This window comes from Lissotriton helveticus, chromosome 3_1 (genome assembly GCF_964261635.1).
Source record: "Lissotriton helveticus chromosome 3_1, aLisHel1.1, whole genome shotgun sequence".
Lineage (NCBI taxonomy): Eukaryota > Metazoa > Chordata > Amphibia > Caudata > Salamandridae > Lissotriton > Lissotriton helveticus.
This window is the reverse complement of record NC_136061.1, coordinates 628960998-629105176: the sequence shown is the minus strand read 5'-3', so window position 1 is coordinate 629105176 and position 144179 is coordinate 628960998. Positions and strand designations below refer to the sequence as shown.

Here is a 144179-nt window from a genome sequence, read left to right as displayed (position 1 = left end):
CCCCTCCTTTAGTTTCCCGGCGCCGTGTTTCTGGTACGGACACGTGACCGGATGACGAATTCCCTTAAATACCGGTGGATAAGCCGGAAAAGAACTAGAGCGTTGCCCAAGTTTCATGTGCGAGGAGTAGGCAAAAAAAAGGGAAGAAATACTGGGTGGACATACGCTCATAGAGAGTGGCTTCTCTGTAGAGTGTGCTCTCTTTTCATTTCACCAAAATATTTAATGTTGTAACAGGCAGTCTATATGCGTACACGCCTAATTTGTAGTGTATTTTATATCCATTCAATTATCGCGATGTCAGAATACACGCAAGGAAATAATTTTCGCATTGTAAAATACATTAAGAAGGTGGTTGTCAAAAACACACACCCAGCCAGATACAATTGCGTCTAAGACACGCAAGTGACATTGTCTTGTTTGGAAAGTTATCAATGAGAGCGGATAGGGAACTGTACTTAACTTAGTCTCAGCGTAGACAGTGTGGACGCATGGTATTTAGAAGAATACCGGATATGGTATACTGCAAGAGTTTATATTCCCGCTTTATATATGTACAGCGCTACTTGTCACAGACTAAGTTTATGTAGAAAAACTCATAGTGGGCATAAAATAAAAACCGACGACAACAACACTTAAGTGCTATAGCGAAAGATACATAGTTCTCAATCGTGCATGTTAGTAGTCATGTTATGTTACTATAGGATAACGACAGAGGGAAAAATTGAGATAAACAATTTCGAGTTAAGTGCATTATTAATCGCCCAAAAAGAACTGTAACTCTGGGTCATAATTTAAACCGCACTCAATGCTACGCAGACGCATGATCCATGTTGCCTCTTTGCGTCTCAGCAGTAATTCTCGGTTGCCACCCCTCACATGGATTGGCACGGTCTCAATTCCGAAAGATGTTGTTGCCCTCTACACCAGCATCAATCCAAAGCTAGGCATTGAGGCAATTACTAAAGTACTATCCAAACGTCCGGCCTCCCTTTGGGCACACACAGAAATGTTAATTTCTATGATGAACATAATTTTAAACAACAATTTTTTCATCTTCAATAGACAATGGTACCAACAGAAACGAGGAGTTGCCATGGGTTCGAAATTTTCACCCTCTTTTGCCAACCTTTTCATGGGTGCATTCGAAGCGGACCACTTGTGGGGTACTGACAGCAGCCAATACACTGATTCCATCCTATTTTGGGGTCGCTATATAGACGATTGTATTTTACTATGGACTGGGACAGATGATCTATTACAAAGTTTTTTCGAATACCTCAACAAGAATACATGGGAACTGAGCTTCACTATGAAGCATAGCAAAACCCATATAGAATTCTTGGATCTGGAATTCTATATACTGAACAACACCCTACAAAGCAAACTATACAGGAAACCGACATCCTGTAATGCAATTCTGAGAGCAGACAGTTTTCATCCGTTCCATCAGATCAAGTCGATACCATTCGGCGAATTTCTTCGTGCAAGGCGAAACTGTAGCGACGATAATGAATTTGACAATACGATAAGGAACATGAACATGAGATTTGAGAAACGAGGTTACCCACAAGCCATTCTGTCCCAAGCGAAAATCAAGCTAAACAAAATTGAGAGACATGAAACCCTGAAAACGAAAGACAATCTGAAACCACGAGACAAAACAGTGAGAATGATCACGGAATATAATGCTCTACACAACCTAATCAGGACAAGCATGACCAAACATTGGAGTCTACTTAAAGAGGACGCAACACTAAAAGAAATGATCCCTATAACGCCTCAGATTACATTTCGCAAAGGGAGAACCCTGAGAAACAGGCTCAGCCCCACAGTACCTCGCTCTGACACGAACCCTAACTGGTTGACACAACGCAGCAACGGTTTCTTCAAGTGTGGCTTCTGCACGATGTGCAAATGGGCTAAACACAAAACGAAACATTTCAAGGGCCCCTCCGAAGAAACCTATGAAATTAGAGCTAATATCAACTGTACCACCAAATACGTAATCTACATAATCGAATGCCAGTGTGGCAAGAAATACGTGGGTAGTACAATTAGATCCTTGAAAGAAAGAATTGCAGAGCACATGAGAGCTATTTTGAAACGGGATCCTAAATACCCGGTGGCTTTGCACGTCGCGAAATGCCAGCCAAACAAAGAGGACTTTCGAGTCTCATTTTTCGGAATTGAGACCGTGCCAATCCATGTGAGGGGTGGCAACCGAGAATTACTGCTGAGACGCAAAGAGGCAACATGGATCATGCGTCTGCGTAGCATTGAGTGCGGTTTAAATTATGACCCAGAGTTACAGTTCTTTTTGGGCGATTAATAATGCACTTAACTCGAAATTGTTTATCTCAATTTTTCCCTCTGTCGTTATCCTATAGTAACATAACATGACTACTAACATGCACGATTGAGAACTATGTATCTTTCGCTATAGCACTTAAGTGTTGTTGTCGTCGGTTTTTATTTTATGCCCACTATGAGTTTTTCTACATAAACTTAGTCTGTGACAAGTAGCGCTGTACATATATAAAGCGGGAATATAAACTCTTGCAGTATACCATATCCGGTATTCTTCTAAATACCATGTGTCCACACTGTCTACGCTGAGACTAAGTTAAGTACAGTTCCCTATCCGCTCTCATTGATAACTTTCCAAACAAGACAATGTCACTTGCGTGTCTTAGACGCAATTGTATCTGGCTGGGTGTGTGTTTTTGACAACCACCTTCTTAATGTATTTTACAATGCGAAAATTATTTCCTTGCGTGTATTCTGACATCGCGATAATTGAATGGATATAAAATACACTACAAATTAGGCGTGTACGCATATAGACTGCCTGTTACAACATTAAATATTTTGGTGAAATGAAAAGAGAGCACACTCTACAGAGAAGCCACTCTCTATGAGCGTATGTCCACCCAGTATTTCTTCCCTTTTTTTTGCCTACTCCTCGCACATGAAACTTGGGCAACGCTCTAGTTCTTTTCCGGCTTATCCACTGGTATTTAAGGGAATTCGTCATCCGGTCACGTATCCGTACCAGAAACACGGCGCCGGGAAACTAAAGGAGGGGGAATTACGTTACTAAGGTAAGCGGCCGACTCAGTTTGGAGCTAGGGACCTCCTATCGTCCTTAGAATTGTCCTACTTACACGTTGTGTGGCTCCCCATGTGCTGGTTGCTAACCTTCTGCCGTTTCTATTTTTCTTACCCAAAGACGAAACACTCCGTGAATAGAGGCACACCCGCCCTATCACGAAGACTTATCTCCTCCCGGTTTTCACTCAACTTGTGAAAAATCGAGGTATGTATTTCGCTACAATTTAGTAGTTTTGCAATACCGAGGGTGTATAGTTTTCCTGTCCAGAATACTGGGGGTTCTGCATCCCCTAGCTACAATAATCAATATATGTCTTTACTCATGCAGATCTATGCTAAAACTTTACAAATCGGCCGTCCATTGAGAGTGAAAGAATTGGAAATCCTTAGCTCACCCAGACCGGGCCACAGCTCTTTAAAATAACTAAGAATCGCAACCTCTATTTCCGGTGAGTTGATGTGTAAACACTGCCACACCCTCATTTGCGAACGCATTGATCACAAAAGGTGACATGCTTCCTCCAATACGAGTATAATTTATCCTATCCCCCTTTTGTGCAAGAGACTTTTGCCTAATTGCGTTTACTCTGCACCGTCATTACCTCATCACCATAGTATGATTATCACTATGCTTACGTAGGAGCATACCTACACCCAGCCTTTGTCAATTATATATATCTCTCACGAGTCATTAGTTTCCTTCTTGCTGCTTTTTTTTTTGTATTTTTTGCTTTTTTTGCTTTTTGCTTTTTTGCTTTCTGGTGCAATATTTATTTTTTTGACTACGTACCATCTACACTCCTCTCTGTAGACAAGAACCAGAGTCTACACACTGATCGGCTCTTTCGCGCCCTTATTCTTTGGTGTTTCCGACTTAGAACACTTATCATATGAGCCATCTTTTCCAGGTAGGCCAGTGACTTTACGTATCGACTAATATGAGATTTCCATGTTTGAGTGTATATTCTTAAATAAGGCCCCATACATCGTACCATAACCCTGCAAACGGATAGCGTGACCTGCACCGAATTTATATCTAGAAATGTACCAGACTCATCAGAATACTTAGAGCACTACTAATACTAGCCCAACTTACAAATGTATAATTCAGACATTTCTTTTTACCCGATTGCGAGATGTTATAGCTAGGAGTCACATGGGATACCGTCCTGCCTACCGGACACACTTATTTCACCTCACTCACCTTTCAAACCGGCCAGTGTATTATTTTATAAATGTTTTCATGATAACAGATCTCTTTTTGTAGACCTGACATATGTCGTTTCTTAATCACATATGTCACCTGATGTATGTTTCTTTCCCAACACAAACACTCCAAGTCACCCTATAGGCATGCTTCCTGTCACTTTGGTGCACACCATACAGTCATTTACGTTAAGTTTGGCACAAACAGAATATGTTCTTACACAACCCTATTTGTATTTTTTGTTCAGCCCTGAAGATTCGCAGTTGTTCCCTGCGATGAAACACGTGTTGGCTTATGTTTTGGGAACATTAAACAGAAAATGAACATATGAACGGACCATTGATCTTATCACAGCTTCTTTTTGTGCTCTTGATCACTGAACTTTGAATACTCACTATGTGTTTGGAGTGCTGCAATTATATCAACCATTGTATTTAACTACGTTTTACTATCATACCATACAATTTGTGTTTAGTGCAGGGGCATTGCAGTTCTAATCGATACAGACCAGTTTTCTGATCTAATTGAGTGGTTGGGAGGTGTTACCACTCGCCCCATTGCCTACACTGTTCACTTTGCTGTTATACACCAATCAGCGGTTACCCAGGTGTGCGCCATAGTACTCTGTAGCACTAAAAGACCTCTTAGTTGTTGCAGCCCATGGAGGCTATGTTAAAGATATATAAATCTAAGTGCCTAGCGATTGCCTCCTATGGGGCAGCCATTTGGGGTTACGTACCTCTCTGAGTAAAATACAAGTTGTAGAAAATAGGTTTCTTAGATCTCTTCTGTCACTATCACAGTCGACTCCGACATATTCCCTACATACTGAATTAGGCTTGGGTTATATTTCAGACCATCTAAAAATGGCCCCATTGATTTACTGGGCGAAAACGTGGTTAAATGAGGAAATTACCCTTAATCACCTGATCCTAAAAGACTGTGTAGCCCTTGAGAAGGCAGATAGGGTCCCATGGTTGACGTAGGTTAGAGCGGCGTGCGCCAGACTAGTACGACGGGAAATATACACATCTCCTGAGGGTATGAAGAAAGAGGATATAGGTTGGATTAAATATAACTTCCGGAACTTGCTGGAGTTGGAAAGGGAGGAGCAGGAGTTAAGAAAACCAGGTGTGAGAAGTAATTATAGTTTATTAACTTCCCCATCCATTGAACCGTATCTAATGATCGCTACCAAGCCATTTCACCGGTTTTTGTTGGTTAGATTTCGGTACATTTCCCAAATAGGGGAAACCGGAAAACGCCGCACCATGTTCTTGTGATATGTTCTGTACACAAGACACCCTTCATCTTGTTATGTTCTGTGAGCATTTCTCAGAGGCGCTTAAAACATTTTTTAAACCCAATATTACGAGAAGCTGGATTTGTACAAGTGAGGCCTGCCCTTCTATATTTGCAAATGCTTAGTAGTCTGCGTGTCACTTATAGCGTAGCAAGCTTCCTGGTGGCTGCGGCCCGGATAAACAATAAGAGGTCTATTTGTATGTAACTATATAGTAGGACCAACAGGGGGCTTATGGTTTTATTTGAATAATCCAATGATGTATTTTAATCGTACACAACGTACCCTTGAATCTCCTTCCTTACTGGGTAAAGGGTACTTTAAGCAAACTGTATATGATATATTCAATGATTGACTTTTGTATTGTAAAAAGTGCACGTAGGAACTGTAACAAATGAATGCTTATTTATATTTTTAACTATTTTAATATTCTGTGGATGTTTGTTTTCTGCATTGTCTTTTATGATTTTAATTAATCGAAATAAAGAGCTTTGACTGACTGACTCAATTAATGAAAGCGATCCATAAAAAGACCACCAATTAGTTTTACTGTCGTCAGAGCAGTTTATACAGCCACATCCAATTCCAACCCACCTTAACAGTGTAATGTGTACCAAGTGAACAGAACCATCAACCATAAATAATTACAATCAAAGGAAGCGATAAAAAAAGTGTGTTACAACAACAAACAACTCTGACTATTTAAGTCCATGGCCCTAGTGTACCTTAGCCCATTTCACAATCAGGCTCTTTAGGCCTGTCTACTCATAATGTGTCCATGTTTCAATCCCTTCCACTAGATATTGGATCTCACTCTCATCGGGACTAGAAGATGTAGGGGCATCCTCATAGGGCGGTCAAATGATAATGGTGTCCTTTATTAATTGAGGTTGTATCATGAAAAAGTCAACCAGTGTGGAAACTCACAAATTAAAAGCTAAAAGGGTACTCTGAGTTCAACCCTGAGTGGTACCTATCTGATGCACTGTGTAGTTAGTGCTCTGCTGCAAACATCAGTGATTACTCATTCCGTGGGAAGTCGGTATATTGTATAAGATGATCCACTGTGACTTCACACAGAGTGCATGATCACACCAGTAAGAGAGAACAAGGGGTCACATCTATTCGAGCAGGACTCTGATCTTGACAGGTCAGATTAGGCAGGCTTTGCATACTGTCCATGGACCTAGATTTAAAAATAGAGCCTCTCTTAACCAAGGAAGCTCTTAGCTCTGTTGTCTACTTTTGGTCCTCTGTAGCAAAGTTGAGTCTGTAAACCACTTAATACAGGGCCCATGAATATTTCAAAAAGTGTTACAAATCTTACCACTCATACCCATGCCTTGTGGCCAACCCGTGCATGGCATGGATTGCCAGTCTGTGTCACCTAAGCAACTGGGCCCCCGGTTAAAGGATTTAGATTCCATATACTAAGGGTAAGCTCATCATGCTAAGGGTCTGCCAAATTAATTCGCCCTATAAGAACCCAAATAAAAACACACACAAAAAATACAAAACAAACACAGTAGTGTGGTCCACAGGGATTAGATGGGGGCCACACATTTGTGCACCCACGGTTGGTTGGGCGCGGGACCTGGCTGCAGGTCAACCTTGATCTGCACAATCCACGGCCATCTGACAATGGCTAGGTGCATGGCTGGAGGACAGGCCCTGTGACAAATCTCTACTGTGCATGACCAAAGGCCATGCGCTACGTGTGATGAACATCCATAGAAGTGCAGGTCCTGGTCGGGGGCCTGCCCACAATACACATAAGAACTTGCACCAATCACTATGGGCAAAACACCTATTTGCCAACAACACAGAAACAAAAAAAGGCAATCATGAGAGCAACATGATGTACAGTGTGAATTATGGTGAGTGTTGTGTGGATTGATAACCACAACTAGCAAATTTCAATGGTTTTTACACGATTGAGCCAGAACCATATCTTAATTTTAACAGTATTTTGTCAGTGAACATAGATGGAAAAAGGTACTTACCCTGTAAGTATCTCATCTGTTTGTGCCATGCAGTGCTGTAAATTTGTGTGCTGTGCAACTTGTTTTTCTTTGAAGAAGTTTGAGTAACAAGTCCTATTGTGACTCCATCCTTGGTCGACAACGCTCCAGCACAGAGACTCCACCGCAGATTGTTTTTGGTTCAGTGGATCAGTAGTGTAAGTGGAGAGAAGTGTCAAAGACAGAGGGGCATATTATCAAGCCGAATACCGCCGCTTTAGTGGCCCTTTTCGTCCGAAAAGTGTGGATTTTTTTAACGCACAATTATTAAGGACACAGTAACACGTGTTTCCTTGAGTAAGCAGCCATTTTAACTCTACTTTGCATGTCAGCGATGAATATCGCTAATAACATCGCTAATAACATGCAAAGTAGGAGCTCCTTCCCATTTCTCCATGGAAATCTGCGCTGACACGGCAGCGCAATATTAGCAAGTCTCGTGAAAACCGGCGATGCCATAAAATAAACTGCGCTCCTGGTTTGTAACTGACTTAGCCATACTTATTATGGCAGCTGGATTGTACGGCTGAGGCAATGGGGCATATCATCAAGGAAATGTAAGGATTTAATCCCCGTGGAGATATGTGTTGATAATAACGCGATATCTCAGCAATTAAATCCGGCGATATGCAGCGTAAAACAGAATCGCGTGAAGCGGGAAATGTGATATTTATCGCGTTTCCTTGATAAAATGCCCCAGAGTATGCTGTACATAATAAAGGGAGTGAAAGGACTTAGGGGCATATGTAGATAATTTCCATTTTGCGATTCTCAAATAGCGATTTTTAAGGTAGCGCTATTTGAGAATAGCAAAATGGAATGTAGGTAATATTTCGCACTTATTTTGCAAATCTCTAACATTTCTTATTTGTGATTAGCAAATTGCGAACGCAATTAAGGAATGAGTGTCCCATTCATTCCTATGGGCCAAAAGGCCGATAGGAATGAATGGGGATACATTCTCAAATTGCAATTTTCTGTGAGAAAATCGCAATTTGAGAATCGCAATTCCAAGGGTGCCAGGGTGTCCAAAGAACACCTGTTGCACCCTTGGAATGTGCCTGTAAGTACATGTGGCGCACATACATGCCCTAAGGGCATGTCTGTGCGCCACATGGCACTTTGAAGTTTTTTTTAAAAATACATTTTTAAAGGAAATCGCAAAATACCATCTACTTGAAGTAGGTGGTATTTTGCGATTCCTTATGCCAAAATCGCAATTTTTAAGGCACCCCTACATAGCATTTAAGGAATCGCAAAATTGCGATTCCTTAAATGCTATAAGCAAAATACGGAATCGCAATTTTTGCGATCCTTATTTTGCTAAGTGCCACCTACATACCAAAGGGGCGTTTGCGATTCGCAAACGCCGAAATTCGGCGAATTTCGGCATTTGCGAATCACAAACGCCTACCTACAAATGCCCCTTAGAAACATCTCTGATAATATTTGGCTCCCAGGAAGGATGGTGGTAGGATATTAATTTATAGCAATAGGTACTATGAACAGATGATTACATGGTAAATAACGTTTTCCATTCATAGCACGTGTGGCTGTAGATACACATGCTTTGCAAAAACTATAAAGCAGTTCCTTTCCGTAGCAGATGTTTGAAAGAATCTTGCTAAAACAGCCAACCCAACTAAAGCCTATTGATGTGTTAGAACGTCTTCATAACAATGCTTGGTGAATGTGTGTGGCATTGAATAAGTAGCATCTGTGCAAATATCCATTAAAGGGATATTACCCAAAAAGGGCTGTGGGGGGTGGGGGTTTCTCCTTGCATGCACAACTGGCAGTATGGGCACGGGTACTGTACCCTTGGCTTTAGCATATCAAGTCTGGATGCAATTAAAAATCAATTTTTTAATTGCTTTAGAGATGGAAGGACCCCTGTGGGGTTTGGGAAATGCCACAAAAAGATGTCTGGGCTTCCTAATAGGCTTACTATAATGCACGAGTGCCCAATTAACATCAAACGTTTGAAGGGCCTTTACCCCTATATACTCTGGTGGTGGGATGAAGATGGACAGCTGAATGGTCTGGTATATGTGAAAAGGAGAGACAACTTTGGGCAGACATTTGGGGTAGATACAAGGAACAACCCTATCCTTGTAAACCTGAATGAATGGGTACAGTATTGTAAGACTCAGGAGCTCACTGGTGCATCTCAGGGGGTGACTGCAATTTGGAAGGCCACCTTCCAAGACTGAAGGCCACATGAGTCATGTGAGGACAACATTCAGGTTCCAGACAGGTGCAGGGTGCATTTTCTAAGGTGTTACAATCTTAAGACCCTCCATGAACGCCTTAATGACTGAGACACTAAAAACAGAGGAGTGGTATCTGTTTTGTAAGTACTCCGCAATCACCCGACATCGGTGGGCATCTTATTACTGCCTCCCTGGTCACTTGTAAGTGACCCAGACTCTGTCCCCTCTGCTTTCAGGTTCTTCAGATCTCCAATCCACTGTTGTATCCACCGGACACTTTTTATCTGCTTTTTGCACTTCTTTGCAGCTCTCCATAGGAAACGATGACGAAACCGGGCACGAAAAGACACCTAGGCACCTGGCTTTCCTGGGTGAGGTAACACGAGTACTTCGGTGCTCCTGTGGGTCTTGACTCTCGAACTGTCCAGTTATCAAGGGGTTTGATCCTAGTCCACTCCTAAGTGTCCCTAATCTTTAAATTTCTAACCGCAACTTTCTCCATAGAAGTCAATGGTGATTCGTGGCTGTGTTTAGACACTGCACACGTCCCCCGTGGGTCTCCTGTGTCACTACCTTGGGTGTTTCCTGGTTGCCCCAGTGGTTCCACAGGTCCTAGACCTTCTCTCTATGACTGTAGTGGTACTTATACCACTTTGTTAGTATATGGTTTGTGAGACCCCTAGGGCAAAACGTATACTGTGCTAATTTACTGTGTGCTAAATAGGTTTACTGTATGTACGTTTGCCTCTAGCCTCATAAAGAGACTAGAGGGATGTGTTTAAATTAATTACATATATTTTATATATATACCTAGTGTGGTTCTCCTTTCATTTGGTCATTCACAAGATTATAGACTGGTAAAACAAGCTGCTTTACATTCCTTTAAGACTTAGCCTGAAGGCTGCTCTCCACAGCTACCACTAGGATAGCTTTCTATATAGGTTTTCTTTAAAACTACCATCAAGGGTCGTTTGGACTGATGCAAGGTGCCCACTAGAATAGTGGACAGCATATGTCAGGCCAACTTCTCACAGTGCAGGGTTGCATTTTCTAAGGTGTTACAATCTTAAGACCCTCCATGAACGCCTTAATGACTGCGACACTAAAAACAGAGGAGTGGTGTATGTTTTGTAAGTACTCCGCAACTGTGGGCAAGTGCAACTGTAACCTTAGACCAGGCTGTTTAGCGAGTTCATGAACCTTTTCTACTTAGCTGCTTAACTGGTTCAAATAGCGGGCTTTCTTGCACCTCACTGGGTGCAAGAGCATGTTTTCTCCTGGAAGTTTTAGACAGCTGAACTCTAGGAATTTGGGTGCCACATTGCAAGGTTCAGAGGTTCGGGATCTGTGTGTCTGAGCTAGTCCTGATGCTGGGTGAGAAGATCTGGCCTCAGCAGAATCTACTTGTGGGAATTGACCGACATCGCTATGACGATTGAATACCAGGGCTGTATTGCCCAGGTTGATGCCATTGGGATGATGGTCATGGGCACCTGCTTCATCTTCCTCACTACATATAGGATAAGGGGGAGAGGCAGAAAAGCTTAGGCAAATATCCCGACCACTTCATTTATACTGCATTGCCCACAAACACGGGTACCTAGAGGCATATTCAGGAGTGGTGAGCAGGTTTATGGTCGGCTCCACCACAGCTGAAAATACTTGTGAAGGAATAGGAGATGGAGTTCCTACTCATCGACTTGTTGATGAGTCCTGCTGAGCAAAGTCTGTCTCCACTCCTAACAAATGCTCCACCATCAGGGTCAATGTTATTTCAATTGACCAGTACCAAGTTTTCTGAGTCAGAGCGAAGGAGCTGGGAGAATAAGTTTCCCATTGCTTCTGGGTGTAATATTTAGCTGTCAAGTTGTCCTTCTTTATTAGAATTGTCTTGCTCCAGGTAAGTTTGAAGAATGCTCTAAGGACTAGAGTGATGGCTAGCAGCTCCAGGTAGTTTGTGAGACCCCTGATACTCGAATGGTTTAGGTGCCTTAGACAGCCATCTTGTGGTGGTGAGTACCCCACCACACAATACCTATGCATAAAGCCATCACCCCCAACAGTCACATCCTAGTTTGGATGGTGTTTCTGAAAAAGAGACAACAGCTTTTGGAATGCCATTACCCTCTGTTTGTTATGGTGTTCTTTCCTGTTTAGAACGTTGCGTTAGAAGGTTTATCATTTTACACTGATGGTAAATCCTAGCCTGTGAAGTAGGGACACCAATATTTGTGTCTGTGCTAGGTACTGACATTTGCTGTTGATCTTGATCAGCCAGTCGTCCAAGTATGGAAAGACAAGTATGGCATCTCTGCACAACGGAACTGGGACGATCTGTTCCCTAGAAGTGCAGCACCAGTACTGATTTTCATAATACAGGCTTTTATCTATAGCGACATGGTGGGCGAAAAATGATGGACTGGAATACAGCATGGGCGAATGCTATTGGCAGATATTAATCTATCCTTCACCTTGTTGTTGAAGTTGCTATTGCTATGTACTTAGTGAACACCTAAGAGCCATAGTGACTCCAAAGGATAACCCCTTGAACTGGTAATGTTGTGTACTTCCCATGAATCCAAGGTATTGGTGATGTGAAAGCATGTGTCTTTCAGATTCAGCACTAACATGAAGTATGATGACCTTGTGAAATTATTTGGAGAAGATGAACCTGTTCAATGACCAGAAGTCCAGGATCTGACAGAAGAAGTTGTGCTTTTGGGGAATGAGAATGGAGAGGGAGTACACCCCTTTAACCGGTTATTGGGCAGCCACTGGTTTGATGGTTCCCTTTGCAAGGAGTGGTTATACCTCTTAGTCTAGGAGTTGCAGGTGGTCTGAACTTAGGTGGTGGGATGGTGTAGAATTTATAGCAGCACCCTACTCCCACAATGGAGAGCACCCACTGATCTCAGATGAAGTCTTTCCACTGGGGGAATAAGTACCTTAGTCTTCCTACGAGAAGTGTGGAGTGATTAGGGTGGGGGTTTGGGGGAATGGGGAGTCTGTGTTTACTGGCAGAGGTGCATCTAGTGGATTCACCTCTGCATCTACCGCAGCCATTTCCACTGTGGCACCCCACTGGAAGATTATGGTTTGCTGGGGTTCCTGAGAGGGCTGTTGGTGTTGTTGGTTTGGAGTTATCTGGCTTGAGTCCACCAGTTTTACATCACCTATCTTTTTTTATTGTTTTGTCTGCAGATGGTAGATCTGGCACTAGGGTATAGAAAGGCACCAACTGCCTTCTCAATTTTGGTTTTTGAGTATCTAGTCCACCTGAGGCCCTAACAGATGCTACAATCAAGAGAGTCATTCCAGAGGTGTTCACCCCCATAGCCGTAGATAGGCATGCCGGCAGAGGAGGATGCTAGTGGTAATCCCTCAAGCAACCGTATCTACTGTATTGATAGTACATCTGATATTAGCGCTGCTGATGGTTTTGCCTCAGCAACTAGCTCCTGTCAAAGTTTCCTATGGTTCACTAGCTCCTCCATTGTTAATGCTACAGGACATACAGAGAGAGGAGACCAACAAAATAGGCAATGTGCCACTGAGTTGCTGCTGCAAGAGCCAGAGTCTTCCCTTTAAAGTCTGTACGCTTGATCTCCATATCAGGTGGCTGAGGATCCCCTGTGTGGACACCCTTCTGTTGACAGTGTACGCAACTAAGGAATCAGGGGCTAGTTACCCATGGATATATACCGAGTCATCTGGGCCGGTTTGTACTTTTTCTTTACCCTCGGAGTGACCACTTTAGCCTTTCTGGGACCTTTAAAATTCATATGGCCAACCTACACATGCCATGCAGCATGGGGACGTAGTGCATTGTCTGCTGTGTTTTAGAGAGGTTCTTGCCTAAGAAGTCATCTTCATCCTGCACTTTGTTCGTCTTTACTTGATGGTGTGAGGCAGCCCATTGTATTACCACAAGATAGTCTGTAGATTTGTAGGATAATGACTCCTTGAAAGAGATTTACAGTCAGGATCTTCTGAGGGTGGACTACGTAGTCTTCCCGCTGGTTTCGTCCCTCCAAGAGCTTGAAGGGCTCATCATTAGAATCCTGTGGGTAATAAGGGCTCCCAAGTTCTCATTCAGTGTCCTCCGAATTGGTGAAGATGGAAGTTTGCAGATAGCGGCAGTGGTGGAGATGTTGTAGGTAGGAGTGGGAATGATGGTCAACTAGTGGTTGAGTTCCTGACCCTTCTCAGGGTAGGTGGCCTCCTGATGTCGAGGCGTGGTTCATGTTCAAAGGCCAGGCTGAACTTCTTGGCATCCAGGTAAATGCTAGAGCCAGGGCTTGACAATAATATTGCCAGAGTCCAGATGTGTAAGCACTTTCTTGTGCTTTGTATTAAGGGCCTCTGACAGTTTTTCGAATACCAACCCCTAGGTGGTGTGCAATTTCGGCTTTGAGGAAGGCTTCAAAGGTTTAACCCAGATCTGTTGACTGAGTGTGAGTGTTTGATTGGTTCAGATGCTCCGTCCATCACCACCCCCTTTTGTACCAACGGGTTTGATGCCGGTGGCACAGCAGCTTTAAGTGTTGATCTCGACTCTTGAGTGCAGCTTTTCAGGACCTTTGGGTTTAGACGGCATCAAAGCATGATGTGGCTCGGTGTCTGTGGATGGGGCTTTCGCTGCCATCAACCAAATCTCTCATGTCTGGGACATAAGAGTCTGAGGTTTCAGCTGTTTTTGACTCAAAGTTTGAAACCTGACTCCCACAGGAGCGGTGTTCTGCCTCTGTCAGAGAACCTTTCTGGGTTTGAGACTGCCCTTGTGGTGAATATGCTGCAAGCGAGGCATGGGGAGTCGATCCGTTCTTCAGGCCTGGGGCTGGTGTTGTTTCACCACAGGCTCTAGAAATTCCTCCTCCTCAGCGTGGAAAGCCTCTGAGAAGATGGCTTCTGGATTCTTTCCTCCTTGGCATGCTGGAATGAAAGAGGGCCTGGCTTTTTCTTCTTCCTGGGTGTCAGAGATGTCTTCGGCCCTGAAGATGAGGCATCTTATCTCTGCCAACACTTATCACTGCCTTTAATGGTAAGTCCACCATCTTTCCCTCCAGATGGTCTGGTAGTGAAAAGCATCACAGTAGGTCTCATAGTAGTCTGGCAATAGAAGATTGCGGACATCGTGCTAGTCAACTCCAGGTTTTTGTTTGGTAACACCACTAGAACAGAACTGAAAGGCTTCAAATTCCATACCCAGACCTAGGGCAGAATTAGAAGGGTGTACATTACATACACTTCCCCTAAGTGCATTCTCCAAAGCAGGACAAAGATCACTCTAAGTTTATTGAGGACTGAGGCCTGAAGGAGTGGCAGATCATAGGTTAACAGTCAGTGATCGTCTGGTCTGAAGTCCTGGCATCACCGTTGGAATTTCTCGGAGGCACATTAGTGGTATTTTAATTGCTGTGTTCGAAGCAGAGTACCTGCTACTGATAAAACAATCCATGAATCAAGCATTTATAGAGCGCACTACTCACCCGCTAGGGTCTCAAGGCGCTTAGGGGGGAGGGGTGGGAAGCTGCTACTGCTCGAACAGCCAGGTCTTCAGGAGTCTCCTGAAGGTCAGCAGGTCCTGGGTCTGACGCAGGTGGATGGGGAGGGTGTTCCAAGTCTTGGCGGCGAGGTGGGAGAAGGATCTGCCGCTGGTGGTCGTTCGGTGGATGCGTGCAATGGTGGCGAGGGCGAGGTCAGCGCAGTGAAGCTGGAGGTTGGGAGTGTAGAAGGTGAGTCGTTTGTTGAGGTATGTTAGTTTGGCATCTTGGAGTGCTTTGTGAGCATGGGTGAGCCGTTTGAAGGTGATCCTCTTGTTGATGGGGAGCCAGTGCAGGTCTCTCAGGTGGGCAGTGATGTGGCTGTGTCGGGGATGTTGAGGATGAGACGTGCGGAGGCATTCTGTATGCGTTGAAGTCTTTTCTGGAGTTTGGCCGTGGTTTCCATGTAGAGGGCGTTGCCGTAGTCCAGCCTGCTGGTGACGAGGCCTGGGTGACCGTCCTTCTGGTTCCTTCTGAAGATCTTGTGAAGCATGCGCAGGGTGTTAAAGCAGGAGGAGGAGACAGCGTTGACTTGCTGAGTCATAGACCGTGATGAGTCCAGGATGAACCCCAGGTTGCTTGCGTGGTCGGCGGGTGTCAGCGCAGCTCCCAGCGAGGCCGGCCACCAGGAGTTGTCCCAGACGAAGGGGGGGGGGGGTCGAGGATGAGGACCTCCGTCTTGTCCGAGTTCATTTTCAGGCAACTGTTCTTCATCCATTCGGCGACGGCCTTCATTCCTTCGTGGACGTTGGTTTTGGCGGTGGCGGGGTCCTTGGTGAGGGAGACGATCAGCTGGGTGTCATCGGCGTATGAGACATTGTTGAGGTTGTGCGATCGGATGATGTTGGCGAGCGGTGTCATGTAGACGTTGAAAAGGGTCGGGCTGAGAGATGATCCTTGGGTAACGCCGCAGGTGTTCTTGGTGGCTTTGGATCGGAATAGAGGGAGGCGGAATCTCTGGGTTCTGCCGGTGAGGAAGGAGGTGATCCAGTCCAGGGCTTTGTCGTGGATCCCTGCGTTGTGGAGGCGTGTGCGAAGGGTGTGGTGTCAGACGATGTCGAAGGCGGCTGAGAGGTCTAGAAGGATGAGGGCCGCAGTTTTGCCGTTGTCCCGCAGGGTCTAGATGCAGTTGGTGGCGGCGATGAGGGCGGTTTTGGTGCTGAGGTTGCTGCAGAATCCGGAATGAGATGAGTCCAGGGTGTTGTTCTCTTTGAGGAAGTGGGTCAGTTGTCTGTTGACGATCTTCTCGATGACTTTCGCCGGGAACGGGAGCAGGGAGATGGGCCAGAAGTTCTTGAGGTCCTTTGGGTCCGCTCTTGGGTTTATTGAGTAGGGCGTTGATCTCTGCGTGTTTCCAGCTCTCCGGGAAGGTGGTGGCCTCGAAGGAGCTGTTGAAGATCTTCCGGAGTTGGGGTGCGACGATGGGGCTCGCTTTGTTGAAGATGTGGTGAGGGCAAGGGTCTGACATTGAGCCCGAGTGGATGGTGTTCATGGTTTTGATGGTGTCTGATAAAACAGGGGTGGAGCATATAGCTTCCAAAGCAGGGGTCCTGTACGTCTGAGCTTGATAGCTGAAGAAAAGAATTTGAGATGGAACCAGTGTACTAGGGCATTAAGGACCAAGTGTGGAGTTCAAGCAGGTCGTGCTATTCAAATGTCTTCATAGAGAAACAAGTTTCAAATATCCGAACCCAACACCAAATGGCAGGATTATGCAGAGCCTTTGCATATCCATCCACACATGCTAAGAACATATGTATTTTGGGAATCCCTTGTACCCCAATACCCTTGTAATCATCTACCATATTAAATTATCATCCCTGCATGGTGACGGACGATCAACTATGACATGAGTGCCCAAGCTACAAAATAGCTGGATCCCTGGTACTGATTTTTGGGAAGGGGTGAACACTGATGATCTGTGTGAATCATAACAAAGGCCTGTCTCGCAGATTGTGGTCTTAGGCTTAGAGGGGTGTAAAAAGTGCTTTCCTCATGGTGGTAAAGGGCTACTGCCCTTACCAAAAGTTAAGCAACACGAGCACAAGTGTGGCAGCATGCTGTTTTTGTAATAGTGATCAGTAGAGCCAACAGGCTTTTTAAGTTATGTCTCTTCAGAGGGGACTTCTGACCCACTCATGTAAAGCCCCATTACTATGTACTTAACTCTCCATTGGCCACATCATGTTAGTATGTAGCGCTGTGCAGCGAACGTGTGTTTACATGGGCTTGCTGTAGTGTATGAGTTGCTGTATGTGGTACATGGAGGCCTGTGGGCTCCATGTTGGCAACCTAGTGCCTTGGAGTCATCCGAGACAAGTTTGTGAATTGCTTGCATTCCTGGGGGCTGCTTGAGACACACACACTGGAGGAAAGGGGAGCCAGGCACCCCTGTGCACTTCAAAAGGGCTTTTTGATTCTGGAACGTTCACTTGTTCAGGGGGGCATGGGCACATTGTCAGAGAGATGCTCCAGCTGATAAGGAAAACATTGCAGAGAAAGGCAAAGAGGTGGGCTGTGGCCTTTGTAACTTTGTAACCTTTTGTCAGAGATATATTAGTGAGCCTGACATTCTAATGTGATCCTCTAGTTATTCCCATGGCCTGTGTTCTGTGGCAATCAAGATTGGAGTCACTCCTGCTGTGATAGACTGCTCCCCGGACAAAAGGCAGAACAGAGGAGTGGGCACTTCAAAGAAGACAACACCTTCAGCACGAATTTCAAAGACTGAAACACTAAATCACATCTGTGAAACCGGATTATTAAAAAGGGAGTTTGAGTCTCTGCACAACTTCTGCCTATGTGACCAGGACTGGGGACAAATGTGTGCTAGTCTTTCTGCTGGGATATCACCCAGGAGAATCAAGACTAGTTGCCCTGAAGCCTAGAGCACCTACCGTCAGAGACCAGATGACCCTGTGAGGAAGAGGGAGCGAGGTCCAATGGGGATCCTTTTGTGAAATCCATGATCCATTCAGAACTCCGGCACCGATTGGACCTTCTGCCCATGTGCCACTCATGTTGGCAACCCCATATGCCATGCGGAACCACCATGAAGATTAATGGCTATCGCCCTGGTGCATCACTGTGACCGAGAGGAGCATTGTACTCTCCAGCACTGTGACCTGCAAGGGCTGTTGCCCTCCATGCCACTGTATGCGACATGTGCTAGGTGGGGGCTGCAGAGAAGAGAGGGCCATCACCCTTGTGCAGCATGCAACAATTAAGTGTAGCAGATTGTGATTTGTGTAATCAGAGCATCTACTTTTGCAAGTAAAAATAAGAAACTACCTGAGACTTCCAGCCAAAATCAGGGGGACTGACACCACAGCCGGAGGAAGCCATGGACTTCCAGCCGCCTTGCATTAACCAACTCAACTGTTACATTGCCAGGCCTTCAGTATCACAACACCAGCAGAAGCATGTACGACTGACCACTGGGCCGCAGTGCCAGTGGACAGCCTTGCTCTAACTATAGGTCTATAGTTAGAGCACTTACTACTAGAGCATAGCCTGAATACTGCCGGGCGTAAATGGGGAATTACCTCAGTTAGTTGACAGGTCAGTGGGACTTAGAAAACTGCCCGGACAACGTCGTTCTTACAAAGACTCCACATATTATTAGTGGGGTTCCCTAGTTAACTTTTGTTTGCATATAAATACTACCTTATTTTATAAAAGCAAATATATGACGGGATATTTATTAACTGAGGTTCCTGAGCATTTTTTGGATCTTACGCCCATGTAGAACTTTCACCGACTTCCCCCTCGACAATGCTTGAACTGCTAAACCCACGAAACCGCTAAGTGTCAAGTGCTGAAAGGGTAGTACTTGGCCCTGTGAATCAGGATCCATTGTCGGTCGGGCCCAGGACGGCAGGAGTAAAAGGCCATAGCCCCCACAGTTTAGCCAGTAACCCCTGCATGCCACATGACCCTCTGAATGGATTCTGAGACATATCCTTTCTAATGTACATATTTATATTTACAGAAGTAATTAATTTATGACATTTGGATGTGCTTTGAAAATTGTAAAGAAATGTGATAGAATTTTAAAATGCCTTAAAATGTTTTAATGCTTACTCTACTACTAATTTCTACATCTAAATTATGAAGCTGTTATAACCAGAGGATTATTTTTTTCTTCAGAATTTCGATCTTTATGCTATAGAATTAAATCTTAGCAGAAAATGGTTAGGAAAACGATGTTATTACATGTAACCGAATTTCAAGGATAATTTTACAATTGATTGGATCCAGATTTGACATTGAAGGAATCCTTATGAAAAATGCAAAGGAATCCTGGCTAAGCTAAAAGGGCGCCCCCGAGGCTCCAAACTTTCACCTGCCCCGCTCCAGCCCCCGGAGGAGGAGAGAACATGGGTATATCTGCACAGGTAGGAGATTGTCAGCACATTCTGCTGTGTTTGCAGAAATAGACTCGCTCCTGGTCCGACGCCTGCCTGATTGTAAATTCAACCACCCTCCCGATTGAAAATCCCAGCAGGCTGGAGCTGACTCATCTGCCTGCCCGAGGTAGACCTGTAAGCAATTGGAGCGGTGACCGCTACTGTCAGCAGTGGATGCGGGCAGAGAGGTTATTTGCGGGATCTGGCGGTTTTCGGATCGGGCTTTTGGGCGCCTACAACTGCGACGCGGAGGACGCGCTCAAATGGCGGCTCCCGCTATTCCACAGCGATCGGACTTCCGCGCCTGATGTGTGGACGGGAAACATCATTTACCACGAAGGCATTACCACTACTAACTTTTACCACGTGACACTTACCACGCAGGGTGCCTTCCACGCAGGGTGCCTTCCACGACGTCTTTACCACGGGCTGGGGGGGAGACGTGGTATTCTTTCAAGTCGTTCTGCGTGGGCTTGGGGGGCAGAGGGGGGGGGGGGCTCGGGGGGGGGGCTGGGGGGGGTCTCCCCCCCCAAAAAATAACAAGCAGGTTACTTTAAAAAAAAACGAACATAAATTTCAAAGAAAAAGGAAAGAGCCTCCCCCAAAGACGTGCCGTGTACGTCAAAAAAGCAGTCCTTTTTTTATTTTGGTATACGTGTTTTGACGCTTGTTTCAATGGAGGATGGAAGTAAGGGCTCGTAGAGAAAGACGTGCAGGTAAGACGTTTCTAGGCGTAGTAAAATCCTACGTTGTAAATACCAGCGTGGTAAAGCCACTTGCGATGTAAAATTCGCGTGGTAAAGCCATGCGTGGTATTTGAAATCGTGGTATAATCATATATTCGTGTGGACTCGAGTGCTCCGATCGGCTAATCTCCCGCACCTGACTGCTGCATGGTTCCTCTGCTGGGGGTGAGATTGCCCATAAGCGGGTGCCGCGGAGAAACGTCTGGCTGCTGCTGGTGGGGGCTGGGCAGAATCGGGGCTGGCATGGCGGCAAGAGGAAAACGAGCGGAGTCGTACCTGGTCTACCTGGGCCCTGTGGTCCCCTGGATGCCCCCCCCCCTTGCTTTTTTGAGTCTCCTGCCCCGCAAGTTACCGTATATTGCTGCTGGGAGGGCCAGCGGAGATACAACATTGCGGCTGCCTCCATCGCTGCACCATCGCAACAGTGAGTAATGTAAAGTGAACTGTGTCCTCTTCACTAATGTCCGCACATGACGATCTGAGGCATCAAAGCATTTTGAACTCTATATCCTGCACCCTATCTTGCTTGGGTAATACAGGCTTGCTATATCTGCAGCAGCTGGGAATACCATGGTGGAAGCTGCAAGGCAGCCATTTGTGGATGCTCAGATGCCGTCCTGGGAGTCCGATCCTGCAGACCTGATCCAGCGGTAATGGAGAAAGATCTGGGATGGGCTTACTTTCGAGGCCTTTCCACAGCTGAATTACTGCACTGAAGTTCCTGGGTTGTGTCAGTGGGGAGGACCATGGCACAGCTCCTGCAATAAACGATCCTGCTGTGCAGCCTTATCTGGAGTCATCCCCTCACTCTTGACCTTCACAAATAGTGGGTTTCTGCTACTGGCCTCCTCATTCCACAGGGCGGCGATACCACACATCTGAACTCTCCAGCAGGTGACCCCTCGTTAGTTTGCATCTGCACTTCGGGCTTAACATTCTCCTTGATGTCACTGGGCTTTGTCTGATGCCCGATGGAGCTACATGGCTTAGCTATAGGGGAGATGGACCGTGGATTCCCTCCTTGGTCGTCACCTACCCAGTCGGTCTTTAGACACACTTCCTCCTGTCTCTCCTTGTTGTCTTTTCTCTCTTTCCTCCCTTTCCCACCTCCCCCGCCCCCTCCAATGCTTTTCTCTCTCCTTTCTCTCCTCTCCTAATGTATTGCCTATTATTCTTGATGTATTGTGTAATTGTTGGTCTTGTCTGATACATTGTTGATCCTCATGTATAGTGCTCTGATACCTTTGGGTCTAGCCAACCTCACTTTCCATCCTCCCCTCCCCCCCACTTCTTTCTCGCTCCTCTCTCTCCTCTCCTAATTGTATTGCTGACTGTTTGATATAATGTTTTCTTGTTTGATCTTTTCCTATATATTGTTTAACCACATTGTTGCACTTCCTTTCGTCTCTCCTGCAGTCTCCTACCGCATCCGCCCCCCATTCATGTCTCTCCTTCGCTCCTCTCTTAATGTATTGAGACTGAACTATTTTGTCTGACGCCCGATGGAGCTACTTAGTTTAGCTATAGGGGAGATGGGCTGTGGATTCCCTCCTTGGTCGTCACCTACCCAGTCGGTCTTTAGACAGACTTCTTTTCGTCTCTCCTCATTGTCTCGTCCCTAGCTCCTATCCCCTCTCCCCCGAATTCTCTCCCCGTGCCTGCTACTCTGCCTAGCCCCCTGTCCTTTGTGCCGTTTGACTAAGCACTCCTTCTCCCCTTGTTGGGGAAAGATCCAATATTTATACTCTGGAGTCTCAGCGAACACGCTGAGTGAGTCCACTGCGCCAAGGGAGCCACTCACACTTGAGGTATGGTATGGCACCCCTTGCCAAAGCACTCCCTCTCCCCTTTCTGGGGAAGGATCCAGTATATAGGCCTTGGAGTCTCAGAGACCTCTCTGAGAGAGTCCACTGCGCAAAGGGTGCCTCTCGCAACAGAGATAGGGAAGTGATACCACTTCCCCTGGGATCACAGCATACTGGACTCTGGACGTTGCCTTGACTCGTCTACCGGTTTGTGTACCAGTCACCCTTCCCCTCCTCTTCCCATGCTGTGTCTCTCACCCTAACCTCCTCTTCCCCGCCTTCATTATCTGTCTACTTCCCCTGCTCTAACCCCCCCTCCCCTGAATCGCTCACCTTGCCTGCTTCTCCCCTTACGTATTTGTGCTTATTGTTTATCTCGACCTTACCAGTAACTATGTGGCCATGCTCTAAGAACTATGTAACCTTTGTTATGATGTAACCTGTAACTATGATCTGATGTACATGTAAAGCGCTCTGATACCTCCGGGTCTAGCCAGCGCTATATAAAACTCTTGAAAATAAATAAAAATAAAATAAAAAGGTGTTCAGGAATGAGCTCAAGCGGGGATCAGAGATGAGCTGAGACTATCCTGACTTAGATGAAGGGAATGATACCAAATTCTTGGGGCACAAACTGTTAATGTCCGTTTAAAATAAAGGCAACAATCAACATAACGATGGACAAAAACCAAAATTTCACAATGATTTTCTTGTGACGGTTTCAAGTAGTACTTCTACTTTAAAGACTCCTCCTGTGCAGAACAGGTAACTGGTGAAGAAATTACACGTGAGCTTAAATTCAGAAGCTCTTGAATTGATTCCCTACACCCTTTTGTACCTCAGCGCTGGGTGACAATGCCAGTTAATTTGGGAAGCAGCCCCCAGAATGAAGAGCATTCTCCAGGAGACTTACTTCTGCCTGCCAGGGATTGCAAGGTTTTTGCTCCTCATACAGTTATGACATGGGAAGCTGAAGCTACTCTGGGAACGGATTTGTTCATGAAATGGGGGTCCCTAAAGACAATGATTCCATCTGCAGCTCGCTTTGAGCAATCCTGTTCACACTGTATCTCCAGATCCCTATAGACATTGTTGTCCCTGAGTCACTAATCTCACCTCCATTCTTCTTATTCAACTGTAATCCCCCCAATGTCCATGCATCCATCTACCACTCTTCTGCCCTCAGTGAGCAGTCCTGGGTGTCCGTAGTAGGCTCTTGTGCAGAGGGTTGATGGCCCTTCGTTCTCCTGCAAGCGTGTGGGGAAGGCAGCGTGTAGATCTCACCCTCATCTCAACTGCTCAGCTGCCCCACGACCCTGAGCAGGGTCTGGTGCTCCTCTTTAAGTCGCCGGTTCTCATCTTTAGCACCATCCAGATCCTGCAAGGAAACAAGGCAATGCAGGGCGTTATATCGTGTAAATATAGGAAGTTACCATGGCATATGACAAGCTGAAGCCCATCTGTTGCTTTCGGTGGCAAAGTCACTGCTGATAAGGAAGTGTAGCTACATATGCTTTGGACATCATAGACTCACTGTGTCTGGACGGTGGCATTCGAGCGGTTTCTACAGTTGCAGAGTCAAGGAGGTCCTGTAATGTACTGTCATCTATGGAGCATGGGAATGGATTTACCAGGCTATGGCATTTTCATTCCTGAAGTGTGCAACCGGGGTCAGTCCATCGTGTGTTGTAACATAGAATCATCTCTGGAGCATGAAAATGTGGGAACGTCATTCTTGTGGTGGCCTAAGGACTGCTATCTATTGTTCCACCCACTCCGCTTGCATACAAGATTGAGGAGCTAAACACATCTAGTGGCGAAGTGTGGCTCAATGGTTAGAGCGGCAGACCTTGATGCAGAACGCTGGCCAGGGACCAGGGTTTGATTCCCACCTCGGCGGGGTCGGGCTTAAATTCCTCTGACCGGATATTCTCGCCTCAGTGCCGAATCTAAGCATGGGCCCCACGCTGCAACTCTGGGCAATAGCTTGCTTAGTCTCCACAACGGCCCCCGATGCACAAGGGATGCCTGGTTTCACCATGGGATGCCCAGGAGTGGACACCTCACAAGGAAAAGCCAGGAGGGGTTCCCTTGTGGTAGGAGTACAAGCGCCGGGATGCCTCCGGGTTACTGTTCGCGCTATACAAAATACAACACATTTACACACACACACACACACATCTACCCTTCTATTATCTAGGGGAACTGTGATAGCTGGCTGCACACATTCTGTTCCCAGTCCCTCTGAAATATCACAGAGCAGGCAAGAAGAATCCATAAGGGATCTCTAGACAAGTTTCCATTTCCCAGTCTGTGAGCAAGGTCGTGGGACTGATGCATGGCAGAGGAATCCTACTCCACTGTTTTCTGCAGCAAGGCACGTTCATTTGCCTCCTGGGTCTAAGCAGGATAGGAACAGGAAGAGAAATAACTGCCCTTTAAATGACGCTCCCCACTCATCATTCTCAGATTTGTAGAGGGTGGCTCGGTATTTAATGACACAGGCCGGAGTTTCTAGTGTTGTTTGCCTTCCCGAGGGTTCCTTTTTGTGTGTTCTCTTGTGAGTTAGTTTTCAAACCTCAAGAGTCTGCAAATTGTGCTTACCCTAAGTGAAATAGAAGAATGGAGGGGCATATTATCAAGAACAGAGTTAAGATTATCACCGCTCTAGTGGCAGGGAACTGCCGCTAAAGCGGCGATAATGGGCTTGATAATATGGTGTAGAGAATTCCCATAGAAGCCCGTGTTCACACCAGAACCTGGGCTTCTATGGGAATTGAGTCTCAAGACGCCTACCGCTTTATGTGCTGCCTAGAATTAGTTAAAGAAAACAAGAAGGGGCAGAAAGAAGAATAAAGTGAAAAGACAGGCAAGAACCACCTCAGGATGATTGGTGTCCCATCATTACACATTCATATGGACTATCTGTTCTAGTGTGTTAATAGTTGTCTCTTGCATAAGTGCGTTTGGTAATCAAGGGTCTTCGTGTTGCGATAGTTGTTCCCTGATAATTTAATTCTTACTGGCTTGATGTTGCGATAGTTGTTCCTGGATAACATAATTCTTGCTGGCTTGATACCTTGAGTATGGACTGGTCTCTGGCCAAAGGCTAATAATCAAATCTCTATTAAGACCTCACCTAGCTATCGACTTCCTCAGAAGCTGTTCATGTCAGGTCAATAATGGAGGTATAGTTACATGAAAAAAGAGAATTTTATAATCTATAACTTTACCTCATAGAGAGTGACATCCAGGGAATAGCATCATTGAGACCTGTGGTGTCACTCGATAGTCTAAAAACCCATTGTTGCTCTCGTTGGAATAGGAAAGTAGCGATATCACTGATATGCGGTGGAATGAAAGGTTTTTCCAGTACGGTCCACGTGAAGTCTTCTGTTCTATGATCTTTCTCAAAGAAATGTTTCGTTAATTTTGTCATGGTTTCTTGCACCGGAAAGTGCTTCTGTGTTCCATCATTCGAAGTTTAACTTTCCGTATAGTCATGCCAACGTACCTCTATTCACAGGGACATGTGATCAAGTAAATAAGGTTGTCACTGTTACAGTTCATGAAACTTTTCTGTATCCAAGGTTTTGAACTTCCTATATCGATGGTTTTTGATTGTTTTGTCTGGGCACATACTCCACAGGAGCCATAAGGAAAGTGGCCCTGAACTCTTGGTAAGACCCACAGTGTGGCTTCTTTTTCTTGTCTTACGCTCCGTGGTCGAGTATGAACCAGCTTGTACCCCCAAGTTGGTACTTCTTTTAAGCGAGAACAGGGGTAAAGGTATCTTGTCCGAGCACCTGTTTAGGATATGCCAGTGCCACCTGACGCTCTTCTGGATGTTAATAGTAAGGGCACTGAAGGTATGTACAAACGTGAGCCGGCCCAAGGGAGGCTTAACTGTTGGTAATTCAATCAGTGCTTCCCGATTATTGTTTATGGCACGTTTCTTAGCTCGTTTGATTAGTTTTTTCAGATACTTATTTTCTTCTAGTTGTCTCACAAGATTACTGGAATGTTCTTCGTACTTCTCTAGAGTGGAGCAGTTTCTCCGCACCCATAGAAACTACCCATATGGCAAGTTTTTACGGAGTGACTTCGGGTGTTGACTTTCGAACCGCAGCAATGAATTTCGTGCCATCAGTTTTTGATATAGTTCACTTTGCAAGCCTCCTGATGCGTAAAAAAATAGACAGATCAAAAAAGGCGATCTTTTCTTTGTTGGCTTCTACAATAAACCTCAGGAACTCATTCCTGCTGTTTAGCCAGTCTTTGAAACTAGCCACTGATTCCAAAGTACCAAGCCATACGACAAGAATGTCATCGATATAACGTTTCCATAAACTAATCGATTAAAAAAATGGATTAGAGGTGGTGAGGACATGTTCCTGTTCAAATGCATGGACGTATAGATTAGCCAAGCTTGGCGCAAAAATACTGCCCATACTTGTGCCAGACACTTGGAGATAGATCGTTTCTTCGTATTTGAAGAAATTGTCCATCATTGCTAGTCGTGCCAGAGACATTATGAATGGCACTGGTTTCATATAATCCAACTCAGTGTTGGTGAGTATTTGGAAGATGGTATCTAACGTCTCATCTTGTGGTATTGATATATAAAGTGACTCGATGTCGAATGACACCAGGTAATCTAGTTCGTCAACAAAATCGATGTCAAGTAGCAGAAGTAATACGTCTTTGGTGTCTTGTAAGTTGGCATGGTTTTCACTAAGGGATTGAAAAAGTAGTCCACAAAAGTGGATAAGGGCTCCAGGACTGACCCAATGTCCGAAATGAGATGCCTCCCTGGAGGCGGTCTTTGATTTTCATGAACCTTAGGAAGGCAATAGAAATAGGGCATAACTGGATGACTTGTCTGTAAGAATAAGGCTTCTTTTGCCATGATCCAGCCAGAAGAAAGTGCTTCTTCCACATGTGCTCTTATTGTTCTTTTAAGTCGCTCTGTAGGATCTTCCTTCAAGGATCGATAAGACTTTCTGTCTACAAGCTGGCGCAAGCATTCTTCTCTATATGGCGTGGTATCTTGAATAACGACTGTGCCGCCTTTATCTGCTGGTTTCATTGTTAAAGTCTGATCTTCATAAAGTACGTATGGCTATTTGTTCATATATAGGTAGATTGCAGAATTGGACCTTCTTGTTATTTTTGCAAAGGGTAGCTATTTCCTCTTGGACTGCCTTCTCAAATGCAAGCACCTTTGAGGGCAACCTTATGTTGGGGTTGGTTGAAGGTATAGTGTTTCTTAAGGCTTGTGTTCTTTTCTTATATTTGGCCAGGTGTCAATTCTTTGTCAGGGAAAAATTAATGTAAGCGAATCTTATGAAAAAACTGAGCCAATTCGCAGTGAACATGAAAACTATCTCCTGGATTGGTCCCTAAAAAGCCTAGGCCTCGGTTGAGAACTTGGGTTTCATCTTCCGTCAACTGTCTTTGGCTGAGATTCACTATCAAGCTCATTCCACACTGGTTCCTGCTTGCCCACTCTTCTTCGTTTGGCTCCTGGTCCCCATATGTGAAGTTGGTGGTGGGTTCCAGTGTACTTGAGCATTTCTTCACTTGCCGCTTGGTCTGCCTGGACCAAAACCTAAAAAAGACTGGTTTTGAAAGTGTTGTGGATGCGGTTGGAATTGTGGCATAGGAGGCTGAAAATGTGGAGGAGGGAAACCCCAAGGTGCAGGTGGCCACCACTGTTGGAATTGAGCTGTAGGTGGTCCACCTCGCCAATTCGCCCTTTGGTATCTGCCCCTAGCCCTCCCTCTAAACTGTTGTCTATCATCAGGATTGGATTCTCCCTTGTTCGAACTGTCTCCTGAACTAGACCCTGAGTAGGAGGAACCATACCTTTTCCCTTTCTTATTGAATTCAGGAGGGGAGTAGTTGTCGCTGGTGTAAGGGTATTCAACATCCAATTTTTAAGTTATCAGGGAACAACTATCGCAACATCAAGCCAGCAAGAATTAAGTTATCAGGGAACAACTATCACAACATGAAGACCCATGATTACCAAACGCAGTTATGCAAGAGAGAACTATAAACACACTAGAACAACTATTAACACACTAGAACAGATCGTCCATATGCAACTCGGATGAGTAGTCACCTTGAGCTTAGTTTTGGTATACACTTCAATAGGGACAGCTTTAAAACAATATCAATGATATACAGTTTCATTTATTTATTTCAACCTGTCTCGACAGGCCATTTGTATCAGCAGTATAGGTGACTTTCCCAGGGACAGAGTGTAGCCAGAGGGGACGCACCGTAGACCCTAACTAAACAATCATATAATGCGGGACAGCTTCATCATTCCCGATATGGGTAGGGTGAATGATAGGTCCGGTGCTTGTGTTTTTCCTTATCAGTTCTAAAGGCGATGGAATAAAAATATTCAGACATGGATATTTATACAAAGCCGTTTTAGCTATTGCACCATAGTGTAAACCTGATTGAATACTCAATAATATCTAAAGATACTATATTTTCCAACGTCAGAGCCACTGGCTGATAGTTCTTATAATGCCGTTCTTCCACAGCGCCGTACGCGCGCTGGTATATTCAAATAATATCACACACTGTGTTTTTCAATACAAGCCTCATCCATCATACAAATTGGTTTAACTTTGTTGGTTCTCCTTCTTTTTTGACCGAGTATGTAAACAAAGTTGTTTACGTGAGAATATTCAAGAAGACTACATTTCCTGGCGATCTCGCCGCATGTTTGTAGTTCTAAATCGCGCCCGATGTGCACTAACGAAGAACACCTATATTTTCGCCATTAAGAGATCGCCAGTTTCCATACAAATTAATCTATCTCTATTGTTTTTCTCTTTTTGATTGACTATGTAAATATAGTTCTTGACTCGCGAATATTGAAGAAGACTACATTTTCCGGCGTGCTCGCCGCGTACGTGTAGTTCTTCCAAATTACGTCACTGTATCGCGCTCGATGCTCACAAATGCAGAACACCTGTTTTTTTCGCCATAAAAAGACCGCCAGCTCCCTCTTCGGGTACCTCCACTCCAGTGAAATTTCCACCTGAAGGTACAGACAGAGAGGTAAGAGCTATGTGCATAAATGTGAGTCGCTTCCTGCTAATGTCTCTATGCACGTTTTATAGATATATTTACTCTTGGCGCCACTTGGCTTTTTGCTAATGTGAGAGTGTTCCGATACCTGTGAGACCACGTAACTTTAATACACAGCAGCCTCTAGAACGGCCTGACCCATTTTGAATACTGAAAGATATATTGTGTAGGTAGTTAACTTTATACAAGAGGCTGCACTGGTTCTCAAGATGCACTGCCTCTATCATCATCTCAGACAGGGTGTTGCCATTTAGCTGTTACACGTAATGGCCACTCGAGTCGAAAGGTCACAATTGAGAGTGCAGTCCCCCCATCTATTCGTTCTTTACTTACACTCTAAGGACCACTGGCTTAGGCATGGGTTTCTTGGTGGATTGCAAGAACACAATAGATTGACTCCGATATTTTGTGATTACAGGTTGGACTGATGTTTCGCTGCGGCTGCAGCTGGGGGTCTGAATACAAAGCCTGTTTTTACTTTTAATTAATAAATTGAGTAGTGTTGATGACTGACTATTTATAGCCACAACCATGTGTACAAATCTTGTCCATTAACTGTTGTTGTGGGGCTATGATTATTTTACAGATCGGGCCTCTTTACAAAAACTTGAGCTGGTTCCGAGTGAGGTGATGTCCAGTCCTTGACAAGCAATGGTAAGCACACTTTTTATTACCATTGCATGTCTACAGAATTAGGATGCTGTTAAACAAGTTGACGCAGTTGTATTTTCACACTCACTTATTTTTTTCTTTAGATTCCGTAAAGCATCATGCTTCTTTCGAGGATTTGAATATTGCTACAACAGGATATACACTGTATGTATGAATCCCTTTAACTTTGCAGTGACAAAAGGTGTGTCTGTTTAGGTCCTGATGAAAGCCAGGGATATTTATCATAGTGGCTGAAACATGTTGACCGTTGAGACAGTGATTAACTTCTGTTTCTTTTTCACCTGCACTTTGGTTTTAAATCTGAAAACTTATCAGAGAAAGCACCAATAGGATTATTTGCATTGCATATCTCTGTGGTTTATCCTATTTTAATTCATGCTTTTCATTTTTCTTGCACTACACTTACAAAAACACTTTAAGATAAAAAACAAAAGAGTCCTTTCTGTATTTGCTTTCTCTTGTGAGAACTACATAAGGGAATACAACTCAATCTCTCTGTCCCTCCCTAATGATTAAGGGAAGGCGAGAGGGAGTTGCTTGGAATCCCAGATGATGACACTGGGCACTTGAATGTGATGGGACGCCAATTATCCTGAGGTGGTTCTTGCCCGTCTTTTCACTTTATTATTCTTTCTGCACCTTCTTGCTTTCTTTAACTAATTCTAGGCAGCACATAAAGCGGTAGGCTTCTTGAGACTCATTTTCCAAAGCACGCTGATCTTAAGGCCACGGATTCTATTTGTTTTTGACATAGTATGGATTAGGAGGTGTGAGAAGTTGGCCTGATGTGCAGTGTTCACTATTCTAGTGATCACTATATATCAGTCCAAACAACCCTTATTGATGATTGGTTGTAAGTCAACCTTATAGACCAGCTATCCTAGTAGCATGGATACGAGCAGTCTAAGGCTAAGACTCTAGAGGGCGTGTTAAGCCAGCTGTTTTACCATCACATTACCCCTTGAACACCCAGTGAAAGGACACCACACAAGTGTTATGAAAATAAACAATGTATTTATTAGAATCACAACAACCCTGTACTCTTTATGAGGACAGGGTGCTAAGCACACAACAAAACTCTTATGAAAATACTTAAGTTAGCACGTTATACACAAATGCCCGAGGGGCACGAAAAACCATATATTCTAAAAGTGGAATGCGAAATTACTAGCAGGTAAGTACAGTACTAATAGGCTTTGGAATCGCTAGGACTTGACTAGGGAATCGTTAGATTACTTCTAGGAGACCTAGGGGACTCGGGTGCAGAGTGTGCACTCTCACGCGGGATGCGGGACAAAGTCTATGGAGGCTAGTAAAGGCAAAGTTAGTGTTCACGGGCGAACCCGACCTGGTAGGAAGAAAACGACAGTGGATCCTGACCCTAGGATAGTGAGGCTATGCTGGGACACCGAAGTGCCAAAGTTACCTAGCCCAGGGGCTGCAGCTGCATAGGTCTGAAAAGACGTCGGGGATCTCGTTGCCGGACCAGGAGCCTGGAAGGAAGGAGTTGCTGGCAGGCGACCAGTGAAGGAAAGTTCGATGGATCCAAGCCTGGATCAAGGAAGAAGAAAACCTGAAAGCAGAGGGGACCAAGTTCTTGAATCACTAGCCAGTGATTAAGTGGGCACCAGGATGGCACCGGGCGAAGTCACCGCAGTCAGGTGAGTGGGCGCTGCTGGGCTCTGCAGTCTCTCGGACCAGGAGGCGTTGTCGGCGACCAGGATGGAGGTGCGAGCTGTCCCACGAAGGTTCTTGCTGTCGACGTCGCTGGACCCAGGATTGGGCTACAAGTCTTGGCAAATGCAAGGCCCACGCGGTGGACCTAAAATGGCATCTTGGGCGGACCAGGAGGGTCCAGGGTACTTCTCCAATGGAGGGAAGCAAGGGCCAGTCTGGAGCAACCAGACCAGCAGCAGAAATGTCGTCGGGCGTCGTCAGGAAGGCCACAAGCCAGCGGGCTAGTAGCCAAACAACGCGGTGAGCAGCAAAAAGCAGAAGGGCCCCACGCAGATCGTGGAGATGCTGGGGGGCTGCACTTCGGTGCTGGAGCTGCTCAGGGTGGGGGCTTCTCGGACCCCAAAGCACTCACCAGGAATTCACTCGGCGGGCTTGCTGGAAAGAAGTCGTGCAGTCTTGAAGATGGCCGGTCCCTCGAGGTCTCGTCACACCCACGGTTCTCAGCTGTGCTGTAGAGGTGGGTAGAGGTCAGAGGTGCCAGGGAAGCCGGTTCTCGTCGAGCTGGGCAGTCGGATTCCGGAGGAAGGACTTGCAGCAGACCGCAGTGTTCTTAGATGGTGCCTGCGGATGCAGGGTGACTACTCCTTAGTCACAAGGGAGAAATCTTAGGAAGAAGTCTTGAGTTCCTTTCGCAGAAAGTAGTTTCAGGATTCAAAGATGATCTGATTTGGAAGGGGGCCAGTTCCTACCTTTATCCTGTAAAAGGGGGCTGGCACGCGACTAGGTCCTGCCCTATGGGTGGGACCAGGAGGGGGGTGGTTACACCGACTTCCTTGGCGGGCTTTCCCCAGGCCAGGGGCTGGAGTGCCCCTGGAACTGGTTTCAGCCGGCCTATGCACAGTGAGCACCGGGGTGCCACTTGCAGTCACCTTCCTCTAAAGCCCTGCCTACCTACAATACACAAAACCCTGTCTGGGACGGTGCTGGCACCGCCCCTGGCAGGAAACCCTTTGTCCTTATCTCCTGCTCTGGGAGGACTCCCAGCAGCAGGAGGGCAGACTTGTGTCTCGGTGGCAGCATCCATTTTGTGGATGCTAAGGCTCTGTCTGACTTTAACCGGGGTTAGGGGTTACATACATGTCGTGTCCCTCTAGAAGGGTGGAATGCTAACCCCGTCGCCAGAATTGGCGAGGGGTTAGTATTCCAATTCGTATGACACCTTACTCGACATGTTTTGATAAAGCGATACCAGAGTTGGCACATAACCGCGAGGATTATAATGCACTTAAGAGTATATGGTATGCGATATCATGGAAACGGCTAAGGGATGGGTCCCGAAAGCCGCAGACAGGCTCAGCTCATGCCAGAGCACCATCTCACACGATTCCAAGCACTCTGCCTTCAGGATTGTTAAGGCCTGCCATAGGAGTGACTGATAGGAGATCTGTGTGTCCATTTTAGGGTTAGATATAGGTATACTATATCTAAAGCAAAGGGTGATTACACCACCTTGCCCCAGCTGTCAAGCAGCCAGTTGTGTCAGATTTGGATGGCCAGCCAGGGGTGGCATAATACATGCTGCAGCCCCTGGTAGGCCCTGGGTACACCTATGCCCTGGGTACCTAAGGTACACTGTACAGGGACTGATAAGGTGACTCAGTATCCAATTTAGATATGTACCTAAGGTACATGGAATCCATTTTACAGAGAGAGCAGTAGGCCTGGGGCCCTGAATAGCAGGGTCCCAGGTCAACTAAGTCAGAAAACCAGCAAAACACCAGGCAAAAAAGTTGGGGGCAACCATAGTCAGGGTTCTACCTTCCTACATAACCCCCCCCCCAAACGAAAGGAGATAAGGCTATCCTTGTCCAGGTAAGCCTATATTGCCTAAGTGGCCATTTAAGGAAGTACCAGCACTGGCATGGTTACCCCCTATGTCATGGTCCACTAAGCAATCCCTCACCCTAAGGGTGTCTGAGGGTCTCCACCATAGGGAATCCCTACCTGTGGTGTGTTTTGTCAAAGAAAAAGGCTGGTGCTGAAATGGAGTACTGAAGTGAGGCTCCACTAACTTTGGGCTCAGCTTCCTCCAATCATTATCCACCATAGAGGCCTTTCTTTCCAAGACTGAGTTGTTTTGGGCTCTCAGGGTCAACCTCTGGCTACCTACAGCTGGAGGTTGGGTCCCTCTGTTTGGCTTACTGGAGGGACAGTTCAGGTCTGGGGCCCTCAGGTACCAAGTTTGGCTGTGCCCAACAGTGTCCATCTGTGGGAGGTCCCTAACTAATTTTAAGGGGGATCCCTCAGGAGTGTGTCTTATTTTCACTTGGCTAGGTCTACTAGCTTCAGTGCCCTTAATCTGCTGATTGGGAAATTCTTTTGGACAGGGGGCCCCTTGGGGTCCAACACTGGCCTCCCTGACCTCTACAGCCCTGGGCTGACTGAGGCAGGGTAGAGAGGGGCAGGTTACCTGCTCCAGACTGGGTCCCACCTTGGAAGGGTCCACTGACATCAGGGGTTCTGCCAGGCTAGGCCTGACTACCTCTGTGGCAGTTTCTTCACAAGGGGTCAGATCAGTTCCCTGAGGAGGCTGATCCTTTCCTAAAGTCTGGTGGGAGGGAGATTTCTCTTCCTCCTCAATACTCTCTGTCTGAGTGGAGTGATCCATAGTTTCAGGCTTCACAACACTGTCATCTGTCTGAGTTTGAGCTGTGGCCATCACAACTCTCCCAACCTTTTCAGGAGGGGGCTCAGTTTGGGTGTGGGCTGTTACCATTACAGCCTTGACAACCTGTTCTGGGAAGGAAGTTGTCTGAGATGGGGTTGTGACTGGCACAACCCTCCTGACCTGTTCAGGGAGGATATCTTGGACTGGGGCTGTGGCTACCACTGCCCCACTAACCTTACCATGGATGTTCACCATTCTAGAATGGGTTTCTTGCTCTACTTCAGCCCAGGCTGAGAGCTCTAAATCATTCCCCAGTAGGCAATCAACAGGCAAGTTTGGTGACACTGCCACTCTCTTGTGGCCAGTGACACCCCCCCAGCTGAGATTGACCACTGCCATGGGATGATCTCTCTGTACTCCATCAATATTGGTCACCTGGTATGTGGCACCAGGTAAAAGTTGCCTTGAGGGGACTAGACTCTCAGTCACCATAGTGATGCTAGCCCCTGTATCTCTATAGGCCTCAACTTTTATACCATTGATGAGGGGCTCCTGTCTGTACTTGCCCAAAGTGTTGGGACAAGTTGTGAAGTTGGCAAACCCCATGCCAGTCTCACAGACAAGAGTATCTAAGTTTGGGGACCTGGTTAGGCCAGAGTCCCCAGGAACTCCCAAAGTAAATGCACCCAAATTCTTGGGGGCACTCCCACCACCTGGGGGATTACTACTAGTAGTAACAGGAGGTTTGGGAATGTTACTTGGGGGTATGTTTTCCTTATTGTTATTCTTGGGGCAACTGCTGTCAGTTTTTAAATGACCCACCTGTTTACAGGGATAACAATAAGGTTTCTTCTGGTTGTTGGAAGGATTCTGGGACCCACCCCCCTCAGAGGATTTTTGGGGCCCTGATGTGGTTTGATCTGTAGATTTATTCCCACCCTTCTCTTGAGGCTTGGTCGATTCCTTTTTCTGGTCACCACCTTGGTTCTTGGGCCTAACCCTGGTTCTGACCCATTTGTCTGCCCTCTTACCCAATTCTTGTGGAGAGGTCAGATCAGAGTCTACCAGGTGCTGGTGTAATAACTGGTTCTGACAATTATTTAAGACTTGCTCTCTCATAATTAGATTATACAATCCCTTGAAATCAGTAACCTTACTACCCAGTAGCCAGCCTTCCAAAGCCTTAGTGGCACAATCAACAAAGTCAGACCAGTCCTGAGACTGAGTGTTCTGGGTGTCTCTGAACAGCAACCTGTACTGCTCAGTGGTTAAACCAAACCCATCAACCAGTGTATTCTTCAGGACTTGGTAATTGTTAGCATCCTCTACTCTTGTAGTGAGGAGCTTATCTCTACCTTTACCATCAAAGGAGAGCCACAGTATAGCTGCCCACTGACTCTGGGGAATGCCCTGCACAGTGCAGGCCCTCTCCAGAGCAGCCATCCATTTCTGGATATCATCCCCTTGCTTAAAGGGGGGCACTATTTTAGTCAGGTGTTTAGTATCTAAACCCTTCTCTCTATCTCTTGGGAGATTGCTGCCACCAGTGGGAGCTAGCCCACTCATCTGCTGCTCTCTTGCCAGGGCAAGCTTCTCTTTGGCCAGGGCAATTTCTTCCCTTTCAATCCTCAGTTCAGCTTGTCTCATCCTAGCTTCATGCTCCCTTCTCTGAGGGGAAGTAAATCTCCTCTGTGGAGGATTCCTTCTCCCCTGAGAAGAGGCATTAGAGTGCAGAGATCTATTGGAGTCTCTAGAAAGAGATCTATCTCTCCTAACTCCAAGGTTAGGCCCACTTCGGGTTAGTACTGGGGGTCCCCCAGATCCTAGCCCAAGTAAGTCTAAGTTGGCCCTGGTTAGCCTTCTGACTACCTCAAGACCTTTGTCTACCTCATCCCCAGAGAGTACCTCTTGATCCTCCTCCTCAACTGCTGAATCAGTGTTGGGGAGGTCTGGATCCCCAGAGGTTCCCTCTAAGGCTGGCATGTTCTCATGTAACTGAGAAAGCTTTCTGGCATCATATGTCTCTAAGAGACCTATCAGAAAGGGAGTGGTGGGGTTAGACCCCTGCTTCAGTTTCCTGGAGACACAGATTTGTCTCATCTCCTGAAAGCTGAGAGCTGCATATCTTGAAGTGACCTGTGGAGAGTCAACACTGACCAGGGGAGTCTCAGTAGATTCTCCCTGGGTAGACATGCTTTTCTAGTGAGGTGTAAGTGGTGCACTTACCTACACTATATGTTTGCCTACTGATCCCTTGCTAGAGTTGTAGTTTAGGGTGTGCTAGGCCCTAGGAGCTACAACAGCTGGTTCAGTAGAACTCAGAGTATTCTAAGCTAAGTTATATGTACCTTTAGTACTTATGTGATCTTTCACAAGATATTCTTAGGGCATGTGTGGTAAAACAACAGCAAGCTCAAATCCCAACCGCTGCTCACCAATGTGAGAAGTTGGCCTGATGTGCAGTGTTCACTATTCTAGTGATCACTATATATCAGTCCAAACAACCCTTATTGATGATTGGTTGTAAGTCAACCTTATAGACCAGCTATCCTAGTAGCATGGATACGAGCAGTCTAAGGCTAAGACTCTAGAGGGCGTGTTAAGCCAGCTGTTTTACCATCACATTACCCCTTGAACACCCAGTGAAAGGACACCACACAAGTGTTATGAAAATAAACAATGTATTTATTAGAATCACAACAACCCTGTACTCTTTATGAGGACAGGGTGCTAAGCACACAACAAAACTCTTATGAAAATACTTAAGTTAGCACGTTATACACAAATGCCCGAGGGGCACGAAAAACCATATATTCTAAAAGTGGAATGCGAAATTACTAGCAGGTAAGTACAGTACTAATAGGCTTTGGAATCGCTAGGACTTGACTAGGGAATCGTTAGATTACTTCTAGGAGACCTAGGGGACTCGGGTGCAGAGTGTGCACTCTCACGCGGGATGCGGGACAAAGTCTATGGAGGCTAGTAAAGGCAAAGTTAGTGTTCACGGGCGAACCCGACCTGGTAGGAAGAAAACGACAGTGGATCCTGACCCTAGGATAGTGAGGCTATGCTGGGACACCGAAGTGCCGAAGTTACCTAGCCCAGGGGCTGCAGCTGCATAGGTCTGAAAAGACGTCGGGGATCTTGTTGCCGGACCAGGAGCCTGGAAGGAAGGAGTTGCTGGCAGGCGACCAGTGAAGGAAAGTTCGATGGATCCAAGCCTGGATCAAGGAAGAAGAAAACCTGAAAGCAGAGGGGACCAAGTTCTTGAATCACTAGCCAGTGATTAAGTGGGCACCAGGATGGCACCGGGCGAAGTCACCGCAGTCAGGTGAGTGGGCGCTGCTGGGCTCTGCAGTCTCTCGGACCAGGAGGCGTTGTCGGCGACCAGGATGGAGGTGCGAGCTGTCCCACGAAGGTTCTTGCTGTCGACGTCGCTGGACCCAGGATTGGGCTACAAGTCTTGGCAAATGCAAGGCCCACGCGGTGGACCTAAAATGGCGTCTTGGGCGGACCAGGAGGGTCCAGGGTACTTCTCCAATGGAGGGAAGCAAGGGCCAGTCTGGAGCAACCAGACCAGCAGCAGAAATGTCGTCGGCGTCGTCAGGAAGGCCACAAGCCAGCGGGCTAGTAGCCAAACAACGCGGTGAGCAGCAAAAAGCAGAAGGGCCCCACGCAGATCGTGGAGATGCTGGGGGGCTGCACTTCGGTGCTGGAGCTGCTCAGGGTGGGGGCTTCTCGGACCCCAAAGCACTCACCAGGAATTCACTCGGCGGGCTTGCTGGAAAGAAGTCGTGCAGTCTTGAAGATGGCCGGTCCCTCGAGGTCTCGTCACACCCACGGTTCTCAGCTGTGCTGTAGAGGTGGGTAGAGGTCAGAGGTGCCAGGGAAGCCGGTTCTCGTTGAGCTGGGCAGTCGGATTCCGGAGGAAGGACTTGCAGCAGACCGCAGTGTTCTTAGATGGTGCCTGCGGATGCAGGGTGACTACTCCTTAGTCACAAGGGAGAAATCTTAGGAAGAAGTCTTGAGTTCCTTTCGCAGAAAGTAGTTTCAGGATTCAAAGATGATCTGATTTGGAAGGGGGCCAGTTCCTACCTTTATCCTGTAAAAGGGGGCTGGCACGCGACTAGGTCCTGCCCTATGGGTGGGACCAGGAGGGGGGTGGTTACACCCACTTCCTTGGCGGGCTTTCCCCAGGCCAGGGGCTGGAGTGCCCCTGGAACTGGTTTCAGCCGGCCTATGCACAGTGAGCACCGGGGTGCCACTTGCAGTCACCTTCCTCTAAAGCCCTGCCTACCTACAATACACAAAACCCTGTCTGGGACGGTGCTGGCACCGCCCCTGGCAGGAAACCCTTTGTCCTTATCTCCTGCTCTGGGAGGACTCCCAGCAGCAGGAGGGCAGACTTGTGTCTCGGTGGCAGCATCCATTTTGTGGATGCTAAGGCTCTGTCTGACTTTAACCGGGGTTAGGGGTTACATACATGTCGTGTCCCTCTAGAAGGGTGGAATGCTAACCCCGTCGCCAGAATTGGCGAGGGGTTAGTATTCCAATTCGTATGACACCTTACTCGACATGTTTTGATAAAGCGATACCAGAGTTGGCACATAACCGCGAGGATTATAATGCACTTAAGAGTATATGGTATGCGATATCATGGAAACGGCTAAGGGATGGGTCCCGAAAGCCGCAGACAGGCTCAGCTCATGCCAGAGCACCATCTCACACGATTCCAAGCACTCTGCCTTCAGGATTGTTAAGGCCTGCCATAGGAGTGACTGATAGGAGATCTGTGTGTCCATTTTAGGGTTAGATATAGGTATACTATATCTAAAGCAAAGGGTGATTACACCACCTTGCCCCAGCTGTCAAGCAGCCAGTTGTGTCAGATTTGGATGGCCAGCCAGGGGTGGCATAATACATGCTGCAGCCCCTGGTAGGCCCTGGGTACACCTATGCCCTGGGTACCTAAGGTACACTGTACAGGGACTGATAAGGTGACTCAGTATCCAATTTAGATATGTACCTAAGGTACATGGAATCCATTTTACAGAGAGAGCAGTAGGCCTGGGGCCCTGAATAGCAGGGTCCCAGGTCAACTAAGTCAGAAAACCAGCAAAACACCAGGCAAAAAAGTTGGGGGAAACCATAGTCAGGGTTCTACCTTCCTACAGGAGGATTGAATCCTTGTTGGTCTTTGTGAACTATCCCTCAGACCCTCTATTTTGTAGTTTTCTTCTATGGGAATTCACAAGGGCATATTATCACGCCCATTATTGTCGCTTTAGCGGCACTTTCCTGCCGCTAAAGCGGCGATAACTTTAACGCTGTTTCTTGATAATATGCCCCGAAATTTGCATATTTATGTCTTTGAAATTGAAAGGTTAACTGTGTGGAACGTAAAATCTCAATCCTTGCATCATTATTCCTTTTTTTTTTTACTGAAGGATAGTAGGAGTTGATGTGCGTTCATCAGGCAATGGAACCTTTTGGAATGCCATCTGTAACTTTCCAATTTCGCCTCCATTGACCAGTCTGAACGAAATTTGAAAGGATCAATCAGGGGTGCATGTATCCTGGAAGGCGTTATGCAGATTTTGCAAATGAGTCAGTTGTATACAGAATGTTTTTCTGTGTACTAATCAACTTATCCAGAACTACTTAGTAACTACAGACAGCCGTGTAATTGACAGATACACACTTGAAATAGATCTTAAGGTTCAGAGGGTGTCAATAATGGATAGAACAAAAAACTTTTAAAAAACACAACATACACAAGTTTAGGTAGTATGTTAAACTTTTCTCCCACCCCCATTGTAGTAATGTAAACTCAATACATTTCCTCCACCAGTGCGTTTAGCCTACACTTGCAAAAAATAGCTTGAAACACTCAACTATTTAGTGCAGATTGGTAGAAAGAACCAAACTTCTTGACTTTTTTAAATTGGCATGGAAATGTCAATAGGAAATTAGCACTGTGCAAAAATCATAAGGATGCTAAAGAGAAGCACACCATATTTTGCAGGTACGTGGTATTTGGCGTCATTTGATGCCTTATCTTGAAATGGTGGATCTTCCTACAGTCGGTTCTGTGTTATTAAGCAAAAACTGAGTGTCTGCTGCATTTGTGCCATGGCTATATATACTTGTAACAGGGAATGTAACTTAAGCAAATTAAATGCAACGAAGTGCATGTCAGACCAACGGATTCTCCTAATGTTTGTGAACATTCAGAAGAAGTAACGAAAAATTAAGGAGCACATGGGGAGGAATCATGGCACAATATTCAGAAGTAGGCCTTGACAATGCCCACTTTGAACTTATGCTCCTAGGCAATCCCCTCTCGCCCACGATCAAGTCACTGTGGCCCACCTGTCTTGGCCCTCCCCATTCACCAAAGGACAGAATAAAGAGCCTAGGCTTGTGGCTGGACAAATCCCTCAACTTTACTGTCCAAGCAGCTAAACTGTCAGCTATCTGCTCTGGCCTACTCAGGCTCCTAAGGAAGATTCTTCCCTTATTGCCTTTCCAAGCCAGACAGATCATGATCCAGCGGCTTGTTCTTTCCAGGCTGGAATTTAGGAATGCCTTGTACTTAGGGGCCCCCCATTCCACTCTGAACGCGCTCTAGATCATACAAAATTGTGCGGCAAGTACATTACTTCAAATTCCCTGCCGACTCTCTGTGAAATCTGGCCTGAAGAGCCTTCACTGGCTCCAGGTTAGAGAAAGAATTGAATTTAAGACCCTCTGCATAACTCACCGAGCATACTGGAAAACTGGAGCTGTCATTAACCACTCATTGATCACTTCATATAACCCTGTCAGACAGCTTAGATCGTCATCCTCTCTCCTGGTGACTGTACCCAGGATTAAGAGAGCCAGATGTGGAAGTCGGTCCTTTTTGTATAACTCTTCAATACTCTGGAACTCCCTCCCTTATCATCTACGCTCGGAACCCAATCTCCTATATTTTCGCAAACAACTAAAAATCCTGCTCTTTAAAAAAACGGATTAATCTTCAATACTGCCCCTACACGCACAAGTCTGCAGCGCCAGGACGCCTCAGGGTAGCTATCGCGCCCTATAAATGGTCTTTTCATTTCATTTAATTTCACTTATGCAGATCTCTCGTGGGCTGTCCTACAAGCTGAGAGGAGATCCTAAAAACAAAATAACCACCCCACAATGCCACCTCTATCCAGTGGGGTTACGAATATATCCAGTTGTAAAAATAGAAAACCTCCACAGTCTGCAAAGTGGCCAAGGAGAATTATGCTGGTCCCTCTCGCCTTTAAAACCCATTTTCAGTCGATGATCAAGGCTGGGAGGCTTCTTTTCCTTCCTTCCCAGTCTTGTGTAGGGGCCAGAGAGGGATTGTGTTTTCTACTACCCAAGGGTGGAGATGTATCTGTTGCCCCACCATCTTGCCCCCAAGGCGGAGGCTGTTATTTATATAAGGCCTCATGGTCTTAAAGGGTGGGAGAGTTGTTCACATGGCCATTCCTAATCCTCTCCATGCTAAAGAATTGTGGGGTGCAAGTGTAGCCCAACTGGCTTTCTCAAATATGGAAGTACTGTTCCTCCTCCTTGCCAAAGTAAAGTGGGAAGGTCTTTGGTACATGGCCTGTCTTCCACAAGATCAAGAGTGTTTTTGTTAGTGGCGTAACAAAGAGTGAGGCCCTTCCCCCTGCAAGATATGCTGAAGTGACCCCTCACACATCAGTAGGGTAAGTCTGCCCCCCCACACCGCGGAGGCTGTGGGGCTTTTGTTCTGCCCCTGCTGTTAGTCCCTTTATGTCACCCCAAATGTTTCCTAAAGGCAGTTGAGTTTAGTATGGTATCTTTACCCCCTCCTTTTACCCTCCATTTTTTGCCAAAGGGCAAGGGTGTACTAGGTACGCATTGTCCTACCCACCTTGCTCAAGTGTGGGGGGGTTTAAAAAATTCTGTGGCAGCTGTCAGGGGATAAAGACCACAAAATACCCTCCCTGCCATTGCACAAAGCAATTGGTGGTGTTAACAAATACCCTGCCACCATATGTACCTTTTGAATGTCTCCCAGGGTTTATGGAACATATGTTTGTATAATGTGCTTACACAATGATTTTTCACAGAATGCTTTGTTATAACAAAACAAGTTAAATTTAGATTAAAGGTATCTAGAACTCACTAACATGCTTTCACGCCCCTATGAGTATACTTCAAGAGCAAAACTGGATCCCAGTCGGATGCTAGTACCTAGTCAAATTGCACATTTGAGTCCTAATTGCTCATTTATCCTCATGAAATTCTGTGTCTGGATCGCCTCCAGAGCCACTAATCATCCACCATGCACCAGAGAATACATCGGATCTTAATTACAATCTCTTACCTCCTTCAAAGAGATCCTCTGTAGCCTTAGCTTCTGTATTGAGCCATCTTTCTCCTGCTGCTGTTGCTTTAACTTCTGGTTTTCCATCTTCTTTCCAGAGACAGCCTGAAAAGCATACCTAGTCAGATGTCAGGAGATGCAGAAGTCATTCCTTTGAGGCAGTCAACTAACATGATTATTGTGTACTGGCAGAGTATGGGATTTATCAATACTAATGCTGCACTGGGTAACCATATTGTAACTTTATGTATCTCTCCTGTATAAACTATGCATGGGGTGCTTGGGGATTGTCACCACTTTGAGGACCCCTTAATTGTAAAGTATTTGATAATTCAATACCTGCTGAAGTTCGTTCATCTTCTTCTCCAGCTTTGTGGAGTTGTAATCGCTCTTCGTCCCACTGCTGCATTCCTTGTCCTGAAGTGATGAGAATTTTGGATGATTTCCACTAGATTTCTTAATTAAGGGAGCATGGACTGATCCAGCGGATCCACTGGTAGGGCCGCAATGGGGAAGGAAAAAGAGTGGAATGTTAGAAATACAGTTAGACCCTGTGAAGAGAATGTTTCAAAAAGAGTTTTGCTCATAAAATGATTTTCACAGTTGTCTTCAGGGACTCTAGTTTCAGGTAGTTCACTTAGAATCATGCAGAATATAGGGGCATCAGCTCCTTACCTTAGGCATGTGCTTCATGCAGCATGTAAAATCGGTTTGAAACAGAAACCGGTATCTACAAGATAGGTTATCTTTGTAATCCGTCCACCAACAATGAGTTGGGAAGACAACTCCGTGAACTTCATGTATGTGGTGGAACAACAACGATAGATGACCAATTCTTCACAATCAAGGATTACAAAATCAAGTTTATTTTGTCAGATACCAAAGTAGCAAGACTGAGTTGTCAAATAAATGTAGGAGGTGGCATTACCAAGCTGGATGATTGATCGATTACCTCCTCAAACTGATGCCATTGCTGGTGCAACTACAGGTAAACATGTCTGAACGATGGACATATAAGGAAAGTGGGTGATACTTAGTGCTCTGGCTATAAACAACAGAAACCCTTTCCTGCATTTATTCTTGGGGGCATTATTATGATTAGACTATTTAAAAAACTGGTGTCCCTGTAGATAAGTTTGAAACCACAAGTGTGGTAATGCTCACTGTTGTAATCCAGCGATACTGTCTTGACAAGTGTAGCACAATTTGCTATTGTAGGAAAGTGCCCCTTTGTGACAAGGTCACCCCCACTCTTTGCCCTAGTACTGATGCTTTTCGACTCAAAGTACACTGGGTCCCTGCTAACCAGGCCCCCAGTGTCAGTCTTCATCCCTTAAAACAAGGTAAATGTCTAATTGTAACCCCATTGGGAAAGACTTTAGAACCCCTGTAAGTCCCTGGTAAATGGTACCTGCTGATACCTAGGGCATGGGTACTAAAGAGGGTCTGCCCGGCCTGCAGCATTTAATATGCCACCCTGATGGACCCACACACAAATTGCATGAAGACTGCCATTGCAGGCTGTGTGAAATGGTGCAAACCATTCCAAAGACACGACATTGCACACTCACTGTGTACCATGCTTCTGTGCACTGCATATACTATATGGAAGTCACCTCTACAACAGGGAGGGGGAGCTAGGTGGCGCACTTGCAGATGGCCGCTCTGTAGCGAGCTCCTGCCACCCGGCAACATTTATCCTCAAATGTATCCTTTTACTGGCCGAACTGGTTAACTCTACCACCCCTGCTCAACAGCGCTGACCCTTCTGCGCCTGTGGGCTAAATCCTGGTGTTTGTACTCGCCTGCTGCCTTGGGAACCTGCGATGAGAGGTGCCCCCGCCTGGTTGTGATCCTCCCGACGCCTAGGCTCCGGCCGCTGTGACTACCCTGCAGCGGTGCTGCGGAGCGGCTGGCTAGGCCTTATCGGCCGCGTATCCTGGCCCCGGTCCCCAGAGTTGAGACCCCGGTGCCCACGCTTTTACCGCTGCTGGCGGTTCTCTGGCGGCGACCAACCTGGGCAGGACCGGCACCTAGAGGCGACAGTGAGAGCGCACGCCCGCGGCGCTGCTGTGACTGCTGCGGTGCCTGCTGCGGTGTTTCAATTTGTGCGGGGGGCCCACCTGCCCCCGGACACCGCTGCGTGGTTCATCGGTGCTGCAGGGGACCCCGGCTTGCATGAGGCACTGAAATCCCCCGGCAGCCACTGGCTACCGTAGATGCCTACTGGCAGTGCCTGCTCGGTCAGGGCGGAGCACTGGAGACGCTGGGCCATCGGCGCCATTTTGTGGGACAACTTCACGGCGGAGCCCGGAGACCTGACCTCGCCTGCAGGAGGGCTTTAAGAGGGGTGCACCTGCTGCCCTGCAGGGAGAGTTGGACCCCTACCTGGGACCACGAAAGTTAGTGCCTTTTCTTGAACTGCACAGCGTGCTCGGCCTCCCTGCTGCCTATTGCCACCGCTGCTTCCACGTCTTCCCCTGCTCTCCGAGACCACATCGGGGGAGGCGGAGAGGTCACCTGCAACCTCCTTCTTAACTGGACACTGCTCTGTGCCGAGTGCGCTACCCCCTGCCCTACAGTGCACACACCTGCGTGCTGTTGGAACACGACTCGGTGATTCCTGCGATATTATTTGGGCGCCATGGGCAAACCGGACATGCGCCAACCCAAGCTTAACTTCAATGCCGCAAAGAAAGCGCACCGTCCAAGCCAAGGTGATCAGGAGCAGGCTGGGCACAGTGCGGATGGAGCGGCGACGGCCGCTCCGACTACCGATGTACAGGAAATCCTCCGTGAGGTTAGACAAGGCTTTGCCACCATTGTTGATAAAGTAGACAGGATGTCATCACGGATGGACGCCATCGCCCGCAAGCTTGATGGGCATGACGAAAGACTTAAAAAAGCAGAAAGGCGTATCTCCGACTCTGAAGATGTCTCCGCCACCCACACGTCCCAATTATCTCGCATGGATAACCTGCTCCGCACCATCGCGGCGAAGAATGAAGATTTAGAAGCGTGTAGTCGGCGCAATAACATCCGCCCTATTGGCATTCCAGAGTCCACCAACACTGGGAGCATGAAGGACTATATTGAGAAGATGCTCTTGGCAGCGGTAGGCTCTGATCTCTTTTCCGCCCACTTTATTGTTGAGCGTGCTCACCGATCACTGGGGCCTCGGCCCAAGCCCGGAGACACCCATCGCCCTATAATAGCATGTCTCCTAATCTACAGAGATCGTGACGTGGCATTGCGAGCGGCATGCTGCAAGCGAGTGTTGTCCTATGACGGAGTTACATTCTCCATCTATCCTGACTTTTGTACCTGGCCAGACTGTGTGTTACACATCAAGGGACGCAGCGATTCTTTACGAAGCCGCACCAAGTGGAGGACTTTTTGAAGCATCTGAAAAGATAGGCTCGGAGCGGTGCTGCTGCAGAAGGTTCCAAAAGCTCCCCGATGGCCGAAGTGGACATTGAACAGTAGTAAGATATGTTTGCTTTGTTTGTCTTGCCCCTGTGTCTGGGGTGACTCTGTTCTGGGTCTGCCCTGTTAGGTGGCGTGAGTGCTGAATTGTCCTTAATTGATTGCCTTGATGTGCGCTTCCCTCTGGGATGTGTGGGATGCTGTGGCCACCTTTATGGCCGCTTCGAAATACAGACTTTTCTTTGATATAATGTACTCTCCTGGACAAGGTTGCAGGCCTTTTCACGTGCAATCCCTTTGCGTAAGTTATATTACAACAATGCTTGGGTGGGTTTGAGATGATCCGGTGTGTGCCACATTTCTCAGCGCCGGGCACCCCTGTCTGCATGCTCGACAGCTTCGGCTGTTGGTCTGTATGACTGGGGCATGGTTGTGTCGCCACCTGGGATGGCCCTCAAAGGGCATTTCCCCGTTCTGGTCCACTACATGAGCTAAGTGAGACCTATACTATTGTTGGTTTTTCTGTTGGGGGGTGGGTGGGGACAGAGGGGGAGGGTGCATGGTACTGGCATATTTGGGATGCTTCAGTGGGTGGGGGGGGTGAGGGGGTGATGGTCAGAGTGGGTGTTGTAAAGAGCGGTTCGTTGTATTGAGCTACGCTCTTCTTGTTTGTAGGGCTGCACTGTTTGTGTGGATTGTTGTTGTTGACGTTGCACGCGGTGGGTCTTATTTTGTTTGCGCACACTGCACTTTTGCCTGGTTGGGCATGCTCTATTTCCTTTCTTACATACAAGGTGACACATGAGGGGACGCCGTTAAATATTCCACGTGGAATGATTGATTGATTGATTGAATTAGGATTTGTAAAAGCGCTACTTTGCCCGGAGGCGTCAAGGTGCAAATGATGGAATAGAGCCAGGTACATATGAAAAAACACAGGAGATAGAGGCCTAGGAGTAGGCTTCAGTAAAGAGTAGAGTTTTAAGGCCCTTTCGGAAGAGCAGAAGAGATTCCTGACCCCTGAGTACCGAAGGGAGCTCGTTCCAGAGTCTAGGAATGTCAGAGGGCTGGGGGATCCTCGGAAGAGGAGGCAGATTATAGCTTACCTGGATCCCCATCACATTCACATAGCGATGCTGCAGGAAACTCATCTCAACCCCTTGCTGTCCCCTGTTTTTGCTTCCCGTTGGTCACTACACTGGGTCTTTTTATCTTATTCTACCTATGCTAGGGGTACCGCCATACTGATTAAAAACAACGTGCCTTTTGCTGTGGTGGGCTCCTCCAGTGATGACCAGGGGAGGTTCAGCCTTACCTGGAGGCGGCTAGGACTTGACTCTGTGACCCTCGTGTGCTGTTATGGCCCCAACACAGATACTCCCGAATTTTTTTCTTCATAGTGGGACAAGGTGAGAGAGATTGGCTCGACCTATGTTATCTGGGGGGGGGGGTTAACGTCACTTATGCCCCTGCTGCAGATAGATCGAACCCCGCTCCGCACCACCGCACCAAAGCTGCCGCGACGCTCCATGACATTATTTCTGAAAATTGTTTGCTGGACGCTTGGCGACACGTCCAGCCGCACCGGCGTGAGGGCACACATTTTACTGCTCATGCTGCTTCTTGGGCGAGGCTGGACTACTGGCTTCTGTTTCGTGGCCTTGGTCCTGTGATTAGCGCGGTGCAACACCTAGCCAGGACATACTCTGACCACCCGCCTGTTATGCTCACGCTTTCCTCGGCGGCTTTTGAGTTCCCGCGCAGCGCATGGAGACTGAACACACGTATGCTGCTCGACGAGGTATTTCGAACGGAACTGGAGGATGAGATCAAGGAATTTTTTGAAAAAAAATTAGTGATCTGTAAGGAGTGTAGAAACGATATGGGAGGCGTTCAAGGTAACCATTAGAGGTGTTTTAAAGAGCATCACTTCTTTCCTTCATAGATTAGAGCAGGAGCTCCGAACACTTGAAGCGCGCTTAGCAGGACATCCGGATGGGGACAGTCAGGTCAAGTTTAGAGAGACATTGACTGAATATATGGCAGAAGTGCGCAGGGAGGTGCGTTTTCGTGGAAAACACTGGGTGGCGCATAGATATGGGGAGGGGGAACGCCCCGGCAAGGCGCTTGCAGACGCGATTAGGCGACCACGCCACTCCAGCTACATTATAGACTTAGAAAAATCAGATGGTACGAGATGCTGGGACACCGCCAGCATCTTAGAGGAGTTTGTCAACCATTACGCCACTCTGTTTACGAGCGTTGGCCAGCGCGATCTTGACTTGGATTCTTACCTGGACGATGTTGCTTTGGGGTGGCTGAGTGATGTGCACCGCAAGTTCCTATGTGCACCATTCACACTTGACAAAATCCGAGACCATCATGGGCATACAATCGGGCAAGGCCACCGGCCTGGATGGCATCCCAATCGAGTTCTACAAAACCTACATAGATCTGATGGCGCGAAGTCTTTGAGGACTCTCTGGACGTGGGGATCCTTCCGCCGTCCATGAGAGAAGCGCTCATTGTCTCCCTTTTGAAGCCCAAAAAGCCGCCTCACCTCTGCGGCTCTTATCGTCCGCTTTCCCTGCTCAATTGTGATGCAAAGATCTTGGCGAAACTTATTGCCAATAGGCTGAGTTTACTGCTCGACCACTTGATATTGCTGGACCAGTCTGGGTTTGTCCCGGGGAGGTCCACCTCCCATAATTTGCGCACTCTTTTCACTGTCTTAGATACCATTTCCCCGGATTTTCCTTTGGCGGCGGTCTTTCTTGACGCCACCAAAGCTTTTGACTCCGTCGAATGGGATTATATATTTGGCATTATGCAACGGATGGGCTTTCCCCCTCTTTTTATTTCCTGGATCAGACTCCTGTACTGTCAGCCGGGCGCTAAGGTACTTATTAATGGGCGCATGTCCGCATTCTTCCCAATTGCTTGAGGCACGTTGGTAACTGAGCCGCTGGCAGCACGATTGAGACAATGGCATAACGACATAGCACTGCGTTGTCACCTGCGGCAGATCCTTATATCCATGTATGCCGATGACATCACTCTGTATATCCGTGACCCTTGCACCAATCTCAACGTGCTCCTCCGTGAGTTTGTTGTTTTTGGCGGTGTATCCGTAGTCCAAATTAATTGGGGGAAATCATGTCTCTTTCCCCTAACGGAACCGGTACAACGCTTTCCCCTGGATTATCCACTGGAATGGTGCGAAGATGAATTTCGATATCTGGGGATTGGCATCAGACGAAATAGAGAGGAACTCATGAGACTTAATTATGGGGTTGCACTGACCCATATTACCAACAATGTATCTCGTTTGATAAAGCTCCCTTTATCCTTGGCTGGGCGAGCGTCTTTGATTAAAATGGTCATACTCCCGCAATTACTCTACCTTTTTCTTAATATCCCGTACCACCCGGGGCGACATTTTTTCAAATTATTGAAAACTGAGCTGATCAGATTGGTGTGGGGGGGGAAGCAGGCTCGCCTTCAGTGGGCGGTTCTTACCAGGCCCTATGCCGCGGGTGGCTTTGGCATCCCAGACCTAGAATTGTACTATATAAACCCCCAGGCCCATTACTTATATTATTGGATACGGCGTCCCCAATTTATGCCGCAACTAGCAGCCGAACATTGGCTTGCACATCCGATCCCAATAGAAGGGGTACTATTTGCTAGCCTGCTGGCTCGAGAGCGCACGCAGAATACTGTGAATGCCACGATCTCTGCGTGACAACGCATTGAGAGGCTCTTGGGGGCGGATTCACTTTACTCTCCGCTTTTGCCTCTAGTTTAACATCCCGCAATGCCGCTTCTGCAGGAGACGGTTTTTCATAGGCTTAAGGACCTGTTACCTGGGGTGATCTGTACGTAAATGGCTAATTTCGCACATCGGACAGCATTTTTCAAGATCTGGTCCGCACGCCGCTGGACAGCTTTTTGTACTTACGGCTTCAGCAAGGGATCCGAGCCTTACACGCTGCTTTCCCAGCAGAGCCCCCCACACTGGCACCCCTCCACTTACTTCTGCAACGCGAAGCTCCTACGAAACTGGTCTCCTTACTGTATCGTGCTATTCAGGAGCAGAGGTATGTACCACCTCCGCAGTCCCGGGTGCGGTGGGGGTAAGAGCTGGGATTTGTACTCACTGACGACCAATGGGAGTTTTGTTGTCTCCAAACTGAGCGCATATCTGCTAGCAGTAGACTGCGCGTCATACATTACTAATACCTACACAGGTTGTATTACACGCCGGCCAGAATGCACCGATATCAGCTGCGAGACTCCGATGCCTGTGATAGGTGCCATGCGTCAAAGGCGGACATGCTACATTTAGCTTGGGACTGTCCGGCGGTCCGGACCTTCTGGGAACAGGTCTTTGCTGCCCTGCATCAGATGACTGACGTACACTTAGATAGCACACCACTGTTGGCCCTACTGGGCTATGTCTAACCCGTCCCACCGGCATCCCGCAAGTATATAGCTTTAGCTTTGTTGATGGCAAAGAGAAGGGTGGCCTGCCACTGGGGCAGAGGGAAGGCGCCGAAGTTTAAGGAATGACTGAATGATATGATTTATTGCCAGGAACAGCTCTCCAATTATGCTGAATTGTTACCTAGCTCCTCTAGGCCTCGCGACATTTGGTTGCCTCTGACAACTTACCTCTTAGCAAGAGCGGCTGATACTGATGAAGTGGACCCGGTAGATCAAACCTTGTGATGCTTGCTTGGGGATCTTCGTTACTCTGATGGTCACATTTTTAGTGTATCTCCCCACAGCGATATGCCCGATGCGCGTCATCCTCCGATATGTCTCTGCGCGCCTGATTGTACGTGGTGATGTTGCTGGTGCTGATTGGTGTGCTCTTGCGCTGCGTAACTGCCCTAAGCATCATGGCAAATCTCTAATGTGTCCCTCTTTAGAGGATCCTGATTTATATACTTCCTAACATTGTTATGTCTGAGTGTGCAATGTTCTCTTATCGCCTGTTTTTTTTCTTTTTATTTTGTGCCAACAAAGTGCAACACGTAGACTTGCCATTAGTTCATATTTGTATTCTTCATTTTACAGTGAAATGTTTCTAGATAACTGTTTGATGCGGCCGGCCCGCTGTGGTTGTAGGCGACTTGCTGTGTATTATCATGCAATTTTCAGTATATTTTGATTTATCATCTTCATACAGCGGCCGGCCACTTTGTGGATGTAAGCTACCGAACCCGTGTTTATTGTGTTGGAACAATAAACCTTTTTAAAAAAGTCACCTCTACAACAGGCCTTAGAGCCCTAAGGCAGAGTGCATTATATCATATGTGATGAAAAAGCAGATATGACCCTGTGATGTCTGGTTCTATTGCCACGACATTACAAGTGATCAGGAAGTAATCTTAAGAATATGTACTGGGCACTGGTCATTACGAGTTACCCAGCTATATAATGGCTCCACTGTAAGTAAGTAATTGTTTATTTGTACATGGTTAATTAAAATCTTTACAATTATAAAACATTAGTAAAAATTATCTAGAAAAATTCATTTGTACTCAATCTTATCAGATTAAAAGTTTGGTTAAGATCAGTTCATGGTTATACTTAAAATCTTCCAATGTTTATCATGCCTTCTTAAGTCTTTTTCCTGTTAAGTCAAAGAACTTTACGACCTGGTAATTTCATTTGGTGTTGTTGGGGTTGAAACACAGTTTGACAGCCTGCCTGCATGTCTGAATGCCGTGTAGTTTGAAGTAGGGTCATAATAAGTTATACCTCAGATCTTTTAGTTTGGGGCAAATGCAAATCACATGGACGATGTCCTCCTTGCCGGTTTTACACAGGTGACACTGCTGTGAGAAGTTTTTCTCTCCCAGGGTGGTAAATGTGGGAGTACAGGGAGTACACCGAGGCGTAGTTTTAGAAACTTTTCTTTGGTTTTTATTTTCATACCAATGTTGAGGTATGCTTGTGGTTGCATTCTTCCGTAATCACCAAGCGTGATCCAGCCGTGCGCTCTGTTTGCTAGTGCCTTCTTGTCCTCGATTGCTGAGATGGTGCGTGCTGATTTTTTTGCAACTTTTTTAAAGGACAAGAGGTCTATTGGGGGGATGTTTGACATTACAACGCACACTTTTACAACGCATACCTTTACAACGCATTTTTTACAACGCAACATCCATTACAACGCATTCCATTACAACGCATGCCATTACAACGAAATTTCAAAAACTACATTTACAACACATTCCATTAAAACGCATACTACCTTTACAATGCATACCATTACAACGCATTACATTACATTGCATGTTTGGTAAGTATTGGATAGTGTAGGGGTAAAATTTACTATTCTAACTCCAGGGGGTGCAACAGTAGGGTAAGTGTTGGATAGTGTAGGGGTAACATTTACTATTCTAACTCCAGGGGGTGCAACAGTAGGGTAAGTGTTGGATAGTGTAGGGGTAAAAATTACTATTCTAACTCCAGGGGGTGCAACAGTAGGGTAAGTGTTGGATGGTAATGTTATGCGTTGTAATGGTATGCCTTGTAATGACTGAGTTGTAATGACATGCGTTGTAGTGGTGTGCGTTGTAGTGTCATGCGCTGTAATGGTTGCATTGTAAATACATGCATTGTAATGGATGTTGCGTTGTAAAAGTTTTGTTGTAATGGTAGTGCGTTGTAAAAGTTGTGTTGTAAAGGTTGTTTCCCCTATTGGGGTATCCCAGACGACAGTCAAACCTAGGACTTGAAGTGATTCAAGTAAATAATCTCTGGTTGAAGATTTATGATGCCGAAGCAGCTCTTCCCATACATTGGAACTTAAGGAGCCAATCTCCGCAGTGCAAACCTTATGCCAGCTGGTTACATACGCACATCGCCTTTCTAGTGTTTTTTTAAGAATTCCGAATTACAGCGGATCTAAGCAGGTGAGACATATTTTGGGAGGTTAAAGATAGCCCTGTATGAGTTGTCTATAAGTATGTCCAGTAATGCAGCATCCTTCCCATGAAGCGATTCGCTCCCGTATGTAAGGGTCGGCTGTAATTTTGCACGCAATATTTGGAGGAGAGGGTTAAGTGTTAGATCAGGAAGTTTGGCCTTTAATGATTTTATAGCCAAGTAGGTCATAGTCGCCTTCCCTGGTAAGGAGCCAAGTTGTGGTTTAAATGTGTTTTTTGAATCCAAAATTACACCCACGTACTTATAAGTAGTTACCAGTTCCAGTTTTTCTTCGTTTAGGTGTCAACTAATTCTCATTTTTCCCTATAATTCACAGCCATGACCTTTGATTTATTGAAATGTATTTTCAGGGCATTCCTTACTGAAAAGGTGTGAGCTACATTCAGGAGATGCTGAAGGCCCGTGGGTGTCCGACTTATCAGCACCAAGTCGGCCGCGTATAGCAGGTTGAAGAGGATAATTTTCCCTAGTTTAGGCGCATGATTAGGGCATTTGTCAAGTTCCCCTGGTAGATCAGCAAGAAAAAGGTTGAATAAAATTGGTGCTAATACACACCCCTGTTTTAACATTTTTGTTGTCCTAATGGGCTTCGAGAGATGTGTGCCTGCTCCTAGTTTGACTTGGATCCAGGTGTTTGAGGGAGTAGTATTAGCACATCCAGGAGATGTTTAGGTATTCCCCGGTTATCCAGTTTCTGCCATAGTTTTTTGCGATCCACATGGTCGAATGCAGCAGTGTAGTCAATAAGCGAGAGATATAAAGGTGTTTTAATCTCTTTTGCTGCTCCCATCAGCAAGGTCAGTGCTGTGATGTTGGTTGAGGTCCCTTGGCCCCTGCAAAACCCCGTTTGGTTAATCGGGATTATGGAATTTTCAGATGCCCATAGCGTTAGCTCCTCCAAGATGATTCCTGCGAAATATTTGGCATCCACGTCTATGAGGGCAATAAGTGGATAGTTGTTTGAGTGCTTCTTGCTGCCATGTTTGATAATCGGGCTGATGAGTGACCCATGCCAGGACTCAGGAAGAGTCTGGGTGTTTCTTCAGCTGTTGAATATTGGTGTTAGTGATGCGCTCCAAAATTCCGCATCCGATTTATACAACATAGGTGGGATGCCATTAGGCCCCGGGGCTCCTGTAGGTCTCCCCCTTGCTATTTGCCTTTTCAGGTCGGCTGGCACAGTCGTCTGTTGTCCGGACTCAATGGGCTGAGAGGAGCTTACTTCCGGCACTAGTTTGTCAAGTTTAGATGGGATCATAACCCCGTACTCACGTGTTTCCTGGGAGCTTGTTGCCATGTAGCAGTTGTCTTTTTCTTCTGTTTAGCCCTCATAACTTCTATGCTGGGTTTCTTTGTTGCCTCATCTTCTGGGCTTTCCTCATTATTAAAGTGCTTGAGTAGGTATTTTGTCCATACCTCCTCTGAAATGTGTGAGTTTTGGCAGAGATGTTCTGGATTCTTTATTTTTTTAACCATTTGCCAGAACCTGGAGCTATTTTTCCGCTTTCCTTCATAAAGAAGTTTGGCCCAAAGATCATCGTTTCTTAGCTTCTGTTTTCCCATTTCATCTGTTTTAGCTGTTTTTTTGCTTTCCGTAAGACAGTTTGCAAGTTGTGATTTGTGGGATCCCTTCGCATTTGCCTCAATGTTTGATTTTTTAACCGTTTTTGCATTTTCATTTCTGGGGTGAGTTGTATTTTATTTAAAATTCCCTTCCCTTGACGTAAGCAATTTGGCGAAGTTTTTAGCAATTTCTCACTGATATTTTGAATGAAGTTTTGCCAAACTTCCAACAACTTAGTTGAAGAGTCGACAGTTTGAGTGAAAAGAATTTTTGCTGCAATGCTTATGGAGTCGATATTATCGACGTTACACTGGAGCCGGCTTAAATTTGAAGTAACTTCAGTATTAAAGCCTATGTGTGGATCCGTTTCCAGTTGTGAGTCAACTCTTATTGTAGCTTCTAGAGGCAGATGGTCGCTGAAGTCGCCCGTCCCTATTTTGAACGTTGTTACCCAGCCAAGCATATTTAAGGATGTAAACATGTAGTCAAGGTGGGAGGATTGTTTATTGGAGTGAAAAGTAGCAACTGGTGGATCATCTTCGACATAACGCCCATTCAGGGCTCTTAGGTTAAGCTAATCCAGGTTTTGAAGTACGTTTTTTGAGTACTTTGTTGATTTGTTAGTTTTTATGGAGCCTTGTCTTGGCACGCCCCATGCATCGTTCAGTTCTTGGGTGAGGTCGTTATCTGGGTCTGTACTGACAAGGAACATGTTAAAGTCCCCTGCCAAGATGATTAAGTCGGAGTCTTTTTCTTCCATTATTTTTTCCAAGGCTTTCACCAGGTCCTTGGCCGCTTTTTGTTTCTGTTTAGGATGGATATATGTATTGATTATTGTTACTTCTTGAGGCTGCTTCTGTAACCAAAGTGAAATCTTTACCACCTGTATTGCACTAGGGGGAGATATGTGGGATTCTATTGCCTTAATTTCACCTATTGTTGCTATTGAAGCAAAGAACATCAGGCCTCCTGATCTTCGTCCGAAGATGGAGTTTTTGTTTGCTGGAGTACAACAAGATGTAACCCTTGCAGCTCAAATGCCTTTTCTTCCCAGGTTTCTTGGAGCAATAAAACGTCAAATGTGTTCAGATATTGTAGGAACTCTGGGTCATTGCTTTTACTGGCTAGGCCATTGATGTTCCAGGAGCAAATGCTGATTTCCCTGGTCTTTTCTAGGGGATTAACAAAGTATTTTCCTCTTTGTCAATTTGCACCAGTCGTTATGTTAATTGTTCGTTGAATTGACTTCCAATTAAGGAGGGTATCTGGCGCGATGTAGCTATTATACCTTTGATTTTGTTCAGGTAGGAATGTTTTTGTATCTTGGGAGTAGGGGAGTTGCTCCTAGCTCCCTTTAGTACTGAGTTGGTATTGTTTCGCGCAGAAGGCCTAATGAAGGCTAAAAAAGGCGTAGGATAGCGAGGTTGCTTTTCAAGTCTCAATGCTATCACCCATTGTTGGAACCTTGCTTCTTCTTCCATGATCTTGCTGGCTGTCTCAAAGGAGTTCCAGGTTGCTTTTGTTGTGTCTGGGCGTTGCGACTCTTTGTTTGGCTGGAACTCTATTTGCATGATGTCAGAGGAGCTGATGTTTACTAGGCTTGTAACCGAGTGCAAAAGTCTTAATATGTTACCCCTGTTCAGTATGTCGTCCCTACCTCGGGACGTGTATTCAGGAATGAAGAGGATCGTTGTCGGACTGTTCTGATTTCCACTGGAAATAATGGTGTTTGGTATCAAACATCTTGTCTTAATAAATCTGTACTGATGCCAGTACTAGATTTATTATGACATACACCCAGATGGCACCTTAAAGGTGCCCCCTGAATCCTACTAGTCTTTTAGTGTGCCGGCTGGCTGGTATCTTCCAGCCTGCCACCATGGATTAGTTTCTGACCCCCTGCAGGTGAAAGTCCTCGTGCCCTGAGGTCAGAAACAATGCCTGTCTGGAGGAAGCTGATCACACCTCCTCCAACAGGGTGGCTAGCGAATTTAGGATATCAAGACCAGAGGCTTCAAAGCCTCTGCCACCTTGAATATGCGACCCGGCTTCCTCCCAGACCTGGGAAATGCCACCCCCTGCCCTGGGATCCATTTGGCTCCAGAGCAGGTTGGAAAATGAGTGAGTCAGAATGTGTGTCATACTTACAGGCTGGTCACAGCCCTAAGGTGGAGGAACATCCTGTAATTTCAACAACCAAGTAGCAACTCCCATTGGGTGGAGGACCCATCCACCTGCATCTGCAGACACCAAAAGCATCTGTCCAGGTAACCCATGCTGTTGGCCATTGGGGCCACCGAAGGAGCAGCGTGACAGAAGGAGGGCCATGAAGCTCTAGGATGTCAGCCTCATCCCTCTAGTGAGTTTTGAGACGCTTGACTCTTTGGAAGCCCCCTGCACCATTACCGTGACTACTGGGGCACTTGCTACTACCAAGGCTTGTTAGTATGCAGCCTAGACACACCAACTGCTAAAACTTACCTGCACATCGAGGGATTCCGAGAGAGGTGAACTCCACACCGAGAGTGGTCCTGCTGTGTTTCTTTTCTCTCCTGCAGGTATACCAAGAACTGCAAGAGCCTCCAGCGCGTAAGTGGCCCACCAGCCAGCACCTCAGTTCCTCAGTCCCACAGCCCGAGTACATGTCTTCTGCCTGGGTCTCCTTGGCCTAGGAGTCCCGACGAGCTGAGTGCCCCTTTTGGTTCCGCCAGACTTGTCCCCAAGACCCCCACTAAACTTTGACAGCTGACCAATCTCGAGGCTACCATCACGACCAGCACCTCTGCACCCAATCACACCAGGGCAGGTAAACCCAAACTGCTAGTAGTACTTTGGATCTTGCACACCCCCAGCACCTTAAGGCCTAAATGGTACCCTCTACAACCGGTTACAAAATTCTATATGCAGTATTTTAAGAACTCCAACAGCATTTTGTCTTGAATATATGCTTTATTAAGCATAGAAGAAGCAACCCCTGATGTCTGTCTAACCTCCAGAGCAGCTGGTCTGTGTCCCTGCATTCCACACTCCAGAATCCAGTGACAATGCACGCAGATGCTGAAGGTCAGTTCCCTAGACAACAGAACTAGTGATACAATAAATGATACGACATAACACAGTATATGTCTTTCCCTTTAACGAGATAACTTTACCATGTTCGTGGCTCATGCCTCAAATCTGACAGCTTTGCTAGTCAATCGTTTTACTGTGTAAAACTGATATGGAACTAAAGTACTTACCTGATCCCGAAGATCTGGTGTCTGAGATATGATATAAAATGTTGTGTTCTTTTTTTTAATTGGTCTCTGATTTCTTATTGTTGTCTCATTTACTGGCTCTGTGTGTTCAACAAATGCTCAACTCTCCCCTCTGATAATGCTCGACCACACTACCACAAATAGAGCACTTTGGGATTGTTAAAGCAAGTCCCTGTAAAACCAATGAGGGTCTTCTGGACTTTCTGTATAATGTACTTCGTGTTGGTACACTTCATAGACAGCCATTTTCCTACAGCTATTAGCTGCAAATCTACTGTTTCACCTAAGCTGACTTCAAATTCTAGATTTTTGGGCTGTCTATTTCTGAACTGGAAGTCATTCACCAATTAACCCGACGTGATACATATGTTTTCACTTACTGTGTAAATGTGACATTAACTGTGACTTCATTAGGTTAATTTCTCCGATTCTCCTTTTTTAGGTATCGGCTAGCGTAGGCTGCACACATGTGCAGTCTCCCTGACGAGATTTTATGTTTCTTAGGAGCGAGGGTAAAGCCCGCCCCTCTTCTCCATTGGCTGGCTTCCTAAACGGCGGCCAGACATTGGAGAAGAGGTTTTAGTGATGTCATTTTTTCCAGCTAAGCCCCGTCTTTTTCGGATTGAGGGGTGTGTTTTTTCGTTTCTTTCTCATTCTTCTCCATTGGCTGAAATGTAACAACAACAGTCAAAAACACGCCCGTTGTTTACATTCCAGCCAATAGAGAAGAGGGGAGAAAGAAAAACACTCCCTCAGTCGGAAAAGGACGGGGCGTTTCTCAGTCTCTTTTGTGCTTGACCTCGGAGAAACATGGTGTGTCGCCTCCTCTCCCCCCACACCTCTTCTCACCTCTCTCATCGGCTCTCCCGTCCCGGCCGATGCACTCCCTGGCTACCGCTGCTGCTGGGCTCTGTGTGTACCTGCCTTCCGCCGTCCTGGGCTCCGTTAGTCGCAGCTCGTTTGCCGCCAGAGTTGGAACCTTGGCTGGAGGTCTTTACTGTGTGCCGCTCTTGGTGCTCGTTTCAGATGGCACCGCGGGCGATGGGGCCGGGACGGCGTCCGCTGGCTGCGCTTCCTGTGACCAGCATCTGGCAGTGAAAACACGCCGTCCTGGGCACTGCGCATGATGGAGGCTCCGCCAAGGCGCTTCTCGAAATGTAGGGCGGTACTCCTATTACTCTTATTACCGTCCATAATGGAGTGGACGTTTGCTCACTTGTATACATCCCTCTCCGCCATTTTAGTCACAATTGTACCTGTTTATCAGATCATGGGCATCCCCTATGTGCCTGGGGCTTGGATCAGCAGCAATCGTTTCCAGGGTTCCTGGAAACCAAGGAGCGGGTGTTAGAATAGGAGGAGCAGGTGAGGGTGGTGCCATTTACTCTACGGCCGAGCAAGGCTCTAGATGCCTTTGTAGTATGCGCGAGGCGTCCTCTGAGACCGAGCTTGGCCTTTACAAGCCAGGGGTTGGGGATCGGCAGCGCTGCAGAAGGTGCGAGTTGCCATTACGCATCGTCTCATGTAAAGCACCTTACACCTGGTAATGCTATATAAAATCGCATAAATAAATATGAGATGGCTCTAAATTGGATGCGAAACTGGGCCTTTTTACTTTGCCTCACCTGGGCTTTTAAATGTGTGGCTTGTGGCAGTGGAAAGGTTTTGAGAGGTATTTTGTGTAAAGCAGGTAGGAGGGGCAGTTTAATTGTGACAGCGGCAGCTAGCCGTTACCTAATTCTATGTTGTATCGTTGTTTGTTTTCCCTAGAGCTTTAAGAAGAACCTTCCCAGAATGGACTGCTAGTGCAATCGTTGCAGCCACCATGTTCTTTCCCTGCATCTCCCTTCCATAGCTCGGATGCCTGTTTTGCTTTTCCTCTAGTGGGTGGGGCCTCTGCTCGGCTTTGTGCTCTGGCTCCGCTTGATGGCTTCCTCTCGCTGTGCTGTGTGACTTGCTCTGCTAGACAAAAAACTCCTGAAGCTCCTCTGCCACATAAGCCTGGCCGCGCTTGTCCTGGGTTCGTGCAAGCCGCGATGGGGTCTGGTGCACACTGTCCCCAATCACAGTTTGCTGACGACGATACTCGAACCTGCGCCCCCAGTTCAAAGGCAGAAGATCTTGCAGGATCTCCACGTCCTCGAGCAGGCCGCTCCGCACTCGTTGCCACAGGAAAACTAGTTGCAGCGTTGCACGATGTCCAGTCTGTCGGTGACCGCCACTGGCTCCCTCAAGGTCAAGGACCGGTTCCTGCGGGTTCAGAGCTATTTCCTTTGCCATCCACCACTGTGCTGCCCAGGCTGGTTCGCTTCCTCGCCGCCCAGAAGTCCTGCTGTTCGCTTGGCGCCGTACTTCCTCCTTCCCGATGCTCCTTCTGGCTTCTCTACGAGCAGGGTGCAGCGACTCCAATGCGATTCTGGCAGCAACGAGGTGATTCTAATAAGATGGGGGTTTCTATGTCCCAACAGGAACCTAACGTCCCTTTTTGACCCCCCCCCTGCCACTTGCCTCTCTGCTCCGATTGGGTGGCTAGCTGCTTGTTTGAGGCACCCAATCCGGAGCACCCCCCCTTCACTTTTTGCGGGGTTGTAGAGTTCCCCCCTTGGGAGGCGTTTGACACAGGACCCTATTGGGTCCGGCTACACATCCATGGCCAGTGTTTCCATGATGCACTTCTAATATGGTGTCCAAAATTAACGTAAAAAGTCTGAACAAGTCAGCAGACTCTGCTGTTTGCTATTATTAAAGCAGTGCCGGACTACTAAAGATGTTTTCTAGGGGTTCTGAGGCAGTCAGTGGTTACCATGCTTGCAGTAACCTCTGTCCGTGGTACTATCTCTCCATGGTGTCCCACAGTACTGGCGCTCTCATGTGCGTAGCTGAGTGACTCACTTTTAGCATTTCATTTACTCATGCGTTTAGAGCAGTAGTAAGAGTGTCATTTATTAGTACCATAAGGCTGGTTCTGTCTGTGTGTGTGTGGCTCTGTGTGTGTGTGGCTATGTCTGTGTGTGTGGCTCTGTCTGTCTGTGTGTGTGTGTGTGTGGTTCTGTCTGTGTGTGTGTGTGGCTCTGTCTGTGTGTGTGTATGACTCTGTCTGTGTGTGTGTGGCTCTGTCTGTGTGTGTGGCTCTGTCTGTGTGTGTGTGTGGCTCTGTCTGTGTGTGTGTGGCTCTGTTTGTGTGTGTGTGGCTCTGTCTGTGTGTGGCTCTGTCTGTGTGTGGCTCTGTCTGTGTGTGTGGCTCTGTGTGTGTGGCTCTGTCTGTGTGTGTGGCTCTGTCTCTGTGTGTGGCTCTGTGTGTGTGTGGCTCTGTGTGTGTGTGGCTCTGTGTGTGTGTGGCTCTGTGTGTGTGTGTGTGGCTCTGTGTGTGTGTGGCTCTGTGTGTGTGGCTCTGTGTGTAGGGCTCTGTGTGTGTGTGGCCCTGTGTGTGTGGCTCTGTGTGTATCTGTGTGGCTCTGCGTGTGTGTGTGGCTCTGTGTGTGTGTGGTTCTGTGTGTGTGTGGCTCTGTGTGTGTGTGGCTCTGTGTGTGTGTGGCTTTGTGTGTGTGGCTTTGTGTGTGTGGCTGTGTGTGACTGTGTGTGGCTGTGTGTGTGGCTGTGTGTGTGTGTGTGGCTGTGTGTGGCTCTGTGTGTGTCTCTGTGTGTGTGTGTGTGTGTGTGTGCGTGGCTCTGTGTGTGGCTCTGTGTGTGTGGGGGTGCAAATACAATAGGTCTCGCATTTGGGAGAGATTAAGCTATTGGCGTTGTAAATGACAATGACATTTATTTATATGTTATAAAAACAAAAATAATGTCATGAGCAATGCCAATACCTCTAACTTTAACAAAGACGAGACCATTGCATTGTAAATGCTTGTTCATGCTGTACCCATTTACTTTTAGGATAAGCAACCACATATAGATTTCTCAGCCCAGAGCACTGGCGACTCCAATATTAAACCAATGTATTATAAGCGTTTTCTATGTTAAAAAAATCTGATAATTTAAATTTTGTGACCGTTCCACAAATTTTGTCCACCGTGTGCATTTGCTGTTAGACTGTTAAAATTTTGGATTAGTATAATAATCTCTAAGAAATGCTGTGACAAATGTAAATATATATTAACTTAAAAGCACTGATCAACACCGTATTATGTAATGTAATTATACTGTACTGCACTAATAGCCTTGTGAGGCAGCTGTAGCACTAGCCCTAATGATGGTCCATCTCATTTGTGAAATGGACTAAAACATGGGACATCAGTATCTGAAGTCAAATATAGTGCTTAATGCTGGATTTACAGATAATCCACTTACTGGTTATTTTTTTTACCTTTTTGTGTGTCTACATTTGTTCACAAATCTCACTCAGTATATCACACTATTTTTTATATTTCCCACTAACAATATATATAGAGGGTTTTAATAAAATGAGTATTCCTATGATAAATCGAATATTTTTTGTATCTGTCACAACTGTTAACAAATGATGGGACTGGTGCGTTGTGGGGAGTATTAGTTTCCACTAACTAGTTAAAATTAAGTTAGTTCATGTTTTTAAACTTCGCTTGAAAATCATTTCTGTGTAGAAATAAATATGTGTGTCCAATTTCTCTGGGGGATATTGGGCCAATCTACATCTCTGATACTCTACGGACGGGTGGTTCTTTCCTGCAACTCCAAGACAAAGTCACTTTAGGGGTGCTGTAAATTTGCCACACTCTAACCCCATTGACATATTTCCCATCTGACAACATTCCACACATTCCACTTCTGTATGTCATAATCCTGATGATAATACAAAGGCCAAAGCTGCACCGCGGTAGGTAGTATAGTCTTACAAAGCCACCAGAAACGGAGGCTTCAAGTTTCAAAATTCCTTTCAAAGCGCCACCTACAATTGCTCCAATTTATTTCAGTATTTTTGAGACACAACCCCAGTTGTCCATCTACAATGCCTTCTTCAGCAACCTGTTTCGCAAAGCCAGTTTATCTTGCTTGCTGCTTTTATTCAAAACCTTAAACACATCGATCTGGCCTCCCAAATAATACAGTCAAGCCCCCTCATTGATAGACTCACATCTCACATGGAAACATTAGCGGACACAGTTACCTTTTCTGTCGGCTGTAGGGAGTTCTGGTAATTTCCTACCATGGGTTCCAGGCATCCACGCAGAGACAGGTGGGGGGCGGCAGAACGGCGTGAGGGTGGGTAGAACGAGGAAAAGAACAACAATGAAAAGAGAAGGTTAAGGCAAGAGATATGATAGGGAGGAAAGGATACAACGGAGAATGGATGGAAAATGGATAAAGTCAAGAAAAGGAAAGAGAAGAGAAGAGGCTAGCAACAAAAGGGCTCAGAAGGAGAGACGGGGAGGGTATGAACGAAAGGTTAGAGATGGTAAGGGAATGAAAGAAAAGGTAGAGACATTGAAACGGAAAAAAAGATTGAGTGAGGGGTCGTTTGAGGTAGAGGAGGAATGATCCGAATGAGATCAAAATGGGAGCAAGAGATGTGAGAGGCGGCAGGTAACAAGATAGGTTTACAATTATTACTCAAAACCAACTAAACCATTGTACAACAGCAACACAACAAACACAAAACTATATCTAGCACCGTACTGTGTCTGGCGTACACTCTAAAATGGTCGATGTATTGTGTGAGAAACTGTACAATGCATGAGACAGATGCTGCTTTATTGCAGTGAGCGATAACGTAGCAATGGCTGGGTATAGGGTAGTGTGAGAGATACTGGGCTTATCACACAAAGGGTGTAATGCAGAGTGTGAGATACAATGAGGGACATGCAGCTCGTAAATGAGATACAGTCTGTGAGATCAAACGTAGTGGGTGTGAAGCCCAATAGCTACGAGTGAGTGTTTGAGATGAGATGTGTACATAATGTCACATACGGTGCATTGTATAATACTGAGTGCAATAGGGCGTGTGTCAGATCGCAATCTCCAGGTACAGTGTGCAGTGCAGTATGAGTGACTGTGATAAAGTGTCAGAATGAGGCTGCTTAAAGTCGTTTTTATCATACAAATTAATTAGGAAGTGACCAAGAAGCTCATTACCACCCCCTCCCCGATGATCATCCATAGATTTACGGGTAAGAATCACACAGTCCATACCACAAAACTGGTTGGGCTGATGTCGAGCACAGAGAATCTATTGACAGATTGAGAAGTTTAGATTTGCAAAAAAAGTTCAAAGTGAGACAAAGCGGCCTAAAGGCATGGACGTCATTTAGGGGTCTACATTGGTCGCAGCTACGACCCTTAGCTTGCCCTTAGTGGCCCCCTAGCACTGCCTTTGCGACCCTTGGCCTTTGAGGTGGCAACATCAGTGCCAGGATAACAGTGACCGCGTGTACTTATGGACGTTGGTCAGGGATCAACTCGCTTTTGTTTTTAGTCATTTTTTATTACACTAATATTAAATTATACCCCATTCGTCACTATTAGTGTAATAGCTGGGAGCTGAGATAAGTAACAAAATGCTTTTAAATGTCTATTGCATGTGTGCTCGCGGGTGAGAGTGTGTTTGCATGAAAAAGAGTGTATGTAAGTGTGAGTGAAAGTGAAAGTGAAGGTCAAAGGGGGTGTGATTTCACTTCCACTACCCCAGGCATTTTGGTGAATTGATGTCCACCTCAAAGATAATTACAAAACACTAATTGATGTGAAAAAAAGGAATGCAGTGCGCCCTCATGCTTGGGGTAATTTCTAACATTGAGATTATATCCACAATCAAAAATGAAATGCATTATGGAAGCTGTAGAGAGCCATCCGGGCTCTCCCATAGAGTGTTGCAAGTGCATGCACGCCTCAGGACGGGCTTGTCCCGAGGTGTTAAATAAACGACGGGAGACTGCTCGGGATCTTCCCTCCACACCAGAACTATGGAGTGGTGTGTCCATTATTAGTGCTGTGCTAGGCCCCTGTTCAACCTGGCCGCGCAGCGCTGTATTGGTGAAGAGGCGGGTGCAGGATCTGCGCCTTGTCATCTTACCTGTAGTGGGACGTGCAGGAACCTTCGTGCCTTCCAGACGCTACATGGAGGTGTAATCCCCATTAAGCCACCGACTTGGGCCCTGCCCATCTGCAGTGCACGCCGGCACGGAACCTCCGCCCGTACGTCACCATCGAGTTGAGGCAGCTTGACACAGTGAAGAGGGAGAAAGATGCTGCGGGCTGCAGGACCGGCTGGAAGCTACGCCCAGCAAAAATGATTGCGACGTCTGGGGAAAGGCCTACGGCCGTGAGGGCAGAAACGAGCCTCTCCACATGCACAACTGGTTGAAGGTGAGCGCGCTGTAGCCCCATCGAGACTGCACACATCACACCATTTGTGTCCCCACGAGACTGCCAAAACCTCATCAAAAAACAGCAAAGAGAACAAAAATAACACGAGGAACAAACAAACAAAAAACTGTAATCTGCGGGAAAGTGGGACCTGCAAGAAACACGCCCTAGAGCATAGATTAACCTCAACAGCCTAAGCAATCATGAGCACACAACAACAAGCAGGTGATGCAGGGCCGCAAGCAGAGGCGGGGGAGCCACAAGTGGGCACAGCTGCGCCACCCCAAGTACACAACCATGCAGCAGTGTCTCCGCTACCCGCATTCAGCAAAATGGCAGACTCGGTAACAGCAGCCCCATGCTGAAAAGCGTGGATAGGATGCCTAAATCACTATTTCAAGGGCAAGCGAGAGACAGATGGAACAGTAAAGAGATCGCTGCTAATATACTTTGGAGGTGGAGAGGTCTATGATTTGTTCGAGACCCTCCCAAGCACAGGGGACGATGAAGCGTATGAGGCCGTGGTCGCTGCGCTCAATCAGCACTTTGACCCCCAGCTCAACTCTGATTTCAAGCGATTTAAGCTACGGCAAGAAAAGCAGTCCGACACTGAGTTAGTGGACATGTTTTACACACGGCTCACGCGACTGGCAAGCACGTGCACTTTTGCAGATCAAAGAGAAGAAATACAAGCCCAGGTAATCCAGGGGTGTCACTCGGTCCTCCTAAGGAATTTGATACTCCAAACACCAGGGATCTCGTAAGATGAAATACTTATTCTCGCCAGGTCTCACGAACTATCAAACGCTTGAGCAGAAGAGATGGAGGCGGCCCTCAATAGAGGGGCCATGACGTCACACACCCCAGATACACCCAAGTCAAGGAAGAAAGAGTCAAACCTATCCAGCGGTGCCCGAACATCAGACGCACGAACGCAAGACCACAGACGGGCAGAGCATGCGGTAACTATGGGACAGAACACTCTCCAACTGGCCCGTGCTTAGTAAAAGGAAAAACATGTTCCCGATGCGGAAAACCAAATCACTTTGCCAAAGTCTGTAGAAGCAGCAGGTTCCAATCGACCTACCCAAAACCAAGTGGGACAACGCAACAACTTCAACAACTATCAATCAACGACCTCAAGCCCAGGAGGAGGGTACGACAGAAGGGCGCAATCTGGCCTGGAAGAAGATGATAATGACATGTTCGTCATATCATTTGTAAGATGGTCAGACAAACAAAAAGGACCTCCTCTCATGTGTCCCATCAAAGTGACAGGATCCACAGTCCACGCGCTAATTGGCATGGATGCGTTTGTAAACATCATGGACTCTGGAAAAGTATGAGTGGCTGTCTTCACGCCACTGATCGCTCCCACAATGATTAGGATCTACACCTACGGAGGGACTCATCCACTTCCTCTAAGAGGGGTAATCGAAGCGGAAGTCACCAGTGACAAGCACACCACGAAAGCCAAGTTCCACATTACCGAGGGGAAGAAAGGAACATTACTCAGCTGTCACACAGCAGAAGATCTGGTACTTGTCTTTATATCAAACCAAGTACATGACTCCCAGGCTGAAGCTATACTGCAGGAATTCCCGAAACTGTTTGAGGGACTAGGAAAACTTAAGGGCAAACAGTTCAGACTACATATTGACCCAACTGTTAGGCCCATAGCCCTGAGGCACAGGAGAGTGCCATTCCATCTATGCCCACAAGTGTAAGCCAAGTTGAAGAAATTGGAAGATCTCGACGTCATCCAGAAAGTATCTGGACCAACCCCTGGGTGTCGCTGCTAGTCATCGCACTGAAGCCCAAACAACCTAGAGCTATCCGGCTGTGCGTAGATATGCGCCTCCCAAATCAAGCAGTCAAGCGAGAACGACATCTAATGCCCACAATGGACAACATAGTAGCAGACCTCAATGGAGCCATGTGATTCTCGAAGCTCGATTTGAACGCTGGATACCATCAGCTAGAGCTGGAGCAGGAGAGCTGTTACATCACCACGTTCTCCATCCACGTAGGCCTCAGGGGATACAAGAGGCCGAGTTTTGGGGTGTTCGCAGTTGCTGAAGTTTTTCAAAACTCCATCAAAGAAACTGTCCGGTTTGCAAGGCATCATCAATCTCAGTGACAACATTCTGGTGTTCTCAAACACCCTGAAGTACTACAAAACACACCTGCGAGCCACGCTCCAATGTCTGGAAGACTGTGGTCAAACTCTTGAGAGGGCCAAATGATCCTTCTATCAGGAATCCATAGACTTCTTTGGGTATATCTTTTCGAGAGAAGGGCTTAGAATGGATACCAAGAAGGCAACAGAGTGAGGAAGTGTCCTATTTCCGCATGGTTGCCCCCACTTTTTGCTGAATTGCTGATGTGCTTTGACTTTGTGTGCCCTGGGCTCCTGCTAATCAGGTACCCAGGGCCTATGTTCTTTCCCTAAAACTGCATTGATGCCTAAAGCCAATTGGCATCTCTGGCCACAGGTCAGCCCCAGGTAAATGGTACCACAAGTATCCAGGGCACTGTGACCAGAGATTGCCTCAAAAGGCTGCAGCACTTATTATGCCACCCTTAGAGGTCCTGTACCTTCACACTCACACAGTGCCTTGGCAGGCTTCATGTTTTGGTGCAGAACAAAGTAAAGATTCGACATGGCACACATCCCTGTGTGAAATGCCTACAACCCACTGCCCTGGCATAGGTCAGTCACCCCTCTAGCTGGGTGAACTATACCAGTGTTGAGGGTACAAGTGCATGCGATCTGTACCCCTACAGTGTCTAAGTCCAATTCTTAGACATTGTAAGTGCAGTGCTGCCATTTAGAGTATATGGTGCTGGGAGTTTGTAATTACGAACTCCACAGCACCATAATGGCTGTACTGAAAACTGAGAAGTTTGGTATCAAACTTCTCAGCACCTTAAACCCACACTAATGCCAGTGTGGGATTTAATGACAAAAGCACACAGAGGCCATCTTAGAGATGCCCCCTGAAAAGTAACCTACCACTAGTAGACTCTAGGCTGAGTGACGGCTTTCAGTTGCCGCCACCAGACATTTTTTTTGGACCCCTGGGTCAAGAGCCTTCTGCACGCTGGGACCTGAAACAATGCACATCTTGGGACGAGGGGCCAAGCCTCCTCCCTCAGGATGGGGAGTGTTCACAAAGGGGAAGCTTCAAAGGCTTACCACCTTTGTGAGCTTCCCCAGGCCAATTGCTGCTTTCAGCAATTGGTCCCCACTGGTTCTGACCCTCACTTTGGGCAGGAGAACCGGCGGGAAAAACAAGTGAGGAAGAGAGGTGTGCCTGCCTCTGCCAACTCCACCCCTCAGTTGGGGGAGGCGAGGTGAAGCAGAACTCTCAGTCCCTGCCATCTTGCAGATGGGGGGGCTCAGCCAACCAGGGACAGGCTCATGGCCCCCTCCCACTGGAGCGTGGCATATTAGGGGTTGTACCCACCTCAGGGAAGGGACCAATTGGTCTCTACCTTTTACCTACCTGTAATGCCCCTACATTTAGGATTTAGGGGCACCCCTGAACCTTGCTTCCTCAGATCAGTACCAACTACAAGAAAAGAAGAAGAAGGACCAAACAAAAGTGCCAAAGCTAACAAGAGGAAGACTCCCAATGACTTGGCCCCAGCCCTACCGGCCTGTCTCCACCTTGAACCTACTCCTGCAAAATCCTGGTGTGTCCTGCAGCCAGCAACCTTCAAAACCCTGGAGGACTTGCCTGCCTTCAACAACAAAGACGGCGCCTCCTGTGAACACTGCAACCTCTGGCCAGACACCGCGAATCCGCACCATTCTGCACCCGCCATCCACGGCCCAAGCTCGATTGGGCAAACACCACAAGGAGGTCCCCCCGGCGACCTTGACCTGAGATCCGGTAACCCCTGACCTGCCTCAAGCCTCCAACTGATGCCTGCAGCCTAAATCCGGACCACGACCAAGAGCTGGTAAGGAGATCCGCCCCAAAAGGCACCCCTGCACCCGACGCCCCACTGCCTTGGTGGCCAAACCGACGGTGCGTAACCAACCCCAACTTCCCAACTTACCTCTCGAAGTGGTGGTCGTACCCAGAAGACCTTCGTCCCCTAGCCTGCAGTGCCTTTGCAAACCAGAGGTTCCCCATTACAAACAACAGGGCGCCCAATGTCGAAACAGCACCCTGCACACAGCCACCCCAGTGCCGCTGAGGGTGCACTTTTGATGCTACTTTGTTTCCCCATTTGCCCTGAGCTAAAGTCTATAAGTTGTGCTCCCACAACAAAGTGGCCTGCTTGTCAGCAGCCACCAACCGGAGGCCCCCTATCCACCATTGGATAACATTAGGCCTCTGCACCCGCCCTCCCTAGTACCGCTGAGAGTGTAACAACAGTGCATCCCTGGCCCTGGGGGACCCCTGAGTCTACCCCAGAACCTCAGCTCCCACTACCAAATACTTACCTTAAAACCGATCACACTATTTTCCTCCATAGGATAACATTGACTGGTTTTCTTGGAAAAGTTTTTAAGTGTGGAATTTGAAAACCTAAAGTAATCCTTTAAAATTGTACTGTTTAACAAAAACGATTTTACTTACCTGTTTACAGAAAATGCCCCAGAGTAGTGTCTAGGTATACTACTCTCTGTAAGAAACATAATCTAAAAAGTAACTTACCTGGTATTTTACTGAAAAGCCCATTCAAGTCTATGTACTGTGTTTACAAAGCATTGCATTACTCTGAAACAATACTGTAAGTCAAAACAAAGTACATAAACGATTACCAATCCAAACTGTATTACAACTGTATATTTACTGCAAAGTCCTTATCACTCACCTGTGCCAGGCTTGCTTGGTTCTAGGAAATAAAATAACTATAAGAATGTTTTTATACAAAAACAATTGGTCCGAAGTTCAGTCTTTGAGTGTGTGAATTCATTTGCTGATTGTGTACAACAAATGCTTAACACTTTCCTTTGATACTGTCTTACTGCTTGACCACACTACCACGAACAGAGAGTGAGGTGCTATCTAACTTTGTTTGCCTACATTTGGGGTGCCACTGGAGTCTGTGCACACTATACCTCATTTTGATATAGTATATACAGAGCCAGCCTCCTACAAACAGCGATCCGTTCGGCCAGAACTCCCACTACGCCAACCGAAGTTCGCAGTTTTCTTGGTATGGCCATCTATTGTGGCTGATTCATTCCGAAACTAGCCTTGCTGTATGAGCCTCTGTGAGCTCTCACGTGCAGTGGAAGCGCCTGGTAATGGACCACTGCAACCAACACTGCATTCCATGCCATTGAAACAGCACTAATGGACAAGACAGTAAGGGCCTACTTTCACCTGGGACGGCGTACTGAACTAGTAGTAGATGCCAGCCCAGTTGGCCTTGGGGCAGTCCTTCTCCAAGAAAGCAACAGCGGCATTTGGGCACCCGTTGCGGATGCCAGTCGAGCCCTGCCGGACACAGAAACAAGGTATGCTCAGATCGAAAGGGAAGCCCTTGCCATTAAGTGGACATGCCAGCACTTCCATCTGTCCCTCTACGGGCAAGAGTTCCAAGTGGTAACGGACCATAAGCCATTACTTTCCTTATTTGCGGAAACAGGATAGAAAGGTGGGCGGCCCAATTGCAAGCGTACAGATTTAAAGTCATCTTTCACCCTGGAGCACACAACCCAGCAGATTATCTCTCAAGACTCCCTGAAGTGGAGATGTGCGGCATATGCCCCAGGATAAAGAACACACTGAACCATTCGTCTGAATGAACACTTAGGAAGCCTGTCCCAAGGCTGTGACTCTTGAAGAGAATGGGTTGGCCACAACCACGTCTGAAACGCTGGCAAAAGTCAAGGAAGCATTGTGGACCAACGGTTGGGCCCATTTCTTGGATGACGTCCAAACACTCACTGCAGAGGACAATGCCACTGATGCACTATAACAGGGGTGATCCTACACCAGCACCTGTCATCACAGAGGAGCCGAGTAAAATACCTTGGTCCAAAGTCAGTATCGACTTTGGCAGCTTTCCCGATGGTCGCAGCACCTTGGTACTAATGGACTCATACCCGATAGTGGAGGTGGTTGCATCCACAGCATTCACATAGGTTTACAAGGCTCTGAACAAAACTTTCTCATTCAGTCCCAAGGCTGTGACTCTTGAAGAGAATGGGTTGGCCACAACCACGGATGAAACGCTGGCAAAAGTCAAGGAAGCATTGTGGTCCAACGGTTGGGCCCATTTCTTGGATGACGTCCAAACACTCACTGCAGAGGACAATCATGCGCAACAGCAACTGTGGAGAGTCCGCAGTGTACTGAGCGAATGAGAACACGGAGTGGTGCTGAGAGGCCACATCATTGTAATCCTGACTCTGGACAAAACTTTCTCATTCATGGGTCTCCCCGAGGAGATCAGGTCTGACAACGGACCTCCCTTTCAAGGCAGAGAGTTTCAAGAGTACTTAGAGCAGAAAGCCATTTGACATCGGAAAATCACCTTGCAATGGACGCAAGCAAATGGAGAGTTTGAGTGCTTCATGAGAACGCTTAACCGGGCACTGCCTATCGCGATGGAGTAAGGATAATATGTGGAAAGGGCCCTACACCAATTCCTAGATGCTTATAGGCAAACCCCCACAGCACCACTCACTGTGTACCCTTCCATCTACTCTTCATGAGAGCCCCGCGAAACAGCATCCCGACTGATCCTGCCTGGAGACCTCCAGAGAGGGATGAAATGGCAGTGCAAGTATGGAGGGAAGTGACAAATCAAAAAGCAAGTCTCGCCAGGGGCGCCAAGACACCATCGGTGAAAGTGGGAGACCGCGTTGTGATCAAAAACAGACCCCTCCGGCTGGAAGTTTCATACTCCATACGAGCCGGAGGTATGGGAAGTAATTTGCGTCCAGGGAACAATGGTCTCCGCAAAAAGAGGTCGACAAGTAGTCACCAGAAATGTGGCATGGTTCAAGGAAACCCTAAAGTATCGCCCAGACCAAGAAGAGCTCGCTGAACCAGAAGAGGCTGGGGGCTACCTCTGCAACAGTCCACAAGGTCACCAACTCTTGATCGGGACTCTGAAGGGGATAGGGCTATCGCGGCTGCGCCGGCTCCCGACGCCTCTAACCAAAGCATCCTGACTATGCTGACACCAGGTAGACAGGCTGGAGCAGGAAATGATTCCAACTCCAGGAGTCAGAAGTATGATCTCCGGCTGAACTCTGTGCCAAGCCAATTGTTCAGAGACTTTATATGTACATCACCTTAAACATGTAACCTGTATTATGTATATATATATATATATATATACATATACATACATATATATGTATGTGCATATATATATATATATATATATATATGTGCTAAAGAAAAGAAGGGATGTAGAGAGCCATCCGGGCTCTCCCATAAAGTGTTGCAAGGGCATGCACGCCTCGGGCGGGTTCTTCCTGAGGTGTTAAATAAACAACGGGAGACCGCTTGGGGTCTTCCTTCCGCACCAGAACGTATTGACACGTACGGAGTGGTGTGTCAATTATTAGCGGTGTGCAAGGCCCCTGCTCACCCTGGCCGCGCAGCGCTACAGTAGCGATACTGTAATATCAAATGTGGACGCCATATCTTGAAAAACATTATTAATTGGAATCCTGTTAGCTAGAAGCTTAGTCCAGTAAAGGACGACTTTAGAAGTTTCTCAATGGCTAAAGGTAAAGAAATATTTGAACACCTGGGCGGTTCTCAAGATTTGTGACCCAATGGAATAACAAATACGCTAATTAATATGCATCCAAATTGGCAAGATCAATCATCAGCCTTTTTTCCAATTAAAGAACTGATAAAGGCTTACTTTCACATAGTCATATTGTCCCTTTATGACTACAGTACATGTAGTAATCCAGGGTCATACTGGTTGAAATGGCTGATGATGAGGTAACCAAAACTCAATCTTTATACATGGGAAGATACCCCTGGCCTCGTGGTATTAAAGGGAGCTACACTGTATGTATGAGCTACTGGCAATGCAATACCTGGTCAGTTTTTGCAAGATGCAAGAGTCTCGAAAGCTTGCAAAATTATGTTGATACCAAATGAATCACTATTTGAAGATAACAGAGATGACCCTAGTTCTGCACTGTGCTTGTGCCTCTTCAGCATTCAGGAGCAAAGGAGAATAGTGTTCTAAGAATAATTCTCAACCCGTTGGATTGCATGGGATAACAAGTATTGACAAAGACAATTGGCCTGGTTTAAATGTGTTAATGCTTAAAAACACTGCTGTGCATAAATTGTACAGTATAGATAAGCGATCCCTCTTTTTCCACCATTCAAATTATAACATATTACCTTCCAGTGGCAGCCAATAAAGACAAAGGGGTATATTCTCAAGAACGTGTGATAATTATCACAAAATTAGCCTAATGCAACTCTTCACATCACAGTCTATCGTGGGAAAATAACGCCGTGTTAACTTAGTATTCACAAGACGGCGGTACCATGAGAAAGGCCCACGATAACGTGTCAAATGTCCACGATAAAGTCTACGCGATGCCGCAAAAATGCAAAAGACTAACGCAAAAAAAAGTTGCGATGAGGCCAATCGCGATAAAAAAATCCGCAAAAAACAGCAACAGGCCTGCAATTCACACGTCAGGCGGGAAAAACCACCATAAAAGTGGAAAAAAAACATACAAACAAAAGCCAAACTAAGGCGAAGCACAATAGAGGTTGCCGGAGCAAGTACAGAGGACAACCAGAACACCACAAGCGCCCCCCCCGGAGGACCAGCCTGGGACCTCGGGGTCAGGGAAGGGCAAGAAGAAGAAGAGTAGGAAAAAGCGGTTCAGTCCGCAGGAAAACAGGATCCTGATAACGAAGGTGGTAGAACACCATCAACAACTGTTCGTCACCTCCACTGTGTCATTGGCAAAAAAAATTGAATATGGCAGTCCATCCTGGAAAAGGTGAATACAGTCAGAATGCTGAAGAGGACAATGGAAGAGGTCAAGAGGCGCTGGAATGATGTCAAGCACAAACCAAAGCAGAAACTCGCCAACAACCAGAAGGCAGCAATGCAGACTGGAGGTGGGAATCCTGCGCCACAGGAGGAGCTGGACAAGATGGAGGAAATGGTGTCCACAGTCATCAGTGGGGAGTCGGTGGCAGGAGTTGGGGGACCGGACACTGCTCAACATGACCGGACACAACAGCACCAGGGTGAGTAACGACCAGGGACTGGGGGTACGGGGGAGATGGGCACAATGGCACACATGCACAATTAAGTAGGGCATATCTTCCCCAGACCCCCAACTCCCACCAAGAGACCAATGTACCCAAGTATGCAACATCACAGCACCGTATAAACACATAAGTCAAAGGCACACCGCATGTAAGGGAGAAGGGGCCGCAAAATCAGAGCTGCAGGGGTGACTCCCCCAAAATGCAGCACAAACACTTAACAAGCAGAGCATATCAACATTGACAACGATGTGGTACAAACAGCAACACATCCACAACAGAACACAGGACACAACTGGTGCTGCATGTGTGTAGAAACTAGCCATTTAAATTCGGCATTGCAGGAAAATGTGAGTTGATAATGTACAAGTACTAACACACATCCGTGATGTTGTCGAAATGTCCACTGTCCCACATTAAATAGGCAGCTCCCCCCAAACAGTCACAATGTACACTGTCATGCAGTCTGAATGTAAACATGTACAATGAGTCAACAAACATGTGAACACAATGTTGAACTGCATCTCCCCTTCACATTGCAGAGGGAAATCAAACACCTCCTGCAGAGCAGCCCGAATCTCTCTTCTCTGATGATGAGGAGGACCACCACAGCTTCGACTCCGATGCCCGCCAACAGCTCGTGGAGAGCCTCCGCACCCCACCTCCAGGAGCAGGGCAGCTCAGATGCCACGAGGAGACCCTACCCCCTGCACAGACAACTTAGCAGGCAGCACCCACCACCACGGCTGCCTCCCAGCATCCCCACGAAGAACACATGACCTTCCAACGCCATGTGTTGGGGTGCCAGGAGAATCTGGCTGAACAGGTGCGGGTGGGGTTTGACCGCATAGTAGCCAAACTAGATGCCATACGTGGATTTTTAAGTCCTATCAGGGACCACTCACAGTCCCTAACGGACACCCACAGTCCACTCCATGCCCTCCAATGGACCATGGCTGACATCGCTGGAGCTCTGACTCAGAGACTAGAACAACTGTCCAGTCAGAGTGGCTCTAGAGATGTCACACAGTAGTTGGGACACATGCGGAGGTTCATGGAGGCCATGGAGCAGACGCAGGAGGAAAGAGCGGCTGCCACAGCTGCACACCAGCGAGAGATAGCTGGGTTCCTCAATGACCTCAGGACCATCCTCATGGCATTGCTACCACAAGGCCTGGTGCTGATGCATGCTGCTGCTACCACTACATCCACCTCTCTGCCCCCTGAAGTGTCAGTGCCACACAGTGCGGCAGACATTCCACCTCCGGCCACTGATGTGTCACTGCCACACAGTGCTGGAGACAGAACACCACCACCCAGACGTGAGGCACATGAAACAGCAGAGGACAAAGATGCGGATCAATCTGCCATCATGGTAAGAAGGAAAAAGTAGCATGCATCTCCGCCATAGGGCATGTTTCAGCTTGGTTCTGCCCACTGCATCTCCTCCTTCCACTGTCCCCCAATACACTCTGCGACACTCACCTTGGACCTCGACATGGATTGCCATATTCTGTTTGATCGCCATTGACACAGCAATCAGACTGCGGACTGAACTCTTCCTCATCTTTGGACTTGTCCTTCCCTTAAGGACTCTGGCTGGCCCTCAATGGGCCAACATTGTAAAGTGGGGTTAGCTTGGCCCTGTACAGCTCCAGCTGCAACACTCCACTGAATGTGCATTAAACATTCATAATCACACAGAAGTGTCATGTCTATGATATTTCAAGTGTGGAAGTATGGATGAATGTAGGGTCATAGATTCCCCCTTTCGTCCATGTTGCTCATGACGTTGGACTTGGGTCACAGGGTGACACATTGCTGATTGCGGTCTGACTGGCGCCGACATAACAACAGAGACACATGCATTAGTTACTTCCTTGTCCAGCCCAGTATGGAACAACGCCCAGAGCCCCGGGGTCATTGTTCAAACCCTTACGCGACTGGCATACGCCAGGCCAGCCCACTCTACTTACGCTCACAAGGGAGGACGACAATGCTACATGTCCCAGTTCTACCCTGTATTGTTCTGCAAGTCACAGGTCTAGTTGTCAGCATGCCACAGCCACTCTCTCACGGCTGGTTTACACCCACACCACACCCATCCAGCACATGCGTCACAGGACATGTGACCCTGCCAATAAAAAAGGCCGGGCACATGTGCTTGACGTTATTTCCACTGTCTCTCTGGGTGTATCCGTGTGGTTCTCATTTATGCCTGAGGGCCTAGGGCCCTGCAACATCACATTCCCCAGGGCCGGAGGTGACATGATGGCGTCCGCACCACGATACTCAATCATAGAGGGTTCATGACTTTTGGGACACAGACGTGGTGGCACCAGATACACTGCGTCCGGCACAGGCACACCACCATGGTGACTTTCGGTGCACTGAGGTAGTGTTGAAAATAGCAATGTATATGCACATAAGCGGCGTTCATTTGTGTTCACTGTACCTCTTGTCGTAAGCAGGATGGATATTGCAAAACACTGACTGTGTTATCCCGCCAGCACAGACCCATACACACATATATACAACAGCCATTTTAGGTACCATGGTCTCCCTGTTCGCGATCAATCATCAGCGCCCTTCCCTGACCCTGCAAGCATCCCCCATGCACCCCGACCGCCCCCACTCTCACATGCACAAGTCATGAACCCTTCTCCTTCTGCATGACTCTGTCACTGGGAATCACACCCCGCGCCTGACCAACACCTCCTTTCCGTCCATGAATACCCCTCTTTTGATAAACGTTCCTCTACGCTTGATTGTCCACACCGATCCTTCCTTTCACGAAAATCTCTCCTTTGATGACCCCTTCCTCTGAGCCCGATTGTTTGCACGGACCGCTGGTCATCCCTTAGCCCGAGGATACAGTTTATTGCCCACTACTGTATGCACTCGCCCCTCTTCAAAGGAGCTACTATTGATCATGACCTTCCCACCCCCTGGGATTCGATCAGGCGCACACATTCCAAAGGGATCAGCAGAACACTCAGCTGCGTGACAGCCCCCTCCTATTGTATGGAGGGTAAGGGCCTCTACTGTAGCCACGTGTTGGAATGAGCCGGAACTGGGGGGGGGGGGGGGTGCCGGGGATGTCATCTTCATACTTCACAATGTCTTTATTGTAATAAAGAACGTTCACTTGTCTTAAACCAGTGTATAAAAGACCAGGCCTCAGAGAAACTTGTTAGAGCACCTCCTGAAGACACTATGCGAGTGTCCGAAATGACAGGCTCTCCTCATGAGAAATAAAACTCTGTTCTTGTTTTCCTGCTTCCAGTGCCCATCTCTTTATTTGGTAATTATTTACGATGGGAACTAAGAGGCGCCTTGCGCCAGCAGCCTGGGCATCCGGTGCGTTATGGGCTGACTTTTCCACAGTAGGGGCACCTTAAGTGCTGAGCAGGTGTGCAGCCTGCGATGATGCCCCATCCTGGTGGCCCAGGCTGGTGTTGATTGTTGTGAGCCCTGCTGGGCCGCAGTGTAGGCCTGAGCCAGGGGGCAGTGCTGGCCTACCGCCACGTGGCGTTGCCTCAAGGCTCATAGAGTTAGTGGCACCTCAAGGGCTGAGCGGGTGTCCAGCCTGCGATTATGCCATTTGCACTGATATGTACTCTGCCATTCATGTATCTGGACTCTGTTTCAGATGAGGTATTTGTTTCAGATGAGGCACCTGGTGAACTGCAGTGCATACCGGCATGTCGTTGGAGACACACTGGTGCCAGCAGATGAGCAGTGAGGCCAGGGTGCGCAGTGTCCGCACTCTCTCTCCCTATCCTAAGGTGCTGGAAAAAAGAAGGCGGGAATTTCAGCTTGAAAAGGATAAACTTAGGGGCACATTATCAAGAAACGCAGTTAAAATTATTGCCGCTTTATCAGCCGGAAACTGCCGCTAAAGCGGCAATAATGGGCTTGATAATTTGCCCATGTGAATTCCCATAGAAGCCCATGTTCTGGTGTGAACATGGGCTTGTATGGGAATTCTCAACGGCATATTATCAAGCCCAATATTGCCACTTTAGCGGCAGTTCCTGCCGATAAAGCAGCGATAATTATAACGCCCCTCTTGATAATATGCCCACTAGTTTTAAACTGGCCCTTGCTGCTTACCACAAGAACTTAAAAAGTGCATGGAAAAATCATGATATTTTAAAATTGAACCAGGCAGGAAACTCAGTAAAGGAATTATATAAAGTCCTCAACTCTTTCACTAAGCCCGCAGCTTGCGCCCAACAGATCACTCCCCCTCAGAGCCTTTGTGACAGCATAGCTGTGTTCCTTGATGAGAAAATCAATCGGATTTATAGTGAATTTCCACAAAAATCTGACTACGCTGTGTCCACTGACCTGGGTACTAAAGTAGCTGAGAATTTAAAAGTGGGTCTGGATAGTTTCAAAGCTATCCAGATCTCTCAGGTGGAAGCCATGCATAGCACAGCCAAATAAGGCTCCCCCCTTGTTGTTATGCCAGCATACAAATATGCTCTGCTTGCCCCTCTTTTAGCCGCTCCGATTACAGAAATCTTGAATACCTCCTTACAGGATGGTATTTTACCATTGGACTGGAAATCCGCTCAAGTGATTCCTATAAAGAAAAAAAAGAACAGCTATCTGATGACACGCTCTTAAATTAACGTCCCATCTTGCTTCTCTCAATGATGACTAAAATGGTGGGGCGCTATGTCAACACTCAGCTTATGGTCTACCTTGATAACCATACTATTTTGGATCCTTCACAATCTGGGTTTAGACCTAACCATTCTACAGAGACAACCCTTATTGGGGTCACGGATCATATCAAAATGGCATTAGATGGTAATAAAGCAGTGATACTGGTCTTATTGGATCTGACAGCAGCCTTTGATACGGTCTCTCATCAGAAATTGATTTTTCAACTGAGAGAGGCTGGGCTGCAGGGACAGGCACTTAACTGGCTCATCAGTTTTCTCGACCAGCGCACTAAGACCATCAACTTGGGCCCTTTCCGGTCCCAGACCTTAAAACATACTAAGGGGGTGCCCCAGGGCTCCTGTCTTAGCCCGACTTTATTTAATGTCTATGTGGCCCCCCTCGCCAAGGTTATCAGGATGCTCGGTTATACCCCTTTCTCCTACGCCGACGACACCTAGCTGCTTCTGACCTTTGATAAAGACTCTGAGGATATTGAGCAGCGTTTTGCTAAGGTTATGTTAGCTATTTCTGAATGGATGACGGACCATTGTCTACAGTTAATTGCGTCTAAGATGGAAATCCTGCTGTTCGGTACAGCTCAGGCCATTTGGTCCCCTAGGTGGTGGCCTAATACATTAGGTCCAGCCCCCGCTCTAACCTCAGTGGCAAAAAATCTTGGGATTCGCATAGATGTTCTGTTATCTATAAAGGACCAAGTTATGACCACAATGGGAACCTGTTACCGTACCTTAAGCCTCCTGCGAAGAGTGTTTAGCTGGTTGCCACTCGCTGTGCGAAGCACCTTGATTCAGACAATGATTATTGGCCTCCTGGACTACTGCAATGCTCTGCTTGCATCTGCTAATGAGTCCCTTCTCAGCAGACTACAGAGTGTTCAAAATGTGGCCGTGCACCTGGACATAAAATAACCTCTGCGTACCTCGGCAGGCCCTTTATTAAAACAGCTTACCTGGCTCCCTATCCGCCAAAGAATTAATTTTAAGCTTGGTTGCCTCACCCAAAAAAGCTCTGTATGCACAAGCCCCAGTTATCTGGTGGATAAATTCAAAGTCTACTGTTCCGATCGCTATCTTAGGTCAGAAGGGAAAAGGCTGTTAGTGGTTCCCCGGTTCAAGAAGTTTAGGACTGGCGGGAAAACTGTTGTCCATCTAGCCTCAAAATTCTGGAACACCCTATCCATGGACCTGCGTAAATGCTTCAATCTTGTACACTTCAGGAAACTCCTGAAAACTGCACTATTCAGGCTGTAATTTCTATCCGCACTCGGTCATCTGACTTTCCCACAAAGACAGCGCAGAGATACCCTTCTGGGGGTGCTTCCAGCGCTTTATAAATCCTATGCATACATACATCCCTCTCTTCTTTTCACTGTATCTCTCTCTCACTCTCTTTCTGTCTCTCTCTCTCTCTCCCTCTCTTTCCGTCTTTCTCTCTTTCCCTCTATTTCCATCACTCTTTCTCTCTCTCTTTCCCTCTCTTTCTGTCATTTCTCACTCTCCCTCTCTTTCCGTCTCTCTCTCTCTCTCCCTCTCTTTCTCTCTTTCTCTCTTTTGCTCTCTCTCTGTCCTTCGATGTGCACATGACACACCTTCTTTTCTGGAATTTTGCCTTGCAGGCAGTGACGTACAGATTGTCCCGAGGAGACCCGCCATGAGTCTTCAAAGTTGTTGTTTTGAGGTTTTTTTTATAAAATGTTTTGTTTGGTAATTCAAAGGTGAATGTGTGTTGCTCATTTGTGTGATGACACATGCATGTTGCCTGTTGTGATTGTGCGACATCAGGTGAATTATTTTGTACATGATTTTGTGAAGTTAATGTGACATGTCTTTGCCTGGGGGGGTGAGGTGCCGGTGGAGGGGGGTCCTGGGGGTGGTGGGTGTTGTGGCCCCGTTGGGGCTCCCAGCTACATGACATCTGTTGCCCTTCAGGTGTGGCTCTGGCCTGGGTTCCCTTTTATGGTGCAGGCTGTCGTCCAACTTTACACCAGGTCAGAGCAGGTGTTCATTTCCTGCTGCTAACGCGCCTTATCGCCTGTTTTGTGATCTTATCGCAAATCTGTCCGGTTCTTGAGAATGTTGTGACGTGGTGTTGTCGCGGCTTTTTGCACAGGAACGCATACTCTGTATCTCATTAGCAATAGTTGCCGGGGTCATCTGTGGCAATGTTTTTTGCGGCTACTATCACAGATAAACTGGTGATAAGGGCTGTTAGCACCAGCTTGTGAATGGGGAGATACATTTATCACGATTTTGGCTGCGATAGAGTGCTGATAACTCAGCAATAGATCCTTGAGGATATGCCCCAAAGAGTGGTGAGGGGGTGGTAGGTGTGGGGTGCCCGTGCAGCGAGCACCGGGGAGGTTAATGAAAATAAAAAATAAAAAGATTTACCTGGTACTGCCAGCCTCCTCGCGCTCCAGTGCATCCGGTTCATGATCCCAGCATCACGGATTCCCCATCCAATCCCTGCACTGCTCTAATGTGCGTGCATGAGAGCATCGTGGGGGTTGGCCTGAGCGGGCTGGATTAATACGCACTCAGGTACAGGTAGTCTATGCTGTTCCCAAACTCAGCTGTGCAATACCGCTGCATTGGAGAAACCTAAGTGTGCATGTCAGTTTGGCAGGCTTACGACGGCCGGCCAAACTAACATGCACACTTAAAAGTGCACAAACTACTCCTCCTCCCCCTCGCATTGCCCAGCTCTGCCCTTCCCTGCACACTCTGGCTCAGCCAGCAGCTGAAAAATAGAATAATAAAATGTTGTTCTATTTTTCAGCTGTTGGCTGTGAGCCAGTGGGACGACGCTTCTCTGCCATTTGCAAAGGAGCTGCTGCATAGCCACTCAAAGTTCATACATTCACTTGTAATGATAGGTATGCCCACTGCATAGTGCAAAGTGAGTTTTTTTAGGAATCTGTACATCAGTGCAGTGGAAGAATAGATAGCGCCAAGAATATCATTAGTTCCTAAAAGGCATCCCACAAATATTTGAAAAAGAAAGTGATAAAAACTAAAATCATATTATTTTCAGTAACCTGGGCCTGGTTCACACAGGTAAACTTACACTTTTGTGTAAGTTTACTCTTTTTTGGTATTGACAAACTACGATTTAATAGAAACTTTACAACTGCAGAGACTCCGCAGTTGGAGCAAATATCTCCGCACATAAAAAGATGGGCCTGTACTATCTTTTTATTTTTTTATGCAAAACCCGCACTTGAAAAGATGGAGTTCTCCGCGTGACTGCGTAGTTTAGTTTCCCCAGTCGTAAAGCTACTTTAAATCCTAGTTTGTGAATACCAAAAGGGAGTAAACTTACACAAAATGTAAATTTACATATGTGACTCCGCCCCCCTGTTTTTAAAGTCCATGCATGTGTGAACTGCTGCTTCATATGCAAATATCTAGACACCCAGCAGCTGCCTTAAGCTTGGTTGTCTTGGAACACCTTATTTGAGAATAATTCATATATAAGACAAGCATTTGTAATGCAATAGGTATCGCATATGTGAGAGTTAGAGCTATTGGTGGTGTAAATGAGAATGTTTTTTACCTTTGTGTTTTGTTTGGGAGTGTTGTGGATGTATGTGGTGTGGAGTGGAATTATGTGGGTTGTATTGGATTTGTGTTGTGTGGAATGGTTGTATGATGGAACAGCTACCACTTGAACAACTACAGTCTAAACAACTACCTCTTAACCACTACTTAGTCTAAACCAATAAAGTTTTACCAACAACTATTTTTTACAACTACTATGCCTTTACCTCGCTTGCCTTTACCCCATTAATGTATCTATTTTACTGGTAAGTATAAACCCATATGTATATATGTAAATCTACCTTTACCCCCAGTCTAGGAATGGTGGACAAGAACTTGGAGACCTTTGAATCAATTGTAAAAATAGAAATAGGTCTCCTGTTAGAGAAATAGCATTTCCAACAGCACAATATTAGTAAAACTCAGAGAGAGGCCATCAAATCCCTGTCCGAGGACAATAGTATAACTATAAAACCCGCAGATAAGGGGGGAGGAGTAGTAGTCTTTGATACATCTGACTACGAGCAGAGAGCACTCACCCTCCTTACCAATGAACTACACTATTCGAGAGTCTCCCAATCGAGATTAAATAAACTGAAAAAAGACGTAGAGACACTACTCCACAAAGCCCTGGAGGAGAACAAAATCACTGAGGAGGAGTGGAAATTTCTCAACAACACTAACCCAAAAATCCCCGCATTTTACGGACTACCCAAGGTCCACAAGAGCCTTAATGACCCTCCCCTTAGACCAATAGTGGCGTCGATTGACTCTTTGTTGGAACCATTAAGTCAATATGCAGATAGATTCCTCAAGCCCTTAGTAGCTGAGCAAAAATCATATATCCGAGACACAGCGGATATGATAGCCAAAGTGGAAGGGATCCCCTTTAATGAAGATAATGAACTGATGGTGACTCTCGACGTAGAGTCACTCTACACCAATATACCACAAATAGACACCATTGTGGCAGTTAAGAACCTCCTGGAAGAGACAGACATACGAGGTGGCAACAAAGAGTTCATTGTTCAATGTGTATCGATGGTCCTACTTAATAACATTTTCCTTTTTAAAAAAGACCTCTACATTCAGAAGAAGGGGACCAGTATGGGCGCAACATGTGCGCCCAGCTTGGCCTGTATATATGTGAGCCTATTTGAGAAGAAGCACGTATACAATGAAGTGAGCCCATTTTTCGAAAATATCCGAAATTGGGCTCGCTTCATTGATGATATATTTTTCATATGGCAGGGGACCATAGAGCTCTTAGAAGAATTTCTCAGTTGGCTCAATCTAGGGGACCCAAACCTCAGATTCACAGCAGTACACAGTAGGTCTAAGGTCAATTTCCTGGACATATGTATTAAGAGCCAAGATCAACATTTAAAAGTGGAACTGTACAAGAAGGAGTCCGATAGGAACACAATCCTACATTACTCCAGTTACCATCCCAAAAGCCAGAAGGACTCGATACCATCTGGCGAGTTTCTTCGACTTAGGAGAAATTGTACGGATTTAACAGATTTCCACAAACATGCCCAAGAAATGAAAAAGAAATTTAAGGACCGAGGCTACCCCAAAAAACTGGTAAACCACTCACTCAAGAGAGCACAATACTACAATAGAGATTGCCTTATTAAAAAAACAGACAATAAGAAAACACAAGACAAAATAGTGATGGTGAGCCAACACTCAGTCATAGCCAATCAAATTAAAAACATCATAAATCACAATTGGAAAATTTTAAATAATGGTCCAGACGTCACTCCTTTGGAGCGTCCCCTGTATGCATACAGGAAGAATAAGAACCTAAGGTCGAATCTTGTGTATACATACAGAGAGGACAAAATAGAGACTCAAACCACCCTGAGTGGACAGAGAGCAACAGGCAATAATAAGTGTGGAAACTGCTGCATTTGCGAGTTATGCATAGTGACTAAAACAGTGGAACATAACGGTGCCACACATACAATCACCACCTTAAACAACTGTAAAACAAAGAATGTAATATATATGATCCTGTGTCCATGCAACCAGGCATATATAGGTGAAACTGGCAGAGAAGTGAGGCTCAGGATAGGGGAACATAAGTCTGCGATAAACAATAACAAAGAAAATGCCCCCCTTGTGGCCCATTGGAAAGAAAATGGACACAAAATAAAGGACCTCAGATGGGTCATTCTGGAAAGAATTAGGGAACTCACCAGATCAGGAGATAGTACAAAGAGACGAAAGTTACAGGAACAATGGTATATGGTTACATTTAATACCATCAGGAAAGGATTAAACTCTAGGGAAGAGTGGGAGGCTCTCATTTAGGCAGCCTTTCCCACTTAGGGACCACCTTTTCACTAACCTGTACCATAAGCAGATAGCCCGATACACATAAGAAACAAGCTCTGAAATCAATAAATGGAAACGAGTGAGGGACCCTTTTAATATAATATATATACATTGGTGTTTAAGAACAATGGTACCACCTTTAGGGAATTTGCAACCCTCTTGCACCCAAAGTTGATTCGGTAAGCACTGTCAAGAGATATACGAATCACCAGTCCAAGATGGCGCCCACAGTTAGGGGACGCATCGGAGCGACCCATTGGTCCAAACAGCAATACTAACATTGAGACCTGGACCCTCGAATCTGCACTCAAGAGTATTATTTCGGACAATTTATAAACAAATCGAGTCCGGAATACAACACGATAGAATTTCAACTTAGGCAGCATAAATGCTCTATTATATACTCCAACACTGCCGATCCAGCGAGCGATGGCATTTTAATACACACTGGCGACGTATATTCCCTGTATAAATGGGAGACACCTTTCGCGCCAAGTGTGCACTTATACTGATAACAGACGGGCAGATCTTATGATACACGAGTAGGTATCCTACACCGTTTAAAAATGGCGCCCATGCTGACAGTGGTCCCGGTAGCGCGTCAACAGCGCTCTTTCTGGACAGGTGCGAGCACTTGATCAATTAAGGGTAGATATAAATACACTCACCAAACACCACACACTAGAGCGAGTGAAGGAACGAGGCAGAAGCACGACAACAGCGCTAATCCGGTAAGTGCAGAGCAAGCCCCTATGTCCTTTTGAGTAGGGGGATCCACTTAGAATACAACTTAAAAGACAGGATATAATGCCCTGTAGGTAGCTTGAACAGGGGATATCTTTAGCGCCACACATTTTAATGGCATGGAGTGGGAACATCGCTTGGAATCCTCTTCTTATTGAACACTTAGAGTTATAGACTCAAACCCTAGTGGGACAGGAAGAGCTAATTACTTTCACAAAGATATGGTCCATCCAAATAGCAGAAATTAGGGGCTACAAATAGGAATTTGGGTACTACGGGTACCAAATAGGAATAAGAGCACTATGGGTACCAAGTAGGTGAGATGGAAATTAATAAAAGCAAGTACTAGGATATGAATAACAGAAAGGTGCCAGTCAAATCACAGGGTTACCAACAAAGCTAAGAGCAGAATATCTTGCAGTATCCAAAGCATAAAAAACACATGACGATATGATACTTGTCTTTATTCAACAGAACACATCCAGTTCTGGAGTAGACCAACGACTTTGTATGCCCGTTCTAAGAACGTTTTAAAAATATATGAGGTAAGATACTATCATTATAAAACGTTTGGATTAGAGCAAAGGTGTATTTAAGTAATAGTATAGTAAAAAGATGTAATGTACTTTAATACTACAGATACACGACAAGTGAGCAAACGCCTGACAACCTCAAAATTAAGGAACCCCATAACAAGGAGCTCCATATGTAGGAGAGAGGTAAATATGAGAACGTAGAGAACCTCCTAGTTAGTATGGTATAGGAGATTCCATCTTATCCCTAATAGAAGTTTTGGTTATTTGACAGAAGGCTCCAAGAACAATATCTGTGGAAGCTGAAGTATTTCTTCAAACAGACCCCACTGTGGAACGTTCCCCACACGACTCCAAGGGTGAGAAGTGATATTGATCTACCTCCCTAGGTCCCAGGGCTTATCAATCCCCACTGCATCAGAAGGTTTTCCACAATGAAAAAGAATCGGAGGGATTCATATGTGAGTTGCCTGATTGTTTCTTGGCAAAAGGGATTGTCCCACAGGAATAGCAGTGGACAATGCGAACAAAATTGAGCCGTTGTATGTACCAATGAGTGACCAAATGTATTTTCTGACTAAGCCGATCGGCGCCAGGCATTACTTATTGTCTAGACAACAATGGCAGTTAGAACTAAGAATGCGAAGTCTGACTGGGTATTTGTTAATTTAGCACTTTACCCCACATAGAGAATGAGAAACAGGTTTTATGCACGATAACTGATTTCGTACATCTCTCCTAATATATCCACAGATACGGTGTACCCATCCGTCACCGAAACCCCAGAAAAAACGAAGCCCTGAGGAAGGTGCCACAAAATCAAGTGAAAAGCACCGAAACGCGTCGACGCACTGTTTGTTTTGTTTAAAAGAATCCAGTTAGGGCCGGGTAAAACTTTAGATGGGTATTTCATCTTTCCACTAAAGCTTTATAGTAACTAAATTGTTTAAGGCCATTGGATCTGGTGAAATACAGTGGCATAGATATCGAGAGGGCCACTTATACATGAGGGGTTTTTTGTGATTATGTTTAGTTTGTTGTCTATTTTCTGTGAACATATTTTGACTGTTTCCTCATTTATCGTGTACCGTAATATTGTGTTTGTGTAACATTGCTAAATAATTATTTTTATCTTTCCAAGGTACCTTATCTTGGATTTTAAAACTGTATTGTAAAAAGTGTATGAATTCATTCTGTTTTTTATTGTTCAATCGATTGTAATTTTAATAAATTTAGATTGTAAACGAGACTTTTTCTTTGTGGAAACCTATTTTTATGTTTGTCCAAATACCCACGGCATATTGTGACCTTTTCTTCTCTAACAGGAAAGGCCAATAGTGATCAGTCGATTAGTCGACTCCAGGGATCTCCCCTTTGACTAACTATATGTATATATATACACATGTATGTATGGGTAATGGGTTTGTATGTACCTGTAAAACACTTGATTTTTTATTTTTTTTGCAGAGTTTTATATAGCGCGAACTAGACCCGAACCGAATCAGGTATCAGAGCGCTTTACATAGCACCAGTTACGTTACATGAGGACGGACACACATTCATTTTAGGCACGGGGAGATTAAGTGATTTGCCCAGAATCACAGGAGGTTTTTTGGCGTCGTTACCGAGACTCGAACCCAGGTCCCGAGGTCCGAGGTCGAGCGCCCTAGCCGTTAGGCCAACTTTCGTGGTAAAGGCGTGCATGCTAAAGACATATGCGTTGCAAAGTGAATATTGGTAAGTATTAACACTATATATACAAACACACACACACCTATACTCACTATTATGTTATAAAATCCCTTTCCACCCAAAAAACCTACACCCACCCCACACCTTTAAAATTCCATTTCCACCCAAAAACCTATACCCACCCTAAACCTTACAACTTCCTTTTCTACGCAAAATCCCACACCCACCATAAACCCTAAAAGTACCCTTGCCACCAAAAATCCTTACCCACCCTAAAATTACCCTTTTCACCCAAAAGCCCATACCCACCCTTAACCCTAAAAATATAGTTATCACCCAAAAACCCATGCCCACCCTAAAATTACCCTTGCCACCCAAAACCCCATACCCACCCAAAACCCTAAAATTACCCTTGCCACCCAAAAACCCACATCCACCCGAATCCCTAAAAAATCCCTTTCCACCCAAAAAGCCATCCCAACCCTAAACCCTAAAAATACCCCTGCAATCTCAAAAACCCATACCCACCCTAAATCCTAAAATTAACCTTGCCACCCAAAAAACATGTCAACCCTAAACCCTAAAATTACCCTTGCAATCCAAAAAACCCACACCCACCCTAAATCCTAAAATTACCCTTCCCACCCAAAAACCATACTCACCTTAAACCCTAAAAATACCCGTGCCCACGCAAACCGTAAAAAGTACCTTTGCCACCCAAAAACCCATACCTACCTTAAATTCCAATATTACCCTTGCCACCCAAAAACCCATACTCACCCTAAACCCTTAAAAATACACTTGCAACCCTATATATACATATATATATTCACTGAAAAAACCATAGGTTATAGACCATATATAGTTAGGAATTAGCATTTAAAAAACCTTATTTTACTCACACAAAACCATTGAAATTCCATATATAGTTAGTTGCACTAACTATATATCGCGCACCCGCAATCCACTGCTGATGATGTCACATATTACATCATTCATGACATGGTCAGTGACATCACTGATGACATCACTGATGACATCTCAAATGACATCACTGATGACATCACTGATGACATCTCATTTGACATCAATGACCACATCACTGATGATATCATTCATGTGACAATACAATGCATCTCCTCACATTTTAATATAACCTCTGTTTCACCCAGTGTTAAATACAGAGTATAATTTTTGAAACCATTGACACACCAATACTAGTTACTACATACGTACTCACTGATTCCTACGTCTACACACACATTCACTCATTCACCCATACAATCATTCATACATACAATCACTCATCTTTACAACACTATCATATGCACTCATACACCTATACAGACACTCACACTCTGCCACTCATCCATGGAGTTACTCACACACCTAGTCAGTACTGAAAAGAATCAATCACACTTCCATTTTCTTGTCTATACAGTTAAACATAGAGCACCTTACATTTTCAAACATATACTAACACAGACTTACTTTCTTATACAATCATTGATACAAGTACACATTGATCTGCACAGAGTCACACACCTCCCAGCCAGCCACACACACACTCAGTCTCCCATAGAAATACTTGGACAATCAATCAATAACCCATATAGTTAATCATATAGCTACTGATCAACACATGCAGCAGTTTACAGAACAACAGACATAATGATGCACAAATTAAGACAGTTTAGTCACTAACCCATGCACTCAGTGAGACACATTTAATCACTCACTCATACATTCAGTCATGCACCTACTAAATCCTTCGTCCAGACAGTTATACATCTACTCATTCTTCAATATGTAAAACATATTTAAACTTTACAGAAACACACAGTCACTGGATGATGTAATCAGTGATGTCATTTGAGATGTCATCAGTGATGTCATCAGTGATGTCACTGACCATGTCATGAATGATGTAATATGTGACATCATCAGCAGTGGATTGCGGGTGCGCGATATATAGTTAGTGCAACTAACTATATATGGAATTTCAATGGTTTTGTGTGAGTAAAATAAGGTTTTTTAAATGCTAATTCCTAACTATATATGGTCTATAACCTATGGTTTTTTCAGTGAATTTTCAAGGTTTTGTAAATGCTAATTCCTAACTATATATGGTCTATAACCTATGGTTTTTTCAGTGAATTTCAATGTTTTTTTAATAGCAAATATCATTAGCTGTCGAATGTCAAGTACGTGGTAATTAAAAACATTTTCGTGTTTATGCACACTGATCTGCTTTGAATGGTGCCCCCCCCCCCTCATTTCTATTAGGAGTACTCTCTCTTTGCACATAGTGAAGGGTACTTAACGCAGGCCTTTGCTCCCGTTGTAATACGTCGTGCCTGCTTCTCTCTCCATTTGATTGATTGTTATCCAAGTATTTACTGTTTTAGAATTGGTTCTCTTTGGTTCATTATCTATTTACAAACAAACACAGAGTCGCAATACTCTGTTTAGTCTTTGCAGATAACGAAAAATCGTGTAAAAAAAAAAAAGAAAAGGAATCGAGCAAAATCAGTAGGCCACTAATGGGATCTCTTTTTGACCTCGCTAAAATAGAAACATTAGGAACAACCCCTCATGACAAATACAAAACTAGTGAAATGAAATGAACTCCACACATTGATGGCTGCAAAACAGCTTGGCTCCGCCACCCACCCCGCCCAAAATAACGATAAAGAGCGGCTGCCATGATTGGTTGCGAAATGGCCCCGACGGAGCTACGAAATGGTGCTGCTCTCATGCTAACCCCAGCTTCAGTCTGAAACATCCAGAAACACTGTAGACTACCAATTCGATCAGTTCCGGTAGCGCCCCAATGTAACCCGGTAGAGAAGAACTAGCCCTCCCCTCTTTGACTAATGGTTTTTGTTGCCTGTCCCTTCTGTTGTCATTTAACAGAACTATTTAGCCTGCTGAAAGGGGTTGTGTTCCGACCGCTGGTTGGTGGAGACATTTTGACTATATTCTGGACCTGCGTTGTCGCGTAATGCGTCATATGACGCGCCGCGTTAGCGCATCCGGAAGTCATCCGGGGCGCGACGCGCAGCGCGTAACGTAAGCATAACAGGTCATGTGACTTGTTAATAAAACTTTTCATTGGTTCATTTTACTTTTCTTATTCTAATGATGAAAGGCTTGGTCATATGACCTAAAAATTACGCTTTTTATTACTTCCGAACATTATTTTTTCTTAAATATATGTTATAATGTTCCAGGCTAATGTACTTTCCCGGAAAATGTACAACTGTCCTGCAAGTAAAATATATTCTTTTTTCGAGAAAAAGAGCGTTTCTTCGTCCCATGACGGAGCCGTTGAGCAAAAGAGGGTCGACCTGCTGTCTTAGTCGCCGATACGCCTGAATATGAGATTCTTATCGATCACTTTATGTTGCAGGAGTAGAAAACACAACAGCCCTTGACCATTTATCTTTACTGCGTTCCTTCGTATTATACCTTTTACCCTTCATGTAATTGGTCTGCTTTATTTCACTTGCCTTTTAATGATTCTAAAACAGTGACTATTATTAAAAACTTTACCAATGTATATACTACTACCATGTTTTCTTTTAAAAACCTTTATTGTGAAAATTTCATTATACAAATACGGGCCTATAACCACGTGGGCCGGCCACGGAGCAAACTGTAATCGTATATGATGAGTAGACATTTACACTGTAGAGGAACGTAACGGGCGGGCCATTAGGTTGCAAGAACTAAGGTGTCTAACAGTTACGGAATCGGTGGACGTACATTTTATAATTAAAATACGACAGGGCCAGTTACAATAAAATTATCTAGATATACATTTGCCGGCAAGTACCATGGGTGACGTTAATTCGAACTTTCAATAGTACAGTAATCAATAACACATCAGAACTTAATATCAATAGGGATGTCGAAATATTCAATCAATTCTCGTCCCCGCCCGCCATGTGCTTCAAAACTGCATACGTATCTCGTGATTTCAAGGTTCTGCAACCAGTACACAAAATGTAAATGTAAATGTAAATGTAGTTGAGCTTATATAGCGCACAGCTACCCGCAGTGGGTGTCCCGGCGCTTGCTTAGGGAACCCTTCCTGGTATTCCCCTGTGAGATAGCAGGGTATCCACAAGGTGAAAGTCAGGCATCCCGCCGCGAGGGGCTGTTGTGGAGATTAAGCAAGCTATTGCCCAGAGTCGCAGAGTGTGAACCCGTGAGTCAAGGAGGCACCGGGGCGAGAATTATCGAGTCCGTGGAATTTTTAGCCCAAGACCCCGCCGAGGCGGGGAATTGAACCCTGGTCCAGGACCGATCTCAGCTTCCGGGTCTGCTGCCTCTAACCCCTGAGCCACACTTCTCCAACAAGGAGTTACGAGTCCCATTTATTCCGGCGCCATTTTGGGCGAGGACGGGCAGGTCCAGGATATAGTCAAAATGTCTCTACCAACCATCGACTATGATGATGTTCATATGCTGTATTTATTAGAGTAACACTCATCTGTCCACATGAAATTAATTTGCCACAATCTAAACATGTCATTTTAATCTTTCCAAAGTTCTTCTAAATATTTGGGACCGTTTCCCTTGCCTCTGATGCTGTCAGTGCCACTTCTTTGATGAATGTACTAGCAGGTCAGGGGTTCTCCTCCAAATCTCTCTTTTATGCAGCACTATAATTAATTGGTGCCACCTCTCCATATGACGATGCATGGTATAGTTACCATAACTATATTTTTTTTCGGTTCCTCTGGAGAGTTCATCGTGGCAGATGAAGCGTGTAACGTACCGGGAATTTACCTTTTTTTGCATGTACAGGAAAGGAAAAAAAAATCGAGCGTCCGAGTTCTAAGGTGTCCCAGGGCCATTTTAGTGGACCAGGCCCAAATCCAAAGAACAGGCCGCCATTTTGAGAGTCCTGTTGCAGCCGCCTGTCGCTGTAGCATCAAGAGCAGCCGAAACTCAGCTGAATGGCAACTGAAACGGTAAAGGGGCGCCCCACTACAGCAGACGAGCCTCCACCTGGGAAGGCCCGTTCACGCCGCCTCCCCCCCCCCCCTTCGGGCACCCCACGCCGTTATTCGGAGCAGTATTGTTGAATTTACAACTGTCCTGCAAGTAAAATATATTCTTTTTTCGAGAAAAAGAGCGTTTCTTCGTCCCATGACGGAGCCGTTGAGCAAAAGAGGGTCGACCTGCTGTCTTAGTCGCCGATACGCCTGACTATGAGATTCTTATCGATCACTTTATGTTGCAGGAGTAGAAAACACAACAGCCCTTGTCCATTTATCTTTACTGCGTTCCTTCGTATTATACCTTTTACCCTTCATGTAATTGGTCTGCTTTATTTCACTTGCCTTTTAATGATTCTAAAACAGTGACTATTATTAAAAACTTTACCAATGTATATACTACTACCATGTTTTCTTTTAAAAACCTTTATTGTGAAAATTTCATTATACAAATACGGGCCTATAACCACGTGGGCCGGCCACGGAGCAAACTGTAATCGTATATGATGAGTAGACATTTACACTGTAGAGGAACGTAACGGGCGGGCCATTAGGTTGCAAGAACTAAGGTGTCTAACAGTTACGGAATCGGTGGACGTACATTTTATAATTAAAATACGACAGGGCCACTTACAATAAAATTATCTAGATATACATTTGCGGGCAAGTACCATGGGTGACGTTAATTCGAACTTTCAATAGTACAGTAATCAATAACACATCAGAACTTAATATCAATAGGGATGTCGAAATATTCAATCAATTCTCGTCCCCGCCCGCCATGTGCTTCAAAACTGCATACGTATCTCGTGATTTCAAGGTTCTGCAACCAGTACACAACAAGGAGTAACGAGTCCCATTTATTCCGGCGCCATTTTGGGCGAGGACGGGCAGGTCCAGGATATAGTCAAAATGTCTCTACCAACCATCGACTATGATGATGTTCATATGCTGTATTTATTAGAGTAACACTCATCTGTCCACATGAAATTAATTTGCCACAATCTAAACATGTCATTTTAATCTTTCCAAAGTTCTTCTAAATATTTGGGACCGTTTCCCTTGCCTCTGATGCTGTCAGTGCCACTTCTTTGATGAATGTACTAGCAGGTCAGGGGTTCTCCTCCAAATCTCTCTTTTATGCAGCACTATAATTAATTGGTGCCACCTCTCCATATGACGATGCATGGTATAGTTACCATAACTATATTTTTTTTCGGTTCCTCTGGAGAGTTCATCGTGGCAGATGAAGCGTGTAACGTACCGGGAATTTACCTTTTTTTGCATGTACAGGAAAGGAAAAAAAAATCAAGCGTCCGAGTTCTAAGGTGTCCCAGGGCCATTTTAGTGGACCAGGCCCAAATCCAAAGAACAGGCCGCCATTTTGAGAGTCCTGTTGCAGCCGCCTGTCGCTGTAGCATCAAGAGCAGCCGAAACTCAGCTGAATGGCAACTGAAACGGTAAAGGGGCGCCCCACTACAGCAGACGAGCCTCCACCTGGGAAGGCCCGTTCACGCCGCCTCCCCCCCCCCCCCTTCGGGCACCCCACGCCGTTATTCGGAGCAGTATTGTTGGATGGCCACACCAGTGCGGCAACTTGCTAGACATCACCTCGGTGGTAACCGAATCTCAGCGCCTTGTGGTGTCTCCTCTTCAGAAAATATTCTTGCGCTACCTTTGCCCCATTCATACATCGGTCCGCTACTGACGCCATCTCACAGGCTAATGGGGCGCCCCACGCCGAGTTTCAGCATTGTAGGATGACCACACCAGTACAGCAACTTGCTAGACATCCCCTCGGTGCCATCCGGATCTCGGCGCCCCACTGCAGATGAAGTGCCTCTCAACTATGAAACCACCACGGTGACATCCGGATCTTGGCGCCTTGTGCTGGTTCCGGCCTATTCACACATCGGTCCGCTACTGACGCCATCTCACAGGCTAATGGGGCGCCCCACGCCGAGTTTCAGCATTGTAGGATGACCACACCAGTACAGCAACTTGCTAGACATCACCTCGGTGCCATCCGGATCTTGCCATCTCAGCGCCTTGTGGTGTCAGTCAGAAAATATTGTTGCGCTGCCTTTGGCCCCATTCACACATCGGTCCGCTACTGACACCATCTCACAGGCCAACAGGGCGCCCCACGCCGACTTTTACCATTGTAGGATGGCCACACCAGTACCACAACTTGCAAGACACCACCTCGGTGCCATCCGAATCTTGGCATCTCAGCGCCTTGTGGTGTCTTCTATTCAGAAAATATTGTTGCGCTGCCTTTGGCCCCATTCGCACATCGGTCCGCTACTGACGCCATCTCACAGGCCAACGGGGCGCCCCACGCCGACTTTCAACATTGTAGGATGGCCACACCAGTGCGGCAACTTACTAGACACCACCTCGGTGCCATCCGGATCTTGGCGCGTTGTGCTGCCTTCGGCCTATTCGCACATCGGTCCGCTACTGACGCAAACTCACAGGCCAACGGGGCGCCCCACGCCGACTTTCAGCATTGTAGGATGGCCACACCAGTGCTGCAACTTGCTAGACATCACCTCGGTGCCATCCGGATCTTGGCATCTCAGCGCCTTGTGGTGTCAGTCAGAAAATATTGTTGCGCTGCCTTTGGCCCCATTCGCACATCGGTCCGCTACTGACGCCATCTCACAGGCTAATGGGGCGCCCCACGCCGAGTTTCAGCATTGTAGGATGACCACACCAGTACAGCAACTTGCTAGACATCACCTCGGTGCCATCCGGATCTTGGCATCTCAACGCCTAGTGGTATCTTCCATACACAAAATATTGTTGCGCTGCCTTTGGCCCCATTCGCACATCGGTCCGCAACTGACACCATCTCACAGGCCAACAGGGCGCCCCACGCCGACTTTCAACATTGTAGGATGGCCACACCAGTACAGCAACTTGCTAGACACCACCTCGGTGCCATCCGGATCTTGGCATCTCAGCGCCTTGTGGTGTCTTCTATTCCGAAAATATTGTTGCGCTGCCTTTGGCCCCATTCGCACATCGGTCCGCTACTGACGCCATCTCACAGGCCAACGGGGCGCCCCACGCCGACTTTTACCATTGTAGGATTGCCACACCAGTGCGGCAACTTACTAGACACCACCTCGGTGCCATCCGGATCTTGGCATCTTAGCGCCTTGTGGTGTCTTCTATTCAGGAAATATTGTTGCGCTGCCTTCGGCCTATTCGCACATCGGTCCGCTACTGACACCATCTCACAGGCCAACAGGGCGCCCCACGCCGACTTTCAACATTGTAGGATGGCCACACCAGTGCGGCAACTTACTAGACACCACCTCGGTGCCATCCGGATCTTGGCGCGTTGTGCTGCCTTCGGCCTATTCGCACATCGGTCCGCTACTGACGCAAACTCACAGGCCAACGGGGCGCCCCACGCCGACTTTCAGCATTGTAAGATGGCCACACCAGTGCTGCAACTTGCTGGACACCACCTCGGTGCCATCCGGATCTTGGCGCGTTGTGTTGCCTTCGGCCTATTCGCACATCGGTCCGCTACTGACACCGCCTCACGTGCCAACGTATTTTCTCCGCATTTTATACCCTATGCCGCATAACAGGTCATGTGACTTGTTTATAAAACTTTTCATTGGTTCATTTTACTTTTGGTTTCCTAATGATGGAAGGCTTGATCATATGACCTAAAAACAACACTTTTCATTGGATGAAAACTTTTTTTTTTCCCAAACGATGAAAGCCCCACCTTGTTTCTGGATGTTTCAGACTGAAGCTGGTGTCAGCATGAGAGCACCACCATCTCGTAGCTCCGTCGTGGTCATTCCGCGAGCAATCATGGCAGCCGCTCCCCACCAGAAGCCTACAGGAGTCGGGGGCCCCCAAAACTTTTGATGAATCCTCAAGGCGGAGGGGACGCTTTCGAGAATGGGGTCCAAGACCTAGCAGACTAGCGTCCGATTTCCAAGGTGTCCCAGGGCCATTTCAGTGGACCAGGCCCAAAAAGGAAACAGCCTGCCGCCATTTTGAGAGTCCTGTGACAGCCGCCTATCGCTGCACCGCAAGAGTGGGCGCAGCCGCCTATCGCTGCACCGCAAGAGTGGGCGCAACTCAGCTGAATTGCGGCTTTTGACACAGTGGACCAAAAGCGGACGGAATGGCAACTGAAACGGTAAAGGGGCGCCCCACTACAACAGATGAGACTCCACCTGGAGAGGCCCGTTCACGCCGCCTCCCCCGGGGCACCCCACGCCGTTATTCGGAGCAGCATTGTAGGATACCAAAACCAGTGCGGCAACTTACTGGACATCACCTTGGTGCCATCGTTCTGCTGCCTTGGAACTATTCGCACAACAGTTTGCTACTGATGACCCACCCCCCGCGACGCCCCACGCCAGAAATCTGGACGTTGTGCTGCGTTGGGACTATTCGCACAGCCGACCGCTACTTCGTTGTTTTTCCCTAAAAATGTTTATATGTTATTACTGTTTTTGTTTTCTTGTATATATTTATAAGTTATTAAAGTTTTATAATCTTACTACTTTGTTGGAGTGCTATATATTTTTAATGTGACACATAATTGTAAAAACTTTGATGTACAAAGAGTCATCCCTGGAATCTTCCGCTTCAGGCTCGGTCCCCTCCCCAATCACAATACAGGATGGTTTTCAGATAATAGGAACGCGTCTGCTGTGACGGATCTCATCGAGTGTGGGCCTTGATCTACTATAACTCCTTTGAAGAGGGGTGATTCTTTACAGCTGGGGCCATAAACTACATCTGCAGGGCTAGCTGATACCCTAGGACCGGCCTGGACAATCGGACACAGAGGAAAAGGAGTGTCAGAGGGTGCGGTAGTGAATAGGGCGAAAGGGAGGTGTCGGGCGGGCACAGGGTGTGATTCTCAGGGAAGAGCAGCGCAGATGGGGTGTGGTTTATTACCCATGCATAAGACAGAGAGCGGGGGTGACCACTGCCTGGGGGAGATGCTTGCGAGGGTGGGGAGCCATGCTAAGGATCGACAGCCTGCACAGAGTGGGTCTGGTCAAGGCATCTAAAATGACTGCCGTGCACGACAAAAGTGTGGCATTTGAAAAAAGGCAAGATGGCGCAGACAATGTTTTTCAACACTTCCTGATTTCCTTCGAATCGAACGTTAACAGACGTTGGGGCATATTACCAAAGTTAAGCGATATTTATCCCTAACGATGCTTAGCAACGATTTTTTTACCGCTAAGCATCGTCAGAAATTATCGCAGATAAACCTTGCTATTATCAAGGTTTATCGCAAATACGATAAAAAACGACCGCAATGCATTAATATCGCTGAAAACTCAGCGATATTCATGCATTACCGAGCTAATGCTCTTAGCCATGTTATCCACCTCCCATTGGATGACATGGCTAAGAACTGCTCAGGGCAGGTGCTAGCTTTTGGAGATATTCGCGCTTATCGCGAATATTTCCAAAAGTTGATAATAGGAGATAGCGATGTTAGCGACTGTTTCCAGTCGCTAACATCTTGGCATCCCCACTTTGCATGTCATTAGTGATAAATATCACTCACATGCAAAGTGGGGCCCAAGATGGTCGCTATCTCCTACTAGCCGTCGCTAACTGGTGTTAGCAACAGCTAGGTAATACAGATATAATTTTATTACCGCGAAGCGGAGCGCTGTTACAGATATATATCTTGTTTTTGAACGTTAATTTCTCAAAATCCACTGAAGCACATATATTGACACCTAGCAAAGGCACATCGAGCTACCAGTCCCTACAATTTTGCCAAGTTTCGTGCAAATCCATTCAGCCGTTCGATTATTATTATTATTATTTTTTTTGCCCCGCGGGGCCCTTTTAAAACCTCCACATCAAACCTAAGAGGTCAAGGAGGATCTACTATGCCCCCTTATCGTCATTTGCCCCTTCGCTTTGGCCTCCTCTTGTCTCTCGATCCTACCGAGAGACACGATGGCGGCCGCTACGGACTGTTTGCAATGTTTACAGACGCCGGAGAACCAATCAGCTTCGCAAACCTCCGTTACGCGAAGCGGAGCGCTGTTACAGATATATATCTTTTTTTGAACGTTAATTTCTCAAAATCCACTGGAGCACATATATTGAGACCTAGCAAAGGCACATCGGGCTACCAGTCCCTAATATTTTACCAAGTTTCGTGCAAATCCATTCAGCCGTTCGATTATTATTATTATTTTTTTTTTTTTGCCCTGCGGGGCCCTTTTAAAACCTCCACATCAAACCTAGGGGGTCAGCGAGGATCTACTATGCCCCCTTATGGTCATTTGCCCCTTCGCTTTGGCCTCCTCTTGTCTCTCGATCCTACCGAGAGACAAGATGGCGGCCGCTACGGACTGTTTGGAATGTTCACAGACGCCGGAGAACCAATCAGCTTCGCTTCACAAAGCTCCGTACCGCGAAAAGTCCGCGAACCGGAGCGCTGCCCGGTCCGCTGTTACAGATATATATCTTTTTTTGAACGTTAATTTCTCAAAATCCACTGAAGCACATATATTGAGACCTAGCAAAGGCACATCGGGCTACCAGTCCCTACAATTTTGCCAAGTTTCGTGCAAATCCATTCAGCCGTTCGGGCTAAAAGTGAGGCCAACCGCCCTATGGAAAACTCAATGTTAAAAACACGTTTTGGGACCCCCCTTTTTTCTCGGCCCCCCCTTGACGAACCCTCCCCAAATTTTCAAGGGCTGCTCAGAAACAAAATGTGCCATTTTCCTGAAAATTTCAGCCAATTCCGTCCACAAACGCCAAAGTTATTAGACATAGAATTTTCAAAAATCCCATAGAGAAAAAATCCTAACTATATATACCTACTGGCGACCGCCAGTAGGTAATATATACATATATATATATATACATATATATATATGTATATATATATATATATACACATATATATATATTACACATAATACTTACCTTTAATACTTACCAAAATACCTACATTTGAAAGTATTTTTTTTTTACGGCGAGTATGCCTTTCCCTTAATGCATTTACTCTACAAAACCATATAAAATACAGGTATCCATCATTTTACGCAATAGTAATACATCTTTCATATACAATCCAAGAGTGCCATCTACTGGCCAGAGGTAGTTGTAAATGCATTAGTGGTTAAAAGACTCGTGATTCAGGTTCAGTCGTTGTTATGGAGTCGTGGTTCAGGCCCTTCGTTGTGAATGAGTCGTTGTAAAGGTCGTTTCCCGCAGAGAATAGATAGAAAGGAAGAATGAGAGGGATAGATAGTTTGCATTACTGAACTTGAGACAGAGTAGCAGAAATAGTGTGTGAGAAAGATAAAAAGGAGGGGAGAGCAGGCTTTGGATGAATAAAAAAGGAGTTTTCGTATACACCGGAGACACAACTAAGAAGAGGAGGAATGTGTGGGTTTGAGGGAGGGAATCTTTGAAAAGTTACAGGATAGAAACTGTGGTTGACGACCTGAAGCTAACCACATGAGAGAGGAAGGAATAGTGTGTTGGAGAGAGAGAGAGAGGGAGAGAGAGAGAGAGAGAGAGAGAGAGCGAGAGATAGAGAGAGAGGTGAGAAACAGAGAGAGGAACGGGCACCTAGAGTGGGGGAGGCGAAACACAATCATTTATTTTATTTATTTATTTGCAAAGTTTTATATAGCGCTGGCTAGACCCAGAGATATCAGAGTGCTTTGAATAAGGATTAGTGAGTTACAGGTTACATAATTACATAGCCAAGTATTAAAATAGGAGAAAAAACATGAGATTACACAATAATATGAGTTATTAGAGCGTACACACGTCTTCAGGGTAATGAAAGGTAGAGGGGTAATGGTAAACGGGGGTAAGGAATGCAGGTGGAAGACGAGAAAAACAATGTCCGATGTCCGGTTGGGTAGGTGACGGCCGAGGGGTGAACCAGAGCCAAACTCCTCTATAGCTAGATAGGACAGCTCCACCGGGTATCGGCCAAGGTTGCTCGGGCATCGCGGAAGTACAGACAGTTATGGTGGAAGACGAGGAAAACAATGTCAGATGTCCGGCTGGGTAGGTGACGGCTGAGGGGTGAACCAGAGCCAAACTCCTCTAAAGCTGCATAGTACAGCTCCACTGGGTATCGGCCAAGGTTGCTCGGGCACCGTGCAAAGTACAGACAGTTATTGTATCCGCCCAGGGGGCATCGTCAAAGTTCCATTGAGAGCACCAGTCACAGAGTTACTTGGAAGCGCCACCCGCCTCATCCTCCAGCTCGCCCCCAGGTCAGGAGTGGTGAGAGGACGGGTGGAAGGGACAGTTTCAAAGTCTGCAGATCTTCCCCACTGCAAGGCATTTATTACACAGGAGGCCATTAGACACACAGGCATCAGGTGAATCGCTGATTTGGCTGTCTGGGATCCCTCTAGCATAATGGAGCAAGAGCTGTGAGGGACTACCGCACAGGTAAGAACTGAACACCACATGTGCTAGTCGCCATCTTGTGATCAGTCTGCACTCGGTTGTAATCGGTTGCGTTTCCCAGCACAGATCATAGATGAGTCACTGGGCAGTTATAGATTTTAGTGGTCGAAGTTACAATTATAACAGAGCAGGGACCTCCAATGCAGAGCGCTGGTATGTTGTTGCACCACCTTACACATAGCACATATTGCGGCGAGAAAAGATCAGATGCAACAAGATCAGGGAAAATAACCGCGCCATTTTAGAGTCGGGCAGTGCCGAACACCGTGTATGTAGGTGACAAACAGCGGACCAAAAAACAAGGTGTACCTTGAGCAGAGGGGTGTGAACGGCTTCCCTCATAAGCAGCAGCCACTCGGTAAAGGCAATATAGCAGCCACTCGGTATAGGCAATATAAGTACTCCTAGGCTGGAGGTGCCGCGATCGGTGCCCCCGCCATTTTGAAGCCGATGCCTTCTCTTCTACGGTAACTGAATTGTAGGCGCTGCTATTAGAAATCCACATTATGTGTTGAAAAATATCTAAATCTGTAAATATGAATCTCCTCTGCCATGGGCCGCACTGGTTGTCCTAAACATTTTGAAGTCAGGCACGGATGATTATTGCCTCCACTGTGCCTCCCGGGGGGGGAGGGCACCCCGCAGTTTCCGCAGCTTTCACCTCCCTAACACTGCATCCCTTTTCGTCGTTGTCACTCTCCGCTGTGTGTTCTTTGAGCCCAGCAATTCACTTACCGCTGCCGGCTTCGCAGGAGCAGGCCGTCTCCATTTCCCACAATACCGCCAAACAGCTTACAGGCCTTTCCCTCGCCTCACTGGAGGCCACGTCTGTGATGCAGAGAGGAGGTCTGGCTTCCGCTAGTCTTCTCGAGGCGCCCCGCTCCTGTTCACTGTATCACAAGTCGCTGCAGCCTCAGTAATGCTTTCCAGTGCGCGACTCCAGTTACATTAAACAAGCTCTGCCGGGTCCGTCCCAAGATGGCGCCCAGCACTCTGTAGCAGCTCTACAACTTTCTCAGCCCACGTCAGGCTCAGGATCGCCACACCAGGACTACCGTCAGACTCAGCGGGGTCCCCCGCTGTTCCGTTGCCTGTCCAGAGTATTTAAGGATCTGAGGATACCAGGATAACCTCTAATATTGAAGCTCCGGTGGGAGCCCAGGCACACACGACTAGTTTGCCATGCGGCCAAGCCACCTTAAAGTGCTTGTTCACCCAAGGGTATCTTGGCATGAAATAACAGATGTTTGTTACCTAACTCAGTGGTACTTATTTTATTGACCTCAGAAGGATGAAAGGCTGAGTGGATCTGAACCTGGGACCATAAGGTCGAACATAAGCCCCTACAGTGGCTGCCTTAGTCCACTAAGCTACCAGACCCGGCTCACCCAGATCCTTTGTTGTTTTACTGTTGCCAACTATAATCATGTAATTCTTTCTGTATCAAACGGCATGGTTTAACACAAATTAACAATAAAAACAGCAAAGGTGGCTTGATATCAACATCAGCAACTTGCCTGCTTGTGAACTAGGTTCCAGTGATAGTAGGAAGCTTCACAACAAGTAATTTAGGGCAATTCACGGAATGTTTGCTGCCAAGAAAAGGCACATATGCTGATTTCAGCATTGACAGAGATCTGTACAGCTATGCCAATTTTCTCTTTCAAAGAGGGTAGCATTTACCTTTTTAAACACAACTACAAGCATTCAACCTTTACCCGCTCCTCCAGAATCCGTATTGCAAGCTTCTCACTTTAAATACTTTAAAAAAAAAAGGTGTAAACGCATTCCAATCAGCTTCCGTGGTGAACATAACCAAAAGGATCAAAAGTACTTATTTAACCTTTGAAGCCATCAGCAGCAACTTATTTACCACTAGACAACACTAATATAATGACAAAGAGTCTGGAGTAAAGTGAGAACATTGAAAACGTTGTAGCTGTGTTGAGAAAGAAGACAGGTAGGCACCAGTAAGAAAATTAGCATAGCTCTAAACAGCGCAATGGTTGGTGTGACTGACATAAGTGGATACTGTTGGCATATAAATATAAAAGGATTTGCCCATATTCTATGTATGGGAATCTTTACTCAAAGCTTGAAAACTACTTCAAACTATATCCTAACAGACTCAGTTTCGTTAGCAAAACAATCTCAAATAACGAATTAAATAAAAAGGCACGTTACTAAAGCAACAGATACTCAGATGACAGATGAACCAAAAAGGATTGCAGAGTGCCAATGCACTAATAAACAAGCTTCACTCATAAATGCTGGAACAGAAAGCCCAGCTTGCTTCGAGATACAGACAAGGCATACTCTGAAATAAAATACGGTCATATTTCACGCTACTCACTCAGAACACTTCACATCGTCTTCAGACACCTTATTCTCAGACAGACCAAGCCCGCCTTCATGTCCTTTGCATAGTGTGGTTTTTGCATTGATATAGCTCTTACTACCCCTGATGGTATACTTTTATACCAGAAGCACATGCTAAACGTCTTAGCAGTGCTTTTGCTAACATGAAGTTTATGGAATGCAAAAAGCTGCTGCAACATGCAGAGGAGATTGTTAAATGCAAGTATATTTCCCGGTTTAAAAAAACCTAAGTGAGAGTAGCTTAGACAATGGGAAAATCTTAATGCCATTAATGGACTGGAAAATTGTGTGGCATGATTTACCAGGACGGCGACCATATTAAAGTATCTTGACTTGGACGTTGTTTCACAAACAAAGAACTAATTTACAAAACAATACAAAATGTTTGTTTTCTTGACAAGTTGACAGGTTTTATGCCAGCTGTCCTTCCGCACACACATATTCCAGTCTATGCGTTGGTGCTGCATGTCCCATTACACCCCTAAGAGGCTTCTGGCACTAATGCTTGCTCTGAGGCCGCTACACTCGGGCTCCCCTTGCTTCTCACCCCCATCACCTCAGGGTGAAAGGCGCTAGTCACAGGTGCTCGGCGCCTCTGGCCTGCCCTGGGCCATGACCCCGAAGAGCTCCTTCAAACACAACGGCTCAGAGGGCCACGACTCTACCGCCTGCACCAGGGCAGCTTGAATCAGGGCAGGAGCCCTGGGCCGTATAAGAACCTGCTTGGACATGGGGCCTTCACCATCTGCGGGGCATAAGGGGCTCCATGGCTACCGGGGTCACACAGGCATTAAGGCAGGTGATGAGAGCAGCCTTTACTTCGCCCACTCAGGTGTCATAATGAATCACTTAATGTCCCTGTGCCTATCAAAAATGAATGTGCCCTTGTGTAACGTAACTGGTGATCATGTAAAGCGCTTCAATCCCTAAAGTTCGAGTTTGCGTTATATAACAAAAAAAACCACCAAAGAACTAACAGGTCTTTTCCCGGTGCCGTCTGACCTTGTCTGCTGGCATCCCAATGAAGAGGCAGAGTCATAAAGTGCTATTCGCTCGACCTTTGTGAAGTCAGGGCATCCGCCCCTGAAAACAAGCATTAAATGGCAAGGGAGTAATCCACCTCCGACCAGATGCTCACAGTAAAAGGCGCAGGTGGCAAGACTTGAAGGAGAGTGGTTAAGGGCAAGCAATAAACGGCATGGAAACATTTCAATAAACAATTCGCAAAAATACAAGCCAAACCTAAAGAACAAAAGAGTGCCTCCAAAAAACTATAAATAAACAAAGGAGTAAGAGGAGACATCACAGGAGCACATGGGAGGGAACAACACACCCAAAGGGGGGACAAACAGCAATGTTTAATTTATGAAAGGAAAGAAATTTACAAAGGCACCCGAAACAAGGAATGATAAGCGGTGGGTGAGGCGAAACTCCACAGAGTAGATACAGCATGTCTCAAAGTTGCGCTGCCTAGCCGAGACCTAAAAAAAGAAAGAAAAGTTCTATGTTCACCAAGAAACGCTGCTCAGCCCACAGTACAGCAGGGGGAATGTGAAGTGAGCAGCATGATGACACAGGCAAATAAGGCATTTCTGTATGAGGGAAAAAAAGGTATTTTCTGTTTGAGACCGTGATGGCTTGAGCTCAACGTGGCCGGCACAAAATCTTGTAAGATTACAGCTTTTGTTGTTTATCTTGCAAGACTTTGAGGTGGCCATCTCAGAGCCATGCCACACTGATCTGCAAAGAAAAAAAGCCAATAAGGGAGCCATTAGAGAATCCGATTTGCTCTAGTGTATTAACAAATGCATAAAAATGCTTTCATTTATTGTACTGCAGTGAAAATAAACAACATCTTTTTGTTCAGAATGCATGTGACAACGGGTAGAATGTGATGGTTCATTGTAGTTTTCATATATAAAGTGGCCCCTTCGACATTGCAATTAAAGCAGTTCCTAGAAAGTGGGATAAACACTAAAAAAGCCAAAGACAGGAGGATAAAATAGAAATACTCTAAAGCCCACTATGTATATTGGTTACAAAAGGTCCAGCAAACTGCTAAAGCTGTTAAGCCAGAACTAAAAGTGTGTATCGCCAAGCATGTGTCCATGCAATACCTCAATCGAATGCCTATATAATGTCATAGTTGCATAGACTCGTAACTCACATGAATTGTATAAACCACGTGTTATCCTTGAGTGACACGTTTGATAAAGTGAAATGTGCATTTATATTTAATGCTCATTGTTTTTTCAAATTTGAACTTGTTTGGACGTTGATACTTTTTGAAGCACATAGCTCTCCTTAATAAAAAAGCAATATTTTTCATGAATAATAATAGAAAAATGTGACATACAAAGTGTGAGATACAGTGAATCAGGTACAGTGTGTGAATTCATGAGATGCAATATGTTATATTCAGTGCATGATATATCATTTTGAGAGAAATACTAGGAGAGTGCATCATAGCATGCGCGAAACAGTAAGTGAGATTCAATTCACTTTCAGCTTAATTATGGCAGAAGAATCACAATACCATACAGTACAAAATCATCAAAAGTTAAGAAAAAAATCCCATAAATTAAAATCGGCCTACACACATACGAGTCTTTCCATCATTCTCTTCCCACAATAAAGTATTTTAAATATGCCATTTGTAACCATTTTCACTTACACGTCTCAGAGAAAAGCCTTCCAGTTATGGAGAGCTTGTAAATCCTATATTTTGCAACAGTTTGTTTATCAGGCAATGCTAAATTTAGAAGAGCTCACTCTCTATGCTTCCAGATGAATTCCATTAGACTCAGCTAAATAAGGAGATCTTTGGAGGATAAGGAAAGCAAGAGTCTCGAAAGCGTGCAAGATATAATGTGTGACCTGGATCATGCAAGAGACAGTGCGTGATGAGATAGAGCGAGTATGAGACAGTGTGCGAGATATAGCATGGTCAGCGACTAGCTGCCGCCTCCCCCCCCAATCCGGCACCCAACACCCAGGAACGTGGACACGAGACGTCTTTACTTTTTGGAAGGCGGGCGCTAGTCGCCCGGCCGTATTTATTAAAGTATGAAATTAAAGGTTTTAATTGCATGATCAACAATGAATACAAAAATCAGCAGGACATTTAGTTCACATTCTTATCAACAAGTTTGAGAGCCTGACCTTAACAAAACTCTAATACATGTTGTTCCTAACTTAGACTAAGCATCCTAACTTGATTTTTGTACATTTCTGGCCATATGGCAGGGTCACTACCGGTGTCAGGTCCTACAAGCTGCGCCTTCCCCCTAGAAGTGCGCATGCGCAGTGTTACCCCGGGAATTGCCCGGTCTACGCCCTAAACTCCATTTACCCACTAAAGGAGGGCCCTTACTCTGCGCCGGTGGCGTCATGAGTCCACGCGCGCGGGGTGGCTACCAGCCTAAGGAAAGCGTGAACTACTCCTACCCGCGCTCCTTTGCCTATTACCTTGCCCCTGGAGTTGTGGGAGTGGCCCGCAGGCCCCTCCCCCTGGGCGGGAACCTCCATAGGATGATGCCCGCCCCCTCAGACCTCAAATATGTGCTCACCGATAATGACCTTACCGCATGCCCCATACCTAATAAATACGACGACCTATGGGAAAAAATTCTAAAGGACAGCTACACTGGCTAATAAATAACAGTATCAACGTATAGCTAAAAGGGAAAAAAGGCCTAACGACACATGGCATTAAATTACAATTCACTTACACATGTTACACTAAATAACAGTACCAACGTATAGCTACAAAGGGAAAAAAGGCCTAAAGACACATGGCTTCAAATACAATTCACTACACCCATAATTAGCTAAAAAGGGGAAAAAATTCCTAAACAAACTTATCACAAAATACAACAACAGATCCGTCTCTCCTGTGGACGGTACCTTCGAAATTTACCATTGAACCAGACATAAAACGTACTCAAAACTTTGTTCCAAGGGATGGTGGGTGGGAAAACAAAGAGGCCCCGAACGCGGGGCACAACGTACAGCGGGGGAGCGTCCAGGGACAAGGGGGTCTCCTGGGCGCTTCCCACCTCTTATTCCCGAGGGGCCGGTTGGCCCCTCCTATTGCCCGTCCCCCCTGACCCGGAACCACTAAATTGGATCCGGGTCAGGACGGCCGCCGGCCAATCGGCGGTGGGCCGCACCCCCGGGGCACGCCCCCACCGCCGAATGACGAAAAGGAAACAGGGGGGGGCGGCGGTCGCCGCGCCGCCATGCGTGCGTGGGGGCCGAGGGCCCCCCCTTTTCACATGGTCAGCGACTAGCTGCCGCCTCCCCCCCCAATCCGGCACCCAACACCCAGGAACGTGGACACGAGACGTCTTTACTTTTTGGAAGGCGGGCGCTAGTCGCCCGGCCGTATTTATTAAAGTATGAAATTAAAGGTTTTAATTGCATGATCAACAATGAATACAAAAATCAGCAGGACATTTAGTTCACATTCTTATCAACAAGTTTGAGAGCCTGACCTTAACAAAACTCTAATACATGTTGTTCCTAACTTAGACTAAGCATCCTAACTTGATTTTTGTACATTTCTGGCCATATGGCAGGGTCACTACCGGTGTCAGGTCCTACAAGCTGCGCCTTCCCCCTAGAAGTGCGCATGCGCAGTGTTACCCCGGGAATTGCCCGGTCTACGCCCTAAACTCCATTTACCCACTAAAGGAGGGCCCTTACTCTGCGCCGGTGGCGTCATGAGTCCACGCGCGCGGGGTGGCTACCAGCCTAAGGAAAGCGTGAACTACTCCTACCCGCGCTCCTTTGCCTATTACCTTGCCCCTGGAGTTGTGGGAGTGGCCCGCAGGCCCCTCCCCCTGGGCGGGAACCTCCATAGGATGATGCCCGCCCCCTCAGACCTCAAATATGTGCTCACCGATAATGACCTTACCGCCACAGGCCAGCATTGTTAACCGACGATCTGGCCTCCCCCTCTAGCCCCTGCCTAAGGACACCCTCCTCCTTTCAAAACCCTCTAGCCAAGCCCAGACATTGTCAGACCAAAGGACATTACCCTCCTCTGTCAAATGAACCCCGTCCTTCAAGTAATACTTGTGACCCCAGATGCACCCATGAGGTATTGACTGTAACAAGGGGGTTCTAAACAACCTATCCAACCGTGTGTTGATCCTCTTTACCGAGTGATTCAACGCCCTGACCGAATGACCCCCCCGCCACTGTAGTCGAGGTATGAGTTGTGACCATACTAGTGTGCACCCGGGGCAGGTCCTGGCTATCCAACCCGCCGTTGAGATAATCTCCTCTATCAGAATGCGCCTGCCCAGTGTTGCCAAATCATTCTCCCCAAGGTGAAGTATCACCACTGACGGTGGAGATTGCTGGCGTGCTAAAAGCCCTTGGAAGAATCCCCTAAACTCGTGAAGACATAACCCCCCTCTGCCAAAGAACGTGATGTCCAACCCTAGTTGTGCCGCCCTTTCCCTCTTGTCACCTGACAGGAAGACACATTCTGCTCGCTTCACATATGAATGACCAACAATCCAGACATTGTTCTTCATTATCTCCTGGTCGCCGCTCCGTGCTGATGAATGTTGCCGGTGCCCGACGACAAATTCCCCCCCTGCGTAACAGGTCTGAGAAACTGTAAGAGAGCGGAAAGAGACTAAGCGTGAGTGACAAGTAATCATAGCATGTCAATCCGAACATAACGTTTATAGCATTCTGAAGACCATCTCCCAATTGTCTTCACTCTTTCCACCGGGAGGCCCCCCGCCACCGCCTCAGTTGCTGCCCCAATCCTGAAGGAATGAGAGCCAAAATCTTTGGGGTCAAGACCCGCTTTCCTAACCCCCATCTCCAGCACTTTCCTGAATTGATACCTGGTCAAGGGGCTCCCGTCGGCGTGACAGAGCAATGCCCTGCCCGTTGAACCTACCAACAGTCCGTGGAATAACTCTACGTGCCTCACCGGGCAGCACGGGTTGGCGGGGGCCCGTTGTAGAACTATGGTGTGACCCCTAGCTTCTTGGTCGGTTTTTGATTTTCGTATATTCACCCACATGGTGTCCCCCATTATCGCCACACCAGCCTTTTGCAAGCCGCCCAGTAGGTCTGACTTGGAACTGGCCACAAGTTCGCTAATTCTCAGCGCCCCATAGAATGCCAAGGAGAATGCCGCCTTAAAAAGAAGCACCTCCCACTCCGAGCTACAAACAGTCCCCAGTGTGCCCAGTAAAGCTGTTAGCCGGGCCAATCCAATGGGCTTTCTCTTATCCCTCTGGTGTCCCTGAATACGGCGCCATCCCCTTAAAGCCTTACGTATCATAAAGGTATTAGTGGGATCCCGGAAGCCCCTAGCTTGAGCGAAGAATGACACCGCTGCCCTATGTCTGGTCGCAGCTGCCACCGAGCGCCCCTCCTTATGCATCCATTCTAAATAGGCTGCAAAGCCATCCTCCTCCGCCCAAAGCGCTTCCCACTGTGGCCCCAAGAAAGAACAATAAGACAGAAACGCCCCTTCGTAAGCCGTCTTGGTCCTGGGGGCTAGGCTAGCGACCACGAGGTCCTGTAATCTGGGGCACCAATCTGCCAAAGTACTGCTGGGAAGTGTGCTGGCGAGGGGTCTGCTGTGGGAAGATACTCCCTGAAAACCTGCATTTTGAAGCGAGAAAGGGAGTCAGCCGCATTGTTTAGGACACCAGGGACATGTTTGGCTCTAAAATTAGCATTCAGTTTAAGGCACCGCAGAACAATTTCTTTAATCAGACGAAGTAGGAAAGGACACCGCGCCCCCTGCTGGTTGATACATTCTACCACCGTCATGTTATCTGACCAGAACACCACTGATTGGTTACATAGGTGTTCGGGCCAGACCATCAGTGCAACCCATATTGGGAAGAGTTCAAGGAAGCCAATGTTGCTGAGCAGACCCCATGTCTTCCATTCTTCTGGCCACTGTTGAGCGACCCACCTGTTCCCTAGGATGGCGCCAAAGCCCACACTACCGGCCGCATCAGTCCATAGGCCCAACTCCGCTGATGTTGTGAGCGGGCCGGGCCAGACCACCCTACCGTTAAAATCCTCCAGGAACGCCATCCAAATAAGCATATCCTGGCGAATTTCAGACGATAGGCGCGTGCGGTGGTGCTTTTCCCTCAGCCCCCTCATCGCGTGGGCGATGGAGCGAGAGAAAGGGCGAGCCATGGGGATGATTCTTAGTGCGAAATTCAATTGCCCTACCACCTCCTGTAATTGCTGTAAAGTGACCTTCTCTTTCGGGAGGCATACCTGTAGAGATGTCTTGAATTTGCACACCTTGTCCTTAGGTAATCTAAAACATCCCTCCATTGAGTCAATCTCGATGCCAAGGAATTCTAAGCAGGTGGTCGGGCCAACAGTCTTCCCGGGCGCAAGAGGGACCCCAAAAGCCCGCATGAGCACGCAAAATTCCTGCAATGCCAGTGCACACTCCCGAGATCCCGCTGTACCCAGAAAGAGGAAATCATCTAAATAATGCATGACCCGCTGATGGCCCGTCACTTGTCTCATGGCCCATTCCAGAAAGGAGCTAAACATCTCAAAGTAAGCGCAAGATATAGAACAACCCATAGGCATGCATTTGTCCATGTAGAACCTATCCCCAAAGGTGAAACCTAAAAGATGTTGGTCCGCCGGGTGGACTGGGAGGAGGCGAAAGGCTGATTCTATGTCTGATTTCGCCATCAGCGCCCCGGGTCCCGTGGCCTGTAATAAGTTAACAGCCTGATCAAAAGAGGCGTACTTAACACTACAGATACCCTCGTCTATGGCATCATTCAGTGACGTCCCCCTAGGTGCTGACAGGTTATGAATCAATCTGAATTGCCCCTTCTCTTTTTTGGGGACAACTCCCAGTGGGGAACACACAAAATTGGGTACTGGTACTTCAGAAAAAAGGGCCAGCTATCCTGCCCAATGAAAGCTCCTTGTCAATTTTAGCGGCCACAACAACCGGATTGTGTTTGACTGACATTTGATTTCTACAGTGCGCACTGCCTGTGTATCCCCCTGCTGGGATCCTAAAACCCTTAGAAAAACCTTCTTGGAGTAGGGTGGCCGATTTGTGGTCTGGGTATCTGTTCAACCATGGAATCATTGCCACAACATCCACTGGAGTGGGGGGGCCTAACCTGTCTGACTTATAGTGGCTTTCCCCTACCCCTCTGTCCTGTGTTACCTTGCTTGGACCTACAGGTAGTTTCTGGATGAGAGGGGTGCCCACAGGAGGAACATGCATGTCTAAACTTACACGCGGCCCTTGTGCAGGTGCGCCTATTAAAATCCCAGCACACCCCTTTTTTCTCTGGCCCACCTGCCCTAAACTTCCCAGGTACCTCACTCGTTTGGGGGGGCCGAAAGGGCTGATGCGGTCTAGTGAACACCTTGACCGCACCGAACTGAGGGGGAGGTGCAGTATCAGAGAACTGTTTGTGCCAAGCCATGGAATCTACCGAGTCCCATGGCAATGATCTATTGAATTCCAATGCCTTCCTGAAATTGACATCATAACCCTTCCATGCTTCCCCAGAATACTGTTGACTCCACCCCACAATCCTGCTCGAGTAGCATGCCAATGCGGCCTGTAGATCTGGAGGACGCTCAGCTTTAATTGCAGTGAATACAGCCCATGCTTGCATCCAATTGTTGAGATTTTCCTCAACCCTAAATCTAGTACACTGCGCCCTCCATTCACTTGGGAGCATCCACTCTTTTAGTGCTTTTGCCTGCTCCATTTCCCTATTATCTAACAATAAAGAATAAATGTACACGTATTTATCCGCCCAAATCATTTCTTTCACAGCTAATGACACATGCTGAGCTAGATTTTCGCTCCTGGAAGGTATCACACCGTCCCCCAAGAGCGGCAATGCCACTTCCTTACCAGGTGCGGGCACCGGGGGCGGCTGCCCTTTAACTCCGTCCGGCTGGGGAACACTTGGACCTGCAAGGGGAGAAGATATTGGCAATGCAACACTGTCGGCGACCGGTGCCGATCTGATTTTCTCTACAAACCTTGCCGCCTCTGCCGCATGGTCTGCAGAATTCGGGAAGGCTCCCCCTTTTTGGAGCCATGGCATCATGGCCGTTAACTGAGATAGCAATTCGGGTGGCATCGAATCTACATTACCCCCCGGGACAACAGGTACCACTGGGGTTATGCCCAGTGGTCCTGGCACAGGTGGCAGGGCGGGCGCCGGGTGTGGCCAGCCTGTACCCGGGATTGTGGGCACCGGTGCGGGAGCAGACCCAGCGTCTACTGGTTGACCTGCCGGCACCGGCACCACGGGGGCAATGGGTGTAGGCACATGCGGGGGTGGGACCACCGCCGGCGGTGCGGCAGGTAACGGATCCACTGGGCCTGGGGTGGGGACCGCATCCCTGGGTCTTTTGGACCTAGGTTTCCCTTGCGGGGTGACAAATTCCCCTCTTGGCACTGGTGCCACCCTCTTGCGGATCGGCCACCCGGATGGGCCCGGTGCATCACCCTCTCTCTCATCCAACCGTGCTTCCCGCTCCTTAATTTTCCCTAGCTGTTGCTTAATGTCACTCATCTCCCGCATCATAGCCCGCATCATAGCCTCCATGTTGGACCCCCTTTTTCCACCCCTTGGACCTGGCATGATGCTTACCCCAAAAACACCCGCTGCCTACTCTCTTAGTTTCCCAACAGGCCAACTGTGTGTACCTTTCAGATGGAGGGTCACCAGGGGGCTTTCAGCACCATGCAACGGCGACCGCAACACTAGCGGCTTGTCCGCTTATGTAAGGGGTGAGTAAACCTAATGTAGACCCACCCGGCGGCCACCAGGAGCGATGAGTGCTAGCCCCCCGTACCCCTCTTACCGATCAGTCCCGTGTCCTCGCCGGCGATGATGGTCTGCGTTCACGCCCCACACCACGTTGTGTGCTGAATGCCACCACGTCCTGTCTGCGAGTGACTTGTACCGATAATGTTGTAAAATAGCCTGGAATCGAGAAATATATTAACACCGTGTACAAAAAGTAGGAGCAGATGAGGAGAAAACCTAGTCTTAATACAGAGGAATATTTGACCCTCCCTGACAGATCTCACTGCAGATGTGCGCTACTAAAACACCCTATATGAGCACTATATACACGTAATTACACGGTTAATTAATCTTAATCTTAATTACAGATTAGGCAATTACTAGGTTAGATCAGGCAATGCAATACACCTACCACACAGTTACTGAATGATACTTCTCCCCTTTCTTCCACAATATTCCTAAAACGGTATATGAATCCTTAAACAAAACTCAAAGAAAAGCCAAATCGTTTTGAATGCAATTGAACCCTCTGCGCACCTTTACGAACAAGCAATGAGCTTATTACATGCAATGGAGTACTAAAAAACAGTTACATCAACTCCCCAATTCCATCAGTTCCCCAGGAGTCTCCCAGCCTACCGCTCTCGTTTTATGTCAAAAACGCCCCACCCTGGCCTCGTTTGCCGCTTGCTCGAAAGCGCGCCAAATTACCGGCCCCAAATATAAACCGGCAGTTTCTCTCTGCGTTATAGAATTGGGGGCAAAATTAATTAAATCGCGTAGCGATTAGAATGCGCTTCCCCGTGTTTCGTGCCCCCCCACTGGCCTCGTGTCTAGGGCCCCCCCCGGTTCCAATGCAAATCCCACTACAGTGCCCTACCCCAGACCTTCGCGTACTCCTCCGCGGGGTCCCGCACGCTCCACCGCCCACACCCGATACCTGACAAAGACTCAGGCGGCTGTTCCACGCTCTCGCCGTAACGCAATGGCGACCACGCGACGCGGCTGGCGGCTGGCTCTACGCGGCTATGCCGTTGTTCCTCACGACGTGGTTTTCAATTCCCCAAGCTGGAAGACAAAATTAAACAATCTATGCAGCTGCTCCCCGCCCTCTCAGCGAAGCAATGACGACCACGCGACGCGGCTTGCGGCTGACTCCTCGCAGCTATGCCGTTGCCCTCACGACGTTGTTTTTCGCTTCCCCAGGCTGGAAAACAAAATAAACATATATGTTGTCGCCTCGCGTCCTTGGTGCTCCTCCTAGTCACCGGATTCCAACCTGCAAAAGAAATGGAAAAAGGATTACAAAACAAAGAGGCCCCGAACGCGGGGCACAACGTACAGCGGGGGAGCGTCCAGGGACAAGGGGGTCTCCTGGGCGCTCCCCACCTCTTATTCCCGAGGGGCCGGTTGGCCCCTCCTATTGCCCGTCCCCCCTGACCCGGAACCACTAAATTGGATCCGGGTCAGGACGGCCGCCGGCCAATCGGCGGTGGGCCGCACCCCCGGGGCACGCCCCCACCGCCGAATGACGAAAAGGAAACAGGGGGGGGCGGCGGTCGCCGCGCCGCCATGCGTGCGTGGGGGCCGAGGGCCCCCCCTTTTCATTTGTAACCTAGAACTTGCGGGAGACAGTACAAGACATGATACAGTGATTGAAATACATTATGTGAGACAGTGTGCCAGATATAGTGTGTGACCTGGAGCATGCAAGATATATTACGCAGAGAGATAGTGTGAGTGAAATGTATCATGTGCGACAGCATGCCATTGCCAACCCCTTACCACGGAACTGGGACATTGTCTCTGAAGAATTGTGGCTCTCTGAAGAATTTTGGACCTCTGAGTTCCTACACCACCGTGTGAGCTATTGCCCAGAGTCACATGATGCTGAGCGGATCTGCCTACGCCGTTGGGGATCGAACCGTGAGCCCCGCGCTCCGAGTCAGCCATCCTGGCCGCTGCGCCACACTTCTCCCCTCTTCAGTAGCAAGAGCTCCAGCATCCAATACAACTTCGAGTCCTAACCGGACTTGTTCACCCTCGCTGCCACCCTACCCATCACTTCTAACACCCAGAGTCCAACCCTAACCACTTGACCCACCATCACCATTCAAGAAACTGCAGCAACCATGCACACCATACACTTCCAAGGTTGCATAGTCACTAAAGGACTGGACAGAATCAGTTCAACTCTCACCCTCACCCTGATCCAGAACACAACCACCTTCCCCAACACTTGGAAACATGCCACATTTCTCCTTCTCATAAAGGAACCTTCACTGAACCCAAAATACAAGCCAACTGCCAGCTCATCTCCCTGCTACCCTTTGCGTCGAAAGTCATGGAGCAAATCATGAACAAACATCTAGCTGCCCACCTCAATGACAACAACCTCCTCAACATCACCCAATCCAGCTTCAGAACCAGCCACAGCACTGAAACCACCTTCATCACAGCACAGGCGATATGGGTCAGGTAAAGATGGAGAGAGATAGTTTGTAGATACAATGGAGAGATACAGAGTGTGAGATACAGTGCATGAAATAAGTGCAAGATACTAGACATTTAATGCTTGTATTCAGGCAAGCAATGCCTATACGGCTAAAAGGGCTTTAGCCCCAGTGGCGTCTGGCAACTACTGCGAGTGAGTGAGTGGTGAAATTGCATTAAATAAATAAATAAATTAAAAAAAAGTTACTTCTCATGCAACAACCAACCTCCTCGCTCCGGTCCTCTTCTTCTCAGTGACCCGGCCAACTCCCTTAACCAATCCTAGCACTTCTCTCATACTGTTTATCAGCATGACAGAAGCACCAGGATTGGAGGGAGAAGGCCTCAGTTGGCGCTGCTGAGGGCACTTGAGGCCTTTACATGCTCCCAACTCAGCTGGGTTGAGAAGTTTAAAGTGCAAATGTCTGGCTGGCTGTCGCAAGATAGCTGGCCAAAGGGACATACACAGTTTAAACAGTGCACAGGCAGCCCTCTGTCCACTACACACCACCACAGCTGGCAGAAGGCCCTGACATGATGCGCGTAATTCTTAGCATATGGGGTGGATCAAATGCAAAATGTTGGAACTGGTATCTGAGGTAGCTCTTGTCATAAGATTTCCTGTACTCATTTTATAGGGGGTGTCCATGTCAAAATGCTGACCCTTGTATACCGGAGGGGATTTTAAGAGGTACCCATGGATGTGGCTGAAGTATTTATGGTAAATTTCTAGCACTGTCATATTGAATGTACTTCTTGGTATAAAGGAGTCAACCATGGAAAAAATGATGTCCCTGGTATAGTGCAAGTAATTTCTGACTGAAGACATTTGAAAAAAAACGAGATCTACCCCTAGAAAAGGCCAGGCTTCCATAATGCACCATGAAAATACTGGAATATATCATGAATGCCCATAAGGGTCTGCGGCATTTTAGCAACTTTGACCCCAAAAGTTTTTTTACATTCTCAGCCGAGAAGTCTACTCTCCTTTAAATCATCTACAAGAAATCTGTTAACCTGTTTTGCTTGCTGGAATTTGGGGGAAGAATAACACCCCACCACTTACATAGATCTTTTTCCTCATATAATGGGTATGAGGTTAGCTCTCACCCCATTTCTAGAAATGCTTGTCCTGGTCCATTGCTAGGAGCAGGACTGGCTTTAGGGAGGTGCAACTGGTGCAGCCGCACCAGGTGTTGACTTTGGTAGGGGAAGCTGTGTTTAAAAATAATTTTTCGTTTAAAAGCGCATGAACCTCATTGTGCATCAGGCAGTTTTCAGGCAATAATTAAAATATCAAGATAACTCTGGTGATTTATGTTCCTACTAGTAAGAGTTGATAATTTTTTCTAGTTGCAGTTTGTGCTCATCGTGAGGAAGCACAGAGGGTTATTGAGCCTGCTGCAAAGAATGTGTACTGTGCAGATCACAGAACTGAGTGTGAGTGAACTATTAGTTGCTCTAAAGAAATATAGATACGTCAGAGATGGCTATGGAGAGATGAGGTGCACTGTTGGAGACTGGTGGTGAGACATTTCATGGAGAAAGAGGTTATGGGGGAGGAGAGCACCAAATAAGACCGTCGTAATGGCAGCCACCATTGCTCGAGCCGGTACACTGGCTGGCAGTTTCTCCCCCCAAAGATTGGGTTTAGCTGCGCCTTTGCTTGTCTTAGAAATCTTAAAATCTCCTTCTTCCTTGCTCATGGGATGTCCAGGACCAGTATGTGACAAGAACCAGTTAGGGTTTATGCCCATTAAAATCGAGATCATTTTGAAAGGTAGATGGACCCTTGTACGGCCTCACTAGCAAGCACTATGTACATGTAGCATGTGTACTTTGCACGAAAAACAGTAACTATTGACCTGTAAGAGACCAGCCACTTCATAAGGATGCATCTTGTAAATCCCAAAGTATCTCTTAACATCTTATTACATGGGTATAGAGAAAGATGATTTAAGTTGCTGTGCCTGAGGACACTGACAGCATATTTAAGAGAAATCTATCCTGAAGGGACTATGCTCTTCATTTAAGATGCTTATTTGAATAATACACCATAATACTGGCAGATCACAATAAGTGATAAGTCCTAAAAATTGTGAACAAGCTGAAACGTGGCAACACAATTTTGAAGGAAAACTGAGAATTTAAGAAGGTAAAAAAAATATTTTGGCAATAAAAGAAGTGTGAGTATTTCATTACTTTCTATAAAATAATCACCTTGTAAAATTAACCTACACTGTAGCAGAAGCACGTTTGTTATATGAAAAACAGCTGTGGACAGTTTGAATTGTTCATGGAAAGTAATTCTGGTTTAACGTATGCTTGGTTTAAATATACAAATGAAATAAAAAAAATACAGACATTTGGCAAATAATTGTGTAACTTTTTTCTCAAGTACTATTCAACAGATGCCAAGATGTGTTATTAAAATGTAATATCTGCAAATAATAAAATTCTGAGTGGCAAATGAAGCCTGTTATTCTTGTAAAGTAGTATTGGAGTTATCTCTGATGGTAAGCACTGCCATTTGGCATAGTTGATATTGCCTTCCCCATCTTCCTCAAAGTTACGGAAACTGCCTGCATATTTATAGGATTACATGTCCTCTCATCCTTCCTAAAAAGATAAACAAAAAGCCCTCTCTTGCTCTTTCTTGGGCAATGCTCCCAAAATCTGAAGCTCCTTCCCAGTAAATATCACAACTAATCCCTCCTATGTGAGCTGCAAGAGACAATTTAAATAATTCCTCCTAAATCAGCACCTTAACGCTCGGGGGAATTAACTCCCACTGCACACTGGAAAACTACCACGTAATATTAACCCCTTCGATGCTCAAGACGGAACCGTTCCATCATGAGCCCGTTGGTTCATTAGAACGTTCAGCACAGCGCAGGAATCTGCGCCGCGCTGAAGCGGTTAATATCTCTCTCAAGGTCTGCACAATGATTTGACACTCGTCACTACAATTGTACTGTATTGTTATAGATTGATAATGATTGGACTCTAGACAGTACAATCATAATGTTTTGCAAATGACTGTTATTGGCTTACGATGCTTTAAAGTATTCTGATACCCCCGGCTCTTGCCAGCGCTATATAAAACTCTTTAAATAAATAAATGTGTTGGCATCAAATCCCAGGTATTTCCCAAAGGCCCTTGCGCACCTGATATTTATGTTAACTCTGAAGGTGTCCACAAGAAGGGGTAGTAGACCAGTGGAAGTGGGCGGGCAAGGAGAAAACGAAATTAGCGAGACAGAGAAATACTACTAAGGAGAAGATAGGGCAGCAGTTGGAGGCAGTCACAAGCTATCCTAAAAAAGAAGTTAAAAAAAGGATCTGCAAAAGCAACAGTTGATGGACAGAATGCAGAACAATGTCATACATTCACCCGAGTACATATGGCCATGTCTGAACTGGGGTGGTGTGGAGTGCAAAAAAACGATTGATTTAGGCCCAGATCTCTGTACTGGGTTGAATGTATGACATTGTTCTGCATTCTGTCCATCAACTGTTATTTTTGCATTTGTCACCCCGAGTGGGATGGGTATGCTCAGACGTGAGTCCCATGCTCTCCACACCACTGGAGTCAAGCTATCCTGGCTGAAGACGGCTCATAGACAGATACTGGTCCTAGGATGCTTTATTCCAGTCCAGAAAAGATATGGCTTGGCAGTTCGGGCTGGACTGTTACCGTGAGGCACAGGGTCAAGGCTGATTTGCATATGGCCATATCTGAACTGGGGTGGTGTGGAGTGCAAAAAAACGATGGATTTAGGCCCAGATCTCTGTACTGGGGTGAATGTATGACATTGTTCTGCATTCTGTCCATTAACTGTTGTTTTTGCATTTGTCACTCCGAGTGGGATGGGTATGCTCAGACGTGAGTCCCATGCTCTCCACACCACTGGAGTCAAGCTATCCTGGCTGAAGACGGCTGATAGCCAGAAACAGGTCCTAGGATGCTTGATTTCGGTCCAGGAAAGACATGGCTTGGCAGTTGGGGCTGGACTGTTCCCATGAGGCACAGGGTCAAGGCTGATTTGCATATGGCCAGGTCTGAACTGGGGTGGTGTGGAGTGCAAAAAACGATGGATTTAGGCCCAGATCTCTGTACTGGGGTGAATGTATGACATTGTTCTGCATTCTGTCCTCCAACAGTTTTTTTTGCATTTGTCACCCCGAGTAGGATGGGTATGCTCAGACGTGAGTCCCATGCTCTCCACACCACTGGAGTCAAGCTATCCTGACTGAAGACGGCTGATAGCCAGAAACCGGTCCTATGATGCTTGATTCCGGTCCAGGAAAGACATGGCTTGGCAGTGCGGGCTGGACTGTTCCCATGAGGCACAGGGTCAAGGCTGATTTGCATATGGCCAGGTCTGAACTGGGGTGGTGTGGAGTGCAAAAAACGATGGTTTTAGGCCCAGATCTCTGTACTGGGGTGAATGTATGACATTGTTCTGCATTCTGTCCATCAACTGTTATTTTTACATTTGTCACCTTGAGTGGGATGGGTATGCTCAGACTCGAGTAGTCCCATGCTCTCCACACCACTGGAGTCAAGCTATCCTGGCTGTAGACGGCTGATAGCCAGAAACCGGTCCTAGGATGCTTGATTCCAGTCCAGGAAAGATATGGTTTGGCAGTTCGGGCTGGACTGTTCCCAAGAGGCACAGGGTCAAGGCTGATTTGCATATGGCCATGTCTGAACTGGGGTGGTGTGGAGTGCAAATAAATGATGGATTTAGGCCCAGATCTCTGTACTGGGGTGAATGTATGACATTGTTCTGCATTCTGTCCATCAACTGTTATTTTTAGAATGTTCTAATAGCCTTATAGCCTTTCTGCCTTGGGCTATACCGGTTGTTAAAAGCCATACTCTTGTTTTAGGCCCGAGCCAGAACTCGGGTTCAGGGCCTCGAACAACCAGTTTAGCCCTTGGCACCGGATTATAAGGCAGTAACGTTGAGAAATATTAGATCCCAGGAATCCCGCAGTCATGGTTTTATTGCCATAAGATAACAATATTGTGTTCAGAGGCTGGATACCAAGCAAAAAAATAACAAAGAGGAGGAGAACTTTCAAAAGGAAACAAAGCTGAAGGAGTGGCTTAAGAGAAGAAACATTTTGTTTGAAAGGGATCAGAGATGATTGGGAGAAAGAGAGGGAAGGCAGAAGAACAGACATGGATGATGAACAGTGATGACATAACTGAGGTTTTAAATATGCCTTCTGGTGTTTCTTAGAAGGAATTAGACACTTTAACTGATTGAGTAGGAAGGAAATAACAAAAGCTTCAGGAAAAAGGCGCCAGATTCACAAAAACCTTTACAAATATGGGTAGAGATTTACATCTCTGCTTGAACATACTTTTACATTATCTTTTATTCACAAACATACCCAGAAGTAAGTTTGCCAGATACAGGTTTCCAGCCATACTATTAGGAATGCCATGTGACATTTCGCATGGATTTCTGTTCCCCCTGTCTGGAACTCTTCATAGCAACAGTTGATGGACAGAATGCAGAACAATGTCATACATTCACCCGAGTACATATGGCCATGTCTGAACTGGGGTGGTGTGGAGTGCAAAAAAACGATTGATTTAGGCCCAGATCTCTGTACTGGGTTGAATGTATGACATTGTTCTGCATTCTGTCCATCAACTGTTATTTTTGCATTTGTCACCCCGAGTGGGATGGGTATGCTCAGACGTGAGTCCCATGCTCTCCACACCACTGGAGTCAAGCTATCCTGGCTGAAGACGGCTCATAGACAGATACTGGTCCTAGGATGCTTTATTCCAGTCCAGAAAAGATATGGCTTGGCAGTTCGGGCTGGACTGTTACCGTGAGGCACAGGGTCAAGGCTGATTTGCATATGGCCATGTCTGAACTGGGGTGGTGTGGAGTGCAAAAAAACGATGGATTTAGGCCCAGATCTCTGTACTGGGGTGAATGTATGACATTGTTCTGCATTCTGTCCATTAACTGTTGTTTTTGCATTTGTCACTCCGAGTGGGATGGGTATGCTCAGACGTGAGTCCCATGCTCTCCACACCACTGGAGTCAAGCTATCCTGGCTGAAGACGGCTGATAACCAGAAACAGGTCCTAGGATGCTTGATTTCGGTCCAGGAAAGACATGGCTTGGCAGTTGGGGCTGGACTGTTCCCATGAGGCACAGGGTCAAGGCTGATTTGCATATGGCCAGGTCTGAACTGGGGTGGTGTGGAGTGCAAAAAACGATGGATTTAGGCCCAGATCTCTGTACTGGGGTGAATGTATGACATTGTTCTGCATTCTGTCCTCCAACAGTTTTTTTTGCATTTGTCACCCCGAGTAGGATGGGTATGCTCAGACGTGAGTCCCATGCTCTCCACACCACTGGAGTCAAGCTATCCTGACTGAAGATGGCTGATAGCCAGAAACCGGTCCTATGATGCTTGATTCCGGTCCAGGAAAGACATGGCTTGGCAGTGCGGGCTGGACTGTTCCCATGAGGCACAGGGTCAAGGCTGATTTGCATATGGCCAGGTCTGAACTGGGGTGGTGTGGAGTGCAAAAAACGATGGATTTAGGCCCAGATCTCTGTACTGTGGTGAATGTATGACATTGTTCTGCATTCTGTCCTCCAACTGTTTTTTTTGCATTTGTCACCCCGAGTAGGATGGGTATGCTCAGACGTGAGTCCCATGCTCTCCACACCACTGGAGTCAAGCTATCCTGACTGAAGACGGCTGATAGCCAGAAACCGGTCCTATGATGCTTGATTTCGGTCCAGGAAAGACATGGCTTGGCAGTGCGGGCTGGACTGTTCCCATGAGGCACAGGGTCAAGGCTGATTTGCATATGGCCATGTCTGAACTGGGGTGGTGTGGAGTGCAAAAAAATGATGGTTTTAGGCCCAGATCTCTGTACTGGGGTGAATGTATGACATTGTTCTGCATTCTGTCCATCAACTGTTATTTTTACATTTGTCACCTTGAGTGGGATGGGTATGCTCAGACTCGAGTAGTCCCATGCTCTCCACACCACTGGAGTCAAGCTATCCTGGCTGTAGACGGCTGATAGCCAGAAACCGGTCCTAGGATGCTTGATTCCAGTCCAGGAAAGATATGGTTTGGCAGTTCGGGCTGGACTGTTCCCAAGAGGCACAGGGTCAAGGCTGATTTGCATATGGCCATGTCTGAACTGGGGTGGTGTGGAGTGCAAATAAATGATGGATTTAGGCCCAGATCTCTGTACTGGGGTGAATGTATGACATTGTTCTGCATTCTGTCCATCAACTGTTATTTTTAGAATGTTCTAATAGCCTTATAGCCTTTCTGCCTTGGGCTATACCGGTTGTTAAAAGCCATACTCTTGTTTTAGGCCCGAGCCAGAACTCGGGTTCAGGGCCTCGAACAACCAGTTTAGCCCTTGGCACCGGATTATAAGGCAGTAACGTTGAGAAATATTAGATCCCAGGAATCCCGCAGTCATGGTTTTATTGCCATAAGATAACAATATTGTGTTCAGAGGCTGGATACCAAGCAAAAAAATAACAAAGAGGAGGAGAACTTTCAAAAGGAAACAAAGCTGAAGGAGTGGCTTAAGAGAAGAAACATTTTGTTTGAAAGGGAGCAGAGATGATTGGGAGAAAGAGAGGGAAGGCAGAAGAACAGACATGGATGATGAACAGTGATGACATAACTGAGGTTTTAAATATGCCTTCTGGTGTTTCTGAGAAGGAATTAGACACTTTAACTGATTGAGTAGGAAGGAAATAACAAAAGCTTCAGGAAAAAGTGGGAAATGGAGGAAGTCGCATTTGGGCGGCAACTGGAAGATGGGAAAAGAGCAAGATGAGGCAGGGATTAAGGCTCAACAGAATAGAAGCTGTTGTGACAGGGAGAAACATGATGATAGGATATTTGGATAGGGTAATTGGAAGGTAGGGCCCAAGGTGACAGGGGAGGGTTTAAGTTGGGCGGGAAAGTATAACATTTGATACATGGGGAATGGGAAGGAGGATGGAGGGCATGCACATAGTAAGAAAGCAAAATGTATTCTCAACAAGATGCCATTTGCACAAATTGTTCAGAGAGTACCTTGAGCAAGTGGAGACATGAAAGAAAACCTTATTAGGACATTGGAATGCTGAGAGCTCCATTGAAGACAACGGAGTGGCTTTGGGCTTATAGTAGCTTGTATAAGCCCAAAGCTCCAACATTCCAATGTTTGTCTTCATGTTTCTCACTATTAATTTAGAACATTCTACCCTTAGTGGCTACAACCATCCAACATGGTCTGTCCAAACACCAGCACTGATAAAGCATGGGGATGGAAAGGCAATGAGACTGACAACCCTCTGACTTAGCTGAAGGAGACCACATTGACACAAACATTCCCCCACATCAACCAAAGTCCATGATGATGATTCCAAACTCCATTTAAAGCAGAGGCATGTGTAGTTATTATCTGAAGAAAGGCTATGATGATTGCAAAAGGTAAATCGCATAGATTACTCCAAAAACAACAATTGATGGACAGAATGCAGAACAATGTCATACATTCACCCCAGTACAGAGATCTGGGCCTAGATCCATTGTTTTTTGCTCAATAGGATGTATGACGTTTCAACGCATGCTTTTACAATGCATGCCTTTACGACGCAAGTTTTACAACGCAAGTCGTTACAACGACTTGCGTTGGGGGGCGCTGGATAGTGAATAGTTTAATTTACTATTCCAACTCCAGTCCCCGTGGATAGTAGGGAAGGTGTTGGATAGTAAATTAAAACTATTCCCTATCCTAGAAAATACCTACTATCTAAAAGTGGTATTTTCAAACACAGAATGTTAAAATCACCCTCACTAAAAGATGTATTTTAACATTCTGAGTTCAGGCAACCTAACTAGTTTTTCTACCTTGTTCCCTGGGTCAGTTAGGATGATACCATGTTATAATCAAACTACCCATTCTGGCCTCTGGGAACAGGCAGCTTTGCAGTAGTGAAAAACTAAATTGACTGTAATTCACTATCAGGACAAGTCACACACACCAGGGCATGTCCTATCTTTCATATACAATGTACCCTGCCCACAGGGGTACCTTGGGTCTACCTTAGGGTGACTAACATGTAGAAAAAGGAAGGTTTAGGGACTGGTAAGTGAGTGCACCTGCCGAGTCGACATGGCAGTCCCAGACTGCACACAGGCTCTGCAATGGCAGGCCCAAGTTACATTTATGGGCAGTTTGTGTGGATGGCACAATCCGGTGCTGCCGCCCACTAACAGCGTTTGATTCACAGGCCCTGGCACACTCAGTGCACGTTACTAGGGACTGACACATAAATTAAACAGGCCAATCATGGAAACACCAATCCATAACACATTTTACACAGAGAGCTTATGCACTTTAGCATTGATCAGCAGTGGTAAAGTGCCCGGAGTCCTAAAACCAACAACAGCAAGTCAGGAAAAAATAGGAGGAAGAAGCAAAAAGTTTAGGGATAACCGTGCAAAAAGGGCTGGACTGGTCCCACGAGGCACAGGGTCAAGACTGATTTGCATATGGCCAGGTCTAAACTGGGGTGGCATGGTGAACAAACAATTATAGATTTAACCCAGGTCTCGTGACTGGGGGTGAATGTTTTGATTTGTTCTGCATTCCGTCCATTAATTGTGTGTCTTTTGCTTTCTCGCCGTAAGTGTGCCGGGTATGCCCAAACATGGGTCCCGGGCTCACTGTGCCACAGGATTCAAGCTATCCTGGCTGATGAGGGGTGAAACCTCGAAATCGGTCCTGGGATGCTTGTGTCTGGTCCAGGGAGGACCTGGCTTGGTAGTTCGGGCTGGTTTGTTCCCACGAGGCACAGGGTCAAGACTGATTTGCATATGGCCAGGTCTAAACTGGGGTGGCACGGTGAGCAAGAGAATGATGGATTTAACCCAGATCTCTTGACTGGGGTTGAATGTTTTGATTTGTTCTGCATTTCGCCCATCAATTATGTGTCTTTTGTTTCCGAATAGATTACGGGTACTGATCGGCTAGTGGTGGATATAGTTATTAGAAGTTATATAGCTATGATGAATTATTGTTTATTTGCAAAAGCATACAATGGAACACGAAAAATAAGTATGATCAATTAGAGGAAATGGCTACTGAATTAGAAGTAGATTTGAGTAGGCAGAAAAATTTGCAGAAACATTATAGAGTGGATTTCTCTGAAAAAGACATTGAAAATATGAATGCCACAGGGAGAATAATTCATGTAAAAGAATTAATTGTGTTCCTAAAAGATTAGGTGAATTAAGTAAATGGACTGTAAAATGGACAAAGAAAAGAGAGGAAGAAAGAAGAGATAGAGAAGAAGTCGCAAATCAGTTTCCAATGAGAGAAATAGCAGGTGGTGGGTATGTGCATGTTCCTTGGACGAGACAGGACATTTTACTGTTCACAAATGATTTCCCTCGGCTGAGAGAGATACCTGTAGAATGGTATCGACAGGTGGATAGATTTATTAAGGTTTCAAAAGTTCTGTGGATTGATCTAGATGGATTCTTTGACATTGTTTTCCCATCGGATCTTTGGACAGAATGTAAAATTTCCATAAATTGGCCCAAAGAAGAACCTGCTCGAGATAGAATAACAGGTGCTCCTTCAGCAGATGTTATGGATTTGTACGATAAGGTAATTGTGTGGTTAAAAAACAAGGGGGCATATTATCAAGGGGGTTTATCTCCGCTTTTTTGGCTTTAAAAGCCAAGAAAGCGGAGATAAAATTATCTCCCTATTACCAAGCTGTCGCTAACACCAGTTAGTGACAGCTAATAGGAGATAGCGACCATCTTGGGCCCCGCTTTGCATGTCAGTGATATTTATCACTAATGACATGCAAAGTGAGCGTGCCAAGATGTTAGCGACTGGAAACAGTCGCTAACATCGCTATCTCCTATTACCAACTTTTGGAGATATTCGCGCTAAGCGCGAATATCTCCAAAAGCTAACACCTGCCCTGAGCAGTTCTTCACCATGTTATCCAATGGGAGGTGGATAACATGGCTAAGAGCATTTGCTCGATAATGCATGAATATCGCGGACTTTTCAGCGATATTCATGCATTGCGGCCGTTTTTTATCGCATTTGCGATAAACCTTGCTAATAGCAAGGTTTATCTGCGATAAAAATCGCCGATGTGAGGCGATAATTTTTGTCTCTAAACAAGTTAGAGACAAAAATTATCGCTAGTTGTTGGTAATATGCCCCAAGATTCCCCCAAAAGAAGTTGATTGGGTTAAAATAGATAGAACAAATCAAGAGCCAAAAGAATCAGTACACTCATTTTATGAAAGGTTACTTCTGGTATTTAAACAATACAGTGGTTATGAAAAGTGGAGTGAGAAGGATATGAGCCATTTCATTTACAGGTATGTTTATGGCTTAAGACCTGAAATTGGTGATATGATTAGAAATGGAATAGTTGGCTGGCAATCACTCTCAGTTGATGACATTTTGAGAAAAGCTAAATATTGTAGTGATGAAATAGATACTAAATAGAAAAAGCTAAAGGAGAAAGCTATGTGGGCACAGGTAAAGGTAGCTGAACAGCAAATAGCAACCCTAGAAAATAAAAATGTTCATCAAAATCAAGGTAAATTTAAAGGTAATTTTAATAAACCAAGATTGATAGGAAATATTGAAGAGTTAAAGCAAAAACTCCCATGTTTTAATTGCGGCGAAATTGGACACTGGAAGCACGAATGTACAAATCCGCCCAGAAATTTTAAAAATGCATCATTAAATCCACAGATGCAGAATGAGATAAATCTGCAGCAACAGCTACAGCGATAGGTAGTGAATCAGCAAAGTCAGATTCCACAACCGCCACTTCCAAACTGTGTGAATGTGCAGAGAGACAGTACTGAAACGGGATTCTGCGGAGGTGAACAGGTAAACAGACCGCAAAGAGTGAATGTGTCAAATGTTTCTCAACAATATTGGTTGAAAGAAAATGGAGGGAGTGATTCTGAGGATTACTTATGACGGTGCCTGAGAGAGGAGGAAGAGTGTGTGCTTGGAGCCACTCTTGAGGTAGACCAATCCGGTCCATTTGTAAATGGTAAAGTGAATGATGTAGAAATCACTTTTCTAGTGGACACAGGTGCTACCCGTTCTACTGTTAGATCAGTGGAAATAGAAAACCTGCCTCTCTCTGGTGACACCATCCAAGTAGTTGGCGTAGCTAATCAACAAATTAAAACAGATTTAACAGAACCAGTCAAAGTTGAAATTGGTCAATTTAAAGATAAACATCGATTTGTAGTCTGTAACAGCAGTCCTGTAAACCTGTTAGGTGGGGATATTTTATGCAAGATGAATTGTAAAATATACTGCTCACCAGATGGTATTGAGCTCCAAACTCAGAAGGAAGATGGGCTGTACAGATTAACAATGTTAATGGTTGAGGCAGAGGAAAATAAATTATTTCCTGCATTTGATAAAGAAAATGTACCTGAAGAATTAAAAGAGACAGTCAATGCTAAAATTTGGGATCTCACAGGAAGTGAAATGGGTTTGATGAAAAATGTTGACCCAGTTAAAATTACAGTAAAACAAGGAGTAGATTTTCCAAATATTCCTCAGTATAAAATGAAAGCAGAAACTATTGAAGGTGTTATACTTGTAATTGACAAATTTATAAAACAAGGTGTTCTGAAAGAAATTGAAAGTAGTCCATGTAATTCACCGATTATGGGAATTAAAAAGCCAAACGGAACTTTCAGGATTGTTCAAGACCTGATAAAGGTTAATCAGATAGTTGTTCCATGTTGCCCAGTTGTACCAAACCCAGCGGTAATTCATTATCACATTCCGCATGATGCAGAATGGTATACAGTTATCGACCTTTGTAATGCATTCTTTACTGTTCCATTGCATCCAGAAAGCCAACAAATGTTTGCGTTCAGGTTCCAGGAGCGTATATTAGCATGGTGTCGTATTCCTCAAGGATATACAGAGAGTCCATCTATTTTTAATCAGTTGCTAAAGAAATCCTTGGAAAATTTAGATTTACCTGGAAAATCAACGTTAGTGCAATACATAGATGACCTCCTTGTGGCTGCAAAAACTCAAGATAATTGTGTAACAGATACCATCACTCTTTTAAATCATTTGGCAGATGAGGGACATAAAGTGTCTCCTGCAAAATTACAGTTTTGCAAACAAGAGGTGAAATACCTTGGTCATAGAATTGCAAAAGGAATCAGGCAAGTGACAATTGAGAGAATTAAAATGATTCAGGGAATGCAACCTTCAAAAACACAGAGACAGGTCAGAATGTGTCTAGGAATGGTTGGTTATTGTCGCCAATGGATTAGTGGATTTTCAGTAATTGCAAAACCTTTGCAGAGACTGACAAAAGCAGACATAAAAGACCCAATTACCCTAACAGAAACTGAGTTAGAAGCTTTTGAACTGTTAAAGAAAAGTTTATGTGAAGCACCTGCTTTAGGCATGCCAGACTACAAAAAGGAATTTGAGCTGTATTGCAGTGAAAGGGAAGGATGTGCATTATCAGCTTTGATTCAAAGACATGGCAAACTGAGAAAGCCAATTGCTTATTTCTCAGCAGTTCTTGATCCTGTTGCAAAAGTATTACCAGGCTACTTAAAAGCAGTAGCTGCAACTAGTGTAAGTCTAGAGCAGAGTGAAGGAATTATAATGGGGGTTCCCGTAAAAGTATATGTACCTCATTCTGTTGAGATTCTTCTTATCAGAAGTAAAACACAGCACCTGACAAGTAATAGGTTAACAAAATATGAAAAAGTTATTCTGGGATCAGATAACGTTTTGATTGCGAGGTGTGTGAATTAAAATCCTTCCACATTACTGCCTGATGGAACTGTAACTGAAATCAGGAATGAGAATGACATTGACCATGAATGCTTGGATGTTTTAGAATATTGCACCAAACCTAGGCAGGATATTAAAGATGTCCCATTAGCTGAATCAGATTTTGTTTATTTTGTTGATGGTTCATGCTTAAGAACAGATGAAGGTGTTCTGAGTGCAGCATATTCTGTTTGCACAGTTGCAGATGTAGTTGAAGCCTCTTGTCTCAAAGGAATTCGTTCAGCTCAAGTGGCAGAATCGATTGCTTTGATTCGTGCATGTGAAAGAGCAAAAGAGTCAAAGATTACCGTAGTGACTGATAGTCAGTATGGATATGGTGTAGTCCATGACTATGGTCAGCTCTGGTCTCAAAGAGGTTATTTAACTTCTGCGGGAACTCCAATCAGGAATGCAAAATTGATCAAGAGATTGATCGATGGTATTCAGCTACCAGAGAAAATCGCTGTCGTGAAATGTACAGCGCACAAAAAGGGAGAGGATTATATGACAAAGGGCAATGCCTATGCTGATGAAATTGCTAGGTTTTGCGCAAAGAACAATATGTCAATCAATCGGGAAAAAGACAATGAACATGTTTTGAATTCACTTATGCTAACATCTGTAGTTGAGACATGGCAAGGAGTAAAAGATTTACAAGATGGGGCAGATGATGAAGAGAAAAACACATGGTTAAAGGCAGGTTGTAGACAGCGAGAAGAAGATGGAATTTGGGTTTACAAGGATGACAGACCAGTTATGCCAGACTGCATGATTGCTGACATGGCTCGAATGTATCATGGTCCAGGACATTTAGGCAGAGATTCAATGATTAGGTTATTTAGGCAGACATAGTTCAATCCAAAATTCGGGATAATTGCAGAATCTTTTTGTCAGAGATGCCTGATCTTCCAACAGATCAATCCAAACAGAAAAACAGTTGTGAGCATGGGAACCATAGGACGGGAGGGTGGTCCTTTTACCAGATTGCAAATGGATTTCATTGACATGCCACCCCATAACAAGTTGAGATACGTTCTGGTGATGGTTTGTCTGTTTTCTAGATGGGTGGAAGCGTTCCCAACACGTCACAATGATTCAGTTACTGTTGCTAAATTGCTTTTAAGGGAAATCATACCTAGGTACGGATTTCCAGTGACGGTCGAGACTGATCGTGGCACACATTTTGAAAACAGACTATTACAAATGATTTGTGAAGCACTGAATATAAAACAAAAGCTGCATTGTGCTTACAGACCAGAAGCATCAGGTGTTGTTGAACAAGTGAATGGCACAATCAAAAATAGGTTAGCTAAAATGTGTCTAGCTACAGGAATGAAGTGGACGGATGCACTTCCACTTGTTTTGATGTCTCTGAGAAGTACCCCAGATAGAAAAACAGGTTTGAGTCCCCATGAGATACTCATGGGCAGAGTCATGAGACAAGCATTTGTTCCAGTTGACAAACTATTGAGCATTAATGACAGCGTCATATTGGAATATTGCAAGAGACTATCTGACGTGGTGACTTCTGTGTTCCATCAGGTGGGAACTGATGTGATTACAAAGGAGAAGGAACAAGCTCATGATCTGTTACCTGGAGATTGGGTAAGGACAAAAGTTCACCGAAGAAGAAACTGTCTAGTAGGTGGCAAAAGGCAAGACAGGTGATACTTGTCACAACAAATGCAGTTAAGTGCAGAGGTTTGAAAAGGTGGATTCATGCTAGCCACACCATTCGTGTAGCACCACCTCAAAACACTGACGAAGGTGACACAACAGAAGATTCTGATTCTGAAGAAGAACCTGAAAGAAATCCAGATTCTGAAGATCGACAAGAAGGTCGACATCTGGAAGACTCGAATTCAAATGCGAATGAGGCATTAAATGATGAAATTGAAGAGATTGTCATACAAGACTCTGAAAATGATGAAGATCTGCTAGAAAAAGAAGCAGGAAAAGAGTCTGAACCAGAAGTGAATCAAGATCAGGACGGTATTGAAAAGCAGATTGGAAGCTCTGGAAGAAGGAATGAAAATTCTGAAACTGGGAAGTTGAAGGTAATTGAAGAAGAAGACGAAGACGAATTACCAAGTACCAGCTATAAGGATGATGTTCCTAACAGAGTGAAGCTGCCGAGTAAAGAAGTACCTGAATCTAGAATTGAAATCTCAGACAGTGAAACAGATGAAAGTGATGATGAATCCCAACTGAGAAGTTCAAGGAAAAGAGCTTGGAGAGCAGATTGTAATCAGACTGAGCCAAAGAAAAAATTATCAAGGAAAGGAGATAATTGGCCTAATGAAAACGAATGCCTAAAATTCAAATTATAGAACAGATCAAAAGAGCAGGTTAATGACGTTTCTAGTCAAAAAGGAGACTTAGATAAGAAAAACCAAGCAGGAGAGAACATTGAAGTGATTAGCAGTAGAGCAATAAGAGTAATAAAGCCTAACCAAAAGTACAAGTCCCCTGAGTGGACGTACATAATCATCCCACCTGTGGTGGAGGTGAATAGTAGCAGTCAGGAAGATTTAGAAGATACAAGTGATAATGATTGAATTTGTTTCTGTATTAGGTTGAAAATTGTACTTGGCGCAAGGCTGAAGAAATTGTGTTAGGTGACACAAGGTCGAAGAAATTGTGTTAGCTGGAAAAACACATTTGATGTAAGACGTAAGGTCGAAGAAAAGCTGTTAGAAAGTAGGGTTTTCTTTTTAAAAAAAAAATAATAAAAACAGGAGGGTGTATATTTAGTGATTTTTAAATTTTAGTTTTTTCTGAAAGGCTCTTGTTTCAAAGTAAAGATGCCTTATACTAATAGCAATTCGAGATGTTCGATACTCAAAAGATGCTGTAAGATGTCTTCTATTTGTGTGATTTTAATAATTCTGGTCTGGTTAATTTTAGCTGTCAGTTTTCCTTTTGGATTTGATAAAGAGATGTACAAAGCTAATATGACAAGTAAAGCTATGACTAAACAAGATAACCATGATGCAAAAGGCAAAACTAACAGAGTTATTGATCATAAGCCAGAGATCCACCAAGATAGATCTGTTGGTGATTTTTCTAGTAATACCTTCTCAAGACTTTTATCTGAATATGTTAGAGTGATGGAAGTGAAAGACTGTTACATTTGTGTGAAATTACCTGCTTCTGTTTCCGAAGGGGTGATATATAATATGCTTCCCCTAACTTATGGCATCACTTGTAGCGTAATAGCTAGTTTGTTTTATCGGACAGGTCGTTTCGAGTATTATTATTCTAACTACGACGACATTTTTGCTAATCTAAAAGTTGACAACAGTCTGAATAAACATAAACATGCTAAATAGATGAGGGAATTTGTCATAGTTACTAATGAACTTACTTATGAATATGCTTTTAGAAATAATCTAACATGCAAGTTGAGGTCGGAAGAGAAATCTTTCTTAAACATGGTTGAAGAGAGAAGAGCAATTTATAAAAGAAATGAAATGTTGAAACAAACTAAATCCAAGTTTTGGCAAATTGAGGATGAAAAGCTCAATGGTAGAACTGAAAATGTTGCTATTCTTATAGATAAACCTGTTAGTGGAAAGCTTTGTATTAGGAGAGATAATACGCTTTTTGATAATTATTTTATAGGTGCAAGTTAATGTGAGGATACTTATCAAATCTTGGGTGGATGGGGATTCAAAGGTGGCAAGGATCCAATATTTCCTGGAATTTATTTTGTATGTGGGGACAAAGCATATTACAATCTCCCAGACCACTGGTATGGGACTTGTTTTGTTGGTTTAGTTTTTCCCAAAATTTTCCATGTAGATAGAAATGCAAAGGGTTCATTTGCAATTGGCAAACACCTGAATAGGTACAAGAGGGAAAGTTTTTCAGAAATTTTAGGTGATATATTTGGTGCAGTAATACCTATGGTGGATATAACCCTGAATGCAATCAAAATCAGAAAATTGTCCGCAATTGTTGATAGGTTGTCTACTGATACTGCTAGTGGTTTCCAATTAGTTGACACAGAACTTATTGCCATGAGATCAATGGTAATGCAGAACCGTCTTGCCCTTGACATTCTGCTAGCAAAAGAGGGAGGAGTCTGTGGGGTTTTGCATGTCCAGCATTGCTGCACATATATCCCAGATAAGAGTCAGAGCATAGAGATGTACATCAAAAATATAACTGAGCTACATACTGAGATAGAACCTTTAGAAGATGAAGATTTTTCAGAACGTTTGAGCAAAAGATTTGCAGCAATCAAAACCTGGTTTCAAAAGATTGGTAGTTCAAATTTAGGCAAAATACTGACACCTTTATTAGTCATAGTCTTTGTGATACTTTTGTTACAAATCAGTTGCATGTTACACAAGAGAAAGGAATATCTAAGGGAAAAGAAGAGAATATATAAACTCAGAAAGGAACAGGAAAAATAAATAGAATTAGAAGAGTTTTGTAGAACCCAATATGAGAGTTGCAGACAAACAGCTGAGACTGGAGTTTAGAAATACTAACACTGTGATTATCCAAAACATGTTCAAGGGTTTTTACATTTTTGCTAAAAATTTTGGGTGTAGTTTGGTGATTTTGAAATCACAAGATGAGGGAGTTGATGGAGCGAGATGCAGAATAACATTTTATTTTGACTCGCAAAGTTAAACTTCCATAATATTATAACTGTATTAATAAGTTTGTGAATGAAAAGTACTAATCAACCTAGTTTAAAATGCATTACACAACACAAGGGACTAATTTATGTGCTTTATGTTGCAAAAGCAAGTGCGTGAAAAATAATAAACTAACCTTGTCTATTGTTTTTGTCAGTATTAAATGCGGCTGAATAACTAATGGCATGTGCTTATTTTTGTGCTTATGTAATGTCTTTTCTGTGGCATAAGCTCGTGGAGAATACTGCGGCCTAAAAGAAGAAAGTAAATATAAAATGCTGCTTTTGTGCTAAAGCCAGGTAACATGAACTAATGGGTTAAGATTTAGCAAAGGGGGTGGGTAACAGAATGGGTCTCAATTCTCTAATTAATTAATGTTTTGTGTTTGTTTGAACATTAGTTTTCAAGAGAGAGGCCTAAGGCCTGAGGCCTGTGAAAGTGGGTGTTTGGAATCCTGTCGTGAAAAGCCGAGCACAGAGAAGTGGAAAGTTTTGCCACATTGATGTTCATCAGAAAAATAAATAAAATAGACTGTGCAAGACGTGCTCTGAGAGTGAAGGATCCAAGGACAGGATGCGGCAAATCTGCCAAGCTAAGGAAGTAACGGACTGTTACTCAACAAATGTTGCATTTCTGAGGAACCTAAAAGTCGCGTGAGTGAAAGGACAATGGAGTTTTAGAAAAGCTCATCTTTGGATTGAAAAAGGTGATGATCTCACATGAACTGACATAAGTCAACCAATGAGAACTCTGGATGGCAGAAGAAAGTATACTTTTTAGTGGAGATTAGCTAGTCAGAAAGGTATAAAACCTAGCCCCATGGGCAGGAGGGCACCTCTCGCTTTCCAATTCCTGAAGGGCGTGACGTGCTGTTGGACATATTGGCGCACGTAAGGACAGCAGTCTTTAATGACTTTTCTTTAGATGGAGCGAGTTTTAGACAGGGAAAATAGAACTTAGGTAATGGAAAACTGTTTATTTTGCTTTAATTCATGCTAAATGATGGCTCTTTAAATGTCAGTCTAATAAGTCCTTTCCTCAATTAAATGCTGCTTTCTTGCGGGAAACATCCTTTACAACGCAACTTTTACCACGCAGTGCCTTTACGACGCAACTGTTACAACACAAACCATTACAACGCATTGCGTGGGGGGCGCTCTAGGATAGGGAATAGGTTTCATTTACTATCCAACACCTTCCCTACTATCCACGGGGACTGGAGTTGGAATAGTAAATTAAACTATTCACTATCCAGCACCCCAAAGCACTATGCGTTGTAAAGGCATGCGTTGTAAAAACAGCGTTGTAAAGGCATGCATTGTAAAAGCATGCGTTGTAATGTCATACATCCCTATCTTGCTAATAAAATTAAGATTCTTATTCGAAACTGCTCTTTCTTTGAATAATAAAGTAAATAAAATTAGATTTTGAAACGACAAGCTGGTCTTGTTTATTCATGTCTAGTTACCATCAGTTGATCCATTTACCTTAGTGACTTAATTAAATGATAAATGTTTAAACACCATGGTTAGAAATGATAAACTGCAGATGTATATAAATGTGTAAATAGTTTTATGAATAGTTCTGATTAATTAGGTCACATGATTCAGTTGCCCAAACTTTGTCTTGTTAGTTTATGGGCCTTGTGAGAGATTTGTGATTAATGGTGAGTATCATGGTGTTGGGTAGCGTTGTTGAGACAGATTTTCTATATGGGCGCTGGATCAACTGCAACGCAGGAAGAGCAAACTACGAGTATGAGGCAGGAACTGCTGCTTTAGTCCCTTGTTCTAGAAGACTGTCTGACTGCTGTCACTAGTTCCTTACATCCTGTGCCTCATACCTGTTTTTTCCAGGTACTTCAACCCAGGAGCCTTAGAAAAAGATCAGAAAGGCAACGGGCAACTCTCTTGTCTCTAATCATTGGTCAGTTAGGGCATGGAAAAGGCCAGGGCCCGAAACCCTTATATTCACTCACAAGGAAGGCTTCGATTTTTATTAGAGGCCTCTACCACCAGCTTTTTCTCCCGGCAGGCTAAATACAGAAAACCAAACATCCCCTTGCAACTACTGGCAAACACACAGCATAGACAAGAACACCACTGACTCCCCCTCTCACGCCCTCATGACCCACTCGTTCCTCGTGCTCATAAATACTCACTCTTCTCATAAGTATTTGTAACTGCCCTTGCTCATATACCTGCATCTTTGGGGACCTCATCCTAGGTGGCTTTAACATAATCAAACAACTGTGTTTACAAGAACCTTGTGGTAGCCACCCTAGTATGTCCCAAGCCACCTTCTTAGGGCATCACCCACAACTCCACTTCTCACACAAACACACAATTTGTCATCTCATCTGCAAACACGGCTGTGAACAAATCATTTACATTAACTCCAGCCTTCTGAACATGTGACTTTTAAATCGATAACCCCTACTTCGTTGACTTCTAACACCTCTATTTGCCCCTCACAAAAATCAACGAGGGAATCAGCACTGGTCCACTCATCCTCATTTAGTCTCGGTCCCTCAGTTATTCACTCATCTGATGTATTCATATTCACCCACAACCTTGAGAACAACCTGGAACTCATCCTCTGATTCTCCCATTTCTGCTTTCCAATACTTTCTACCATAGACTGGACTAACAATCCAAAATTACCAGTTCACATTTTGTCCCTTTTCTCCACATAAAGGCCTACCCAAAACCATGGATGATCACCTCTACATTCAAAAACGTCCCTATCCAAAATCTTCAACACATCCTTCTAAACTAACCCCAAAATTCAACAATGTTCAGACACTGCTCTTTGGCTGATTGCACCCTTTAGGCCTTCAAGGACTCTCTTATATGACAAGGGTTTCCGACAGCCACGGCAGCAGCGTCTCCACCATCAGAAACTGAGCAGTTCCATGGACTCTATATGAGAGAAGGGGAACTGCAGGTTTGGGGGAACAGGACATCTGCCAAACTGCTCCCTTAGTCAAGCTTCCTGGAATTCCTCAACAGAACCTCATAGAGAGCACAGAAATATTCCATCTCCTCTCTTAACAAAGCACTCTCTCCAACAGCACTCTGTCCCTACCTGAATACCACAACTGCTCGTTCTGCACCAGCATATTCCTAATTTATCCTAAAACTAGCAAAATCAGTGCCTTATTTATAAAACTTGTCTCGACAGTGGCAATATCAGAGGCTACTGCCTCATCTCCCACACACCCTTCCTCCACAAAATCGTAAGAAGAGCAGTGGCCATTCAATTCAAGAATAAATCACCCAGGTCAAATTCTTTTAGGGAAAACCATCCAAGTTTCTGCCCATTTTGCAGCATGATACCACAACACACTGGGTTGTTGAGGCTCTCACACAAAGTTGACCCTTGCCTTTTGGCCCGCTTATATTTCTTCATGGCCTTCACCCAGATTGATCACTAAATGCTTTTCAAAGCCCTTTCCACCAGCATGAATATCACTGAAACAGTACTCCACCTGGAGTATGTCCTTCCTAGTTGACAACATAAATCAATTCTAATCCCCATCATTAACAAACTACCACAAGGCTCAGTACTAGCGCGAGTCATCAGCATCTGATGCATACCAACTACTATGCGGCTGGACACTTATCCAGCTATGAAAATTAGCGGTATACCTTTTATTCTGACCAAAACTGAGTTCGAGTTCCTGCTCAAATGGTGGAAAGCTCCACCCCAAATCAAATACTTGAAATACTGGGCTTTTAACATGAACTTGGCTAAGTAAATCAGTAATGACCACATCAGTGGCAAAATACTGCACCCAAATATGAAATCAAATCCTCATTTAAGGAGCAAGTGAGGAAAGAAGTCAAGACAATGTAATGACAACTAGTGTCCTATAAACAATTAATCACTTCCTTCCAATACTTTCCACTCCATGGTGCAAGCTTTCGTTATATCCTATATTGACAGATGCAGCACTCAGGGTACTAGCCTCCTACACCCCATGGCACTCCTGCCTCCTCCCCTTTTGAAGGCCACTCTCCATGCAGCTGCCACCCTCGCCAACCAATAGACATACAAACACATCAGCCCCCGTCTCAAAGATCTCACTAGAGCCCCCTCCTAGCATGTATCAAGCTTGGATCACTTTGCCCCGCTTAGGGAACCATCCATACCAGCGATGAACACTCTGCAATGTATTGTGTACAATATTATATGTGAGATGCAGAGTGTGTCCGTAATGCGGTGTGTGTAGTACATCAATTTTGATCCAGTTTATAACATGAAGTGTGTGAGATGAGTTGTCACAAGAATACGTTATGGAGCATATCACTTGTATTTGTTTCCCCCCAACACACACACGCACACACCTGGTTTTCAGAGGTCCTGCGGCTGGTGCTGGACTCCTGGACTTGTCGAAAACAGACAGGCTCCTGATCAGCAACATCCTCATCGTCCTGAAAACTCTGCAATTAACCAGCATTGTCAGTGCAAGCAGGAGGCCAGGTCCGGAACATTTAGAAATACATCCCTCAATGATTTACCCTCCTGCCAATACAAGTGTCTAAGGGGTATTCAAAAATCACAGAACAAAGACAGGTGCAAAGGAGTAAGGGTTAATCCTATAAGAGGAGGGCAGAGTCTGTTGTAAAGGGGAAACAGTCACTACAATGCAGCCGTTTCCACGCTATACTTAACCACGCATGCTTTACAACGCAACGTTTACAACGTTGGGAACTTGTTATTTAAGTAGGCCAAAAAGCGATGCGTTTCGGAGGATTACACTCGTACAACCTCCTTCTTCAGGCTTGCTACTAGTATGATCCGACACTGTTATCAAGATATCCACAGGTCGATATTCAAGTTGAAAGAATCTCTTGATAAAGAATCTCTCCTTCAAAATGCTCAATATCATAAAAACACTGGACCACTGCGGTATAAATCTTGCAGCGAGGACACGTCTTCAATCTTTACACACCCAACAAATAATATATCTAGCGATCTCAAAAGTTTTCAGGCCTCACTAAATGCAGAGTACCAATCCTAAAAAAAGAAGAGAAAATATAACACCATCTTTGATTCATGCGGTGTAGCCCACAAACTTCTTTCTTCCATTCGGTTATAAGTGTGGCAATTTTGATGTTACTTGCATACCCGGGATTGAAAAATCTCCTGCGTATATGTGACGATCGTCTTATATAGGCAGGAGGTTTTTCAACTTGAATATCGACTTGTGCATATCTTGATAACAGTGCCGGAACATACTAGTAGCAAGCCTGAAGAAGGAGGTTGGACCAGGTTAATCCCATGACATTTACTGTGTGATGTATTATACATGTAAAAAATTATGTACTGAAAAATTGATTCATGCTAATGTTTTTTTGTCACGATCATTGATTTATTTACACTGTGATTTTTTATCTTTGCTATTTTTAATGTGTATAATTATGTTTTGTTTTTAATTAATAATTATATATTTGTGGATTTTTCATTGAACCAATCTAATAAAATCTAACATACAAGTATTTGTTAATATTGCATTCACATTTTGACTTTCTGGCAACTGAAATACTGACCTGGTGTGTTTTGAGTGGAACCTGTGGTGTGAGTGTATGAGTGAAATGCTAAGAGATTACCCCAAAGGGAGATTTTTCTAGACTTTATTAGACTACACCACCTTTGAAACCACTTCCAGGTGCACATTACCCAGCCATGATCTTTAGCTTCAGATGCTTAGACATATGTGAAATTTCAGACATTTACCATCGCACTTCACTCCCAGAAGGACATATCTGGTAATCAATTGCCCCTTGATGACCTGCCCTTTCTATAATTTATGCTCACCTCCAGGGAGATGTTCACCACGCCTGTTGGCCTTCGCTTCTCTCTCAATTTCCGTTTCTCAATTTGAGTCCTGGTCTTCCTCTGGCCGCTCCCTCTCTTTTCCTTGCCATGGGAGGCCTGGCTCTCATTCCTCAAGTTGTCCATCTCTCCGGAGAAGAGGCCTACCTGGCTGGGCTCAGCCACTATCTTGCCCCTGTGTCCTGGATCCAATGCCTTTTGCAGTGTCACCGACTGAGCCTGGACTGGGTTCTGAGGAGACTTAGGGCTCATTGGACTCTTACTTTCCTTGGGGCTGTAGGGACCAGGGGAGTGCACCTCACTTGCCCCTGAGCATGAGGAAGAGGAAGACTTGAGCCTCATTCGCTCCCTTTTAGCTTTCCACTCCTCCAGGAAGGGCACTGGGTCAGAGGTGGAGGATCTGCTGTCCCTGGATGACATGCTTCAACTCTGGGACTGTTAATGAGGATTTCACACTCACACAGCGTCTGTAGGCAGCAAAGAAAGAGATGTACATCATGGAAGGCTTTCAAACACCAATCATGCAAAGAGGGATGGACAGGAGAAACTGAGGCAGAGTAACAGATCAGGGAAAACAGGAAGGGTGATAAAAACAGTGGATGAGAGAAGGTGATAAAAAAAGCAGTGGAGAAACTGGGGCAACATAAAAGAGGAGAGAAACAAAAGAGGAATATAATAGTTGGTGTACAAAACTAATATTATTTATTAGATATGCTAAGGTTCACACCAAGCAGTGAATTGTATTGAAGTGTATCAGACTTATTTAACAAGCATATATTATCAAAGCTCTGGAGGGGAGTAGGTTAAGAAAGGAGTGGTGAATAAGAAACATAGATAACATTAAGAACTTATTTTGGTACACAATGCCTTGTATATTCATGTTCAATGTCATATGACGATGGCAAAAGGGTTTATTTTATGCATGTGTTAAAAATCACACTATGGGCCAGATGTAATAAAAATGCTGTTGCAAAAAGGCGTTGCAATTTACTAACATTTTTTCAACCACTATATTATTTTGCAAACTGACCTATGCACACATGAGTCGGTACTCAAAATAAGTAATCAGAGTCGGTTGCAAGCCAAACCAGCTCATTAATATTCTTAAGGTAGGTTGCATATTGCAACTCTCTGTCATTGGTTGCTATTATTGCAAGAATAGTGGCCTGCTATGATCAACAGATATGTCTGTGATCACCTTTTAAAGGAAAGTTTTTTTTATGAATCCTAATTTCCTATAGTAAAATAAGTCTGCGTTAAAATAATATATATATATATATGTATATATATATATATATATATATATATATATATATATATATATATATATATATATATATATATATATATATATTATTTACATTTAAGGCTTTGCAGTGGAATGGAATGGAATGGAAGGAAAATTTGTAAAGCGCGATGGTTATCCAGGGGCGTCCCAGCGCTGTAAAAAGCAAAGGTCAGTTAAGCAGAAGGGGCAGGATTTTGAGAAGCAGAGGGAGGAATTATGTCGAAGTTTTATTGAAAAGCCAGGTTTTTAATAGTTTTCGGAAGGTGAGCAGATTGGGTTCTGATCTGATTACGAGGGGGAGAGAGTTCCAGATCTTGGCCAGGTTGTAGGAGAGCGAGCGGCCTCCGCATCTGGCTCTTCTTATACGTGGTACAGAGGTGAGGTAGGAGGCCGCGGATCTGAGGGGGCGGGAGGGACAATAGGCTTTCACCAGAAGGCGATTTATGGCGGGCCTGTTCCCCAGTAAGAGTGGTGTGCCACGCACATGCTCTTGAATTCTATTCTGGCTTTCACAGGGAGCCAGTGCAGGTCCTTTAGTCTGGCTCTGACTGAGGTTCGACGGGGGGGAGGTTCAACAGGATTCTTGCCGCGCAGTTTTGAATAACTTGTAGCTTGGTGAGTGTGGACTGTGGGGCGCCGAGATATAGGGCGTTGCCGCAGTCGAGACGTGAAAGAATGAATCCTTGGACCATGATCCTTCTTGAATGAAACGGGAGGAGGGGAAGAATCTTTCGGAGCAGTCTCATCAGCCCAAAGCAAGTGGCAGCAAGTTTAGTTGCTTGATGGTTAAAGGTACGATTTTGGTCGAGCCAGATGCCTAGACTTTTGATTTGCTCCTTGGGTTGCGGGGGGGCTACCTAAACAGAGGGGCCAGATGGTATCAATAGATTTCGTGATGTTGTTTCCAAGGAGCATTACCTCTGTTTTATCCCCGTTAAGTTTTAAGTAAGAGTCCGACATCCAGGTCGCGACAGCTTTTAGGCAATTGTGTAGGATGTGATGAGAACTGAGAGGGGGGTCCAGTGCCACCACCAGCTGAGTGTCGTCCACGTAGGTGACAATTTTCACCCCGAAGGGGCGAACAACATCAGCTAGAGGGCTAAGGTAAACATTAAATAGGGTGGGACTCAGGGCGGAGCCCTGAGGAACTCCACAATTAAGAGGTTTACTGGAGGAGATAAACTCCTTTTCGAATACCTGGGAGGATCTATCTGTGAGGAATGATCTTATCCAGGTAAGTGCTGTTCCTGACACTCCCATCATACCAAGGCGGTGCAGCAGGATGCTGTGATTTACAGTGTCGAAGGCGGCACTCAGGTCAAGCAGGACGATGGCTGTGGACCCACCACCGTCCAGGATCCTTCTTGCCTCCTCCGTCACTGCGATCAGAGCAGTCTCCGTTCCATGACGAGGCCTAAAGCCAGTCTGAGTGGGGTCCAGTATGTTGTTGGATTCCAGGAAGTCTGACAAAACAGAGTTGACGTGCTTCTCAAGAAGTTTACTGAGCCAGGGCAGGAGGGAGATGGGTCGGTAGTTGGACGGGTTGGATGGGTCGAGGCTGTTTTTTTTTTAGTAAGGCCTTGACCATAGCTCTTTTCCATAGGGGCGGGACGATACCAGTGAGGAGGGAGGTATTGAGCAGGTCTTGGATGATGGGTGAGATCTGGCTAATTATCTGGGTGAGAACCCTGGGGGGAGCTGGGTCAGCTGGAGATCCAGATTTGACCAGTCGCATGAATTTTTCTAGGTCGTTTTTTCCAAGTCCCGGGAAGCTTTTTAAAGCGCTAGGAGAGACTGTTGTGGGGCCTGTGTTGGTGGAGTCTCTGGGTGGGGGGGCAGGGTGGGAGAAGGAGGAGTTGATGACTTCTATTTTGTGGTGAAAAAATTCCGCTATTTCCTCGCAATGGATCTGGGTATCGTTGTGGGCCTTAGAAGTCTCGGTAATTTGCAGGAGGGATTTGGCTATCCGATAGATCTCCTTGGGTTTGGACGCTGCCTTATATATCTTTTGTTCGTAGTATATGGCCTGCGCTCGTTGGATGTCTGCTTTGTAGTTTTTAATAGCTGCTCTATGACTAGCTTTGTCTGCTGGACGGTAGTCAAGGCGCCATTTTCTCTCAATTCGCTTGCAGGCCCGTTTGGCCTCCCGTAGATCATTTGTGTACCAAGGGGCTGTGGGATTAGCCCGCTTGGGGTGGATA

General features: G+C 45.8%; 1 protein-coding gene across 1 annotated transcript; it reads right to left on the bottom strand.

Annotated features, from left to right (window-relative positions):
• Positions 1-23403: 23403 nt before the first annotated feature.
• Positions 23404-141152, bottom strand: LOC144824685 (PRKC apoptosis WT1 regulator protein-like). The gene is made up of 9 exons (XM_078683717.1): positions 140673-141152; positions 139183-139294; positions 113770-113783; positions 92424-92463; positions 80888-80907; positions 63165-63199; positions 43205-43358; positions 42866-42970; positions 23404-23739 (listed from the first exon to the last, which is right to left on the bottom strand). The coding sequence occupies exons 1-9, from the start codon at positions 141108-141110 to the stop codon at positions 23653-23655; spliced, it is 1005 nt and encodes a 334-aa protein (XP_078539843.1). The 5' UTR covers positions 141111-141152; the 3' UTR covers positions 23404-23652.
• Between the last annotated feature and the right edge of the window lie 3027 nt (positions 141153-144179).

Bases quoted from the DNA above. Each gene is read 5' to 3' on its own strand.
- LOC144824685 (XM_078683717.1), bottom strand. From the start codon at position 141,110: ATGTCATCCAGGGACAGCAGATCCTCCACCTCTGACCCAGTGCCCTTC. The intron at 63,200-80,887 runs GTGTGTCATGTG...AACCCATGGTAG, and splicing joins GCAAAATTCCAGAAAAGAAG to GAAATTACCAGAACTCCCTA. The intron at 23,740-42,865 runs GTAAGAGATTGT...GTTTCCTTGCAG, and splicing joins AGAGGATCTCTTTGAAGGAG to GATCTGGATGGTGCTAAAGA.